A 122,914-nucleotide genomic window follows, 5' to 3' on the forward strand; every position below is an offset into this window, starting at 1 on the left:
AATTAAAGCTTAGGAGGGAATCTGATTGAAACATTTAAATTATAACAAGACTGGACGGACTAGATGCCAGGAGGATGTTTTCTTAAGGCAGGGAGTCTAGAACCAGGGACACAATCTCAGGATACAGGGTAAACAATTTAGGACTGAGACAAGGGAAGATTTCTTCACCTGTGGAATTCTCCAGCACACCAAGCTACGGAGGTCAAGCCACGGAACATATTCAAGGAAGAGATAGATAAAGTTCTAGATTTTAAAGGCATCAAGAGGTACAGTAAAAATGTGGGAATATGACACTGAGATACACGATCAGCCGTGAGCCTACTGAGTGGTAGAGCAGGTTAGAAGGGCTGAGTGTCCTATTCTTACTCCTAGTTTCTATGTTACAGAATGCAATATTGGAAGATGAAATCATAATTCAAAATGGTGTGTGGGATCATTGAAACCTCAGTACTGATGAACTCAGTAGGGAGAAAGAAAATAGACATGCAGGGTGTCCTTGATTACCAGCGTGACCATGTCAACAGTGGACAGAGTAAGTTTTTTTTCTGGCTAAGCATGCAGGCCCTACCTGCATGGGATGTGAAAGCCTGTGAGAGCAATTGTCCCTTCACAGTGCAGGTTGAAGCCATCTGTAATCATAATGCACTGTATGTAAAATACATCGAGTGTCAAACCGTGTGGGATACAAGCTACCTTGACCATATTGTTGTTCAGTGCATGTTGATCACATTAATCTCCATGAAGCAGGATTACTTACAGGCAACATTTAAAGTGGCACTTGCAGACCATAATTCATTAAGACAATTCAAGATCCTGTAGGCTGCACAAGGGTTTAAATCTGGTTGCCTTTCATCTTGAAGGGTAAGTATTTATAGATTCATAGAGGCACACAGCACGGAAACAGACCCTTCAATCCAACTTTCCACGCCAACCAGACATCCCAATCTGACCTAGTTGCACTTGCCAGCATTTGCCCATATTCCTCTAAATCCTTCCTATTCATATACACATCCGGATGCCTTTTAAATACTGTAATTGTATCAGCCTCCACCACTTCCTCTGGCAGCTCATTCCACACATATACTACCCTCTGCATGAAAAAGTTATCCCTCAGGTCCTTTTTAAAACTTTCCCCTCTCACCTTATACCTATTCCCCTAGCTTTGGACTCACCCACCCTGGAAAAAGAACCTTGGCTATTCACCCTATCCATGCCCCTCATGGTTTCAGAAACTTCTGTAAGGTCACCACTTGGCTTCCCAAACTCCAGGGGAAAAAGCACCAGCCTACTCAGCCTCTCCCTATAACTCAAATGTTTCAATCCTGGCTATATTGTTGTAAATCTTTCTGCACCCTCTCAAATTCAACAACATCCAATAATATTCTAACGTGCAATGCCACCATTATTGGGCTATGTGAAGACGGAAGGAAAAGGTATTACTAATCATTTAGCATATAATGTATCCTAATGTCTTTGTGCAACATGATTTTTGCAACATTCATCGCATTATGATCCTTGTATCAAAAGGCATTCCCTGGCTCTTATTGTCATAATTCTTTCTGTTTCAACTGTATGGAAGAGTATGCTAAACCATAATTTGTGAGTGCTATGAAAGCTGACTACTCACATAACTGAGGACCTGTTCTGTTTCTGATGCTCCTAAACTGGTTTGTTAGAAGCGTGACCAAAGGACTCAACTTCTGCACAGGTTATTATCGCTGTTGCTGTGATGTAACAAGGACACAAAGAAATTGAGGAGCAACAGATCCACCTTTAGTCCATAACCAGCAGCACACTCCAGTGGCTACCCAACAGCCTCCATATGAAGCACTTAAGGTTCCCTCAAGATGTGCACCAATCACTGAAGTTAAGCATGCAGGTGCAGCAGGTGGTAAAGAAGGCAAATGGTATGTCGGCCTTCATTGCAAAAGGTTTTGAGTACAGGAATAAAGATGTGTTGTTGCAGTTGTACAGTGCCTTGCTGAGACCATATCTGGAGTATTGCATGCAACTTTGTTACCCTTTTCTATGAAAGGATGCTCTTGCACTTGAGGGAGTGCAGTGAAGGTTCATCAGGCTGCTTCCAGGGATGGCAGGAATGACATATGAGATGAGATTGACTAGGTTGGGATTGTTTTCACTAGAGTTCAGATGAATGAGGGGGATCTCATAGACACTCATAAAATTAGAGCAGGACAGGACATGGTAAATGCAGGGAGGGTGTTTCCAATGGTGGGTGTGTCCAGAACCAGGGGTCACAGTATTAGGATTCAGGTAAGACAAGTTAGGATAGAGCTGAGGAGATATTTCTTCAGCCAAAGAGTGATGAGCCCATGTAATTCATTACCACAGGAAGTAGTTGATGCCAAAACACTGAATGTATTCAACAGGCAACTAGGTATAGCACCTGGACCAAATGGATCAAAGGTTTTGGGGAGAAAGCAGGATTAGGCTATTGAATTGGATGATCAGCCATGTTCGTGAGAAATGGCAGAGCAGGCTTGAAGGGCTGAATGTCCTTCTCCTGCTCCTATCTTCAATGTTTCTATGTTTCTATGTGCAGGAAGTCAAAAGTCAATCATCCTCAGTGGTATTTCAACCACAATAGTGAGGAGCAACGTTGTTGCAGACTGAGGATGTCCCAGAATACTGTCACAGAATTATGCCAACTGCTGGAGTGAAAACTGTGACATGAAAGAAGGTGGCCTTTCAATCCTGGAGGCCTTCAAGGTGATAGCATTTGCCTGCTCCCAAGGATCCACTGGGGATTTGTATGGGATCTCCTAACCCTTGATGCATAAGTATATCAAAACTGTAAAGGATGTCTTTATAAGAATCCCTACAGTGTGGAAACAAGTCCACACCCAACTTTTGGGGCATCCCACCCAGACCCATCCCCTATAACCCACCCAATCTAAACATCCCTGAACACCATGGGCAATTTACCATGGCCAATCCACCTGCACATCTTTGGGCTGTGGGAGGAAACCGGAGTACATGAAGGAAGCCCACACAAACACGGGTAGAAGGTACAAAATCTACACAGACAGTCGCCTGAGGATGGAATCAAACCCGGGTCCCTGGCACTGTGAGGCCATATTGTAACACAGCTAGCTTCATGAACAAAAAGGATTTCATTATATCAGTCATCTATGATCATTGTTACTCTATCTTAGAAGTCTGCATCAGGCACCCCAAGTTACCATGACGCTAATATACCTAAAAACTGTCATATAACTCCTTCATTGCAAGGGTCAGATGCCTTCCAAAACTGGTTACTGGAAGACAAGAGCCTGTGCAATCATGGCTGATGACTTCATCATGTGATCCCTTGACTGAAGCTAAGCGTAGATACAATGCTACCCATCTTCAAACCAGGGCTATTTTGGAACAAATGAGAGACCTGCTGAGCATAAAGTTCTGATGCTCAAGTCAGACTGCAGGCCCTTTGTAGTACACAGCAGACAGGGTGTGCTGCCTAATCTGTGAATGCTGATCTGGCACAACTGCAACAGGCAACTGGATACTAAATAACTGGGACAGCAGCAGCAGTCATCTGAGGAGTTGGATGAGGACATTGCATAGGAGGAACAGCAACTTCTGCATGATAGAATACTGAAGCATCAGGTGCTGTGAACTGAACAGGAATTATTGACATACATCCCAGTAGAAATAAGCTGGGTGCAGTGATTATTCATTGTCTGTAAATTTGTTGCTGCTCAAAAGGCAAGTAATCCTTGTCCTTCCTCTCCCCCAAGGCAGAAGTAGCTTCTGTTTATTTGTTTGCTCTTCACTTTTGTTGATTCTGAATAAAAGTGAAAGCTTTCAACTGTTTGAAGGTAATAAAATGTGAGGCTGGATGAACACAGCAGGCCAAGCAGCATCTCAGGAGCACAAAAGCTGACGTTTTGGGCCTAGACCCTTCATCAGAGCTCTCTGATGAAGGGTCTAGGCCCGAAACGTCAGCTTTTGTGCTCCTGAGATGCTGCTTGGCCTGCTGTGTTCATCCAGCCTCACATTTTATTATCTTGGAATCTCCAGCATCTGCAGTTCCCATTATCTCTGAAACTGTTTGAAGGCTCTCTTTTATGTGGTAGACGTGAAAAATGTTAAGCTACCCTGGGTATTAAGGAAAGAGTAGCATTCCCTTATAAGATTCTAAAATGGAATGCTGGGTAGCCTCCACAGCTTGATTTTAAAACAATACATTTATGAATCGCACTTGTATTTGATGTAACATGTTAGCCACACTGCCAATAAGTCCCAAGAAGTATTTCTTTTTGGTTCCCCTCCCACTGTATGCCTGGTGAAGAGCATTTTCTGACTGAAAATGTTGATCAGGTCCATGGTGGGGCTTTAAAAATAGCACCGGTACTGTTAATCCTGGGAGAACCCTGTCGTGGTGAATACTTCCACCTTGGGTGAGAAGGAGGATAGGATGAGTGATAGCATCATAAGGGTGTGGGGCAGAGGTAACAAATCAAGTCTCAGAGAATAGCATGAGAAATCTCACTAGGGCTCACATAGAGAAACCCTAAATCAAACACTTCAAAATCAACACTTGTTAATTTTCAGTAAAATTCAATCCATAATTTCTAAATTTGTAGATGACATCAAATTGGGCAGAATAGACATTACAGCGAAAACTTGCAACAAACTATATTAATTAATTTGTACAGGTAAATAATTTGCAAATGAGGTTTAAAACATAAATGTGCAGTATTGCATTTTAGTAGGAAGATTAGAGAGGTCACTTATTATTTAGAAAGTGCAAATGGGATAGACAATCAGAGAGATCTTGGACAACATACACACCTATCCTGAAAAGTTGCACAAAGGGTTAGCAAGGCTATTAAAAAAAACAAAGCCCTATGCTCTACTTCTAGAGAAATAGAAATGAAAACTTTGGAAGTTATGCTAAGGGTGTAAAGAATCTTTGTTAGATCACTGCATGTAGTTCCGGTCACATTTTGTGAAGAGAAACTGCAGAGCGAGATGCCAAAAAATGCTGGATTACATATATTACAAATGGAGTGTATGTGTGTGTGTCTGTATTTGTATGTTGTCAAAGATTTGTACAGGATGGATACACAGAGAATGGTCCAGATCTCCTGATCAGAATCAAAAACTCTATGCCAGCTTCTGGGTGAAGCAATATAGATCAGGCCAGGAGGTCAATTCATGGAGTCGGCAGTGGTGTGCATTGTCTGTGAAGTAGCTGCTACATTCCAACATTTAAAAGTTCTAAAGGCACTTTAACAGGACTGAAAAGATGTGTACAGGGAATGTGGTTGGTGGGGGTGGGGGGTAAGTGAACTATAAAACAGTGGCAGAGTGGAAGAGGTGTAGGGCGGCATATATTGAGTGGTAGTTTGCCAGTTAGATGATGGGATAGGGTGTCAGATGTGTGGGTGTTTGGTGGCAAGTAATTGGATGAATACTTAGGGTAGGTTGGAGTGGTGTCAGGTCAAGTGAGAGTTGGAGACTGTCAGTGCAGGTCGGGGGATGGGGGGATTGGGGTGTGTATCACTCTGAATGATTGGGGAAACCAGTGGTCAGTTTGGGTCAGTTTTACAGTTAGCCAAGAATGAGAAGGTTTTAATTCCATTTACCTGATGGCTCATTGGATGTTTGAATTTCCAGGAAAATGCCTATACAGTCACCAGTGACAGGACTCCTGCATGAAACCAATGTGCCTCATCCAGTGTTCATCTGGTCTCCGACTATTCAGAAACCCGCATATCTAGGTTATAAATTTTGATAGAATGGATATAAGGAGAATGCTTTCTCCTGTAGCGAAAGTATAACTAGATGGCATCAAATCAGGATAGGTTCCAGGAAGTCTAGTAGGGAACTAAAACAAAACTGTCTTCCCCAAAAAGCGGAATGTGGAACTTGCAGCCAAAGGGAATAGTTAAAGCAAATGGCAAAGATTCATTTAAAAGGAATTAGACAAGCATTTGATGGAGAAGGCAACTGAGAGTACAATGATAAATTTAAATAAGATAGGTAAAAGCGTGAGTAAAATGTAAACACCTTATGGATTGGTTGGACTGAATAGCCTGTTTCATTGCCATATGTATTCTTTGTAAATATTAGTCAGGATGACTTCTCTGGAAATCAAACTACAGATATGAGAAACAACAAATTCAGTAAACTTTTTCAGTTTGACAATAATGTATATATTCTGAGTCAATGCCAATTTTCATTAAAATGCATCTGATTTAGTCAAATTATTTCCTATGTATTCTATTTTTCTGTGGAATGAATAATTACCAAAATAAGTACTTCTAAAACACCAGTATGTGACCCGACATCCTTTACATCTTAATCTGTCAGGTGCTATTTAGAGTAATCATGCTGGATGTGCATTTGACAGAGGTTTCTGCTGATTTTCTCCACCAATCGACTCTTTACTAATGGTTCTAAGACGGCCGTCAAGGATTATATTAATAACCTGCTGACCTTAATCAGATTTATCCAGTATCATGTACTGTTCTCAAAACGACAACCTGACATTTATTCAGACGCAGTATAGAGCTGGATGAACACAGCAGGCCAAGCAGCATCAGAGGAGCAGGAAAGCTGACATTTCGGGTAAAGACTCTTTTTTCTGAAGAGGTTTTCCTGCTCCTCTGATGCTGTTGTCCTGCTGTATTCATCCAGCTCTATACCGTGTATCTCAGATTCTCCAGCATCGGCAGTTCCTACTATCTCTGCATTTATCCAAACACTTTTAGACTCATAATCTGTATCTTCATTGCCATATTATGTAGCTGATACTTCAATTATTTTGCTGTCTCTCAACGATGTTAATCATTGAGCATTTTTTGAATTCAACGATAGGATTTTTCATTGTTAGATGTAACATAAAAGCATATACCACAACTGGTGTTTTCTATGTGTGTGGATCAGCCTGCAGGGATGTGAAATTTTCTGTTAATTGTATATGATGAATAAAATACAAGTCATTCAGAACACATTCAAGTGTTGTGCAAAATAAAATTAACATTCAAGTGACTCTTTTGTGACTCCATGTTCCTAAATGCTCAAGATGTTAACTACTTCCTGGGTGACAGGACAACAGGTGCAAGCTGCCTTTCAATGGTTTCACTCAAGTGGCCATTAGCCACTTGAAAATCCTGGCAATGAATACTGGCAGGGTACTTGACTATGAATTCAGCATGTACAAGTTCAATCTTGTTCTCATCCAATACCCACACACAACCTAGTTAATTTATTTCTTTAGCACACTCTGAGGATACTGAAACAGTACAGCATAAACACCGGCATGGACTAGTTTGGCTAAATGGCCTGCTGCTCAGTTGATGTATGTTCAATAGAATTCTGTATATGCCACTGCCTCTGCTAATCAATAACTGAATGTAACGGTATTTAAACTAGGGACTTCTCGCCCATATTACTAGTCATTAAATAAAGATTCTGACATGGGAATGTGTCAGGTATCTATTGACCATTCATATTGCATCGTCTACGTTGATTCCTTTGAGAAATATACCTTAGAATATACTGAGTCTGTAATTTGCTAGAACATAGAATCATCCTTAATGTTGAACACTGGATTAAAACAAAGTCAGGTCTGTTCTGACCTCTGAAGAGTCGGGGGGTAATTCAGCTGCTCAAGTCTGTTACACTACACAATAAAAAAAACTGATCTGTATCTCAATTTCATTTTCCCACTTTAATTCTTAAGCTCTAATACCTTGCCTAACATAGATCTATGAGGAAAGGTGAATAAGTGGAATAACAGGCACAGGAATAACAATGCATGATTAACCCATGCTTGATCATCGTAATGCAGGGAGTGTACGAATTTGAGTTGCCTGAGTTTAAATTTAATTTTAATTAGGCTGTGCTTCTCAGCAGGGGTATTATTTTCATGCCAGGGTAGCAGTACTTAAATCTACCTTGCATTATTTAAAGCTAACCTGCACTCTTAAACAGTAGCTACAATCTGGTGGCAGCAGATGCTGGAAATGGTTTGAAAAGAGTCTCTGAAGAGGGAAATTAATCAAAGTATCAATGCAGGTCATTGAATACTCCAATGTTAGTTGATGAAGTAATGCTGGCCTCAGTGCAGAAAGTGGAAAGGAAGAAGAGGCCAAAAGCGTTTGACAGTGAGAAGACAAGTAGGAGTAAATAACCAGGGTCATCAATGCAACCAATGAAGTCCTGAGAGTCTGGGTACAGTGAGGAAAGAAAAATAATAATTTTCGTAAGTGTTCAAAATCAGTGAATGCTTCTTCTCATATCCTTACAAATGAACTACTGGCCTCACATACTGCTCCATTCACTGTAGTGACTTCAACTACCTGGTGACATAATTGCATTATGTGCAGAGCCATTAGATATTGAAGCAACCCTTGTTCATACACAGCAAGATCTGGACAACATTCAGGCTTCGCTGATAAGTGGCAAGTAACATTTGCATAAGGGTCAGATCATCTGCAACAAGAGGGAACCTAACTTCTTTTTATTGGTATTCAATAGAATTACTGTTCCTGAATCTCCAATTGTCATTATCTGGTGGTTACAATTAACAAGTAAAGGAATCATATTAATATTGCGGCTAAAGCAGTAGGACATAGGAAAGGAATCTGTGGCAAGTAACTGACCTCCTGTTCCCCTAGTGCCTATCCACCATACGAAACTCCATGTTGGGAGTTTGTTAGAATATGCTCCGTTTGATGGACGAGTGTAGCTCTAACAACACACAAGAACCTCAACACCACCTCGGTCAAAGGACCCTCCTTGATTGGCATTACGTCCACGATATTCAATAATCATTCTCCTCACCACTGCGTACAGTGATAGCAGCACAGATCATCTACAAGATGCGCTGCAGTAACTTAGCACAGTTTCTTCGCCAACTAAGTCCAAACTTATCAACTATATTCTCTAAAACTGTGGTCTTCAACATGTAGACTGTAACTGACTGATCTCTGACTGAGTCAATCTCACTACTGACCCGCATTTCCTAACCATGTGTATCTCCGAGTTGATCTCACTGCCCGTCGCGTTTCCTTGCTATGTGCACATCAATCATAATACCATTGTGATACCATGTAGCTAAAGAAAAGTGCATGCTTTTGACAGGCCTTTTTGCTTGTTGCATCATGTTTCAATTTGGTCCCTATGGTCTATCATTGGAGGGTAATGTAAGAAATAGACAAGGAAGTAAAAACCAAAAGAACTGCAGATGCTGGAAATCAGAAACAATAACAGAAATTGCTGGGAAAGCTCAATAGGTCTGGCAGCATCTGTGGAGAGAAACCAGATTTAATATTTTGGGTCTAGTGATCCTTCCTCAGAACTCCATTCAAGGAAATCATCTGTAAAGCCAGTATATTATAGTTGAAATATAAGAGATTAATCAGCTCATCATGTCCATGCAGATAGATGCCTTTCAAGAACAGCTCAGCTAGTCCCACTCCTTTCACTCATTCTCTCTGGACCTGCAGTTTCTTTCTCAGCTTCTTTTCTAATTGCTTCATGCAGGTTGAAGAAATTACAAGTACATTGTTGTCCCCCACATTGAATAGCCAATCAATGCAAGCCAGCCAGGGGTTCCAGAAACAAATTATGACCACAAAAGTGACTTACCATGCTTCTATACTAAAAAGTATCAAGCAACATTTTGGATTTTCTAGAGGTTCAGCTTGGAAGTTGACGTGCAGAGTAACCAGTGTCGGGAACTATAAGATGAAGCAATATTGATGACAGTCAAACCTGGACCATTTAAAAGGAACCAAAAATGTACAACTTTCATGACGAATGCAAATATTAATTTCTATTAATACCAGTAAAAGATAAGGGCAATCGCCATATACGCCACCTAAGTATATTGGTAAGTAAAGAGGGGAATTTGGAACAACACCACACAATGATGCACAGTAAACTTAAGAATAGTGTTTTCTTGAACAGTGTGCTTTGGACAAAGAAAGTTGATGAGCTATAGGCTGTTTTGAAAGTTCAAGTTCTTTTTTCTCTAAACCAGCAGCAAAAGATCAGGTGTGTACTGAAGCATCATTTTCACATTTACAATCTTCTGGAAATGTATAAGAAATCATTTACAGATTGCAAAGTAATTCTAGAAGTAATAATTGTGGTATTATCTAACACCAATTTGAACCAACGCGCCAATGCCTTGATGTTCATTGTAGTATAATTCCTCAAACATCTGAGTGCTGCAGTGAAAGCTCAAGCAGCTGTCATCATGGTTGCAGATACCAGTGCTCAAAAGGGCTTGCAGGGTCTCACAACAGTCCAGCAATCTATCCTCCAGTAGGTTTTCTGAGACTCCTTCCTCCACATTGCAATCAGGGAACGATAGTAGTCCTGTTGAGCACCAGGAAAACAGCATTCATAATCTCAGAGTTAACACTTTGCGTCCTGTGACCCTTCATCAGGGAACCCAAACTTCCTCACCAGATCCAAAAGTTAACTCTGAGATTATGAATGCTGCTTTCCTGAGATAGGAGAACACTGGTGATCTACAGAACCTTCATCAGGGAACCTGAAATTCCTCACTGGGCCTGAAACGCTAACTTTGTTCCTTCCTTCACAGATGGTGTCAGACCTCCTGAGCTTTTCCAGCAACTTTTCTTTTGTTCCTGATTTACAGTATCTGCAGTTCTTCCAGGTTTATTCATAATCTCAGCATTGCCAATCCACCAGTTTTTGTTCGTTGACAGCCAACCCAGGGTCCAGGCATCTATCACATAGAAAGTTGGGCCTTCTGGGGCAGAGCTGCTTGAAGGTATCTTGTAAGACCATCTATAGTTCCTCCAACTGCAGATCAAGAGGCTCCGGCCAGCTATATCCACAAGTGCAGTACTGGAAGCATTAGGAAATGTAACAATATGTCAGATACGAAAAGACTGTTGTAAGGATGATCCACTGACTTTTGTCAATGGTTTATTTGATAATAAAGTTGATTTGGAACAGTTGTTTGTGGTAGTTTTTAATTCAACATGCTGCGTTGGTCAGACACAGAGATAGGATAAGGTGTGTGATGATTCCTGAACAGAGATTTTGGCTTGTGTTTAGTAGAATCTGAGTCAGATGAAACAATCATAGACATCTTGATCCTTCCTTCATGCATCCCCTTTTCCTGCTCTTCCTACCACTTCTGAACTGCTTGCTGCATCCCTGGTGGCAAGGACTGTGTCTTCTTAATGACTAGGTTGTGCAAGACACAGCAGATGAGACTGACCTGAAAAACAAGCTGTAGTGGATACTGCAGGGATTTTCCAGAGTGGTCCAGGTTGCTTAAGCATCCTGCTGCTCTGTTCTATAATCATAGAACCATAGAATTATTACAGCACAATAAGAGGTTATTAGGCTCATTATGTCTGCACTGATTCTGCATAAGAGAAAGTTCCATTTTTCACCCTTTCTCATTGCCCAACAATCTTTCTCCCTTCAGGTGCTTATTCAAATCCTTCTGGAAAGTCACAGTTGCATCTGTCTCAATCAGTCTCTTGGGCAGTGCATTCCATAGTCTACCAATTTACTGCTTTATTATGTTCTTCTTCATGTTGTCATTGCTTTTTCTTTTAATATCCAAGTTAAATCTGCGTCCCCTAGTCTGTGACCCTTCTGTCAATGGGAACAACTTTTCCACATCTACTTTGTCCAGATCCCTCATGATGAAACCTTTATTAAATCTCTCCTTAAACTTCTCTCATGAGAACATTATCTGCTTCTCCAATCTATTCTTCTTACTGAAATCTCTCAACTGTGGAACCATTCTGGTCAACCTCTTCTGCTTTCTCTCTAAAACTCACACACCCTTCCGAAAGAGAAGTGCCAGTTGGACACAATACCATACTTGGTACTGAATCAATGTTTTATTAATATTCCTTGCATTGTACTCTATGCCTATAATTATAAAGCACATGATCCAACATGCTTAACAATGTTCAGTTCGTATTCCACAAGGGCCACTCAGCTCCATACCTCATTACAGTCTTGGTCCAAACACGAATTTCATAGGTGAGTTGATAGTGATTGTCCTTGGCATCAGGCAGCATTTTACAGAATGTGGTATCAATGATTGAAGTGAAATGGAGTGATAAATACCCCAAAGGAAGATGGTTGTGGTAATTAGAAGCCAATTATCTCAGGCGCAGAACATCACTACAGGAATGCCTCAGGTTTAGTGTCCTAAACCCAACCACTTTCAACCACTGCATTAATGACCACCCCTGCACCAAAATAATGTCAGAAGTTTGCTAATGATTGTAAAGTTCAATACGATTTGCAACTTCTCAGATACAGAATTAGTCTTCCGGCATGCAGCAAAATCTCATAACATTCAGGCTTGTACTGATAGTGACAGATAACAGTCATACATAGAAGTGTCAAGAGATGACTATCTCCAACAAGATAGAATCTAATTATTCCATATCCCCTTTGCATTCAATGTACGATGTAGATATCATTTTTGAATCAAAACAATACTCATAGTGCTGAAAGTAAGCATTTATACAGACAAATTTAGAATTTCGTCACTAAATTTCCTCAGCCAGCAATTTCCAAACCTGTACCACCTAGAACAAACAGTTGCAGATGGATAGGTACAACGCTAGTTACAAGTTGCTCCCCTTGCTATCTTAGTTTGGAACTAAGTTAACATTATTTCACTGTCATTAGATCAAAGTTCTGGAACTCCTTCTCTATGGACTGCAATGATTCAAAAAGGAAGCTCACCACTGCATTTTCAATTAAGGATAGCGCATTTTCAATTAGGGATAGAGAATAAATGCTGGCCCAGTCAGTAATACCCACATCCTGGGAATGAATGACCAAAAAAAATCTCAGTTTTGAAATTGACAAGTAAAACCAGAGCCGTGTAATGTCCCAAAACACTTTACAGCCAATTAGGTACTCTTGAAGTGTACACTTAAAAGTGTAAGAAATGGCACAGTAGCATAGGGGTGGAATAATCACAAACACTGCTGCCCAACGGCGGCAGGGACCCAGGTTTGATTCTAACCTCGGACGACTGCCTGTATGAAGTTTGCATGTTGTCTGCATGGGTTTCTGCTGGGTGCTCCAGTTTCCTCTCACAGTTCAAAAGGTGTGGGGGTTAGGTGAATGGGCCATACTAAACTGTCTCGTAGTGTCCAGGGACATGCAGGCAAGGTGGATTAGCTATGGCAAATGCAGGGTCACAGGGATGAGTGAATGAGTCTGGAGAGAGGGGCAGGTCTGGGTGAAATGCTCTTTAAAGGGTCAGTGTAGACTGGATGGGTTGAGTGGCCTCTATTAGTACAGTATGGGTTCTATGATATTTGTATTATAATGTAAGGAAACATAGGAGTGAAAGTGGACATGTTGACATTTTGACAACTGGCAGTGATAATGAGCAGATGATCTGTTTGGTAATGTAAACTTGAGAATTAAATACTGGTCAGGGGCCAGATAGAATTTCCCTCAACTGAACAATGAGTAGATAGGCAAAAATTCGACTGAAAAAAAAAATCAGCATACTTTCTAAAAAATACAATGTACAGTCATTGATTTGAATGTATTGCATAAGGTATTGTTTATCAATATACATATTGATAAACATATGTATTAATGTGCTGACATTACTAATACCCAAATGCAAAGTTTCAAGGTAAAAATCTTTCTCTGGATTCTTTTTACTGCTTTTTCATATTTCTTTTTGGTAATGAATAAATCCTGTCCACATTTCATTTGTATTGAAATGATATTTCCTAATTTTATACCCAACTTTCAAAGTCTCGGCTTCCATACTGTCAACATACACATAGAAGGACATGTCTGTTTAGCAATTAAATCTCCCACAGTTCCAAATCAATAAAAAACAATGTCCTTTATTGACTCAAATAGATCTCGGACACATGTTGGCTGTTCACTTTAGATGGAGCACTGTGGACTTGGATTTGAATTGCAACCTTTAGTGACATACACATTAAATTATCCTGAACGGTTTAGCATTCTTCATTCTTGACTTGATCACAAGATGAAACTGTTCATGTTGACAATACAATTACCTCAGGTTGCCATGGAGATTACCATGCTTGTACTGTCCTCTAGCCTGAAGGAAATAATATGGGAAATTTGAAAACAGCATAAAAATGGTCATAGAATATCCAAGAATATTGTATAGGATTTTTAATTGAAAATTTTACAGGATAAATATTTACTGTTGCAAATATTGAACCTTATCATCATGACTTTAATGTATGCCTCCAGGATAAAATGGTTATCGAGTGATTGTTATTTTTGTTTCCAACCAAACTACATTATCAAAGATCCCTGCATCTTCTCAGTATTGTAAGTTAATACCTAAAAATAGTACATTTATCAGAATATGCTCTTTGTTACAAGAATTTGTTTTCTTTTATCAATATCGTAATCAAAATATCAATGTACTAAAAACAGACAAATGCCATAAATACTCAGTGGGTCTGTCATCAACTGTAGATTGAGAAAAATAGTAATATTTCAGGTCATGGGCTCTGCACACATTTACCAGATTGGCTGAGTATGTCACCAGCAGCAAAATTTTGCTTTTGCATTAGACTCTAATGGAATAGTGGTCTACTGCAACTTTTGGAATATTTTTAAAATACAAGCATGTAGATATCATACTTCAACCTAGATTAGACCACAGCTGGAACACCGAATAATTCTGGGCACCAACCATAGGAAGGATATATTGCCTTGGATGAAGTGCCAAATAGATGCATTAGAATTATACTTGAGTTCCAGTGATAAATCTACAATCAGGTTTGGATTCACTAGAATTTAAAACATTAAGAGATGTTTTGATCGAATTATCTGAGCTATTAAGACTAACATACCGGATAGATATGTCAATACTATTTGTATTTGTTAGGGGAGTCTAGAGTTAGAGTGCATAGTACAAAAAAACCTTTCAGGAGTGAAATTAGGAGACACTTTTTTCACAAAAAGGGTGGCAGAAAACTGAAATTCTCTTTCACGAACAGCAAATGATGCTACATCAATTGCTGATTTTAAAATCTTGATATTTGATGGCCAGAGATATTAAGGGGTATTCAGCAAATGTGGTTTGTGGGGGTGGGGTGGGGTGCATTTGGACTGAGGATGTAAGAACACAGTTACAATTGGAATAGGAGCTGGATTGGACGATATGGCTCCTTGAACCTGTTCTGCAATTCAATACAAGGACGACTGACCATCAGCCTTAACTCCACTTTTCTGCTCTGTGTTCTGAGGAAGGGTTACCGGGCCCGAAACGTTAACTCTGTTTTTTCCTTCACAGATGCTGCCAAACCTGCTGAGTTTTTCCAGCAACTTTGTTTTTGTTCCAATTCAAGCATATTGGTACAGTCAGGTGAGAAGTGACTTCCCTCTTTTTCCACTCTTCAGTTGACCATATTAAGCATTGCTTTAAGAATCTGCAAAAGAATTCAAAAGCGTTTAATTGTTTAAGTGATCCGATTGGAAAAGATAGACACAGAAGTTTTCTTGTGAGTTGTTTTAAATGTAAAGAAAATAGGATTTATTGTACTTAGTACTAAATGTGTAAAAATAATGTTTAAAATGCTCCAGGTGTAAATGTACATTAAAATTGTTCAAGATTTCAATAAACATCATTTGTACGTGGATCTTGTAGAGTGATGATTTGGCGGGTATCACGCTGGGCTCAATGGTCCTTCTGGAATTTGCTTCAGCCAATTTAAAGATGTTAGTGTCTGACTTCTGTCTTTACTGGAAACAGCAATGGCTGGATTGACTTTTTAAGACACTGCTTGCATTGTGTAGTTGGTCAAAAAGACAGGCAGGACAGAGGCTGTAGAAAGGCTAAATAGAAAAAATAGCCATTTAGGGTCTCTGTTCTTCTTCTTCTGCATTGCCTGGAGAAATGCACTTTCTTGGAAAATAAAAGGGATAAGTTTGCTCATGACATGATTTCCCCTCAGAAACCAGTCCAACTATCCAAGCATGGCAATTATAAGCTTATTTCAGAACCATTAGAAGTTTAGAAACAAGATAATAAAATGTGAGGCTGGATGAACACAGCAGGCCAAGCAGCATCTCAGGAGCACAAAAGCTGACGTTTCGGGCCTAGACCCTTCATCAGAGAGGGGGATGGGGGGAGGGAACTGGAATAAATAGGGAGAGAGGGGGAGGCGGACCGAAGATGGAGAGTAAAGAAGATAGGTGGAGAGAGTGTAGGTGGGGAGGTAGGGAGGGGATAGGTCAGTCCAGGGAAGACGGACAGGTCACGGAGGTGGGATGAGGTTAGTAGGTAGCTGGGGGTGCGGCTTGGGGTGGGAGGAAGGGATGGGTGAGAGGAAGAACCGGTTAGGGAGGCAGAGACAGGTTGGACTGGTTTTGGGATGCAGTGGATGGGGGGGAAGAGCTGGGCTGGTTGTGTGGTGCAGTGGGGGGAGGGGATGAACTGGGCTGGTTTAGGGATGCAGTAGGGGAAGGGGAGATTTTGAAACTGGTGAAGTCCACATTGATACCATATGGCTGCAGGGTTCCCAGGCGGAATATGAGTTGCTGTTCCTGCAACCTTCGGGTGGCATCATTGTGGCAGTGCAGGAGGCCCATGATGGACATGTCATCAAGAGAATGGGAGGGGGAGTGGAAATGGTTTGCGACTGGGAGGTGCAGTTGTTTGTTGCGAACTGAGCGGAGGTGTTCTGCAAAGCGGTCCCCAAGCCTCCGCTTGGTTTCCCCAATGTAGAGGAAGCCGCACCGGGTACAGTGGATGCAGTATACCACATTGGCAGATGTGCAGGTGAACCTCTGCTTAATGTGGAATGTCATCTTGGGGCCTGGGATGGGGGTGAGGGAGGAGGTGTGGGGACAAGTGTAGCATTTCCTGCGGTTGCAGGGGAAGGTGCCGGGTGTGGTGGGGTTGGAGGGCAGTGTGGAGCGAACAAGGGAGTCACGGAGAGAGTGGTCTCTCCGGAAAGCAGACAGGGGAGGGGATGGAAAAATGTCTTGGGTGGTGGGGTCGGATTGTAAATGGCGGAAGTGTCGGAGGATAATGCGTTGTATCCGGAGGTTGGTGGGGTGGTGTGTGAGAACGAGGGGGATCCTCTTGGGGCGGTTGTGGCGGGGGCAGGGTGTGAGGGATGTGTCGCGGGAAATGCGGGAGACGCGGTCAAGGGCGTTCTCAATCACCGTGGGGGGAAAGTTGCGGTCCTGAAAGAACTTGGACATCTGGGATGTGCGGGAGTGGAATGTCTTATCGTGGGAGCAGATGCGGCGGAGGCGGAGGAATTGGGAATAGGGGATGGAATTTTTGCAGGAGGGTGGGTGGGAGGAGGTGTATGCAGGAGGGTGGGTGGGAGGAGGTGTATGCAGGAGGGTGGGTGGGAGGAGGTGTGCAGGAGGGTGGGTGGGAGGAGGTGTGCAGGAGGGTGGGTGGGAGGAGGTGTAAACAATTAGGTTATGGCTAGAAGATTCTCCTTCTCATTGTCCAAAGTGATCATGTCTACACCCTCTGATATCTGGATGTTTTGGTAATAGGTCATAGAGTTATCGAATCTTACAGCACGGAAAGAGGCTTTACCATGCCGACCAGATATCCTCAACCAACCTAGTCCAATTTGCCTGCAATTGGCCCATATCTCTCTAAACCTTTCCTATTCATGTATCCGTCCAAATGCCTTTTAAATGTTGTAATTGTATCTGCCTCAACCATTTCCTCTGGCCCAGGGTTGGGTCTTTCACATGCATCTAAATTAATCGTCTGTCCAAAGAAAAACAATAAATAGACACCTTTCCTTCGAATACACAGTCTTTCTACAAGGTAGTGAATTCCAGAAAACAGGGTTTGGACCCTTTTCTTTCCTTCAGTGGCATTGCTTTGCTTTATCATTCAGATGTGATACAGTTGGTGCACAGTTTGGGTCACTGGTAGAAGACCATGCATGATTTTGTGTAACATGTGATCTTGACAGCTTGCTCTTCAGCTATTGGAGATATGTCAAGACATCAAGTCCTGGAACCACCTTGTTAATGCAACTTTCTTGTATGCTCACAGTCAGTGAGGCATACAGTATTCAATTGCCTACTCTGCTGTTGAGGACTCTTTGGACTGCATCTTGTTCTCACCAATCTCACCTTCAGCCCAGCATCTTGCTGCGATGGGTGGCTACCAGAGTGAGAAGCCCTTAACAGGAATTATGAATACACATCAAGACTGAGCATTAGGATCAATCTGAACTAATGGGTTAGTCTTGAATGAATGAGAAGTCCTGATCCTTGTTCTTCAATATCCAATCACTGACAGTGTTATTAGTGATGCTCCTAAACTGCATCATCGTATAACATAGATAACAAGGTGTAGAGTTGGATGCACACAGCAGGACAAGCAGCATCAGAGGAGCAGGAAAGCTGCTTCACAGTGGGGTTAAAATTGTTTCAGAGATAGTAGGAACTGCAAATGGTGGAGAATCTGAGATAAAAAACCTTGTACTACAAGGACTACACCAGCTCTACACCTTGTTATCTCAGATTCTCCAGCATCTGCAGTTACTACTATCTCATCATATAACATTGCAGCTTTAGTTAATACAGGTGAGTCTTTTTCTCTTCTCTACATCTTTAATGAGAAATACATATTGGATCACTGACTTCAAACAGATTCATAACAATCATGCCCACCTCTTACACAGGCTAATAGGAGATGATAACTTTATTGAATTATCAGCCACCTAATCTATTATGCTCACTAATCTCCTCTCCGTTGAAGTCTCACTCTAGATCTTGAGACTAAGACTCCAGTGGAGTGCTGAGGGACAATTGCACTGTAATATTAAGGAATTGCTGTGAATGCTTGGAATGCTGCAACAGACTTTAAAAGTACTTTCCTCTGAAATTAAGAAAAAGGGATTGAATTTGTACCCCACTGCATTATAAAACCCACAACCCAAGGTACTGCATATACTGAGGAATAGTAGGCTTGCCCTGGCTAGAGTTTAAGGGAAGAATCTTCCTAACCTCCCTGTCAACAAGGGATGATTTTCTCTGCATAAACCAGAACTGGCTGCATATGTGGAAGGAACTCAAATACCCAAGGAAAGATGTCAGTACATCTAATAGGTTTCAATATCATATTCCTTCCCATGTATACATGACATAAATTGTTTCTCAGAAATGACTGATACATACCCATCCTTACAGCCCAATCAATGATTCACCTGCACGGTTGTACAACATTAAAGCACACAAACTGGCTACAAAATATAACTGAAACTTTAGTCATATTGAAACCTTAAAGGAGCTTAGACATACAAAATCCTTTCAAAATATGCAATCTATCCTGTGTGTGCTTGTGTTAATATATTGACTGGATGAAGGTCCATTACACCTCTGTCACTGCATGTGCTCTTTTCACACACAACACTGCAAGAACAATTCCTCCGCCTCCGCCGCATCTGCTCCCACGATAAGACATTCCACTCCCGCACATCCCAGATGTCCAAGTTCTTTAAGGACCGCAACTTCCCCCCCACGGTGATTGAGAACGCCCTTGACCGCGTCTCCCGCATTTCCCGCGACACATCCCTCACACCCCGCCCCCGCCACAACCGCCCCAAGAGGATCCCCCTCGTTCTCACACACCACCCTACCAACCTCCGGATACAACGCATTATCCTCCGACACTTCCGCCATTTACAATCCGACCCCACCACCCAAGACATTTTTCCATCCCCACCCCTGTCTGCTTTCCGGAGAGACCACTCTCTCCGTGACTCCCTTGTTCGCTCCACACTGCCCTCCAACCCCACCACACCCGGCACCTTCCCCTGCAACCGCAGGAAATGCTACACTTGTCCCCACACCTCCTCCCTCACCCCCATCCCAGGCCCCAAGATGACATTCCACATTAAGCAGAGGTTCACCTGCACATCTGCCAATGTGGTATACTGCATCCACTGTACCCGGTGCGGCTTTCTCTACATTGGGGAAACCAAGCGGAGGCTTGGGGACCGCTTTGCAGAACACCTCCGCTCAGTTCGCAACCAACAACTGCACCTCCCAGTCGCAAACCATTTCCACTCCCCCTCCCATTCTCTTGATGACATGTCCATCATGGGCCTCCTGCACTGCCACAATGATGCCACCCGAAGGTTGCAGGAACAGCAACTCATATTCCGCCTGGGAACCCTGCAGCCATATGGTATCAATGTGGACTTCACCAGTTTCAAAATCTCCCCTTCCCCCACTGCATCCCTAAACCAGCCCAGTTCATCCCCTCCCCCCACTGCACCACACAACCAGCCCAGCTCTTCCCCCCCACCCACTGCATCCCAAAACCAGTCCAACCTGTCTCTGCCTCCCTAACCGGTTCTTCCTCTCACCCATCCCTTCCTCCCACCCCCAGCCGCACCCCCAGCTACCTACTAACCTCATCCCACCTCCTTGACCTGTCCGTCTTCCCTGGACTGACCTATCCCCTCCCTACCTCCCCACCTACACCCTCTCCACCTATCTTCTTTTCTCTCCATCTTCGGTCCGCCTCCCCCTCTCTCCCTATTTATTCCAGTTCCCTCTCCCCATCCCCCTCTCTGATGAAGGGTCTAGGCCCGAAACGTCAGCTTTTGTGCTCCTGAGATGCTGCTTGGCCTGCTGTGTTCATCCAGCCTCACATTTTATCATCACTGCAAGAATAATTATCCGTTTGCAGGGCAAGACAGCACATTATAAAAGGGAGTTGATGTGGGCAGAGGCACAAACATTAAAAGTCCTCGATATTTTCAAGGAAGCCATTGGGACATTTTTGCCAATAAGAATATTAAGTGAATAGAGTTAAAGTTGAAGTCTCCCCAGGAACAGGGTTGGAGCATTCTACTCTTGTTTTATCACACCACATGCTCACAGATGTAAACACAATTGTAAAAGTATCATGTATATACATGTTTAAAGAAAGATTTCTCTTACAGCCAAAATTATAGTGTGTGCTGTTCTTTTGTTATATGGAACTGAGAAAGAAGTTAGTACCCACAAAGAAAGCAAAATGTCACAACATCCTGCATCTGTCTTACCAATGTGAATTTGATGAGAACCACCAGATGAGTCACCATGCACAGATCAAGAGAAACAAGAACTGGATGAAAAGCATGAACTAGCTTCCTAACAGCCAAAAGACAACCATTAGTTAATGACAGCCATAGGAATTGCAGATACTACAGAAATTCAACAGTTGTGTTATCAGTTTTTAAATAGAAATGTAAATATCATCCAACTGTACATTTATAAGCAGGAAGGTGGTTTGCCCTGCAGATGCTATACTAGCCTGAGTAGAATTATTAAAATTGGGGTAGAAATCAATGTAAAAGTCACTGACAGCACCATCTCTAGAACGGAAATTACATATCACACAGGTCCCTAGATTTCTTGATGCTTAACAAACTCTTGTTTAAGCAGTTCTCCATCACTGCTGAACAGCAGTGCTTGTAGATAATTATTGGTGTAATGATTAACAAAGTGATGGAAAGAATTGTCAGCGGTGCCATCAAACAGTACTTACTCAGCAATAATCTGTCCCCTGATGCTCATTTTAGGTTTCTTTAAGGCTGCTCAGCTCTTCTCCTCTTTACAGCATTGGGCCATAAGATCATAATATACAGGAGCAGAAATAAGCTATTCAGCCCATTTGAGTCTGCTCACTATTCAATGTCATCATGGCTGATCTAATTATATTTCTTGCCTTTTCCTCATGAACTTACATTTCCTGACTGATCAATCATCTGTCTATCCAGCCTTAAATATACTTGACAACAAGCCTCTACATTCTTCAGTGATAAAAAAAATTCCCCATATTTCACTGCCCTCTCAGAGAAAATGTTTCCCCCTCATCTCTAGTTTAACTGGCCAATCTCTTACTCTGAGATTATGGTCTCTAATCATAGATTCTCATACAATGGGAAACAACCTCTATGCATCTACTTATCCAGCCATAGAGTCATAGTGTTATACAGCACAGAAACAGGCCCTTTGGTTCAACTCATCCATGCCAACTAGATATCCTAAATTGATCTAGACCCATTGGCCAGCATTTGGATCATATCCCTCTAAACCCTTCCAATTCATGCACCAATTCAAACGTCTTTTAAATGTCGTTAAAGTACCAGCCTCCACCAATTCCTTTGGCAGCTTGTTCAAAACATTTAGGCTCCTTTTAAACCTATCCCCTCTCTCACTTTAAACTTATGCCGTCTAGTGTTGGATTCCCCTACCTGGGGTAAAGAGCCTAGTTATCCACGCTATCCATTTTATAAACCTCTCTAAGGTCTCTCAGCTTCCAATGCTCCAGAGAAAAAAGCCCCAGCCTAGTCAGCTCTTTTGCCCTAGCTCAAATCCTCCAATCCTGGCAACATCCTTGTAAATCTCTTCTGAACCCTTTCAAGTTTAACAACATCTTTCCTATCACAGGGAGCCCAGAATTGAACGCTGTATTAGAAGTGGCCTAACCAATGTCCTGTACAGCCACAGCATGACATCACAACTTCTGTGGTCATTGCACTGAGCAAAGGCTAGTGCACCAAGTGCCTTCTTTACCACCCTGTCTACCTGCAAATTCATTTTCAAGGATCTATGCGCCTACACTCCAAGGTCTCTTTGTTTGGCACACTCCCCAGGGCCCTACCATTAATTGTATAAGTTCAGCCCTGATTTGCCTGAACAAAATGCAACACTTCAAATTTGTTTAAACTAAATTCCACCTGCCATCCTTCGGCCCATTGGACTATCTGATCATGGTCCCGTTGTACTCTAGGGTAACCTTCTTCACTGTCCACTACAGCATCTATTTTGGTGTCAATTGCAAACTTACTAACTATACCTTCTATGTTCACCTCCAAATCATTTAAATGAATGACAAAAGCAGTGGGCTCAGCACCAATCCTTGTGACACACCACTGGTCACAGGCCTCCAGTCCAAAAAAACAACACCCCACCATCACCTTCTGTCTCTTAACTTCAAGTCAATTTTGTATCCAACTGGCCAGCTGCCCCGGATTCCATCTGATCTATCCTTGCCAACCTACCATGCAGAATGTGACGCATTGCTGAAATCCATTTAAATAATGGCAACTGTTCTGCCTTCATTAATTTTCTTTGACATTTCTTCAAAAAGCTCATTCAAGTTAGTGAGATACAATGCCCCACACACAAAGCCATGCTGACTATCCCTAATCAGTCCTTGCCTTTCCAAATGCATGTAAATCCTATTCTTCAGAATCCTCTCCAACAACTTACCCATCACTGACATCAGGCTCACCGGTCTATCGTCCCCTGGCTTTTCCTTACCACCTTTCTTAAATAGTGACATTACATTAGCTAACCTCCAGTTTTCCAGCAACTCACCTGTGGTTACTGATGATACAAGTATCTCAGCAAAGGGTGCAGTAATTTCTTCCCTATCTTCACACAAAATCAATCTTGTTAGCTTTATTTCTTATTTCCCTGACTTATATTATGTACATCTGTAATGTAGTTTGCTTTTTTCTTTCTTTTCTCTGTTTTTGTACCTAAGATTTGTACCTAGGTAGTTTGTACCTATAATGGTTCTGTGTGTGGTGACATTGTACACTTTTCATTGTACTCCAGTTCTACCGTAATTTGAGTACACGCGACAGTAGACCTAATTCTAATTCTAACAAATTGATGGCCTTATTGATCTTTAAGTAGCCCCATTCTCTGCCAAATTACACTTTATTCTTTAATGTATTTCTTGAATCTCTTTGGATTCTCCCTAATCTTATTTGTTGAAGATATGTCATATCCCTTTTTTTGCCTTCCTGATTTCCCACTTAGGAGTCTCCTAATATCCTTATACTCCCCTAGGGATTCGCTTGATCCCAGCTGTCTACACCTGACGTATGCCTCTTTCTTTTCTTTGATCAGAGCCTCAATTTCTCTAGTCATCCAGCATTCCCTACACCTACTTGCCTTGCCCTTCACACTAACCAGAACATACTGTCTCTGAGCTCTTGTTATCTCATTTTTAAAGGCCTCCCACTCTCCAATCTTCCCTTTACCTGTGAATAGCCTCGCCCAATCAACTTTTAAAAGTTCTTGCCTAGTGCTGTCAAAATTGGCCTAACTCTAATTTAGAACTTTAACATTTAGATCACTTCTATCCTTTTCTATAACTATTTTAAAACTAATCGAATTATGATCAGTGGCCCCAAAGTACTCCTCCACTGACACCTCAGTCACTTGCTCTGCCTTATTTCCCAAGAGAAGGTCTATCCACATACTGAATGAGGAAATTTTCTTGTACACAATTCACAAATTCCTCTCCATCACAGCCTTCAATGTTATGGCAGTCCCAATCTCATACATTAAGATCCCCTACCAAGCAACCTTATTATTCTTACAGATATTTGAGGTCTCCTTACATTTTCACATCTTATTTTCCCACTGACTATTGGGGGGCCCATAATATAATCACAATAAGGTGATCATTCCTTTCCTATTGTTCAGTTCCACCCATATAAATTTACTGGACTTTCTCCTGGAACATCCTCCCTAAGTATAGCCATACTGTTATCACTAACCCAAAATGCCACTCCCCCTACTCTCTTGCCCTCTTTCCAACCTTGCTGTAGCACCTATACCTTGGAACATTAAACTGCCCCTCCCTGAGCCAGATTTCTGTAATAGCTGATATTCCAATCCCATATTCCCAACCATACCTTGAGTTCATCTGCATTAACTGACATACCTCTTGGATTGAAATAAATTCAGTTTAATTCATCGGAGTTACCTCATTCTCTGCCTTGGTCTTGTCTGCATTGATTATTTAACTTGCTCCTTTTCTCTACTGTACCATCCACAGATTTATCTTTTTTATCACTATTTCTTTGGGCCCCATCCCATTCACTAGTTTAAAGCCTCCCGAGTATACCTACCAAATCTCCCTGCCAGGATATTGGCTCCCTTCCAATTCAGGTGCAACCCTCCTACTTACACACATCACTTCTGACCCAGAAGAAATTTTAATGATCCCAAAAATGTAAACGCCTTCTCCCTGCACCAGCTACTCAGCCACACATTCTTCTGTTCTTTCCTCCTAATCCTAGCAAGGGGCACTGGTATTAATCCAGATAATGTTACCCTTGAGGGTCTACTTTTTAACCTCCTGCCTAATCTCCTATGTTCTCTCTGCAGGACATCATTCCTTTCTTTTCCTATATCATTGGTACAAACACATACAACAACTTTCTGCTGGTCAAATCTCCGCTTTGAGAATATTTTCAAGTCCCCCTTGATGCTGGCAGCAGGGAAGCAACATACCATTCCGATGTTTCACTGTCAGCTGCAGAAACACCTGTCTGTGCCCCTTACTGGACAGTCCCTTATCACATTAGCTTGCTTTGAACCTGACATACCCTCATTTCAATACTGCCAGTCACAATACCAGAAAACTGGCTGTTAGTGTTATATTCCCCTGACAGGCCATCATCCTCAACACTATCCAAAACAGCATTCATGTTTGAGATGGAACAGCCACAGGAGACTCCTAAACCATCTGTCTACCTCTCCTACTTTAGGTTCCTTAAGAATCTTGTATGTTTCAATAAGGTTGCCTCTCATTCTTCTAACCTCCCTTTACCTTGACTATTTTTAATAGGTGTTTATGAGACAATGCTGAAAAGTTTCAGCAAAAGATCAGAGTTTAGGTAGAACAGTTTTTGAGACTGTCCAACTTCTGAAGTCGGCCTAATCAAGAGAGAAATTACAAAAGCACACACTGTCTTTTATAGCCCATTTTCCCCTGAGACAGAAACTCATTAACTGAAGTAACTGAATTATGCTTATTACACTGCTGTATCAAACTGGTGTAACCACATAAGAAGAATCTGCACATTGGTTACCAGGAATCGATAGTAAGCCATTATACTTGGGGATGACCTGGTGAATGGTATTTAAAGGGTCCATTCAAATCAAAGGGGCTAGCACTCAGGAGACAATATCAGCACAAGAAGAGGAACTGTGGGAGTGAGATAGTTAGATCCTGATGGGCTGTACCCTGAGCAGACTGTCAAAGTCATATGTCAGAATGCCTCATGACTAGAACTTTCAACAAGCACCAAGACATTTGTTTGGTTGCTTTTGGAAAGGGCACTTCCCTGTGAGATCCTTTAAAGCGGCTACAGGCAATAGAGACAGTGACATATCTCTTTCTGAAATGTGCCTTTGCAAAAGAAGCCTGGAGAGAGCGACACAGTGATTTTTGTAGAGGTTTGTTCCGAGCAGCTCTGCGATGCAAGCCTCCGTGCTCTAAGGTCTGTTCCCTAGGACACACACTGAGGCAAACATTGACTGTGCCTGGAGGGCCATCAATTCAGTGAAGGATGCTCTTTGGTCTGCCCAAAACTTGTTGGTTTTGCAGTGCAAGGAGTTGACCCCAACCAAATGTTGCGGACTGACACATTTCAAGGTCCAGGAGTTCACATTGAGGGATGTACTAAAGCTTGGGGCAACTATCGCCATGGTGCAGTGGGAAAGACCATTGTCTGAGATCTTTCTGTTGAAGTTAAAGGGGGGTCTATTCAGTCATCGGACACACTGGTGCCTCAATGGAAATGTAAATATAGTCTGGAACAAGTTAGAGATGCCTTTAGTTTGTTTGCTGGATACAGTCAAACTCCGATGTTTGTCTTCTTCATATGTTACTCTACAGAACCAAATTGCTTTAGTTACTATGTATGTATATAAAGATATTTTTATGAATAAAGCATATTTTTGAAATAAAAAATGGAACCTTGGGAGCAGTTAGCCTCAGCCTCAGTCAAGCCAGCTGTAATTGGGGTTGTACGAACTTCGTTACCAGCTTGCGTTTCCAAAGCACATTTTAAAACCTATGTGAGAACATAGTAATTTTACTATTGAAAAGGTTATTCAGGAAAATAGAGGGAAAAACATGTTTAATATAACTGTATGTATTTATCTTGTGTTTGACAATAATAAGCATTGTCTCATGTTCAACCAAGTCTCCTTATCATGTAAATGAGTCTCAGTAAATAAGCAAATAAGTCAGACACATACTAAATCAACGCTTATACCATCTCCTGTTGTTACATGCTATTCCCTGCATCACCAGGTCAGAGTTGGGGGTGTTCATGGATGTTTACATCAGCTTCAATATTATTTGTGAATCTTCAGACACTGAAGCATCTGTGTCTATATGCAGCATCACCTGGACAACAATCAAGCTTGGGCTGATAAGTGGTAAGCAATATTTGTGTTACACAAGAGCCATGCAAGGACCATCTCCCGTGACATTCAATGGCCGAATCACTCATTTTCAACATTGACTAGAAATTGAACTGAATTGCATCAGCCATATAAATGCCATTGCAACAAAACAAGTCAGAAGGTGGGAATTCTGTGGCTAGCAACTCATTCTGACTCTCCAAAGTCTGTCTACTATCTATAAGGCGTTAGTCGGGAGTGTGATGGAATACTTTTCACTTGCCTGGATGAGTACAGCTCCAATAACACATAAGCTCAACATCATCCAAGTCAAAGCAGCCCACTTGATTAGCAATCTATCCATCAGCTTAAACATTCACTCCATCAATGATGTACAGTGGCAGCAGATGTACCATTTCCAAGACATATTGCAGCAAGTCAGCAAATTTCTGTTAACAATACTTTCCAAACTCATGACCTCTATCACCTAGAAAGACAAGGGCAACTGATGTACGGGAACATTGTCACCTGCAATGTCCTCTCAAGCTGTATGCCATCCTGAATTGGTACTAATATTACCATTCCATTGTTGCTACTGGGTTAAAGTCCTGGATCTCCCTTCATGCGCTGTTCAAACTGCAGTGGTTCCAGGTAGCATCTCACCACCACCTTCTCCAGGGAAATTAGGGATAGTCAATAAATGTTGGTCTAGCCCAGCACTGATCACAGCCCATGAACAAACAAAGGAATAAAAAAATGAATGGATTGTGAACAGTCTAACTCAATTGCCACCTGATTCCTCTGAAATAGCTTTTATTTTCCTGTGTACTCCTGCATGATAATAGAACATTGAATAATTTGCAACTAACAATAATAGTGTACTTTTCAAGCTTTGTTTTCAAAGCAATATTCCTGCGTGCTTTTACAGCCCATTTTAAAAGATGTTATGAAGATGCTTCATAGATCATATTTCTTGAAATCTTAATTTTTGGAGGAATGTAAAAATGAGATTTATTTCAGGTTTTATGGAAGTACCTGAAGCCGGGTCACTAAAATATCACTGTGGACCTTGGAAACGTGCTTTTAATAAGGCCTTCTAGAAATCACTTGACCAATAGTAGAGTCGGAGTCATAGCGTCATACAGAGGAAATAGACACTTTGGTCCAACTCAGGCATCCCAATGTGACCTGGTCCTATTTGCCAGCATTTGCCCCTTATCCCTCTAAGCCTTTCTTATTTATATATCCATCAAGGTGCTTTTTAAAGGTTGCAACTGTACCTGTCACCACCACTTCCTCTAGCAGCTCATTCCATACACACATCACACTCTGCATGAAAAGGTTACCTATCAGATTCCTTCTAAATCTTTCCCATCTCACCTTAAACTATGTCCTCTAGGTTTGGAACACCCCCACCCTAGGAAAAAGACATTGGCTATTCACCCCATCCATGCCTCACGTGATTTTGTAAACATCTATAATGTCACCCCTCAGTCTCCAAAACTGTAGGCAAAAAAGCCCCAGCCTATTCAGCCACACTGTGGAGCTCAAGCCTTCCAGTCTTTACATTGCAAATCTGAGATAGTAAGAACTGTTGATGTTGGAATCAGAGATAACATGTTGTGGAACTGGAGTAATACAGCAGGCCAGGCAGCATCAGACAAGCAGGAAAGTTGGCGTTTTGGGTCGGTCCCCTTCAGCTCCACACTGTGTTATCTTTATAAATCTTTTCCGCACTCTCTCAGGTTTAACAACATCCTTCCTATAGAAGGACAGTCAGAGTTGTGTGCAGTGTTCTAAAAGTGGCCTCAACTAGCTGCAACTTGAACGTCCCAACTCTGACCAATGTAGGCAGGCCTTTTTCACCACCCTGTCTATTTGCAACTCCACATTCAAGGAACTGTGCACCTGCACCCCTGGGTCTCTTTGCTCGGCAACACTCCCCAGGCTCCTACCATTAACTGAATAGCTTCTGCCTTGGTTTGTCTCACCAAAACACAACACCTCACATTCATCTAAATTTACTCCATCTGCCAATCCTTGGCCCATTGGTCCATCCGATAGAAGTCCTGTTGTACTCTAAGATAAGCTTCTTCATTGTTCATTACACCACCTTTTTTGGTATCAACCAGAAACTAACTAAGCATATCTCCTATACTCACAAGCAAATCATTTATATCAATGATGAAAAGCAGAAGACCTGACACTGATCCTTGCTGCACACCGCTGGTCACAGGCCTCCAGTCCAAAAAAGCAAATCTCTACCATCGCTCTCAGTCTCCTACTAATTTTGTATCCAGTTTGCTAGCTCACCCTTGATTCCATTTGATCTGACCATATTAGCCAGTTGACCATGCGGAACCTCGTTGAACACTTGCTGAAGTCCATATCGTCAATGTCCACTGCTCTGCCTTCATCAATCTTCTTTATCTCCTCTTCAAAACACTCAATCAAATTGGTGAGATATGATTTCCCATGCAAAAGTCAATTTGACTATCTCTAATCAGTCCTTGCCTTTCCATGTAAATCCTGTCCCTCAGATTCCCTTCCAACAACTTATCCACCATGGACATGAGGCTCACCAGTCTATCATTCCCTGGCTTTTCCTTCCACCCATTCTTCAATAATGGCATCATGTTAGTCAAACTCCAGTCTTCCGACACCTTACCCACGGCTGTCGATGATACAAAATTTCAGCAAGGCATCCAGCAGTCTCTGTCCTAGCTTCTCACAAAGTTCTGGGAAACACCTGATCAGGTTTTAGGGATTTATCTACGGTTACGTGTTTTAAGACCTTCAGTACCTCCTCTTCTATAATGTGAACTCTTTTCAAGAAATCGCTAATTATTTCCCTACATTCCTTAATTTCCATATATCCTTCTCAATGGCACATACTGACATGAAATATTCAATACTACTTTATTCTAAGTTAATGTTAATGGCCCTTATACATAGCAAAGGTATACACTTTTCACTGTGTTTGTATTGAATACATGTGACAATAAAAGATATTCAATATTCATCCACCTCCTGTGGTTCCACACATAGACAGCCACATTGATCTTTAAAGAGGGCCCTATTCTCTCCCAAGATACACTTTTGCTCTTCAGGTATTTGTAGAATTTCTTTAGATTCTTCTTAACTCAATCTGCCAAAGCTATCTCTTATCCCAATTTTGCCCTCCTGACTTCCCGCTTAAGTATACTCTTACTGCCCTATTACTCCTCTAGGGATCCCAGTGGTCTATGCCTGACATATGCCTCCTCCTTTTTCTTGACCAGAACCTCAAATTCTCAAGTCCCCCACATTCCCTAAATCTAGCAACTTTCCCGTTCACACTAACAGGAAAGTACGGATTCTGAACTCTCATTATTTCACATCTATAGGCCTCTCACACCCCAACTGTCCCTTTACCTGTGAATAGCCTCCCCCAATCAACTTATAAAGGTTCCTGTCTAATACCATCAAAATTGGCCTAACTTCAATTTAGAACCTTAACTTTTTGGTCAGTTCTACCTTCTACCATAACTATTTTAAAGCTGACAGAATTATGATCACTTGCTCCAAACTGGTCCCCAAGTGATACCTGCCATATTTCGCAACAGAAGGTCAAGTATTGCTCTTTCTCTGGTAGATGCATCCACATATTGAATAAGAAAATTTTCTTGTACACATTTAACAAATTTCTCCCATCTAAGCCCTTAAGTCTGTGACAGTCCCAGTATATGTTTGGGAAGTTAAAATCCTCTACCATTACAACTCTATTAATCTTACAGATATCTGATGTCATAGAATCCTTACAGTGTGGAAACAGGCCCTTCGGCCCAACAAGTCCACACCTAACCTCAGAGCATCCCACCCAGACCCATCCCCTTGTAACCCACCTAATCCATATATCTTGAACACTACAGGCAATTTAGCATGGCCAATCCACCTAACCTGCACATCTTTGGACCACGGGAGGAAGCTGGAGCACCTGGAGGAAACCTGTGCAGACACGAGGAGGATGTGCAAACCCACACAGGCAGTTACCCGAGACTGGAGTCGAACCCAGGTCCCTGGCACTGTGAGGCAGCAGTGCTAACCACTGAGCCACCATACCGTCCCTAAACTTCTTACAAATCTGCTTCTTAATTGCTGTTTGGGGAGGCCTATAATACAATCACAATAAGGTGCTCTTCCCTTTCTTATTTCTCAGTTCCACCCACATAACTTCACTGGATGATCTCCCAAGAACAATAACCCTCAGTACAGCAGTAAATGTCATCCCTCACCAAAAACACCATTTTCTTGCCTTTCTTGCCTCCCTTTCTATGCTTCCTATTGCATCGATACCCTGGAACATTAAGGTGCCAGTCCTGTGCAACCCCGAGTCACATTTCTATACTGACAATGATATCCCAGTCCCATATTTCTACCATGCCCTAAGTTCATCTGACTAAGTATATGCAGTTTAATTTATCAGTCTTACCTCATTCTCTGCCAAGCTCTAGCCGGCCTTGAGTATTTGACTTGCTGCCCTTATCTACTGTAACGGCCTCAGCCGTTTCTCTTTCATTACCCTTGCTTTAGTTCCACCCCACCCCCACTACCAGTTTAGGGCCTTCTGAGTAAATCACTAGCAATCACACCATCAAGATATTGTCCCCTTCCCTCTTATATAGGCCATTTTTACCTCTAAAGTGATCCCAATGGCCCAAAAATGTGAATCCTTGCCCCCTGCACCAGTTCCTCAGCAGAATATTCATCCTCTCTACCTCCTATTCCTGCTCTCACTCTTATATGGACCTTTTTTTAATCTCCTGCCTAATTTCCAACATTCTGACTGCAGAACCTCATCCCTTTTCCTACTTATGTCATTGGTTACCAAGGTGCACAATGACCTCCTGCTGGTTAGTTTCCCCTTTCAGAATATTCTACACCCTCTCCAAGATGTCCTTGATCAGGGAGGCAATACACCATCCTGATGTCTTGCTGACAGCTGCAGCAATGTCTGTCTGTGCTCCAGACAGAGTGCCCTAATACAATCGATCGCTTGGAACCTGACATACCCCTCATTACTGTAATGCCAATCACCATACCAGAAACCTGGCAGTCAGTGCCATACTCCTGAGAGGCTACCGCTCACTACGGTATTCAAAATGGCATATCTGTTTGCGATGGGGATAGCCACAAGAGACTCCTGAACTACCTGGTTACCTCTCCTAGCAGTCAACCATCTACCTGGCTATATCTGCAGTGTCTCTTCCTTCCTGAAACTGCCATCCATCATACCTCCTTGCTCTTGTAAATTCCTCACTGTCTCTTACTGCTGCTCCAACCGATCCATGTGGTCCGATTGGAACATTCAAATTCTTCCTGATCTCCCACATCTGACAGGAAGTGCACATTACCCTACTTAAAGCCACTTCTGCCCCTAAAATTGCCTAAAAATAAGCACATTTCATGTTGCTTAAAAGCGCAGCATTACCAAAGGCTTATGGCTCAAGCACACTGCTCTGGGATAACAATACCAATCCTTAATATTAGAATTGGAATTGGAATGATCTTTATTGTCACATGTACTCACATGAGTGCAGTAAAAGTTTATAAGTCATCACTTACAGCGACATCGGAGGTTGAAATGTACCTCGGTACAGATTCTTAAGTATAAATTGTTCAGAAAAAAATAGAAAAATAATGTCCAGGATTACAGACCGCCGCACCATCTTAGCTACAAAAATACTAATCAAGGACTAAATTAGAAAAGGAAAGAAATATAAAGTTCAGATTAGCAGTTGTTCCAATCCAGACCATGTGGTACCTATCCTCCAGTCCACCCCAGGCCTCATTTTCAGTTTACATCAGCCTTGCCACAAGTCTCTGCCGAGCTACACCTCAAGCTCTCAAGGCCAGGTGAAGTGAGTCCACTTTAGATTCACCTTGAGGCCAAGAGTCCGTGCTGAGGCTGAGTCCTCCCTGAGGCCAAGAGTCCATGATGGCTTCACTCGAGGCTCAAGAACAGGAGGTAAGAAAAAAGAAGATTAAAAAATTGAAGAGAGAATATAGAAAGAAAAGAAATGGATAGAGCAGAAGAGTCCTACTGCACCATCTTTAATGTAATATTAAATATTAACGTTAAATGTTAAAAGTCAATCAAGAGACAGATCTCAGTATCAACTTAATTTTACAAAATGTCTTTATCTTACTTACTATTATAGAATTACAAAAAAATTAAGATTTACAAGTTTTATAGTCTGGAAATCAAACACTCAGCCAATCAAATTCATAAACCAAAGATCACGCCCTTCTCCTGTAGTTTCAGGCATGGATTTTTTTGATATCACTGAGAGCTCTACAGCTGCAAGTGAAACTTGATAATAGTTGACGTCTTACCTCAGCTACAAAAATGCACTGCTTCTTTCTTACCTCAGTGATACCTGGTATCCAGAGCCCCTGCGTAATTACTCAACCTGACAGCTCAGAAACTAAACTGCCTGGTTGGGATGCTCTTCAGAGGGTCACTGTGGATTCAATAGGCCAAATAGCCTGCATCCACACTGTAGATTCTATGATTAGACCAACAGACTTTGTAATATTCTATGTCTTATGTTTTGGGTTATTTAGAGGAATAAAAAACTCAAACTTCCATATTCAGGACTACGTGTGTCAAACAGTTGCTTTTCCGTCATTGAATAAATTTTATTTTAATTATAAACCAATAATTTTGCATTTATTGAAGAAACCATGTTAGATCTTTATATTTAAACCTGATATAGGTAATGTATTTACTTGGTCATCTTGGTAACTGTGAATGCTATTTTATGTTTTGTTATAACCTGCTGAGTAGAGTGGAGGGACTAGAGCGATAGAGAACTTTGGCCTCATTTTTACCAATAGGTGGTTCAGCAATGTACAGGAACATAGATGAAAGACAGGATTGCTTCACTATGCGATCACTTAAATAAAATTTGCTACTCATAACTAGTGCACTTATTCTGTTCAGGAGAGAGAAAAACAAATCAAGCCAGGAATTTTGTTCACAGTGCATCAGGCAGGGAGCTGATGAATTCTGTAAGCTGTGACTTTTCATCTACCACTTATTCAGTTCCCACTGCCAAACTTGTTTCTGTTCGAAGGTATTTTCTAACCTTATATCTGCAAAGAATGCATAGATCAAAGCATATCAGATTTGATCACAATGATTTGAGTAGCAGAGAGAAGCAATAATGATATTCATGTCATTCAGTAGTACTATTATGTTTTGCACAATATCTTTCACAGTATATAGGTTTGCCTTGTCAATCCAAATACAAATAATTTCAAAAGTTAGACTTTCAAAAATAATGTCAGTGTCTGTTGAAAAACAAGGCATTTCAGAGTGCATCATAATGAATATATGGATTTTGGCAATTTACAAAAAAATCAATATTGCACCATCACTTGAGTAACAAAATGGCAGCCTGAAGGTAAACATTTATTTGGCTGGGTCTAGCTTTCTTTGAATTTTTACTCTTATTTGTGTGGCTCACTGATCTTCTTTTTAGACTTTGGAGCTACAAGTTATAGAATCTGTTTCCAAATCTGGTTGTATGCTCATATTTAAAATTACACTTACACTATACATATATTTTACAATTGTAAAACTAATTAATCAGAAAGCTTTAATTGTCCCACTGATTATCTTCAGCAGAAATACACACTAACAACTAATGCTGACAAAAGTTGCTATTTAACAATTCCCAGTTCAATGCCTGGATCCACAAATATTATTGTCCTAAGACCATAATTTGGATTTAAAAGAAATTAATAATAACAGTTTACAATCTGTTGCTGTCTTGGTAAGCATATTCATATGATTACACTGCTAAACTAGCATTTGAATATTAATACCTGTTGTTTTAATGCTAATGTTCCACGGTTGCAATAACGTAATAGTCAGTATGAATACTACAATGTTACCAAGAAGCTATGTACTGAGAATCCACCTTGACCACAACTATAGATTGGTGTGGAGCAATTTGATTCTGAACTCAGGGTTGAGGCCAACACTGAAAAAAAAGGATAGCCCCTGGGATAAATTTTCTCACTTTGCTTCATTTTAGAGATAACTCAGGCCTCTATAATTGACATTGGTGCAAAACTGGAACTGCTTTCAACTGACACTATGCACCATAAAACACCATGGACAGCTTCAGGTAAAGGAAATCCTCAAGTGATGTCCTGCAGCTAATTACCTCCAAGTGCATCACTATTATCTTTCCTCCAACATAAAATCATAAGTGGGGATGGATTCTGATGATTGCATATAGTTCAGCAACATTTGTGATTTTTAGCATCATTCAGGACAAAACTTAGTATAAGTATAGATCTCTAAAATTCTCCAATTTCACAACCTGTGTCTTTCTTTTCTTGAGTGCCCAAGCAATGCAGACTGGTCAGACAATGGAGAAAAAGCAAGAAGACAGTGAGGATGAACACACATCACCATCATATAATTTCACACTTATGGGCATTGGCTCAGATAAAGGCACTGTTTGCTGTTAGAAGATAGAATAGAGTTTGAGATCTGTACGTGTGAAAAGTTGGAAATGCATGATCTTCAGGATTTTGAGGAGCTAAACTAACATAGGTGAAAACATGCTAGAAGAGGAGGTCACACACATTTCTCTGCAGAGAACTCAGACAATCACTTTGTTAGAGCAGCATAGGTTGTAGTCTGATTTGAATTTAGAGTGAAATATTTGTTGCATTGGCAAGTCTGCCAAAAAGACTGACATCAGTGTTAAAGAATATGGAATATCCAACTTGGCACAAGGTTTGGCATGTAGATCAGCTATTTTTTAAAATCATGTATGAGGTGGCCAACTCCAACAACACAATTACAGATCCAACCAGAATGGAATGTCTGTGATTTCTCAGCTTCTATTGCAATGCAAGTAGCTTGTATCAGATGGCTGAGGTGAAAGCTAAGACTGGATTCATGCAAGATCAACTTGCTGCCATGTATGTTCGGACTATTGCTGTCAAAATTTGAATTACTGTGTACAAAGGGCCTTACATCTGCCATTGATGTCCAGAAATCTGCCCTCCAGTGGATTACTTGGTCTGCCAAGATATCAGCCCAGGAGTTGGCTTTGTCTCCATGGAGCTCAAAATTACTGTCCGCTCTCAGGAATACATTATTTGTCCTCCCATCCCTATCACTCTAATGCTGCCATTTTAGTGTCTCTACCAGTCCCAATCGGTATAGCCTATGCCGAATGGTACAGTCTATGGTCTGATCTTCTAAACACAATGCTGCTCAAGACTTACTCACGGGCAATCTGTATTGTCCTCCAGTAAGATTCAGCAGCTTGCAAGCGGCATATGCTGGCAGGAAGGGAATTCACATGCGTGTTTTGTTAACTTTTGGATGTAATAACAAATTATTTGAATTCTAAGTTTGGTTTGAAACAGGGTTGCTTTTATTTTTTGGCATTGTGACCAAAATAATGAGTGACAGAAAGTAAGGAGTGAGACTGCTTGGAAATGAGGAATTGTCATTGCGTGACTAGAATTACAATTGTGGACAGCCAGGTCAGACTGGGTTGTCTAGATTGCCTTTTCTTTTTCTCCTCCATCTCATTGTCCTGCTACTCAACTGTTTGCCCAGTAGCTGGTGACAAGAATACTTAATTCATTATGATGAGATCGTGCAGTAAGTAACAGACCATGATTAATTTTAGCACTAGCTTTACGAGGACTGCAGGATGCTTCTAGTGCTGCCCAGGTCACAGAAGTTGAATTTCAGCAAGGCAGTGGTTTACTTTATCATATTTCCTGTAGCAAAATGGCTTTTAAAAGTGGATGATGTTTCTACATACATGCATACCAGAACCATCAATCTCATGCTCAGTGGACAGCTATTGATGCCCAGTGGTTATCCTTTTATTTGCCATGGTGGCTCAAAAGCAGTTAGCGTAGTGAATTGTTACAGAACAAAGGCATAAATGATTGCCGGGTATTCTCAAACATTAATCTGTATAATTATCTGCTCACAGTTGTACGTCAGTTGCACGTGGACGCAGTGGAATCTCTTTTGGGTACAGTAAAAGGCAAAGTTGATATGCAGAGTTTTCAAAGGAGGATGCATGGAGTCAAGGGCACCCTACACCATGGGGAAACCTATTGGAGTCATATGATCAGTCTTCTTGTTTATCTCTGGCAAGGAAACATTACAGGTAGTTAACTCTCTTTTTGATCAGGCAGCTTCCATGAAGTCCCATACGCAAATGTGGGCAGTGAACTAGGAGATGTTGCAAACATCGCTTATTCCAGTCTGGAAAGAGTTAGACATATATAAGTTCATAGTCACCTTCTTAGCGTCTGGGAATGTAATTCTTTGTTATGGAATAAAGTGGTTGTTGTGGCCTCTGTAGGTGGCAGTTTTCAGTGAAGTCTCAACATTTGTTCTCATTAACTTCTGATATGTGAATTGCTCCATGAATACCCTGGGTAGACATGGCTTCCTTCTTCTCTTCCTCCTTCCTCTTTCAGCAGCTTGCCATGCTTCACCTGGCTTCTGTTCATTCTCTAGATATTTTTAATCAACCTGATCAGAGATGTTATGATACACCTCTGGAGCAGGTGGGGCTTGACCAGGCCTTCCTGGCACAGAGGTACAGGCACTACCAATATGCTACAAGAACGTGCCTGTTCATTCTCTATGCTGTGCTCCAGGAAATGTTTATTAAAGAGTTCACGTCTGGGAGCACATGGTCTGTGTAGCCTACTTGAAATCAGCAGAAGCTCCTTCAGTATTCAGCACATCACTCCCTACAGTTTTGGGCAACTTAAGACCCCAAATGAATGCCTCAAATAATGAAGTATTGAAGCACTGTGAAAGGGCATAAACCAGAAATTACCCTGTGTATTGTTGATGATTTCTTTAAATTGCACTGATGGGATTCTTCCGGCTGCTGAACTCATATTCAGTTGCATGAGAGCACCTTAGCTGCAGCATTATTGAGCTGAAATATGGCAGCATGGCAACACATCAACATTGCATGTTAATTGATGTGATTATTTGCCTGATGCACAACTTATGGCAGCTACTTACTGCACACATTTTAAGGCCAACACTAACATGGCCATTGGTGCAATTGTTTTCAAACGTGTATTAAATTTCATTCATCCATCATGCTATGATCACAGCCTATACTGTCGCCTTACACTTGTGCGTGGTCAGGCAAAGCCTCAGAATTAAAATTCTTATTTTCATGCTCCAATCCACCAAGGCCTCAACCATTACTATCACTGTCATTTCATCCAGCCCCACAACTTGCCACATCTTTGCATTTCTCCAATTTTAGCCTCTTTAGATCCAGTGACATACAACTGCCACTAGCAGCTGTGTTTAAGCTCCCATGCCCCTAGGTTTGATAATACTCCTGCAAATTGCATTGGAATGATTTGCATACTTTATTAAATGTGTTATATAAATGTAATAACACAAACAACAAAGGTAACAAGTGTGGCAGTGTAGCACATGACAGGAAGGAAAGGGTGTAGAAGAAATTTACAAGGATGTTACTGGGACTGACGGGTTTGAGTTATGCAGAGAGGCTGGGTAGGCTGGGATTTTTTTTCCAATGGAGTGTAGGAGGTTGAGGGGGTTACCTCATAGAGGTTTGTAAAATCACAAGGGGCATTTATAAGGTGAATTGCAAAAGTCTTTTCCCTAGGGAAGGGGAATTCAAAACTAGACAACATAATGTTGAGGTGAGAGGAGAAAGATTTTAAAGGGACCTGAGGGACAACATTTTCACACAGAGGGTCATTCACTTGTGGAATAAACTGCCAGAGGAAGTGATAGATGCAGATACAGTAACAACATTTAAAAGATACTTAGACAGGTACACGAATAGCTTGCCATATTGGCTTGAAATGATTTGAGAGTTTACCTATTTCCCTTTGAGCTGTAATCATAGCCAAGAGACTCAAACCATGGTTTTGAGAACCAGCGTGCTTTGCCCATGCAGGTTCAAATCCTAGGGATCAAAGGATGTGGGGAGAAAGTGGGGAGAAAGTAGGAACAGGGCACTGAGTTGGATGAACAGGCATGATCATATTGAATGGTGCAGCAGGCTTGAATGGCCTAATGGCCCACTCCTGCTCCTAGTTTCTATGTTTCTAATTAATTCCTACCCAAATGATATTTTCACTGAGTTCTGGCTCTGTCTTCTACTAACTAAATCGTTTGACACCTGTGTCGTTTAGAGACTGGTACAGTTAGAAGGCAAGTTTATGGATTCATGGTCTCAGAACAAGAGTTTGGCAATTAGGAGCACAAAAGTGTGAACATGTGAAATGATTTCCATACCATCTACTAAGATTACTCTGCGAATGGGGAAAGCAAATTTCACCTCAGTTATACCTAAATATATGTGCAGAACTGTGCTCTCAAACAGATAATATATTTTCAATGTTAGGGACAAACTTAATAACCTGATTACTGTTTCCTATAAGAAATCACTTTAACATTTACAGCAGCGTGTTAGACTAAATTAGAACTGAATAAAATCCTCACATAGCTTGCATTATATTTATAATTTTGCACACAGTACTCATTTCCTGATCACAAAAAAGTTTGTACAATCTTTGGCCAAACATTTACGTCAATGGTCATCATTGTAAATTACTATGTCAACATTTCTCATTCAACTTCACCATATCGACTGTTCTGATGTGGTTGCATGGTCTGAACGAGGAGTTGGTCAGAAATCACATGACACTACGTTAGAGTCCAACAGATTTATTTGAAAACATAAGCTTTTGGTGCATAGCCACTTCATCAGGTGAAGTGATAAAGCAGTACATGGAACACAGAATTTTGGTAAAAAATCAAAGGGTCATGTGTGTGCGTGTTGTTGTGGGCTCACCTGCAGTGTGACATGAACCCAAGGTCCAGTTTGAGGCCATCCTCATGGGTACCGAACTTGGCTACCAGCCACTGCTCAGCGACTCTATGTTGTGTATCTGGGGCACTTTTACCTGAAGATTAGAGGCTGACTGTCCTTGACCACTGAAGTATTCCTCCACTGGGAGGAAACACTCCTGTTTGGAGATTGTTGCATGGTGTCCATTCATCTGTTGTCATAGTGTCTGCATGATTTTGCCAATATACTATGCCTTGGAAATTTTTTTCCTGCAGCATATGAGCTAGACAACTTTGGCCGAGTCACATCATTATCTGCTGTGCGCATTGTGAGTGGTATTCCATGTGTGAAGGTGCCCATGTTGAAGAACTGACATGTCTTGCAGAGGTTGCCACGAAAGGGTTAGGGTTAGAGTTGTATAGTGTTGTGGTTGATGTTGTCCTGAAGGCTGGGTAGTTTACTGCCCAATGATCTGTTTAAGGTTTGGCGCTTGTTTGAAGGTGAGAAGTGGAGTCATGGGGAAGATCTTGACAAGGTGCTCAGTATCATCGATATTATGTTGAAGGCTGCGAAGAACATAGCATAGTTTCTGCACTCCCAGAAGTACTGGACAACAAAGGGTACCCTATCGGTCGTATTCCATGTCTGTCTTCTGAGGAAGTCATTATGGTTTTTTGTTGTGGCATGTTGGAACTGGTGATTGATCAGTTGAGCATTGTATCCTGTTCCAATGAGGGCATCCTCCAACAAATTTATATGTCTGTCCTGTTCCACCTCATCCGAACAGGTCATGTGATTGTGTAGGGCTTGTCCGTAGGGGATGGCTGTTTTAATATGTTGTTTCGGGTGAAAGCTAGAGAAGTGTGGCATTGTGAGGTTATCCGTAGGCCTATGTTAAAGTGAGGTAGTGAGATGTCCACCTGATGATGGAGATGCGCAAGTCCAAGAATGAGACTGGCGATGAACAGTAGTCCCCCGTAAATCTGATGATGGGATGAAACGTGTTGATATCACAATGTATTTTCTTCAGTAATTCCTCACCATGAGTCCAAAGGAAGAAAATGTTGTCACTGTATCTGCTGTATAGTGTTGTTTGGAGGTTATGTGCTGCAAAGAAGTCTTGTCTGAACCTGTGCATGAAAATGTTGCCATATTGGGGTGCTAATCTGGTTCCCATGGCCGTTCCATGTGTCTCGATGAAGAACTGGTTGTTGAAGGTGAAGATGTTGTGATCCAGCAAATAATAATGGTAAATTTGCATATTTGGGAAACTCAAGGAAGAGTTGCACCTGGAGTTAAACTGTTACCTTGGAATTCTAGCCCTGCTTTGATGGTTTAAGATGTTTCTTTAACCCTTCAAAGGGTCTAAATTCATGAGCATCCTAATCCACAATCTAACCAAGGTGCTACAATGAAAACAATTAAATTTGTCTTCAGCCCATCATGTGTATGTTAGTCATGAACCACAGTACAACGTTCCATATCAGGCCCTTGTAATTTAACTTTAGAGGAAGCATAGTAGTTAGCACTGTTGCCTCACAGGGGTGGAGACCTGCGTTCAATTCCACCCTCAGGCAACTGTCTGTGTGGAGTTTGTACATTCTCCCTACGTCTGCATGGGTTTCCACTGGGTGATCTGGTTTCTTCCCCCTGGCCAAAGATGGGCAGGGCAGGTAGATTGGTCATGCTGAATTACCCGGAGTGTTCTGGGATGCGTAGATTAAGTGTGTTAGCCACAGGAAATGCAGCGATACAGGGAAAGGGTAGAGGGATGGGTCTGGGTGAGATACTCGTTGGAGGGTCGGTGTAGACTTGTTGGGCCAAAGGGCTTGTTCCCACACTGTAGGGATTCTATGATAGTGATTCATACTGATGACTTGGGTGAATAAAAGAATGATTTTATTGTCATTTATATTTTACTGTGAGGGGAAAAAGTGGAAAAAACTTTTCCACTGTTTCCAAGATCTGGCACCATTTTGAATAGCTTTAAGAATTAGAAAAAAAAGGTATTGCTTAAAGAGAGTCCAATATCATCGAGAGAGACTGGCTCATCATCAATGACATCTGTCCCACCATTACTCCTCCACTGCCGTAAACACTGGGCCCAACCAATGTTGAAGCTGTCACTCTTCAGGTGACACTGTGCCAATTCTCCTCCACCACCATCTTACCATCACCTACACCAAATCCACCAATATCAAAGTTGCACCTCTTGCTACTGGGCCCACTTCATCAATATTGCTGTGATGTCCTTCCACTAGCGCCAGCGCTGGACCAAACCAATGACCAAGCAGCTAATCGTCAGGCAGCATCTTTCACCACTGGGCCTACCTCACCGACATTGCCTCCGCCAATGTAGCAGTCACTGATTAAGATGCCAGGTCCTGTGTTCACCCTGGAAAAGTAAGTACAAGCTCACTCACCATCACCATGAGGTTCGCACTGGGCTCACTCATTGATTGGGGAAGGTGGTAACCGGAGTGGGTAATTTGAGTGATAGTCTGACGGTAGCACAATATAAAAATGTTAACGGCACGAGAAGCACTTATTAGAATACATTTTAACTTAAAAATAGCTGTAAATTGGCATAAACTTCAGCAAAAATTGGGACCCAAGGAAATACATTTTTCTTTGAGGTTTAAAATTTAACCTTTCAATTAATTTACCCAGTCTTTATGCGCATCAGGCACTTTAAATAACCTGCAATTGCTGAAGCTTTTCAGTTTTTAAAATTTTTGACATATACTTTGTTGTAAAAATGTATTCAAATGAAGAATATACAGCTGCAGATCTCAGTCAGGATAAGTTTTCAAAATTTGTCAATGCAAGTCTGAAAAAGAATAGTTTCATTTCTTGTGGCACCTTGAAACCTGGACGCAACCTGAGAACACCAAATAAGCACTAGCAAGGGATCCCTCAATTGGTGATTCAGTGTGATATAGCCAGTTTTGGGGCAATACCTTTTTTGGATGAAGAATTTGATGGGCAGACTTAAATCAATTTTGAGCTTAAGTTTCTGTAATATTTAGAAAAAGAGGGTTGACAATCAGATGTCTTTTGAGTGCAGACATGGAGACAACTCCACATAAAAGGAGGTGAAGTTTACTCTAAAACTTTGGACTGTTGTACATTGTTGGAGTATTTGTACTCATTTACTTATTATTTGCTCTAATTTATTTCTGAATGTATTGCAACGCAGTTAGGTGATTCTGGTCCCACTACGAATTCACATTGGGATGAGCGCGTAGTTTACAAGTCGGTGAAATCCTGAACCTTTCAGGTAACTGATCGCGCAGCCGGCAGAAGGCAAGGCTTGCACACACAAGCAGCCACATGGGACCCGTCCATGTGAGGGAAGGTGGTAATCCGGAGCTGCTGCGTCATAAAATACGTCGTAGTCTCGGAGATGGATTTGCAGAGGGAGTAACGCAGACATTACAGGACATAGAGTACGAGGCGATCAGCGTTTACTGGGGCTTGCAGAGCGGGGAGTTTTCTTTGTGATGGAAGACAAAGGGAGGGAAGATAAGAGCAGCCTGTTCCATTGAGAACTTTATTGTTTCCCCGGATTTCCAGGTTTAGGCTCGGAGTCCGCACCCATTGCTGCCTGAACACGGTGTGTATGTGTTGGGGAGGAGAGTGAGTGGATCTGAGACCAGAGGCTGCACTCAGAAGATCGATGTTTCCTCACTTGCAGGCGACTTTAGCATTGCGGGTCGAGCGAAATTGTCGACAACGGCGAGACTTATGCCGATCCAAACCACCAAGGTGGCAGATGAAGGCACTGCGAACTCAGCGAGGGAGAGGGACGAGTGCAGAACCCTGGTAGACTCGCTGAATAAAGTGACGGGATGCTACAGGCACCTGGCCATGGGGCTAGGGGGCTCGGCGGACTGCGGCAACCTGAGGGATGAGCTCAGGTGGACGAGGGAGAAGACCCAGGACCTGGCCGGACTCATCCGTAACAAACTGACGGCGGTGCTACGGGACAAGAAGCTGAGCAAGGAGGAGCGAACCGAGATGGAGCGACTCTGGGTCATCTTCTCCTCCAACCTGGAGACCTTTCAGATGGATATGTGTAAAGTGTTAGAGCTGGGCCAGACCTTCCCTCTCTCGGCAACAGAGAAGCCCTTGATCCAAACCGGGATGGCTGGAGGAACCTCGGAGGTGGCAGCCCGGGCTCTGAGTGTCCAGAACATAGTCCACGACCCAGCACTGAACGTGGAGAGGCTGGAGCTGGAAGAGCTGGAGGAGCAGATCGAGAAGGTGGACAAAATGTTGGAGAACATGGAGATGAAAGTTAACGTCCTGAGGTGGACGGTTGAAGCCAAAGGAGACACGTACCATTCCGTGCTCAGCTCCGACGCCTCCATGATGGCCCTGCTGTCGGAGGAGGAGGAGATGCGGCACAACAACCGGTGCTGTGACCGCGAGAAATGTCTTATGTCCGTGCTGTTCTGCATGGTAGCTCTGATAGCCGTGGTATTGTCAGTCTGTGTTGCGAACCTTTCGTGACCGATGCGCCCACCGACATCCGCGGAATTTAGCGGGGCTGATTGACTTTGCATTTCCCTGTGCACACATGAAGGAGAAGCAGACCCCGAATTCTTTTTCGAAGCCCTGCATAGACATGGCAAGCATTTTTTTTTGTGGGGGAAACGTTTTCTTAATCTGTATGCCAAACAAAAACAAAACTGTGCGCTGTGTAGGACTTTAGCAGCTGTAATTGGTTTTCGTTTTGTACAACGTCTGAAAGTAATGTGATTACATTTCATTGACAACCGAGCTCAATTAAAAATCATGAAGGGTAAAAACAATGACACTTTTCTAGGCTTTCGAGAAACAGTGGAAAATAAAGCTTTAAAAAGACTGGGGAAATATGGACTTTTTAAAAAAATGTCACTCAGTTGTTCACATAGGAAGAGATTAATGATTAAAATGAATTTACACGCTGAAGAACTGTTCGATATATCTCACTTTAAAAGGTCAGACAGATTTTGTTTGTGATTATTTTTGATTACAAGCTGCTGTAGCTAATTAAGCTTTTTTGTAACAATTACTGTTTTAAAGTAAAACTTCAAGTATGGAAGGTGGAAATTTAGAACACTAACCCTACTTAGCAGATAACAGGGATTAAGGACAGTTTACTTTAAAGAACTAGACTGCATTAATTCAGCATGGGTTTTAAAACCATTAAAAATATCCTTGAGATTGACTATGACTAAAGGAATGATGCTGTATTAAATCCTAAACATTTAGTGACATTTTATTATGTTTTATAAAAAAATACAAGTCGTCATGATCTGAAATGTGCTGCCCAAAAGGATGAAAGCAGATTCAATAGAAACTTTCAAAAGTTGATCAGCTGTATAATGGAAAAATAGATATTTGCAGTATGCTGACTGAAGAGTGGGAGATTGGAATAATTAGATAGATCGCTTCAAGAGGTGGTGCAGGTATGACGTCCCTTCTTCTGAGCTGTAAGATTATATGTTTCTCCGATGAAGAGAGGGAACTTCTCAGTCCATAACATCCATTAGCTTAATGAGCAAACAAATTGTGTACTATGATACTCACCATCGCAAACAATGAAAGTATAGTTCTGGAGAGAAACTAAACAATCAACACTCACAACAGTTACATGTGATGGGATTACATATTGGGAATCCAGATACAGAAATCAATGGACCTAGCTGTATTAGCTGCCACCAGCAGCTCCTCGTGAGTAAACTGAGCAGCATCCCTGCCTGTCCTGCAGGAGACTAGGGTTCAATTCCTTGACAGGGATTGACTGATATCTCTGAGATGGGCCATATGAAAGTTAAGGAATGTTTTATCGGATAAATATGAAATACACTGTGACTGGTAGGACCCAAGAAAGCATCAAGTATCAGCGGGGCCTTGGTGTTAATGTACACAGTCCCTTAACTTATCAGGACAAGTGGGTAAAGTGGTTGAGAAGGCATATGTTATACTTATCTTTATCAGTTGAGACATTGAGAGGGATGTGCTAGCACTGGAGAAAGTGCAGAGGAGATTTATCAGGATACTGCCTGAATTGGAGTTTCAGTTATGAAGGAAGATTGGACAGATGGGTGTTGTTTTCCTTAAAGCAGATGAGATTGAGATGTACAAAATTAAGAGGGGGGTATGACCATGAGGTAGGATCGACAGGGATAAACATTTCCCTTTGATGAAAGAATCAATGACCAGACGACACAGATTTAAGGTAAGGTGCAGAGGTTTAGAGGAGATGTGAAGAAAAAAACTTTTACACCCAAAGGGTGGTGGGATTCTGGAACTCATTGCATCTAAAAGTGGTAGAGGCAGAAAGCCCCATCATGTTTAAGGAGTCTTGAGACATTTGAGCTGCCAAGGCTATGGGCCAAGCACTGAAAAATGAATTTAGAATAATTCGGTGGTTGCTTTTGACCATGATGAATGCAGTGGGTTGAAGGAATTTTTTTCTACGGATCTCTTATGAACTTAGCACATAAACCATGAGTGCAAAATTGTCAAAGCATATTTGTGTAACACAAAGCTGGCACGCAAAATCAAAAATAGTACCTTTGGTGGCGACCCCGATCTCTGTGGTTGTGGAGGGCAATATTCTTTGTTTCTGTGATTTCGAGTAACGCACAAGAAAATAAAGTGTGCTTCTGATCTGCTTGAATTGTACCTGTAGGAAAACCTAGTGATTGACAGGATCAAGCAAACCTGTGATCCCTAAAATGGCTTAATAGCCTTCCAAAACATACTGTCAGTGTTTACATTCGAAAGATAGATACCTGAGCAAGATATCAGCTTGCTGTTGATGCCTGTGGAGCTGTATCACGGCATAAGTCAAAACTGTAAGAGGAAATTAACTTTGTTAAGTTGAAGTAAAACAATATTTAGAACTTGATCATTAAAGCTCCTGCTGCTTTGTTTATTTGAGGATTTACTACAAAGTTATACTACCACTTGCATGTCAATCTTACACATCAAATTGGCTTGCAGTAGCTACAGTCAATAATAGCCAAATCAGGAGTTTAGTTATTATTCAAATCTACCACTTCTAGAAGCAGGGCTGATATACTTTAAGTATGCTATTGAATATGATACTGTATGCAAGTAGCATCAACATTAGGAAAAGAATAAATTAAACATTTTGGAAGTAGTACAATGCTTGATACACAAAGGTGTATCAAGGGCAGCACAGTGGCTCAGTGATTAGCACTGTTGCCTCACAGCACCTGGGTTCGATTCCACCCTCAGGCGACTGACTGTGTGGAGTTTTCACATTCTCCCTGTGTCTGTGTGGGTTTCCACCAGGTGTTCTGGTTTCCTCCCACAGTCCAAAGATGTGCAGGCTAGGGGGATTGGCCATGCTAAATTGCCCGAAGTGTTCCAGGATGTGTAGATCAGGTAGGTTACAGGGGGATGGGTCTGGGTAGGATGCTTTGAGGTTCTGTGTGGATTTGTTGAGCCAAATGACCTGTTTACACACCGAAGGGATTCAATGAAAAAGGTGCTTTCTTTAATCAAATATCAAAACTACTGACTATAGAGGGTTAGCAAAGGGCACAGATTTTGTTATTAAATGAGCATTCCATTTGAAGAGATGAATCACTTTGAAGTGTTCAAGATGTAAAACATAAAAATGTAAATCAAACATTCCATCATTGCCACAAAGTTGTAATAAATAGTAACTTTAAACGAGCAGCAGCAAGAAATGAATTAAATAAAGGTTCTAATCCAGAAAACACCTAACAGAGCAGTAAATGTTCTCCAAAAGAAAAGTAAACACAATAGCAGCTACAGTAAGAGGGTTCCAAAAGTACGGGTCACAACACTTTCTTAGTGTGCAAAAAGTTAGTTTGTAAAACAGTTTATTTATTTAAACAGCGTATATAATCAGATGTATTCAAACTATACGAATTACTTTCATTGACACAAACGATACTTTTGTATCTCTAATCAACCTCATGAAGTTCACTCCTAAATTCACAGAAATGTTGAAAATAGTCACAAGTGTGATCATCTAAAGCCAATGAAGACATAAACTCACATTTTGTTGCCGCATAGAGCAAGATTCTATGGTTTATTTCAGATCCTCCACAAGGCTTTAATGTAAGGAATTTGTACTATGTATACGTAGACTTTGTTCATGACTCTTTATAGGATAAAAAGACAGTGATCACTGTTGCGAACAATAGAATTTAGGTTGGATGTTAGAATTGGTCTCACCAGTAACCAGGATTTAGATTTCAAACAAGAAACCGAAATATTTTAGAGTATTATTAAAAGAACTTCACTTATTGTATTTATATTTTATGGTAGTGGATTGCCTTTAACTTTGCTCACAGTCATAAAATTAGGTTAGTTTTTTTAGTATATAGAATGACAATGGGTTTCAAGAACTTAGTCTATTGTACCATCTAGTGGACATAACCTATGTTGTAAAAGCTGCAAAATTATATAGGAATTATTGACATATCAAATCTCTAATTTTGGAATAAAGGAGTGATCAGAAAATTGTGACAACAGGAAGTTAGAATGCATAGTAGCAGCATGAAACAGCTAGTTTCATCTGTTTCCCAAACTTCTTACATACCCCATCTGAGGTAGGCTGAACAAACAGAGAGGGAAGTGATCTATGCAGGGTATGCATTACATTGCAGGATGGCATTGATACACCCTATTTCAGTATCAAACTTGCATGGTGAACTAATGATTCAGGCCCTATATAGTAGGCTGCCAAGGTCTGTTTTACAGCATTGGAACAATAGGAATCCAAATGGATATAATGGCCAGTGAAGGTCAGCCTCTGGTAGAATGTCAAAGAAATAGTACTCATTTGACAGCTCCATTTAAAAAGCTGACATTGAACACAGGATGAAGCCCATTGAGAAGTGTAAGTAAATTCTTACATGCAGCTGCAGATTCAAATGTACTTTGATATTTCTTGTGAATTGTCCTGTTCAGTGCAAACTGAAAAGCTTTGACAAAGTGTGTCTTTTTTCCCAGCACCAACAAACAACTATTTATAATGCCACAGGAAAAAAAAGAGTAAAACTCAGAAAGGGAAGAGTCAGAGATGACCACATGATTATGAAGAACAGTTGAGAATTAGAAGCATAATGAGACATATTCAGGAGGTCATAGTTGGAGGAAAACTGGAACAAAACAAGTGTTCTCGATAAACTGCTCAAAGAAGGGTGAAATCAAGAGCTCTGCAGATTTGAGAGAAGGCAGCTTTTCTCTCAGGAAGTGAATGGAATTAAGAGAAGTTGTTCAAAAAGAGGGAAGTGAAACATGATATAGAAGGGTGACAATGTTGAGTTGGTGTAAAACAAAGAAACAGATGAACTGGAGAACATTCAGCAGACAGAAGATCAAAAAGAAATTATGGCTGTATGGAGTAAAATGAAATCAAATGGGCCAAAGAACATGATATCATTCAAATTGTAGAAGGTATCAAAATTGTCATGGATAACAAATAGGAACTGTCTGGGCCAGGGGCACAGAATGAATCTTAGATCAGAGGAAATAACATTTATGGTCAGGAGCATGCGGAAATGAGTCTAAAGCAGCATTCATTAAAAATTTCAATAAGTTAATTAAAGTATTTTGCCCAAGAATAACTTTATACAGCATAATCGAACAATACTTGATGGAAATAATATCAATGAGCTGAGGAATTGGTTTGTGTGAAAGTCAACCACCCAGATTTACAAATGGAGATGTGGGCCGATACAACTGCATAAGGAAAGATGACTGAAAAGACACAACCTCTGAATTGTTGAAAGAAAAGTTACAAGTACAAAATGAAGGTGAGAAGGATGAGGATTTCCTACAACTAATAAAGAATTTTGCAGGTGTACATGCTATTGTAATGTAGGAGATGGAGAAACAAATTTACACACAATGATAAAATGATACTTACAATGTTACTTAACGATTAAGGCTAACCAGAACAACAGGAGAACTCATTGCTTATTTTCTCAAACAGTGGCTCTGGACCATTTTTGTTGATCTGAGAATACAAATGATGCCCAGATTTAATGTTTTATTCTAAAAATAATATCTCAGACAGTGCATTGCATCATTCTTTCATTGAATAACATGCTGAAGGCCATGGAAAGGGATTTGACTGCTAACACAGAACACAGGGCACTAAAATAGGTAACTATTGCAGACCGGAAGTGAATCTCCTATTCAGCATAAAATAAACATGATAATAGAAATATTTTTTAAAAAGATAAATTTAGCATGTAACATACTTGACGATAACAAACGATATGTAATCAGAAAATTATACAATGTGTTGTATGCCTCAAAGATGATATGGCTAGAAGTCACACAAAACCAGGTTATAGTCCAACAGGTTTATATGATACCACAAGCTTTTTGAGCACTGCTCCTTCAGCACATTCCAAAAGCTTTTGATTTTAAATAAATCCGTTGGACTAGAAGCTGGTGTTGTGTGACTTCGGCCTTGTACTACCCAGTTCAACACCGGCACCTCCACATCAAAGAAAATAAGCAGATATGGATGAGTTGAATTTACCCGAGTGTTTGTAATATTCTACATTTAAATGACTGAGGAGCTAATCAAGGAAAATGGTTATGTCTGAAATATTCTATTCCCCAATATTGTCAATATAATATGTAATTTCGACTTTGATGCCAAATAAGAACAGAAGTTTTACATGTTGCAAGAGCTTTCAAGGAATGGAGTTACTGTTCAAACGAGAAGGCAAAATTCTGACAGTGTTCAACCTAGGGAACTGCAAACGATCTATTTAAATCCAAGAATGAAACAGAAGATGATTTTCTAAATGATGAAAAACTAGTAATTGTGGAGGAGCAGTAAGAATTAGGGTTCAGGCAAATAAATCACAACACTGGTAAGGAGGTATAAAAACAACTAAAGCTGCTAATACAATGATCAACAGTCTTACGTACAAATGAATGGAAGTTATGTTACAATAGTATAAAGCTCTGACTGGACTACATTTAGGATACTGCATTTGATTCTGGACCACACCTCAGGAATTATGTGCTGCCCTTAGAGGAAATGCAGAACAGATATCTGGGATAAAAGAGTTGTTACTAAATAAGAAACTGAATGAACTGCAGATGCTAGAAATCAGAAATAAAAACAGAAATTGCTGGAAAAAATACTCCAGAAGTTCTGAAGAATGGTCACTGGACCTGAAACGTCAACGCTGATTCCTCTTCATAGATGCTGCCAAACTGCTGAGTTTTTCCAGCAATTTCTGCTTGTGCTTGTAGAAGAGTTGTTATTTCTTTGAGAATATATGTGTTGAACAAATCAAGATGTTTAAGGTGCTGAAAGGAGTCGGAATGAGAGAGAAACTATTTGGTTTGGCAGAGGAGTTCAGAATGAGGGGGTGTAATCTCAAAATTAGAACTAATATATTCAAGTGATGTTTGAAAACACATTTTCAAGCAAAGCATGGATAGCGGAAATCTGGAGCTTGCTCTCTCTAGAAACTAGATTGGGAAGAATATTAAAGGAAGTAAAATTAATATGGGTAAATTGCAGATCTGCCATTAAATAACTGAACAGGTTTAAGGGCTTCAATTCCCTGTTCCTACTTCAATGTTTCAGAATTCAGAAACAATCATGAACAGAATCCAAAGGTTCCAAAACTCATTGACATTTCTAAGTCTGTCAACTTTTTAGATTGGTAAAGTTTTAAGTTTCCAACCGTACAATTGTGACTGAAAGTCTGTGCAGTATTTACAAAATACATTGAAGAATTGCCATCCTTTGAGGTGAGATGTTAGAATTAAAAATTGAATGTAAAAAAATTCCTTGGTTCCATTTAAGGAAAGTTAGGAAATTCTCCTAGTCACCTGATAGATACCTTCCTCAATCATTGGCATATACAGACCCCCACTTTCACTTAAATTACAAGTGACTATATTGCTAAAGGTAATTTACTGATTGCAGAATACTTTGTAATGGTTCCAGAGACATGACACATAACATTCTCATTCTTGTTTTCAAGTTGCTGTTTGGCCTTGACCTCCCCATTTCTGTATTTTCCTGCAGCCTTACAACTCTCCATATCAGCGCTTCTCTGATTCGGGCCTTTTGAACATTCGCAATTCTAACTGTTGCATCATTAAGTTGTCTGTGCCCAAACTCTTAAGTTCTAACCCTATAACTCTCCATTTCTTTAAAACATTCCTTAAAACCCACCTCTTTGACCAGAAACTTGATCATCTGAGTTATTATCTCCTTATCTTGGCTCAGTATTATATCTTATTATTTTGCATCATCATTGGCTGTCCCTCCATTGGAGGATGACATCTATTCAGAGTTGCATATTTCTGCCACAGGTCTTCATATAACTGACGAGGTCCCTAAATATCCAATATAATCTCATAATTTGGCCTTTTGTCCCATGTCCCAAGTATACTGAATGGTTCTCTATGTGAATGTGCTGCCTGTGACAGATTCGTCGCCAGTTAACAGGAACCTGATGAAGGGTCTGGGCCCGAAACGTCAGCTTTTGTGCTCCTGAGATGCTGCTTGGCCTGCTGTGTTCATCCAGCTCCACATTTTGTTATCTTAGATTCTCCAACATCTGCAGTTCCCATTACCACTGCAAAATAAGTGTGTTGGGGCGTGTGAAACTTGTGCTATAAAGTAGTATCATCATGTTTGGATTGGGTGATATATTCGCCCCCTTAGTTGATTCACCAGGACTTACAATTGATCTATTCTGCCAGCACACACTGCAAACTCCAAACTCTCAGTCGCATTAACACCACTTTTTCCCAGTCTTATGGCTTCAGTGACACCCCCTCCTCCGCCCCTACAATAACACTCGCACACTCCAAAGGCATTTCCAGCACTTGCCTGTCTGATGAGTATCTTTTTTCCGAACAGAGTTAATCACCCTTGATGACTGAACAAATCTTTGACACGTGGATCAGATTCAAGAAATTAGGATTTTGCTTCCTTTTCTGCTGCTTCTGTGCATGATGGACATAAACGGAAAGTGCTGGAGAAACACAGCAGGTCTGGCAGTATGTGTCGAGGGAAAAAAAAGAGTTAACGTTTCCAGAGACAGTAAGAACTGCAGATGAGTCAAGAGATGACATAGTATGGAGCTGGAGGAACACATCAGGCCCGGCAGCATCAGAGGTCGTCTCGGGACGGGACCCTTTTTCTCTCAACAGATACTGCTAGACCTGCTGTGTTGCTCTAGCACTCTACGTTTTTCTTGCAGTTTCCGGCATCCGTAGCTCTGTGTTTGTTTTAATGATGTTTTCGTTTCTTTGAGCGATTAATAAGAAACTCTGCCATGATATTAATTCAGTTCTGCCGCGCTTTTAACCGTAATTCAGTTTTTCGAAGATACCCTATTTTAAGAAACATCACACAACTGATTCACCTACGTTCGCAAGCGCTACATAAACGCATATTGTTGTTGACCAAGAAGCGCCACCCAAGTGTCACTGCCGTCATGCATCATCAATAAGCGTCAGGCGTCAGTGCGCGCACAGGCAGCGTGGTGACGTCTGTCATAGCGACGGTTAGGGATAGGAAGATAGGGTAGCGATGTCAGTCGTCAGGGCTGCAAGTTTCGTCCATGGTTGTCAGGTTATGGATCCAGCGTTGGATTTGGCTTCTCGATCCAGGATCTGTTTTACGACCGCTCACATAGGCAATGGTATTAGCATCAGTTCAGCACGACGACTCGGGCGGGGATGTATCAAGGTGCTCCTCCGTAGAATGAAGCTACAGCCAAGCCAGCGCCGGGATCTGCACAGGAGAAGTGAGTTGATGTGTAAAAGGGTGTTCCTGCCCACTAATAACAGTTACTTTTGCTGAAACTCTTTTAAAACACTTAAGTAGATAGACCAAATTAAGGTAAATGGATCCAAATTAAACTGGTCGGGGTGACAGCATCTTTAAAGGGAGACAAAGGAAATAACATATTTCGAACGATCAAAATCGGGTTAAAATGTCATTGTATGTATTAGCAAAATTTATAGTGTGCGCAGAGTAAAAGTGCTCTCGCGGATGAAGGCTGCAAACTTCAGTGCATTCACCGTTCAGTTCAATTTTGTAGTCTTATCACCTCTTCACATTAATTCGGAGACTGTAGCAATTATGATTATCTGTGTATTTTATGAGCCGACCAAAGCACATTATGGAGAAGGTTGGGAAAACCACGCATGTTTCATAGCATCTGTAACGAACAAGTTAATCTTTGGGACGTAGATCCTTTTGGAAGAAAATAGTTTTTTTGAAAGAAGATGAAAGACAGGATTGTCATTCTTTCTATGCTGCACACAAATCTTCAGTGGTGACTGCATTAATAGCACATCAGTGTTTTTCAGAAGTTGAATGGTACTGGATAATTTAATGCTGCATGGGAATTTTTCTTAATTGTAAGTAAGCTTCCACACATGAGAAGTACATGGTTAATAAACTATAGGCAATGATGCAGAAATTAGCTAGTGCTAAATTTATTTTTTTTTATAAAGGTGGTAAAATGTGAACGTCTTTCCAGAAGAATTTGGAGCAGGCATAGGCACTTCTACCCCCTTGAGTTTGCTATGCCATTTAACATGTGCATGGCTGATCTAATCTCAACTTCATTCAACTTTTCTGCCTTCTTTCCATAACCCTTCAGCTCAGTACTCATTAAAAATCTGTTTGTCTCCTTAAATTTTCTCAATGTCACAGCACCTACCACACTGATAGTGAATTTCAGATTGGTTACCCTTTTGAGAGATGTAATTTTTTTTGCCAACAACTTACTTCTGCTACCCTTATCCTCAATTTATGACCTCTCATTCTAGGTCACCCTATGAGGAAACATTCTTCCTAAGTCTACTACTTCAATCTCCTTCAGCATTTTGTATACCTCAATTACCTGTCATTCTTGTAAATTCTGGGGAGTAAGTTATTTAAACCTGTCATCCCTGGACTTGATCTTCTATGATCTGCCTCAGTACAACTGCATCTCTCCTCAAGGGAACCAAAATTGTATGCAATACTCCAGGTGCTGTCTCACTAATGTTTTGTACAGTTTCAGCAAAACTTCCCTTTTATATGACTCCATTCATTTGGCAATACATGGCAGAATTCCATTTGCCTTCCTTCTTACATGTTATACCTTCATACTAGTTTCCTGCGATTGGTGCATGAGGACACCCAGATCCCTCTGCACTCTGAAGTTCCTCTCCATTTAAGTAACAAATTATCTTTGTTCTCCCAACCAAAATGGATAACCTCAAATGTCCATGTTAAACTTCATGTGCAAAACTTTAGCTAGTTGACTTGTCCTATCCATAGGTAAATTTCTTGTTTCTTCGTTACATCTTTCTTTTCCATTTAGTTTAGCACCGTCTGCAAATTTGATAGCTTGAAGACACAAACCTTGCACATTGTCTTATTCAGTGGTCAGAATTTCTGACTCAAATGTAGGTCAATGAGCTTGAATGTTCCCTGCTGCTCCGGGCTAGCTACTGTTCAATTTGATAATCTTTGTTCAGTGACGCACTTCTCTAATGTAGGCTACTCCTTGACCTCTGAGCAATCTGGCTTTGGATAACAATAAATTTTGCAAATAGGATTGAATTGGGTGGGCTCAGTAAGCTGGATTTGTAGACCACACATGGCTTTTGGTAAATGTTTTAATCTGTCTAAGTAGTAGCAAGCATCATGCCAGTCAACTAAGCATATTTTTCTTGCAATTAAAAATACGTAAGTGAATAACATTTTAGTTGTGTAATTTCCTTTTATTTTTAACAACATTGTGGGCATGCTTCTTGACCCACAAGCTTAGTGTCACAACATTTCTAAGAAGCTGGTTTAGTTGATCACTGAATAATAAAACAATCATTTACCCCTTATGACCGAATCTGGAACAGATAACTTAGTTGCGCAAGTTTTGTTGTGTCAGTTTATGTGTCAGAGCACAATGCTGATGATTATGATTGATTTATGATTTTTGATGCACATTGAATTCAGGAACTGTAATTAACTGAGCTGAAATGCTCGGAGCAAATTACTGGAGATGCTGGAATCTGTGCTGAAAAACAACAAATGCTGGAGATCACAGCAGCTTGGACAGCATCCATGGAGAGAGAGCAAGCTAACGTTTCAAGTCTAGATGACTCTTCATCAGAGCTCAAATGCTATTTGAAATAGATCTGATAAAGTACTGCATGTATTGATTGGCAAATTTTGAAGTAAGTGTTGGTGGGTATTGAATTAAACTTGCAGAAGTTCTGGCAGATGAAAGAGGATGTAAAAGAAGAGCTCATTCCTGGAGAAAACCTCCTCTTTGAAGTGGTCCTGTAATTGTGACAGAGATATTAAGAACTGCAGATGCTGGAGAAACCGAGATAACAAAGTGTGGAGCTGGATGAAAACAGCAGGCCAAGCTGCATCTTCGGAGCACAAAAGCTGACGTTTCGAGCCTAGACCGGGGTTAAAAGGATTTGTGTTCAAGATACCCAATGCTTTACAGCAAATGGCTTGAATTTGAAATGCATTTACTAATTAAGTGCATTAACAGGGCAGGCAATTTGGAAAATGGCAAGTGAATTAATAGCCAGTTGATAGATATTTCATGATATTAATTGAAAATAGAATTTTGAGCAGATCAGTTGAAAAGTACTAAGTCTCTTTGAACACCAGAAGATGCAAGAGCAGTAGGCCATTCAGCCCACTGAGTCTGCTTTGCCATTACTCAGTGGGATCATGACTGAGCTGATAATCCCCAACTCCACTGTCCTGCCTTTACCCCATTTCTTCAGTGATTAAAAGCTATCTTGGCTGTGATTATACTTGATAACCAATCTCAACAGTAACAAATTACACAGATTTGCTACCTTTTTGAAACAGGCAGTCTGTACTTCTAATAATTTGACAAGAACTTGCAATTACTGGCACACCAAGGTATTTCACAGGAATATTAAAAAATGTAGTGTTGAACTATGAGGTATCAAGGCAGGTGGCCAAAAAAGCTTGGCCTAAAGTCTGAAGTCTAAATTTTCAGAGGCATTGTACATGAGGAGAAAAGAAAACTTTAGGGATGTAGATGCAGAAGCTGGAGCTTGGGCTGAGAGCAAGGACATCAATGGTAGTGCTCTGAAAATGTAGTTCTCCTATATTCTACGTTTTAGAGTATTTTTGTAGATGATGCTCTTTTAAACAAAAAAAGCAGTGTAGTTTTGTATTGAGAATTAATGCTGCTAACTTGAACAAAACTGATATTTAATTGTTAAGAGAATGTTATGCTAAAGCAGTACAGTTATAAATTTTATGCAGACTTAGTGAAAACATTCTTCATACTGCCACTTTGCTCCTTACTCAGTTGTTAAGACAGTACATTCCTGTGACTGCAGTTAGCCCAAGAACTTAACTGACTACATTAAATGAGAGGGAAAAAATGACACTGAGGTTATGTAGCACTGGATCAACTTGATTGCCAAAGAAATTCTGCAATTTAAGACAATGCAGGCAATGGAATCCGTTGATGTCAGTTAATGTTTGTTGAGGTTTTGTGCCTCTGAATAGGTAAGAAAATTTGATTTTTAGTTTTTGTAAGTGTCAATCCAAAAATAAATAATAATTTCCAGAAAAGGAAGTATAAAATACTTCTGGCTCCCACAACCTTTCCCTTGTTGATTAACCTATCTATTAATGAAGACAGTGTGATTAACAAGCAGACTCTCCTAGACAGGTTATAAATGCATTGGTTACTGAACTGCCTTTTTTATGCGGTGCAAATATCATTTTCTGTTTATTTTGGTACTCTTTGTGAATTACCCTGATCAGTTAAGGATGAAAGTTTCAGTAAAATGTGTCCTTTACTGATTAACATGAATAATCTTGATATCCTGCAAGGATAAAATCCCAGCAAACTCCCAAACTTTGGATGTTCATAAATAACAAGTGTCTTGCAGATTGAATCCAAAAGAATTTGGTAGGAAAGTGAATCCACCTAGAAATGGGATTTTGTTTTGGGTTTCATTTCACAATCCTGTTAGATGAACAGGTAAAATGGTTGATCAAAGGACCAGACTTCATGAAAATCATTCTTTGCAATGTTATGATAGTTTTTAGTCAAATGAAGTTTTCTAGGAATGCTCTTCCTTCCTGCCATGTCCTTTCCATTTCTCAAAAGATCAATGACAATTTTTCTAAATCTTGTATCAATTTCAATTTAGGGTTCACCACATCTGCAGGATCTTTGCAGTATAACTTGAAGAAAGTGGATCTGCCAGCATTAGAAAGTCAAAAGTTCTTTTTTGACACTCACGCAGTAGTACGTGAATTGGAACGCTATGGTAAATATGCTTTTGTTTGTGTTTTCCTACTGCAAAGTTGTCTGGAGTTTGTTTTTCTGTTTCACCATTGCATTTCCAATGGGGTGTTCTGGTGAAGTGAAATGGGCCACTTGATTTGGATTTCTCAACGGAAAAGAAAAATATTTTGTTGAAGCTTTTTGTCCTGCATTCAGCAGGACAATTTGTAAGAAATACCAGAATAAAAGTAATGAGGTTATATATGAGGACAGTGTGATTAGCAAGCAGACTGTGCTAGACAGGCTATAAATGCATCAGTTACTGAACTGCCTTTTTATGCAGTGCAAATATCATTTTCTGTTTATTTTGGTATTCTTTGTGAATGACCCTGATCAGTTAAGGATGAAAGTTTCAGTAAAATGTGTCCTTTACTGATTTCATAAACTTGATGTTCTGCAAGGGTGAAATCCCAGCAAACTCCCAAACTTTGGATAATCATAAATAACTAGCATCTTGGAAATTGAATCCGAAAGAATTTTGTAGAAATGGGATTTTCCAACCTTATATGAATATGTTCTGCATGCTTGCATGCAGGCTTAGCAGGTGATCGGGAAGGCAAATAGATTTTTATTTCTGTTTTTTTTAAAAAGGAATGGAATACTTAAATAAGGAAATCCTGTTACAACAAAACAAAGCACTAAATGAATCATACCTAGAATACCGTGAATGGTTTTAGTGCCCTTATCCAGGGACAGGAACTGACATTGGAGGCAGTTCATGGAGGTTGACTAGGTTGATCCCAGATATGGAAGGATTTTCTTATGTCGAGAGGTTGAGTAGATTAGGCTCATACTTGGAGTTTACGCTTTAGAGTTTAGAAGAATAAGAGGTGACTTGATTGAAAAGTATGAGTATCTGAGGGGGCTTGATACAGTAGATATGGAATGGTGGTTTCCTCTTGTGGGAAAGTTTAGACCAGAGCATGTAATCTGAGGAGGAATTTCTTGAGGGGAGTAAATGTGTGAAATTCTTTACCGCAGAGGGCTGTAGAGACTAGTTTTTAAATATATTCAAGGTTCAAATAGACAGAGATTATTAATCAATAAGAGAATGAAGGGTTGAGAGAAATAGGCGGGAAAATAGAGTTGAGGATTGCCAGCTCAGTCATGATCTGATTGATTGGTAGAGCAGACTCTGCTGAATGGCCTACTTCTACACCTGTTTTCCGGTCTTATCAGAAGTCACATGACACCAGGTCATGTGACTTCTAACTTTGTCCTCCCCAGTTTAACATCTCCACATTCTGTTCTCGTGACTAATCGGAAACTATTATGCATTGTGGTTGTATCAATGGGAAGGACTTTATGTCTAGCAGCTTACATGAGACTCAAAGCAGTTTACAATGAAAAACATTTTTGAAGTGCAATCACTTTTGTAATAAAGAGGAAATGTCAAATAAATTTGCACAGAGCTGGTTTAAAAATAGCGTTGAGACACATGGCCAGATAATCTTTGATGTTGCTAGGGGTAAGTGGCAGCCAGAAGATGCAAATTCCCATGCCATAGGATCATTTGTATCAGTCGAAGGTGTTGTCAAGGCCTTGACTTAACATTCCAGCCAAAAGGCAGCAACCCCATCACTGTTGCATTCCCTCAATTCTGCACTCGGGTACGTGTTTTCGGTTTGTTGGGTGATGCTTGACTTTAAATTCTCATTCTGAGGAAAGTATGCTCCCACTGAGCCAAGATCCACAAATAAAAAGGCTTGCATTGATTTGTCTTTCATAATCAGAGGATACTCCAAATTGCTTATTGGCTAATGATGTACTGTGTAGTTACTACTGTAATGTTGAAAACATGGCAGTCAAATTGTAGATGGCAAACTTCTGCAAACAGTTTTTGTGATGTTGATTGAGGAATATATATATCTCTCTCTCTCTCGCTCAGAGCACTGACTTTTTTTCCCCCCTGTACTGCATTAAAATTCTGTAATGGGATCCTTTACGCTCACCTGGCAGGGCTGACGGTGCTCAGTTCAGTATTTAGTCTGAAGGTAGACATTTTCAATAGTGCAGTACTCTCTCTAGTACTGCACCAAAGCTTCAGCTTTATTTTTTGTTTTGATACAAAAGGTCCAGGAATTGGACCTGAACCTGCAGGCTTCTGACCCAGGAGTTCATCTACTACGCTATGGCTGACACTTTTCATTTAGGACTGATCACGCTATTGTGTAATCAGTGACACTCCTTAAATCAGTATATTACTTGCAGCAAGTGTTATGGCATTTGTAGTTTTGACAGTTACCAGTAAGAACTGGTGATATCTACCCATTATGATATTTATGTGCCGTTGTGTAGCAGAGGCCAACTTCTCCTCAATGCAAAGAAGCAGTGTTGTCATATCCCTGTTATGTTGGAATGCATTTCATAGAGATCCTAGAATCTCTACAGTGTGGAAGCAGGCCCTTCAGTCTGACAAGTCCACACTGACCCTCGGAACATCCCACCAGACCCATTCCCCCTATAACCCACATTCCTGAACGCTACGGGCAATTTAGCATGGCCAGTCCATCTAGTCTGCATGTCTTTGGACTGTGGGAGGAAATGCTCGTAAGCATGGGGAGAATGTGTGGAGTTTGCACAGACAGCTGTCCGAGGGCTGAATTGAACCACTGAATCACTGTGCTGTCTGCACTAAATACACATAATTTATCACAGCTTTTTCTTGTGCTCCTGAAGGCCATGCAACCTTTTTACTAAATTAAAGGTGGCCTATAAATGGAAGTTCCACAACTGCTTTTTGTAGCCAAAGCAAAGTTGCTGGAAAAGCTCAGCAGGCCTGGCAGCATCTGTGAAGGAAAAAACAGAGACTTAATGTTTCAGGCCTGGTGACCCTTCATCAGAACTTGCTTTTTGTAGCATATTTCATGAGATTATATGATTGAAATGTGTGTGTGTAGGGTTGATTGGAAAATATGTAACAAACTCACTCAGTCCAATGTTGGAATAAACGACGCCCAATTATAAATAGTGTTCAGTTTTTTACAATTCACTTGCAACTAAAAAGGAGAACCTCCTGCTATTGATCCTGACACGTGACTTGATTGTGTATTTGATAATTGTGCATAATTCTTCAATATAACAGTAGGAATAAGTCAATGTACTTCAAAGCTGTTGTATTTTTCAAATTGTTATTCCCTTTTCAAACATTATCATGCTTTAAAATAATTAGACTTTTCCTGTGGGGGCTTTGAGATCAGCCAGCAATGGTTTAGCAACCATGTTTCATTTGTGGGATGTGGATGCTGCTGGCTAATCAACATTTGTTGCCCACCCCTAGTTGGCCTTGAGAAAGTGGCAATGAGGTGCCTTCTTGAACCACTGCAGCCCACCTGCGGTGGGTTGATTCTCAATGCCATTAGGGAGGGAATGCCAGGATTTTGACCCAGCAACAGTGATATATTTCCAACAGAGGGTGGTGAGTGGCTTGGAGAGGAACTTGAAGATGGTAGTGTTCACACTGCTGCTACTCAGCATTGGTGGTGGAGGAAGTGGATGCTTGTGGATGTAGTGCCAATCAAGCAGGCTGCTTTGTCCTGGATGGTGTCAAGCTTCTTGTGTTGTTGGGGTTCCCCAGGCAAGTGGGGAATATTCCATCATGTTCATGACTTGTGCCTTGTAGATGGTGGAGAGGCTTTGTGGAGTCAGGAGGCATATTACTTGCCACACTATTCCTAGCCTCTGAACTGCTCTTGTAGCACTGTATTTATGTGATGAGTCTGGTTGACTCTGTTCAATGATAACTGCCAGGATGTTGATAGTTGGGGATTCAGTGATGGTAACACCATTGAATGTCAAGGGATGGTGATCAGATTATTTCTTTACTGGTGATGGTCATAGCCTGGCATTTGTGTGGTGCAAATGTTACTTGCCACTTGTTTGGACATTGTTCAGATCTTGTTGCATTTGAACGTGGACTGCTTCAGTATCTGAGAAGTTAGCTGTGGTGAATGTGGTTTACCTCCAGTATTGAGAATCTTAAGTTTCTAACAGAATATATGTGGTTCAAGAAAGTACTGGAAATGTTTTAAGGCTTTGTATTCTTGTCCTTTTATGCTTTCACTGTTTTTTGCCTCCTTATTTCACAGAATCATAACTGAGAGGAAGCAAGTCATTTGGCCCATCGAGACCACAGCACCCTTCTGAAGAGCATCCGACCCAGTGGCACCCTCCCTCCTATCCCTATAACCCTGCATTTTCCCTGGCACATCCCTTGACACTATGGGCAACTTAGCATGGCCAACTTTTGTTTTAAGGAAAAAAAACTGAATACATTGGCTATGCTTTTGTTAACCTCCTTAGTTTTCCATGTATGCAAGAGATTTGTCTTGGATGATCAAAATTCTATCAAGGCTTGTTTTATACCGCTGATTAATATCAGCTTAATTTATATTCAGTCAATACTGTTGCATATGATGAAATCAGGATAATGTTGAGCAATTTAAGCCAGCATTTCGTTGGCCAATGAATTACATTTTCTATTTAAAACTCTAGTTACATTACATGGTGGGAATTCTAAATTGTGAAATCTTTTTAATCTTCTATATTAATAGAATCCTAGAGTCATACAGCACAGAAACAGATCCCTGGTCCCTACTCATCCATGCCAACTAAACTGAACTAGTCCACTTGCCTGTTCAAGTGATGAGGCAAACTTCAACAAGGGAGCCTCCGAAATGTCTACCTTCTTCCTCAACTGGCAAATCCCCAGCACTGTTGTCGATAGGGTCTTAAACCTGGTCTGGCCTGTCTCCCGCACCTCCGTCCTCACCCCTTCCCTTCCACAACAGTTCCCCTTGTTGTCACCTACCATCCGTGTCCAGAAAATCATCAGAAGCCACTTCTGCCAACGCCATCAAGATGCCACCATCAGACAATTTCCATTTCTCTCCCCTCCCTTGTCCACCTTCTGCAGTGGCCATCTCGGTCCACTCTTCGTTCACACCCCCCCCCCCTCCCCCTCACTACTACCACCACCACAGCAACTTCCCCTGCAACTGACACAGGTACAAAGGGTCTAAGCCCGAAACGTCAGCTTTTGTGCTCCTGAGATGCTGCTTGGCCTGCTGTGTTCATCCAGCTCCACACTTTGTTATACAGGTACACCACCTGCCCATTTACCACCACCTTCCCCAGTATAGACAGGCCCAAAATGTACCTGCATTTCCCAGAATCTGGTCTACTGCATCACTGCTAACAATGTTGTCTGCTCCACATTAGGGAAATGAAGCATAAACTGATTGACATCTATGTTCTGCTTGCAAAAAAGACCAAGCTATCCATATAAAACTTTGGTTAGACCGCACTTGGAATACTGCATCCAGTTCTGGGCGCCCTATTATAGGAAAGATGTGGATGCTTTGGAGAGGGTTCAGAGGAGGTTTACCAGGATGCTGCCTGGACTGGAGGGCTTATCTTAAGAAGAGAGGTTGACTGAGCTCGGTCTCTTTTCATTGGAGAAAAGGAGGAGGAGAGGGGACCTAATTGAGGTATACAAGATAATGAGAGGCATAGATAGAGTTGATAGCCAGAGACTATTTCCCAGGGCAGAAATGGCTAGCACGAGGGGTCATAGTTTTAAGCTGTTTGGAGGAAAGTATAGAGGGGATGTCAGAGGCAGGTTCTTTACGCAGAGAGTTGTGGGAGCATGGAATGCGTTGCCAGCAGCAGTTGTGGAAGCAAGGTCATTGGGGTCATTTAAGAGACTGCTGGACATGTATATGGTCACAGAAATTTGAGGGTGCATACATGAGGATCAATGGTCGGCACAACATTGTGGGCTGAAGGGCCTGTTCTATGCTGTACTGTTCTATGTTCTATGTTCTATGTTCCATTGCCTGCCACTAACTCAGCCCTACCCTGTTCCCTGGTCACCACTGTTTCTGGCTTGCTGCCGTGTTCCAGCGAAGCTCAGTGCAAGTTGGAAGAACAATACCTCGTTTTTCTACTTGGGGACCCTGCAGTTCTCCAAACTCTGTGTACAGTTCAATAATTTTCAGGCCTAAACTCTACCATGCCCTAGTCCCCTACCCTATACACTAGGCCTCGTTATCACAGCCTGCCATTACACACTACTTGGTCTTAGTCACTAACAGTCCCTACTAACAACTATTCACCCTGCTAGCCAGATCATTATTAACTCCTTGTCTATTCAAGTGCACTCTCTCTCTCTGGGCTCTATCCTATCATTTATTCCTGACCGTGTACCCCTCCCTTTTTTTCTGCATATAAAGTGAGATTTTCCCAGCTACCATCAGTTCTTCACAGATGCTGCCAAACCTGCTGAGCTTTTCTAGCAACTTCTGTTTTTGATCTGATTTATAGCATCCACAGATCTTTCGGTTCCCATTTATCTGTGTTTGGCTCGTATCCGTCTAAACTCTTCCTGTCCAAATGTCTTTTTGAATGTCTAATTGTACCTGCCACTACCATGTCCTTGGGCAGCTCTTTCCATATACACACCACCTTCTGTGGAAAAATAGTTGCCGCTCTTAGTTTATACCTAGCCCTCTAGTTTTGAACTCCCCTACCCTGTTGAAAAGGCCTTGGCTAGTCACCTTATTTATGCCAATCATGCTTTATAAACCTCTATAAGGTCATCCCTCAGCCTCCCACGCTCCAGGGAAAAAATGATCCAGCCTATCCAACCTCTCCTTATGAATCAAATCTTCCAGTCTCAGTAACATCTTTAACTTTCTTTTGCACTCTCTCTAGTTTAATAATACCCTTCCTATAGAAGGGCAACCAGAGTTGTATGCAGTACTCCAAATGTGGCCTTGCCAATATCTTGTACAGCTGTGACATGATGTCCCAACTCCTATATTCATGCTTTGACCACCTAAAGCCAAATATACCAAACCCACCATGTCTACTTGTGAGATAATAAAATGTGAGGCTGGATGAACACAGCAGGCCAAGCAGCATCTCAGGATCACAAAAGCTGACGTTTCGGGCCTAGACCCTTCATCAGAGAGGGGGATGGGGAGAGGGAACTGGAATAAATAGGGAGAGAGGGGGAGGCGGACTGAAGATGGAGAGTAAAGAAGATAGGTGGAGAGAGTGTAGGTGGGGAGGTAGGGAGGGGATAGGTCAGTCCAGGGAAGACGGACAGGTCAAGGAAGTGGGATGAGGTTAGTAGGTAGCTGGGGGTGCGGCTTGGGGTGGGAGGAAGAGATGGGTGAGAGGAAGAACCGGTTAGGGAGGCAGAGACAGGTTGGACTGGTTTTGGGATGCATTGGGTGGGGGGGAAGAGCTGGGCTGGTTGTGTGGTGCAGTGGGGGGAGGGGACGAACTGGGCTGGTTTAGGGATGCAGTAGGGGAAGGGGAGATTTTGAAACTGGTGAAGTCCACATTGATACCATATGGCTGCAGGGTTCCCAGGCGGAATATGAGTTGCTGTTCCTGCAACCTTCGGGTGGCATGATTGTGGCAGTGCAGGAGGCCCATGATGGACATGTCATCTAGAGAATGGGAGGGGGAGTGGAAATGGTTTGCGACTGGGAGGTGCAGTTGTTTGTTGCGAACTGAGCGGAGGTGTTCTGCAAAGCGGTCCCCAAGCCTCCGCTTGGTTTCCCCAATGTGGAGGAAGCCGCACCGGGTACAGTGGATGCAGTATACCACATTGGCAGATGTGCAGGTGAACCTCTGCTTAATGTGGAATGTCATCTTGGGGCCTGGGATGGGGGTGAGGGAGGAGGTGTGGGGACAAGTGTAGCATTTCCTGCGGTTGCAGGGGAAGGTGCCGGGTGTGGTGGGGTTGGAGGGCAGTGTGGAGCGAACAAGGGAGTCACGGAGAGAGTGGTCTCTCCGGAAAGCAGACAGGGGAGGGGTTGGAAAAATGTCTTGGGTGGTGGGGTCGGATTGTAAATGGCGGAAGTGTCGGAGGATAATGCGTTGTATCCGGAGGTTGGTAGGGTGAGAACGAGGGGGATCCTCTTGGGGCGGTTGTGGCGGGGGCGGGGTGTGAGGGATGTGTTGCGGAAAATACGGGAGACGCGGTCAAGGGCGTTCTCGATCACTGGGGGGGGAAGTTGCGGTCCTTAAAGAACTTGGACATCTGGGATGTGCGGGAGTGGAATGTCTTATCGTGGGAGCAGATGCGGCGGAGGTGGAGGAATTGGGAATAGGGGATGGAATTTTTGCAGGAGGGTGGGTGGGAGGAGGTGTATTCTAGGTAGCTGTGGGAGTCGGTGGGCTTGAAATGGACATCAGTTACAAGCTGGTTGCCTGAGATGGAGACTGAGAGTTCCAGGAAGGTGAGGGATGTGCTGGAGATGGCCCAGGTGAACTGAAGGTTGGGGTGGAAGGTGTTGGTGAAGTGGATGAACTGTTCGAGCTCCTCTGGGGAGCAAGAGGCGGCGCCGATACAGTCATCAATGTACCGGAGGAAGAGGTGGGGTTTGGGGCCTGTGTAGGTGTGGAAGAGGGACTGTTCCACGTAACCTACAAAGAGGCAGGCATAGCTGGGGCCCATGCGGGTGCCCATGGCCACCCCCTTAGTCTGTAGGAAGTGGGAGGAGTCAAAAGAGAAGTTGTTGAGTGTGAGGACGAGTTCAGCTAGGCAGATGAGAGTGTCTCTCTCACGTCTACTTGTGATGCCATTTACAAGGAACTGTGTGCCTAGTTACCTCTTCGACAACACTCTCCAGGGCTCTGTACTGCACTGGTTTGTCTTAGCAAACTGCAACACTTCACATTTATCTGAATTTAAACTCCATCTGCCATTCCTGGCTCATTGGCCAGTTAATCAAGATCACATTGTACGCTTAGATAACATTCTTCACTGTCGACTATACCACCAACGTTGGTGTCTTCGCAAATTTATTAACCAATACTTCCTATATTCTGAAGAACGGTCTAGGCCCGAAACATCAGCTTTCCTTCTCTGATGCTGCTTGGCCTGCTGTGTTCATCCAGCTTCACACCATGTTATCTCATTCTCCAGCATCGGCAGTTCCTACTACACCTCCAGTATTTTCATCTGAATTGTTTATATTAATGATGAACAACAGTGGACATAGCACAATCTTACAGCACACTGCTGGTCATGGGTCTCCTGTGTGACAAACAACTGTCTGTCACTACCCTCTGTCTCCTGCCATCAAGCCATTTTGTATGCAGTTGGCTAGTAAAGTCACAAAAATAAATTAAGATGGGCTTAATATGGTCACTGGTCGAATGGTACTTTCCCTAACTAGTTTCACTGTGGTTAGATGCAACTTAAGCAGGTTTGTATCCATTGGAGGCAATTTTGAGGATGGGATGCTGTGGGTAAGGCCATATAAATGGCAACAGTAGGGTCTTTAATAGTATGTTAAAGCCTAACAAATGAATACAAGACTGTAAAAACCATGGAAAAGGCTGTACTGCATTGAGAGCTTTTGTACTATAATTTTCATGCTGAGCCAGGCAAAGTTGCTATCTAAATCAAGTGTTGGACTTAAAGGCAGCTGTCTCTAACCCAGATGGTCAAAAGAAAAGGAGATTTAAAATCAGTCATGTAGTTAATGGAGAGGATGGTTGCCATTTAAATGCCTCAGCGTCAGAGAAGGTGTTGCATTAAACTGACTAAAAATGCTGTGCTTGAAATAAGAGAACAGAGAAAACATTCATGCGTGCCAGCTGGGAGGTTAAATTTTGGTAAGAAACAATTTTAGTATCGGCACTTTTCAGAATTATGGATTTGTGGATAAAATTGAAGATTATTTTATGAAAGCATCATCAGGAAAGATGAGTTTTATTTCTGGAAGCTTCTGTTAATTTTATGGTCCACTGCTGTTTCACAACTCTGATTACATTTTACATTACCTTTGACTAAATCAGACTTTCGTGGTAACACACTTTCCTGCTGTTGTTTTTGTAGGTTTCAGCACTAAGCAGTCAGAAGTTGTGGTAGCTGTACTAATGAGAGTCATGAACTCCAGTATGGAAATTATGTATAAGGATATGGCAACCAAGATTCAACAAGTAAGACAACCCCAGTGAATCAAAAAGCAAAATTCTGCAGCTAATGAAGATGAAGCAATTTAAGAAAATATTGGAGTGACTCAGCAGGTCAGTCAGCATCTGACAGGAATATACAGTGAGTACAATTATTGACTGCCTTGTATCTTCCTGGTGGATGTTGTCTGACTAGCTCCAGGGTTTTCTGTTTGTGTTTGCTCATCGTATAGTATGTAAAGAGACGTTTTCTTAATTGTTGGATGAAAGCTGAAATGTGATACTTTACTCTGCAAGCAGCAAAAGGTACTGCACCATTTTGCAGGTTTGCAATTTAATCAGTGGACTTATAATACCTGAGTATAAGACGACATTCTCTGTTAGTCAAACTTGATGCTGAAGTTAGTCTTTTTATAAAGTCTTTAAAAATAGACTGGTTATGTTTCTTTAATCACTAAATTTTTAGTCCTACCATTCATGTCTATGAAATGCATGCACCTCCAAACCAAAAAGTTGTGGAAATTTCATGTTTTAGTATTCTTGAATGTACTTTTAAAAATATATGAGGTAGAACTAAAAATCTCATAGTTCCAGAGGACCACCCACTGTTCTCTGATTTGAAGGGAAATGACTAACGTTGAGGCTAGTGTGACGGTCACCATGTCTCAGGTATGTTGTAGCATGAAAGGGTGGGGCCTTCATGGTGACCTGAGTTGGTACTAGAATTGAAACTACATTGTTGACATTACTGTGCAGCATAAACTAGCTATGCAACCACCTGAGCAAATTACCACTTTTTTTAAAAAGCTCCTTGCAGACCATTATTAACACTGAATTGAGCTGGTTATTTTTAAACTACAGTGCTTTTGTGTCACAGACTTATGTTCTGAAAAATTTCAGACACTTATGATAAACTGACAATGAAGCTAGCATAAACCAGTCTGGCTTTTGGGTATCTTGGCAACTGTTACATTATTTTCTGTGGTGATTTCCAAACTTAGTTCAGAACAGTGCTAAGAATCTGTGTGTTGTTCATTGCTGAGAGGCTTAATTTGAGCTGTAATGTTCTTGTTTCTACAACCAGAGTATGTCATGTTGCACTTAACACAGTGTGTTTAGCTCAGATATCCTGCAAAGGACTGAGTTGACTCTTGATAGTAATAGGAAATGATCTTTGATGACAAAAGCTCAATTAATACTGTCGTAACAATTATGTTATAAACTAACAATTAAAACAAAAGATCTGACAATACTGTAAAACTAAGTCTATATATTGTATTTTGACTTAACTTGAAATGATCAAACATCACACTACACCTTGGCCTTGATCCACATGGTGATGGCCGCCTGGACTTGCACTCACAGTAATCCCAGGGGTGCCTCTTCTTGCAATGGTTGGAGTTAGCTTACCAGTCCCAAGGATGCTGTTGTGACGATTTTTATCCTTGGAAGCTTCCACACCCCTTTAGGAGGTTCTTCTATTCCCACCAATGAATCAATTGGGAATTGAGCCCCCGATTGACTGGACCCAATGAGGTGGTGCCATTGCGGATGGTGGGGTGGTCTTTGGTCCTCCATTTCTAAAAGTGTCAGGGGCGTGTAAGTCAGGTAGGTCTCTCAGATAAGAGTGAGATGTCCCCTTGTTCTGGAACAGCTTGCTGTTTCCTGGTGTCCTGGTAAATGGGCTTAGTCAATTGTGTATTGTGCTATCTGAGTTGCAGCTTACCTGTCTGGGTGTGTAGTTTGTTTATTTCACTGTCTTTTATCTGGACATTTCGGCTAATGATTGGTGCAAGTTCCCAGCATGCTTTATCCAATTCTGCAATTTTGAGTGGCCCATCCGGCTGCAATAATAATTTGAATTACAATACAAACTTGCCTTTCATAGCATCGCATCTGTGCTGTTGATAGCTCTTCAGCTGTATATGTTTACTGTAAATCTCAATTCCTTCTGTTTTGTCTTGACCAATCAAAGTTGAGTTCCTTTATTTAAATTTTAAAGGTTTGGAGTAACGGTTTCCTGGTGCATTCTCCATGACACTGGCTCACTCATCAGAATCCACTTGCCAATCAATCACCACTCTACATTTCTCATGCAAGATTGATTGCTGTTCCCTTTGAAATTTGGTTTTTTTTTGTTTTGTCTTGAGTCCCAAGCTAGTGTTTCAATATTATGCCTTAGTTATTCATTTATTGTTGAAATACAATGGTCCTATAATAGTTACTGTTAATATGCAATGTCACATAATTAAAACAAACATTTTACCCACACTCCACCCGTTGATTGTAGCTCCAGATATTTATAGTATAATCTAATAGTTTCACCTGCTGTTGAATACACTTTTATTTTCCCTCCCTTGCTTTCTTTGACTGAATTGACATGTTTAACCAGTGGTCCTTGCAGTACAAATCTGTAATACAAGCATCTGAAAGGGGAATTAGCCCTTAGTTTGCTATTTGTGTTTTGATAGACAAATTTTCTCCTGTTATGCTGGAGAGAAAACCTACTTAAATCATAAAGAAGTGATTTTCTTTCTTTAGCAATTCCTATTTTAAAGTACTCAGCAACTGCAGCATGCCTACCGTCAGTAGTTAGCGGGGAGGTGATGACCTAATGGTATTTTTCACTGGACTGTTAATCCAGAGATTCAGATAACGTTCTGGTGACCTGGGTTCGAATCCTGCCATGGCAGGTGGTGGAATGTGATTTCGATAAATATCTGGAATTAAGAATCTAACGATGACTGTGAATTAATTGCTGATGTGTCAGGAAAAGCCCATCTGGTTCACTAATGTCCTTTAGGAAAGGAAACTGCCATCCTTTCCTGGTCTGGCCTACATGTGACTCCAGACCCACAGCAATGTGGTGGACTCTTAACTGCCTTCTGGGCAATTAGGAATGGACAATAGAAGCTGCCTAGCCAGTGATGCCCTCTTCCCGTGAATAAATAAAGAAGAAAAAAAAATGCCAACTGCATATAAGTTGTCCTTTAAATCTGTTCATCTGCATTTTGTAAGCTTTAGTCACTCAATTTTAAACAACAAAACTTAGTCAGCTTCCAGATATTGACGAAAAATTGAAATGATATTAGGAAGCTGAAACATCCACCAAATTTTGGTATTGGTATGATGGAGTAGCTGTTGAACAGTTTACTGTATTTTAATTTAGTTGTCCTGAAAAAGTAAAGCCATCTCCCAAATATAGTGAATTATGCACCTATAAAGGAGTTACTTTGTTAAAGTGAAAATAATTATCTGGTGGAGTCATTGGATCATTCAGCGTGGAAGCAGACCCTGTGGTTCAACCAGCCTATGCTGACCGTAATCCCAAACTAAACTAAACTAATCCCTCCAACCTGCACTTGGCACATACCCCTCCAAACATTTCTTCACGTACTTACCTGAATATTGTAACTGTACCCACGTCCACCACATCTTCAGGAAGTTCATTCCACACAGGAACAAGTTACTGTGTAAAAGAATTGTACCTCCTGTATTTTTTTTACATCTTCCTCTTCCTATCTTAATGTACTCCCTAGTCTTGAAATCCCACACCCTACTCCATGTTACTTTGTGAACCTCTTCAAGGTCACCTCTCAACCTTCTGCACTCCAGTGAAAAAGTCCCAGCCTATGCAGCCTCTCCTTGTAACTCGAGCCATTCACTCCCAGCAACATCCTGGTAAATCTATTCTGAACCCTCTCCAGCTTGTTAATATCCTTCTTATAACGGGGAGACCAGAACTGGATATAGTACTTCAGAAAAGGCCTCACTAATGTCCTGTACAACTTCAACATAGCACCCCAACTCCTATACTTAAAGGTCTGAACAATGAAGGCGATCTTGCTTAATGCCTTCTTAGCCACCCTATCTATATATGTTGCAAACTTCAAAGAATTATGTACCTGAACTCCGAGGCCCCTCTGTTCTACAATACTGCCGAAGGCCCTGCTGTTAATTGTGTAAGTCTTGCCTCTGTTTGTTTTGACCAAAATGCAATACCTCTCATTGATCCAAATTAAACTCCACTTGCCACTGTTCAGCCTGCTGACCCAATTGATCAAGATCTCTTTGTAATCTTAGATAACCTCCTTCGCTGTACGCTACACTACAAATCGTGGTGTCATCTGCAAATTTACTAACCATGTTTTCCGTTTTCTCATCTAAGGCTCCAAGCAATTTGTGCAAAAATACCTTCTGCATTTTATTTTAATTTCAAGTTAATAGATAATTCAGAATATTAACTTTGCAATTCATGGTGATTTTTTATAATGCTTATCAAACCCTCTTCAGTCACTATCGGAATTGAATATGGCAGCCTTTTAAAAACTATTCTATTTTGTTAATGCTACAATGTTAAATAATTCTGCCAATCTCTCAATATTTTCCTTACACCTGCTGTTGGTAGTGGAGTATTGCTGTCTCTTATAATAAATTATTCTATAATACATTTTAACTGCAGGAGGTAATGCTTCAGCAGATTATGTCACATATAACTGCTGTGAAAAAGGATATGATTATATTGGAGAAGAGTGAGTTTTCAGCAATACGAGCTGCAAATGAGGTGAGTATTTGGTAAATTGAAGCTGCGTGTTAAGTAGATTAAGGTTTAGATCACGGCTGTCTTGGCAAGTGAAAGCAAGGACCATGATGAAACTCCCTCTTCTTTTTGAACCTATTCCCATTAATCTTGCACCTTCCCCCTTCTAACCCTAAAGTTAACCACTATTGCAACCTTTTTATTTCCCAATGATCTGCTTTAAAAATGACGACAGGATTGAGTTAAAGAGGCAAGTTTGTTTTCACTCCTCGGAGTTCAGTTGAAAACGTCACCTCAGCAGAGGAGTTTAGTTTGGGATACGTCTAAACTGGGAGAGCTTGGTTCAAAATCTTCAGGTTATTTAGCAGACTTAGACTTAGAAGGGACTCATCAAATTGTCTCCACAGTCCACAGCAAAGAAACTGTAAAGAGTCAGTTAATTGGAAACTTGGAGTTGAGATTTGATTGTAATTTCTCTTGACTTGCATATCTGTAGCGGATGTTGGGAAACCAGATGAAACTTTGTTTTTCTTTATTTTAAGATCATTATAACTGCCTTAAACACATTAAATGTTTTTTCTTTTGTGTAATTACCCTCCTTCTGTCATTAAAATCTGCAACCTTGTGAGCATGTTTCAGTAACTAACTATCATATTAACTTTGCAAAATAAAACTTATGATCTATCAAGTCAGATCTCATTTTGGAATCCGATTTGTTCAATAGTATCATCAACAGGTATTGTAACATTGTCACCACTGAATTGCTTGTCTTCTCTGCATCTGCACAGCTGCTTCTGGTTTTAACCAAAGCTCTATCGATGGTCTGTCAAATTTTTTTTATCTATGTGCTGCCCTGAGGCCACAGTATTTAAAGGCATAATGTTGTTTTTATATGTACGCTAACGATACGTACCTCAGTCACACTGAACTCCCTACAGTAACTAAATTATCAGCTGGACATCCCATACTGGATATCCAGAAATGTTGACCAATTAAATGTTACAATGACTGGAGCCATCGTTTTGGTCCGTGCTCCAAATTTAATTCCCTAGTTACTAGCTATATCTCTTTTCTTGGAAATTGTCTGAAATCAACCCAAACTCTTTGCAACCTCGCTGTCACATTTGATCTTGAAGTGAATATCCAACCTTATTCTTGCAGTCACCAAGACTGCTTCCTTCCATCCTGTGGTACCACCCAACTTTGCCCGTTCTCAATTTGTCTCAGTTGCTGAAACCCTCGATCGTTCCTTCCCAAGCTGTAGACTTGACTATTAAAATTCATTCCCAGCTGGTCTCCTCCATTGCTTCATGTCTGTGGAGAATACAATCAAAAATTTTGTTGTCCATGTGTTGACTTGTCAGTTCGTTTTATCACCCCTGTATTTACTGACTTACAATTGCCCTTGACAACAATGTGTTAGGGCTGCTCATAGTTCTTAGTTAACATAAAATGACTAAAATCAATTATCGGTTAACATTAAAATGGCTGCTGATTTTTATCTAAATCAGCAGTGTAACGTAGAATAATTTCAAGCTTCATGGAAGTAACATACCCAAGGTAACCAGGTTAGATCTATTGGGTCTTGTAAAGGCATACAGTAGACTTCTGTTAGCCTTGCAAGCATGTTTCAGTAGCTAACTAACATATTAACTATGCAAAATAAAACTTATGATCTTTCAAATCAGATTCCATTTTGGGATCTGATTTGTCCAATAGTACCATCAACTGGTATCGTAACATTGTCACCACCGAAACAAAAATACAGTCAATGCTTACATGGTTTGATGAGAAGATCCTTGTGAAATAGTGGTAGAAGACATTCTTGAAAGCTAGTGAAAAGTTTGCTATCTAATAAGGGATTCAAGGGGAGAAGGCTGACCCACATTAGTTACAACCCTTTTGGTGATTGTAACCACATATTATGCACATGTACATATATATAATGGAATTTAACTGAATTCCTTTGGACAGTCAGAAAGGACCCTTTTCTATTAGCAGGTGGGTACTGAATAACTGGTGCATGAATTAAGAGTGAAATGTATAAATTTATTTTTTAAAATCTTTTATTCAGAAGAGAATTATTCCAGAGTAACTTCTAATTGAGCTGATGCTATACTATATGAGCAGTTCTAATTATGATTTGCTCCTATAATGAGTGGCAAAATTAATGCAAGCTGTTCTGGTCAGCTGATCTAAAGAGGAGTGAAAGCATGCATACTACATTTATTCCTGAATTCATTCGGGGCACAGGGAAAATCTATTTTTATGATTACTTCTATGGTTAAGTCTGTAACTGCTCCAACACTTGGCTGCTTTGCTTGTACTGGAAGGTTAGCCTCTTGGTTGAGGCATTGATACTGATTGATGTCATGAACCTTATCCTGGTAGTAGTTAGTGGTGTCAAAATTGTACAATTGGAAGGATGACTGAATAGGTTAATAATGTAAAGATTTTTTTTTAATGTGCACATGCCAACTCCTCCAAATTTCACTAATATTATTTGATATCTGGAGGTAAATAACTTATAGCACTGAGTGAGAATGATATTTAGGAACAGTATAAATTAATATTTATATCTGCTGTTCCTGACTCCTCTGCATGTTTTGAAAATACTGATTTTGTGATGTTCATTTTCAGAAACTGAAAATTGAATTGCAACAACTCAAAAAACAGTTAGTCGTAAGTTCATTTTCTAAAGTTTCTTGACAAAATTCTTGACTAGGTAGATTGAAAGCTGTAATAATGTTTGCTTAAAGAAATTGAGTAATGATTTTAAATATCTAATATGCAAAACTACATTCTTGGCATATTCTGGAAACTAATATTTTGAGCAATCCCGACATAGATGATAAAGTGCTAAATGCAGAATATCTGTACAGTTCTCTCTCCCTCACTCACTGTGTAGCTAGTTTGATAATGCTCAAACCCACTGAATGATCCACTGTGGGATTTTAGGCATAATAACACAAATAGGATAAAACAAGCATGTATTTTGAACATCCACAATACATTTGCTTAATTGGGAAAGTTAGTGTTTTCAAAGTCGCAAATCATGTGTTATATTAGTGGATATATGGACGTTTAAAATTAATTGTGCGTAAAAGAACGTTTAAGGATGAGTGACCATAATATGAGAGAATTTTACATGGGGCAGCACAATGTTTAGCGCTGCAGCCTCACAGCAGCAGGGACCTGGGTTCAGTTCCGCCCTCGGGTGACTGCCTCTGTGGATTTTGCACATTCTCCCTGTGTCTGCTCTGGTTCTGGTCCTCCAGGTGCTCTGGTTTCCTCCCACAGTCCAAAGATGTGCAGGCTAGGTTGATTGGTCAATTTAACATCCCTGGGCACTATGGCCATCTGTAGAATAGGTGGGTCATAGAAGATGGGTCTGGATGGGATGCTCTGAGGTTCGGTGTGGACTTGTTGGGTTGAAGGACCTGTTTCCACACAGTAGGGATTCTATGACTCTTTCTGTGTTTGAGAGTGATTTTTTTCACTTTCAGAAGCAAAGGTGTTGGATTTGGATAAAAAATTGAGAGTATGAGGCACAAGTTAGCTGAGCTGGATTGGGAAAATATATCAAAAGGCATGACTGTACATAAACAATGGGCATTCTTTAAAGAACGGTTACACAGTTGACAGCAACTATACATTCCTTCAAGGTGCAAAATACCTCAAAAGGTCAGTCAGTTGTGGCTGACAAAGGAAGTTAAGGATTGTATAATATTAAAAGGAAAGACTTGTAATGTGTCCAGGAATCGTAATAAATTTGAGGCTTCAGAAGTTTAGAATACAACAAAGGAAGACAAAGAATCGAATATGAATGTAATCTAGCAAAATAGGGAAACTGAACTGCAAACAAGTGTGGAGCTGGATGAACCAGCAGGTCAAGCAGCATTTTAAGATTAGCTCAGACAAATGTGGGTCCGTTAAAAGTGGAGGTAGCAGCATTTATAATCTGCAATTGAGAAAAGACAGAAGTCAATTGATTCTTTGTTTGTGTTCAGGTGCCAAAATTCTCCTAAAATAAAGAACTTGGGTGACAAGGGAAAAGGAGCAGTTGAAGGAAATTAATATAGGTGAGAAGATTCTACTAGAGAAATTTTAATGGGGTTGAACATCAAGTCCCAAAAACTTGATGGTCTGCCTGAAATGTTGAAGAAGTTGGATATACAGATAGTTGCACTATGATTATCCTCAAACTCTACAGATTCTGGAATGATTTCTGCGGATTGGAAGCTTACAAATGTCACTTCACAATTTAATAGAAGAATAAGGGAAAGTATGATAGGAACTGCAGACTTGTCAGCCTTTAAATCAGTAGTAGATTCTAGCATTTTTCCTACCGTAAAGGAAGTGATAAACCAGACAGTTATGGAGGGAGGGAAAGTATATAATTGGCTATATTCACAATGGAATTACAAGTGGAGAATTATGAGCATGTTGCTGAAACAATTGGTAAAGAAGAATTGATAGATCTAGGACATTTGGATTTGTAGAAGATTTTTGATAAAATCACTGGAGGTTTGTCAGCAAAATTAAAGCACAGTACATAAGGCAATGTATTGGCATGAATTAAGGATTGGCTAATAGACTGAAAATAGAGGAGGAATAATTGTCATTATTGCATTGCTGGACTGTGACTAGTGGGATTAGTACTTTGGGCCCCAGCTGTTTTCAATACTCATCAATGATTTGAAGGTGGAGACCAAATTTAATATTTCCAGATTTATACCTGATAGAAAGGGAAGCAGGCACTTGTGTTATGAAGATGGCATAAAACATTTTCAGGAGGATTTTGACAGGCTCTGTAATTCAACAGGAACATGGTAGACAGAATTTAATTTGGAAAAATAAAAGGTTATTCACTTTGGTAGGAAGAATACATTGGCAGTGTCATTGTAGTGGGATGTTGGAAAGTATAGAAAGTGACTTGGTTGTCCTTGTCAGTAAGTCACTGACAGCCAATGTGTAGGTGCAGTAAGCTATTTAAGAAGCTAAATAGAATCTTGGCCTTTGCTGTGAGAGAATTTGAGTACTGGAGTTGTGAAGTCTTGCTCCAATAGATAGGAGTTTGGTTAGACTGCACTTGGAGTACATTGTATAGTTTTGGTCTCATCAATTCAGTGAAAGATATTGCAGTAGAAGGAGTGAAACAAAGGTTCACCAGGCTTGTTCCTTGGATGACCCAACTGTCCCATGAAGGAATTGGGAAAACTTTCAAAGAATGAGAGGTAATCTCATTGAAACTTGTGAAATATTTAAAGGAATAGGCAGGACAGCTACAGGCTGAATAATCCCCCAGTTGGGGAGTCTAGAACTGGGAGCACAGTTTAAAAATATGAAGGATGCCATTCAGTTCTGAGATGAGGAGTTATTGGATGTTTGGCAATTTTATCCAAAGTAATAATCAAAATGTTTTGAGGCTTTTATGGTGCTGCAGTACACAGCCGAGAGCACCATGAAGACCAAAAGCTCAAAGCATTTTTCATGTTTTTTTTACGCCTTGAAAACTGTTCAGTGCATTCGCACTTTTGCTTACTTGCTCAGAATGACATAGAACATAGAACAGTGTGGCGCAATACAGGCCCTTCGGCTCACGAGATTGTGCTGAACTTTTACCCTAAACCTAAGGTCTACCCAACCTCCACCCGTACCTTGTACTATCATCCATATGCCTATCTAATAGTCATTTAATACCCCCAATGAGGCCGACTCCACTACCCTCTCCGGCAATGCATTCCATGCCCCGACCATACTGAGTAAAGAACCTACCACTGACATCTTCCCTATATCTATCTCCACTCACTTTAAAACTATGCCCCCTTGTAGTAGCTACCTCCACCCTAGGGAAATGCCTCTGGCTGTCTCTATCAATACCTCTGATCATTTTGTACATCTCTATCAAGTCACCTCTCCTCCTTCGTCAGAACTGGACACAATACTCCAGATGTGGCCGAGCCGGGGTTTTGTATAGCTGGAGCATAACTTCACGGCTCTTAAACTAAATCCCTCTATTAATGAAAGCTAACACAACATATGCCTTCTTAACAGCTCTGTCCACCTGGGTGGCAGCTTTGAGGGAACTGTGGATATGAACGCCAAGATCCCTCTGCTCTTCCACACTGCCAGGAATCTTTCCGTTAACCCTGTATTCTGCTTTCAAGTTTGTCCTTCCAAAATGAATCACCTCACATTTTTCAGGATTAAACTCCATCTGCCACTTCTCAGCTCAGCCCTGCATCCTATCAGTGTCCCTTTTTAATCTAGGACAGCCCGCTGCACTATCCACAACTCGACCCACCTTCATAATCGTCCGCGAACTTACTAATCAACTCTTCCGCTCCTACATCCAAATCATTTACAAAAACCACAAATAGAGCACATTCTTGTAGGACACGACTTGTAACTTAGCACCATGTTGAATATTTTCTGTCCACTATCACTCTTTGTCTTCTAAGGGTCAGTCAATTCTGAATCCAATCTGCCACATTTCCCCCTATCCCATGCCTCCTTACTTCTCTGCATGAGCCTACCATGAAGAACCTTATCAAACCCTTACTTAAATCCATGCATACCACATCCAATGCTCGAGTTTCATCCACATGTTTGGTCACCTCTTCAAAGAATTCAGTAAGGTCTGTGAGGCATGATCTACCCCTCACAATTCCATGCTGACTATCACAAATCAAACTGTGCTTATCTAAGTAATCATAAAACCTATTTCTCAGAACCCTTTCCACATACTAACATCCACCTCCTCCAGCCTACCAGCCTGTTTCACACACTCCTCCCCTACAACTAGATCCCTCCCAGTCGTGAATACCAAAGAAAAGTATTCATTAAGGACCTCTCCTATCTCTTTAGGCTCTGTGCACAAATTCCTTTTATGATCCTTGATCGGTCTGAACCTTTCTCTGGTCCTTCTCTTATTCCTCATGTACGTGTAAAAAACCTTGGGATTTTCCTTGATCCTATCTGCCAAGGTTTTCTCATGCCCCCTTATAGCCCTCTTGAGCCATTTCTTCAACTCCTTCCTGGATAACTTGTATCCCTCTAGAGCCTATTTCCGATCCTTGTTTCCTAAATCTTATGTAAATATCCTTCTTCTTCTTAACTAGTCGTTCGATCTCTCTTGAGAACCAAGGCTCCCTCATTCGACCGCATCTTCCCAGCCTGCTAGGGACAAACATATCGAGCACACGCAGTATGCATTCCTTAAACAATCTCGACATTTCAATCGTGCTCTTCTGTGACAGCACCTATTCCCATTTTATGTTATCCAGTTCTTGCCTCTCAAAATTATAATTACTCCTCCCCTAGTTATAATCCTACCCTGCTGTATGTACCTAACCTTTTCCATGACTATTGTAAAAGTAACAAAGTTATGGTTGCTACCGCCAAAATGCCCTCCTACCAACAGGTCTAACGCTTGGCACGGTTGATTGCCAAGCACCAAATCCAAAGTGGTCTCTCCTTGTGTTGGTCTGTCTACATACTGTCAGGAATCCTTCCTGAACACACTGGACAAAATCAGTTTCATCTAAACTATTACAACTAAAAAGTTTACAATCGATATTTGGAAAGTTGAAGTCACCCATAACTACAACCCTGCGACTTCTGCGCCTTTCCAGTCTCTGCCTCTCAATCCGCTCCACCACATCTCTGCATCTATCAGGTGGTCTGTATTTAAAATAAAAACCCAACAAAGTGACTACTCCTTTCTTGTTCCTGATCTCAACCCAAACTGACTCTGTAGACATGTCATTCTCAAACTGCCTTTCGGTATTTGCTCTACTAGCCTTGACTAGCAATGCCACTCCCCTACCTCTTTTACCACTCTCCCTATTTCTTTTCAAGCATCTGAATCCCAGAACTTCCAAAAACCATTCCTGTCCCTGAGTTACCCAAGTTTCTGTAATGGCCACAACATCGTAGTTCCAAGTACTGACCTCAGGTAGTCTCCTTTCTTGGTTACATTTTATTTGCAAGAGTAGAAAAGCAAAACCTCACTGGTGCTGTAACATCACTGCTTGGGGGCAATTCAATATTTCGATAAACATTGTGTAGTCACAGCTATTACTAGAGAAGCCATAGGAAAATTTGTGTGCTTTCTAAAGTACTTCTTAAACTGCGTTGAGTGATTTACAGTTTATAATTCTGATCACTTTAAGGATATTGCTGTAATCTGCTTTGATACAGTTGTTAAATTTGGTGTATATATGACACCATGTGATTACTTAGTTTTCAGGGGAATAATTTGTGTGCTGTGACTTGTCTACCAAGATTTGTCATTAAATGTTTACATGGGCATTTACATGGGTGTTTACATGTGCACTTAATAAAGGTAAAGTTGCCAAAATCTTTCCAGACCATGGGGCTGCTGTCTGTCTTTTGTGGTGGTTTAAACTAGGAGTCACCATGCCGCAGGCAAGGGGAGAGGTCGAGCAGGAATCTTTCATGGTAACCATAGCCGGTGCGGAAATTGAACCATGCTGTTGTCATTGTTTTGCATCACAAATCAGTATCCAACCCAACAAACTAACAACCTGTAATATCTCCAACACTAAACAGGTTTGTGCTGTTTCTTCTGTAAATATAACTTTAACTGCTCAAAAACAAAAGTTTCCTAAAGGGGTTTTGAAATGGTATGGCATCTTCAAGGGTATTTTCAGGGTCCCGCAAGGTCATCAGATTTCTTTACTTGTTGAATGATCATATATTCATCTACACCTATAAAAATAAATGTCTCCTGTAAGGATAGCTCCTACTTAAGAGCAACATTAAGCGGTTTAGTCCCTCAAACCTATTCCACGGTCCCATTTGGTCATGATGGATGAGTGTCAAATCCATGTACTTCCCTTGGTTATTTTGAATTAAGTCAGTGTTAGGTGAGTCTAGATGTGAAAAATTGAAAACCCATAGATTAGTGCAGCAGCAGTACTGAGTGCCCTCCCTATAGTTAAAACATTTTCAGGGTGCACAAAAATTGTACTGCTTTGATAATTTAGAAAAAGCTATCAGGAATTGTCAAAATGCTGTTGAATTTGAATCAGCTGTTTGTCTCAAACTTCAATTTCCTGGTTTTAACACTATTGTTTTGAAATGTTTCCTTCAGGATGAAGTTGTCAAGATATCATCAAACAACAAATTAGACATGAATTTGGAAAAAAGTAGAGTTCAAGAAATGGTAAGTGTTATTTGAAGCTGCATGTGTATTTTTTAAACTTGAAGGCTGGTGATGTTCAATAGCATACATAGAACATAGAACAGTACAGCACAGAACAGGCCCTTCAGCCCATGATGTTGTGCCGACCATTGATCCCCATGTATGCACCCTCAAATTTCTGTGACCATATGCATGTCCAGCAGTCTCTTAAATGTCCCCAATGACCTTGCTTCCACAACTGCTGCTGGCAACACATTCCATGCTCTCACAACTCTCTGTGTAAAGAACCCGCCTCTGACATCCCCTCTATACTTTCTTCCAACCAGCTTAAAACTATGACCCCTCGTGTGAGCCTTTTCTGCCCTGGGAAATAGTCTCTGGCTATCAACTCTATCTATGCCTCTCATTATCTTGTATACCTCAAATTACGTCCCCTCTCCTCCTCCTCCTCTTCTCCAATGAAAAAAGTCTGAGCTCAGACAACCCCTCTTCATAAGATAAGCCCTCCAGTCCAGGCAGCATCCTGGTAAACCTCCTCTGAACCCTCTCCAAAGCATCCGCATCTTTCCTATAACAGGGTGACCAGAACTGGACGCAGTATTCTAAGTGCGGTCTAACCAAAGTTTTATAGAGCTACAACAAGATCTCACAACTCTTAAACTCAATCCCCCTGTTAATGAAAGCCAAAACACCATATGCTTTCTTAACAACCCTGTCCACTTGGGTGGCCATTTTAAGGGATTTATGTATCTGCACGCCAAGATCCCTCTGTTCCTCCACACTGCCAAGAATCCTATCCTTAATCCTGTACTCAGCTTTCAAATTCGACCTTCCAAAATGCATCACCTCGCATTTATCCAGGTTGAACTCCATCTGCCACCTCTCAGCCCATCTCTGCATTCTGTCAATGTCCCGCTGCAGCCTACAACAGCCCTCTATACTGTCCACGACACCTCCAACCTTCGTGTCATCTGCATACTTGCTGACCCATCCTTCAATCCCCTCATCCAAGTCATTAATAAAAATTACAAACAATGGAGGCCCAAGGACAGAGCCCTGTGGAACACCACTCACCACTGACTTCCAGGCAGAATATTTTCCTTCTACTACCACTCGCTGTCTTCTGTTGGCCAGCCAATTCTGTATTCAGACAGCTAAGTTCCCCTGTATCCCATTCCTCCTGACCTTCTGAATGAGCCTACCATGGGGAACCTTATCAAATGCCTTGCTGAAGTCCATATACACCACATCCACAGCTCGACCCTCATCAACTTTTCTAGTCACATCCTCAAAGAAATCTAAAGTTTGTGAGGCATGACCTCCCCCCCTCAAAGCCGTGTTGACTGCATTTAATCAAGCCATGCTCTTCCAGATGGTCATAAATCCTATCCCTCAGAATCCTTTCTAACACCTTGCAGACGACAGACGTGAGACTTACTGGACTGTAATTGCCAGGGATTTTCCTATTTCCTTTCTTGAAGAGAGGAATTACATTTGCCTCTCTCCAGTCCTCAGGTACAACTCCAGTGGAGAGCGAGGATGCAAAGATCTTTGCAAGTGGCGAAGCAATTACATTTCTTGTTTCCCAAAGCAGCCGAGGACAAATCTGGTCCAGGCCTGGATACTCGTCAATCTTAATATTTGACAAAATTTTCAGCACGTCAGCTTCCTCTATCTCTATCCATTCCAGCATGCACACCTGCTCTTCAAAGGTTTCATTCACTACAAAGTTTGTTTCTTTCGTAAAGACAAGAGCAAAAAACTCATTTAGGGCTTCCCCTACCTCCTCAGACTCCACACACAAGTTCCCTATGCTATCCCTGATCGGCTCTACTCCTTCTTTGACCATTCTCTTATTCCTCACATAAGTATAAAATGCCTTTGTGTTCTCCCTAATCCGTTCTGCCAAGCCTTTCTCGTGCCCCCTCCTGGCTCTCCTCTCACCATTTTTGAGCTCTTTCCTCGCCTGCCTGTAATCCTCTGGAGCTGAGCTTGACCCTAGCTTCCTCCACCTTATGTAAGCTACCTTCTTACTTTTGATGAGAAGCTCCACCGCTCTCGTCATCCAAGGTTCCTTTATCTTACCCCTTCTTGCCTGTCTCAGAGGGACATATTTATTCATCAGTTGCAACAACTGTTCCTTAAACAGTCTCCACATGTCTATAGTGTCTTTACCATGGAACAGTTGCTCCCAGTCCATGCTTCCTAACTCATGTCTAATCGCATCATAGTTTCCTCTTCCCCAGTTAAATATCCTCCCATTTTGCCTAATCCTCTCCTTCTCCATAGCTATGTAGAATGTGAGGCAGTTATGGTCACTATCACCAAAATGCTCTCCCGCCACAAGATCTGATACCTGCCCTGGCTCGTTTCCGAGCACCAAGTCTAGAATGGCCTCTCCCCTCGTCGGCCTGTCAACGTACTGAGTTAGGAAACCCTCCTGAACACACCTTACAAAAACAGCTCCATTCAAATCTTCTGCTCGAAGGAGGTTCCAATCAATATTGGGAAAGTTAAAGTCACCCATTACAACAACCCTACTGCGTCCGCACTTTTCCAAAATCTGCCGACCTGTGCTTGCTTCAATCTCCCTGCTGCTATTGGGGGGCCTGTAGTAAACCCCTAACGAGGTGACTACTCTCTTGCTGTTCCTGATTTCCACCCACACTGACTCTGTAGGCAGATCTCCCTCGACAATGGAAGCTTCTGTAGCTGTGATACCCTCTCTGATTAGTAGTGCTACACCCCCTCCTCTTTTCCCCCCTCCCTATTCTTTTTAAATGCTCTAAACCCTGGAACATCCAGCAACCATTCCTGCCCCTGAGAAACCCATGTCTCTGTTATGGCCACAACATCATAGCACCAGGTTGTTCCCTATTTCTAATGTAATTGAGTTATTGAATCTAATGGAAGTAGGTTGCGTTTGCAGATTGTTTACCTTGGAGGCAACTGATTGACATTGTAGCTTGAAATCATTTTGTATGTTGCTGGAACGGTGGCTGTGTGTTGTGTGTGTCTGAAATGCTGACAGTACAAGTCAAAAAGGAATCCTACTGAAACTGTACATTGCTGTAGATATGCTACAATTTCTACACATTGAATTCACCAAGCCCCAAAGCAACTTTAAGGAATTTGGATTGTTCCAAAGACTAGTCCCAACACTTATCCTTTGTACTGGTTATGAGAAAAAGGAACAGAAATTTGAAATTTAAAACTTTATCAGAAAAAGATTCATAAAGTGATTATGAAAAAGATAACTTTCTAGATGTACCTACAAATAGTGAAGCAAGTGACACTAGTTGAATCGATTAAAAGTCAAATTTAGAATAAATACATAACATATTTTTCTTTGAAAGTAATGATCAACAGTATGAACTAGATCTTCCTTCCAGCAGAGTGTAAGTGCATGCTGATGACTGCAGTTTTAACCATCCACTCAGCTTTTTAAGGTAGAGCTTTGGACCTTTGTGTTGGACCCAGTTTGGATGAAGTGGCAAGCAGCATGTGAAGTCATAGTTTCAAATATAACAGCTATAAAGCTACATTCCTTTGTCATGAACTGCAAACTTGCAAGGGTTATAAATGTTCTTCTCAAACCCATCACTGCTGACATCTCCCCTCACACACATGCATGTACACATGTTATGGGAAGAGGACTTTCAGGCAGGTACTATCAGGTGTGGATGGGGAGGGAGATGACGGGCAAAATTTATTTCAAGTGGGGCAGAGTTGCTGGAGAGTATTGAGAGTGGTAGGGAGCTTTTGGTTGCTTTTCTGCTGGAGTGTTTTTCAAGTTTAATTTATTTAGAGCTGCACTCCTGAGCATAAATTACATCTGCTAGGAAGTACTCTGTAGCATATCGGTGTAAAAACCAGAAGGACAAGTATTCATTGCCTATATGTTGATGGCCATATCAGTCCACTATAATAGGAAATTTTGGAACACTCTGTGCAAGACAAAACTGGTGTTCAGAAGTTTAAACTTCCTGCAAATGTACAATGCATGTACGCACGTCAAGACTTTCTTGGGCTCCTAAAACACATCAGTGACTATAATTTAGTTATTCATTTCTCCCTATATCAGAGAGTATGAGACATGGAACTGACACTAGCCCAGAAATTCAATTATAATTCAGGAAATCTATCCAGTAATTCTGCCATGCAAAGAAGGTTAGTTTGATTTCCTAGCTTTTGCTGAGTTATATTGTTGAATGGCAGACCCAGGTTTTGTTTTGTTGGGGGTGGTATTTCTATTCCCATAAATGTGCACCGCAACATTTTCATTGTCACCCTTTTCTTTAGCATTTGTTGTACTGCAAAAGCAAATAGCACATTTCATTAGATCGACCATTTCAGTATTCATTTTATTCTGTCTGTTGGCCCATTTTGAGGCCAGCATCTGTCACTTCTCCCATTCTATCAAGATGTGGCATAATTATGAAGATGTTGTCATTGGGATCTAACAAGCACAAATCTAGGCTAAATTTGTGAACTAAAGTAAAAAGCACATTTTTCCAAGGTTCTGTGTACATGACTTTTATAGTAAAAATGGGTTCGATATATTTATTTATGTAGTTTTTAAAAATTTGTTAATATGATGTGGGTGCCTCTGACTGTGCAAACAGTTGTTGCTTATCTACAGTTGTTGCTTGAATTGAGACTTGGTAGGGCCATTTCATAGGAGCAGTTCAGTGTTAACTTGATTTTGTTTTTGTCTCTGCAGTCACGAGTAGCCCAGAGCAGATAAGGGCAATAGATTTCCTTCTCTGAAGGACATTACTGAACCAAATGGGGTGTATTTATGAAAATCAATAGTGGTTATTCAATCACCATTAGGCTAGCTTTTTAATTGCAACTCTCTTTTTTTCCCCCAAAAGTTGAATCCCTAATATGTCATCTACCATTATGGCATTCAAACCTGTCTCCAGGTCTTTAGCCTGGCCTCATGATTCCCACTATGTTAACATCTTCCTCTACTAATTAGTTGCTGTCTGATATAATACTTATTTCAATTATAATTTGAATGAGAAGTTTTGTTTGCATCGGTTTTCAATTTGTATCAAGTATGGGTGTCTTGGGAGTAAACCGAAAAGTGAATGTTTTCCCCTAACTTAAATGTTTTACCATATGGGACTGAATGAATATTTCCATCCCTAAGCAAAAATTGGAAGTTGTGCTTGATATAGTTTGTTTTTCCTTGCTTTTGTTTAATAATAATTGTCTGGTTGTGAAGCAAAAACCTGTGTTTGGTAGGTCTTGTTTTTACCGCAGGAATAGAAAAGTAGAAGAGTAAATCTGTCTTTTGTTTTCCCCTGCTTTAAACCAGGACCATATTGAGTTGTTTTTACCTTCTCATCTCAAGTCCATTATTTCATTTTCTCAAAGATCAGTGAGTTGAGTTCCTTGCAATTTTCTGTTTATCTGAACGTACAGTAAAGCTGCTCAAGTATTGCATGCTGAAAAGACAAAAATCAATCATTTATGCTCAACTAGAGAGCTCAAGTTTCTGAGGGATAACTTTCTGGTTCTTGTGCCAACATAGTTTAATGGGTGGATATTATCATTTTGCCAGTAGTTTTCAGACCATATTCTAGTAAACTGTCAAATAATCATGTCACAATTTCCTTGTTTGGAACTTCCCGTAATACAATTGCTTTATTAACTTTTACCAGTCTTGCAGTTTATGTGCAGAGTTTGCTAACTAATGAAAATCCCTCATTCTTAAGGGGAATTACATGTTAAATGTGCTCTTTCTTCATCTTTAAACAGGGTTTTAATTTTATCTAGCTAGCTTACCCATCCTGAGAAAGAGTCATTACAGTTGAAATTTTAACACTGTTTCTCCCTCAAAATGTTGCCAGATCTGCTGAATTTCTTCAGCACTTTTTTGTTTTGTTTCAGATCTCTGGCATCTGTAAAATTTCCTTTTTATCTTATTCATTCATTGGGTGAATTTTAAAGTAACGGTCTCAATGACTCAGGAAAGTATATTTGAAGTGAAGAATGAGCTTGGGTTTGTTGGCAGGGATGGAGAGTAGTGAACAAGTAGTTGAAAGTTTCACCCCTAGTATTGTAGTGCAGCAGCTAATTGAGAAGTGGCATGCACTTTTTCCATCAGTATCTTCCACCTTATCAACACCTGAATCCTGTTTCGTTAAACCCACACTTTTACTTACAAAAGGAATCACATTAGTGACATCCTAATCTGGTCCCTCTTTGCAGCCAAAATCATGTTAATTTAGCATAATCTGTCAGGCTTCCATTGCTACTAGGCAAGGTAAACACACAATTGGTGTGGAACAGAGCCATATTGACCAGGAAAGTCAGATTCAGGTAACATTTAGTGGTGAATTAACTGATCTCATTCTGAATAATGGTAAGGTTGTTGCAAATTGTCTCAGCACCTCTGATAAGAAGAGAAAATCATTTTGTGTTATCAAACCTGATTACTGTCTCATGGCTCATGCTAGAAAAATATGTGGACTGAGGCAATTATGACACAGGATTTATTCTGCTTCCACACACTTTAATAGCCGACTTTGCCTGTAAACTGCAGTCTGTGTTAAATGGCTGTATAATTACCGTATAATAATTTTGATTTTAGGCATTTTATGATTATAACATAAGGCACTCAGTGTTATCATAATGCAATTTATATTTTAGACTTGAGTATCTTCCTCTTAAAGGAAGTGAATTAGTTTTTAGAGGAAGAAGACTAGTCCCACAACTGCTGAGAGAATGCTAATCAGTCCTCCTTTTGTAGATTTGACTTTTTTTCTCTCTTTTGAATGACAATTTTTTCAAAGTAATTTGTTGCAGCAGGGTTGAGGGGGAAAAGGGCTTCATCTGAAGCTGACTTTATTCTGTTGCAAGGAATGTAGATGCTGAGAATAAAGGAGATTTCCTTTTTGCATTTCATCTGTCCCACTACATCACTTTCCTCCAAACAACGTTAGTTTCTTATAGCTGATGGATGTGGTAGGTAAAAGATAGAAGCTAGTGTTATGCATATTCTTTTTGTGTGTGTGTGTGTGTGTGTGTGTGTTACCAATAGATGTAATGAAGTATCACATTAATTTTGGTACCTAAACCTCAAATCAAGTGAAATGCACTATGTTGATTTATTGCTTAATCTTACAAGACCATAATGTCAAATGTATTAATTGTATCTCCTGATGGTGTTTAAGCCCTTATTTTCCATATAAACTGCGGTTAGACTAATTTCATGTAAATGTAACTTCAGCTGTCAAAATTTCTATGTATGTGAAGTTAATAATCTTAGATGTAGGAGTGATGGAGTGCTTTCAAAAATTTAGTGTTGAGCATGAGCGAAGCATTTGGCAATGCACTACAATTGCAACTATGTATACCAACTATGGAACAAGTTGTGTTCATACTCCATGGACCTTTCCATAGCAAATAGTTAAGAATTTTATTTTTCAATTTCCAAAGAACACTATGTATTCTGACTTATTGTTGTAAAACATTGTAATATCTTTGAACACTATAAACAAATTCATGTATTAAGCAATGTTTAAACAAAAAATCAGTCAGTTTTTTAACATGGTAAAACATTTGAATGCCCATACTAAACAACTGTGTTCGCACTCATTTGTACTTCATAATCTACTTTTGGTGTTATTTTCATTACGACTTGTGGCACTTGTTCTGTCTCTACAGTTAACGGGGCATGAAAGGAGAGTACTGGAAACCAGAGCAGATATAGTAGAGCTGGTGAGAATTATCTTTTAAAATTTGATATTACACTTGGTTCCTGCATGTCTATGCTGCCTTCCGTGAATTAGGGCTAGAATTGAAAGGAAAGACTTACATTTGTATTGCACTTTTCTTTCATGACCTTGGATGGTTTTGAAGCATAGGGAGACTGGAAATATGGCAACCAATTGGCTCAAACTTCTTTCATTAGCAGTGATCAAATCGTTTTAGTGATCTTAATTGAAAGAAAGATACCGGTCAGGACACCAGGAAGAGAAAATCCCTGCCTTTGTGGTATTGCCATGGAATTTTCTTTACATTCTACTTGAGATGGCAGGTTGTCCTTTGTCTAATCTTTCAGCCAAAGATGGTGCCTCTGATTGTTCAGTGCTTCCTCAGTTTAAGCATTGAAGTGTCAGCCTTGATTTCTCCGTTCAAATGCTGGAACTTGAGAGTGGGATTTGAACTTGAGACCTTTAGAAGCTGATACTGAGTTGCTGAGCTCCTGATCAAGTTTGTAATGGTCTTTGACATTATGTATATCTGTTGGTGTGCTTAATTTTTATGTAAATTGCCTAATGTCACTGCCAGAGTTTTGATGTGGTTCCTACCTAATTTACAGTATTCACAGCAAAACCGAGCAGTGACTCAAATAAACCGAAAGATAGACACTGAAGTAGCAGGACTGAAAACTCTGTTAGAATCTCATAAACTTGACACGATTAAATATTTAGCAGGTAAGAAAACTGATTATTACATTGGTAACAATTGCTCCATAAATTGTAAGTTCTGATATGTACTGGTACATTTGGATGAGGGGAATGTGAGGGAGTGTGGTCAGGTAAACATTAATCACAACATTTATAGCATATCTGTTGCTGAAATTAAGTGGGATACAAATCAAGAATGAGTGAAAGAAACGTGCTTTTTGTAACAGTTGCTTGTAAACTTAAAAATTTTAATTTCATAATTATTCATGGGTATGGACTTCTCAGGCTTGGCCAGCATTTATTGCCTGCCTGTGATTGCCCTGAAGGCAGTGTGGCAAACTGCTGCTTTGAACCACACTAGTCCTTGGGCTGAAGGAATACACAGTGCTGTTAGGAAGAAGGAATGGCAATAAGTTCCATGCCAGAATGGTGTGTTTAACTTGGAGGGGAACGTTAATCTAGGTGGTTTTCTAATCCATCTGCATTACCTCTTCTGGTCATAAAGGCCATAGGTTTGGAATATATTTTAAGGAACGTTGATGAGCTACTGCAGTGCATCTTGCAGATAGTACAATGTGATAAGCAGGCAAAGGATTATGTTCAGATATACTTGTTAACTTGTTTGTAATCTCCAGGCATGTTAATTTTTAACAGTATCAATATTGTAGTCATCAAATTTTCTGATATCTTTAACATCTGTGACACATTGCTTAAAGAACTTTCGCGTTGCAGCTTGTTTTGTTCAAATCACAGTAGTATGCTACATGTCTGTAATTTCTCCTGTTTATGTTGCCAAAATGGACTCCTTCATTCCAGTGGCAGAATCAGAGGCACTGATTTTCGTGGGCCTCTAATTCATTTGAGTATGGAACCAATTTTAGCAAAGCAAATCTGTGTACCCAGCGTGCTCCCTGATGATCTGAATGAATTAATTACAATTTAAATTGATTTTAATTTTAAGAACTACCAAGCTATTCAAATCATGTGTATTTAATAATCTGCTATTGATCTTTATCTTTTTGGATCTTTCTTTGTAGGTTCAGTTTTCACGTGTCTTACCATAGTACTAGGATTTTATCGTCTCTGGGTATGAAATTTAATCCCTCACTGTAATTTAGTATTCAACTTCAAGTTATCAGGAAAAGGAGCCGTAGTGTTTTAAAAGAAATGAGAGACACAATCATTTGAAAAGGTTTGGATGCCTTAAAGAATCAAGTCTTTTATGTATTAATTTACTTCAAAAAGAAGTGTAAATCTATTGAGTATTTTAATGTAAGATTGTATCAAATCTGAATCTTGTTACCAGATTTGTTGTTAATAAAATGTATATCACCACTGGTAATGTACATTAAGGATTGCATCTATAACTTTTATACTCGTTTAAAACTTTCTTTTGTATTTTTTAACCTCACACATTTATTTTCCTCAAAATCATTTTTATTTCTAATTTTGTTGGGCAACTACAGTTGAGTTTTCAAAGTGTTGATAATTGTGCAGTATTGAGTAAGTTCAAATTCCTGTTTGCAAGGAATGTCTTCAGCTTCAAGGATACATGCTTTAAACAAAAAATGCTTCGAGAAGCTGGTCAGCGATTTATAGCTTAACAAGTGAAGAGAAAAGTTTGGATTATTATTGTACCTCCAGAGCCAAAGAAAGCAAGAATTGAAAGGTTGCATTTTTGCATTTGTTTATATTGCTTCCAATTAATTTAGTACAGGTCATGACCATTCAGGCATGATTTGGTGATAAACTGTCATTTTCTAATGCTGGGATTAATCTCATATCAAAAGCATTTAAGGAATGATCTGTTGGTTCCCAGTAGTTCTGGAGAATTGCACCAGTGAATTGCGTGAAATTGCAGCAGTTTCAACCAGTTTCGTGTCACATCTTGGTGTCCATGATTTCATAGAATCTGGTTCTGCAGTTTCATACTAAAGAAGAAAAGGTGTAGTTCATGTATAAAAGGACAAGAAAAGTGCTATGATTAATGATTCTAATATACTTTTAACTTCCCTTTCAACTTGCCCTGAAGGGCATTTTTCTACCCGCAGACCCATGCAAGTACTGATTCCATAACCTTGCCTTGATTGATCTTTGACTGTTAAATACCTTTTTGAATTAGGCTTAACTAAATAATTTAATTTACCTTTTCTAATTTAGCAGAAAAATCTCTTGCCCTTCGAGATATTAAATCTACAAATATAATTGTATGAGCTATTGGAAATGTATTAGCCTTTTGTTATGTCTTACCTTGCAACAAATTGTGGCAGTGAAATAGTTATCAGAGTTTAAACCTCCAGATGTTTTGGTCTGTATTCCAAGCTTGTGTTGGTTAGTAAATTTTGAGCCTGGACAGAAGTAAAGATGGTAAATTTACTTCTGCCACTGCAGAATGATAAACAATGAGAAAACTGAATATGATTTTCAACTAAAAAAAAAACGGAAGAATTACAGATGCTGGAAATCAAATGAAAACTGAAATTGCTGGGAAAGAAAACTCAGCAGATGTGGCAGCATTTGTGGAGACAAATGGGTTAGCATTTTGGATCAGGAAACTCTAACTGATATCCAGTGACTTCTGCTGGAAAATACGTGCATGAGGACTGGGTTTGGTGTGGCAGTAATGTGCAACCAACCAATCAATATCCACATCTACATTCTTAGATGCAGAAAATTCACATGGATGTGGTACAAGAAGCCCTATGATGCCTGAGGAGTTTTCCCAGGAATTGATTCCTTTAGGAAAAACAAACATTCACCAAAAAATATGAATTTTCTTGAGAGGCCATGTCAACTTTGAACCTCTGTTTTTCGATGTAATGGCAATGGTTGCAGTTTCTCCTGTTGAAATTTAAAGTTAATTCTTATTTTGCATGTAGCTTTTTTTTTTCCTTAAAGCTTTTTAAAATTCCCTATACATAATGGTCAGCATATCTTGCCCATCCCTAGTTACTTTCTCAGTTGCTTCTCTGGCTTACTTCTTTCTCACTTCTCATTTGCTCAATTCTCATTTGCTGCCCTCTTTCCCCCTTAGTTACTTCTTGCACTCAGTTCTCTGTCTCTTGCTTGTTTCTCAGCCTCTCGCTGGCTTTTACCCCTGCTTCTCTTTCACTTGCTTTCCAGTAATTTGCTTCTCAAGTTGGCCTCTCTTTTATTCACTTGCTTAGTTCTCTCTCGCCGTCTTGCTTCTTGTGCTTGTGTTTGTCTCTTGCTTGTGTCTCACTCACTTTTTTTCTCTCTGTTGCTTGCTTTTCTTGCTTGCTTCTCTCTTGCTTCTTTCTTGTTTGTTTCTGTCTCACTCATTGCTCTTGCTCACTTCTTCCTTTGTTTCTTACACTTGCATCTCTTGATTCTTACTGGCTCAATTCTCATGCTTCTCCCTTTCCCTCTCTCTTATTGCAGTTACTTTGCTGTCCAGTGCTGGCTTCCGTCACATGCGTCTCTCTCTTGCACAGATAGCAAGAACTGCAGATGCTGGAGTCAGAGACAACAGTGCGGAGCTGTAGCCTTCAGCTTCTCACTTGCTCGCTCAGTTCTCTCTTTCTGTCTTTCTCTGTCTTGCTGCTTGTGCTTGTGTCCCCCTCTTTCCCCCCCCTCGCTTCTGTCACTTTTTTTTCATATTTGCTTCTCTTGCACTTGCCCCTTTCTCACTCCATTTGGCGTTTGCCCCTCTGTCACTTGTTTCTTACTGTCTCTCACGTTAGTTTGTTTCTCTCATCCACTTCTATTTCATTCACTTCTCTCCTACTTGCTCACTCTTGTTCCCGTTCTTTTGCTTTCTCTCATCTTTCTTGCTTCTTTCTGTCTGTTACTACTTTCTTTCTTCATGCTGTCACAACAGTTGTACACTCTCATGTATTTTGATCAATTCATCAATGACTCTTTTAAATTCTGGACAAGCTGAGCTACTTTCCAATCTATCTTCCTCAGACAATGCACTCGTTTTAGATATCAGTCTAGTCAACCTCCCTGAGCCACCTACAATGTATTTGTATCCTTCAAGTTTTCAAGGTATGGACTCATAAATGACTTCTATATTGAAGCATAACATCATCGCTTATTATGTTGAATTCATAAAGCATTGCAGCCCATAAGCCTTATTGATTACTAGCATTACCTTGTAACTTAAAACTCTTGCATCCCTAGATCCTTCTGCACTTTAGAACTCTAAAGTTGTTCTCTTTTGTGGTAATACTGGTTTTTGTTTGTTATTCCTGCCAATGTGAACATTTTCACAGTTTCCCATATATTCCATCTGCCAGGTTTTTCCCACTCATTGTAACCACATCATATTTCTTCAGAACATAATTTCCTACTATCTTTGCATCATCTGCAAATTTAACTACCGTGCCTTAGCTCTTCTTTATCTAAGCAGAGGCCCCCAGACAGACCCGTATGGGACTCCACTTAACATATCCTATCAAATCAAAAATATGCATTTATGCATACTGTCTGTTTCTGCCATCCAGGCAATCTTCTATCCTATGAGAACTGTTATCCCTTACACGAAGTACTACTACTCAGTGCAATAACCTTTTATGTGGCACCTTGTCAAATGCCTTCTGGAAACTCGAGCAAAACATCTACAAGTTTCCTTTATCGACAGTGCCTCTTACTCCTTCAAGGAAGTACAATAAATTTGTTATTTGTGTTTTCCCTTTCACAAAGCAGTACTGGCTTTGTCAATTGCCTTCAGTTTTTCTAAGTGCCCAGCTATAATCATCTTAATCGTTAATTCTAACACCATCCCTAATGAAGCTGATTTTCCCTTGGTTCCCTGTTTTCTGCTTCTGTCCCTCTCTGAATAGAAGGGTTATACTTGCTACTTTCTAATCTAATGAAATCTTTCTAAAATTTAAGGAGTTTTGAAAAATTACACCGACTCATCCACTGGCCTGTTAGCTACTTTTTTAAGACCCTTGGAAGAAGTCTGTTAGAATCTGGGGACCTGTTAGACTGCAGTTTCATTGATTTGCTCAGCATCTATGCCCTCCTGATTGTGATTTTTCCCAAGTTTCTCGCTGTTTCAACCTTTGACTTATAGGGTGTTGCTAGAATGTTTTTTGTGTCTTCTGTAGTGAAGACAAGCAAAATATTTGTCCATTTCATCCACTATTTCTTTATCTACCATTAACTTTCCCCCATAGTTGCAGAGGACCAAAGGGTTGCTCTCTCATTGAAGATAGGTTAAACCCCACCAGTTGTCTCTAACTGTCACGATGCCTCAGGTGAGGGACAAGGTCAAGATGCTAAGACTTTCATGGTGACCTTGTCCATTATTGAATCAAACCCATGGTGCATTGTAATTCTCATCTAAGGCTGAGATCAATGCAGACATTGAATATTGCAACCAATCTTCAGACGTCTCAGGATGAGAGTCTTTGATAACTATGATATCTATGCTGATACCAAGATGCTTGTATAAAAGGCAGTCATCCTGTGGATGTGGTTCCAAAACTTTGACTACGTGTGGACACCACTTTATGACTTTTTAGAAGTTCAGTCAACACTGTCTGAGGTGGGTTCTCCACATCAGCTGGGAGGACAGAAGTACTAATATCAGCGTCCTGATGCAGCCAAAGCACCAACACATAGGCAACAATGGATGTCTGGATTCCGATAATCAAAGCAAATATTCTTTTGCCTTGGCTCAATGAGGCACTCAGACAACAGGAGGACAAAGGCAGCCTTTCAAAAACTCTCTGAAGGCTTCCATCAAAAAATGCAGTATGTCAATGCATGGGAGACCCCTTGTTCAGAACAAACCAATTTGAATGAAACTCCTATATGAAGGGACACAGTTCTTCGAGAACACCTATGGGCAAGGAGAAGTACAGAAAAAGAGCATGAGAAGGGCATACCAACAATCCCAAATCCAGATTACTACCTCATTACTACTTCATGCTCGTACGTGAGTGATTGTTGACACCTATTAAATCCCCATTGTTGCTCTAGACTTTACTTCGATTTTAGAAACTACATGTAGTAAGCTTTGTTATGTTTTTAAATTTCCAGCTAGCTGTCTCACTAATCTATTTCTCCTGATAAAGCTTTTAGTCATTTATATTTCTGTCCACTTATCTGATCATCCACTTATCTTGAATAACTTTATGCCTTTTTCCTTAAGTTTGATGCTTTCCTAAAATACTTTTAGCTAACTACAGATGTTGGGTTTTCCCTTAGAATTTCTTTTTTTGTGTAGTAGAAATTATTCTGAGTATTGTGAAATAACCCTCAATTATCTGCCATTTGCTTTCCTACTGATCAATTCTCTAGCCTAATATTCCAATTCAATTCAGACAGCTCAGCTTTCATACAACATATTACTCTTAAGTTTAAAATGCTGGTTAGTTGCACTTGTCTCATCTTCAAACTGGATGTAAAATTAATCATGTTGTGGTCGCTGTGTTAGCTTTCAATCCTCAATGTTTCATTCACATTCTTTCACAAAACTATGGAATGTATCAAATGATTACTACTGTTTCAAAGACCTAGAAGGTTATGTCTATGATCTGTTTGATATTGGATTTTACATTGAGTTAACCTTTGTAAACAGGATCTGATTCATCAGCAAATTAGAACAAGTATTTTGTAGGCTAAATAAAAACCAAAAGAATTGTGGATGTTGTAAATCAGAAATGAAAACAAAAATTCCTTGAAAAGCTCAGTAGGTCTGGCAGCATCTGTGGAAAGAAATCAGAGTTAACATTTCTGGTCAAGTGACCCTTCCTGAGAAGGGTCCTCTTGGCTGAATGGATAACAGTTTCTTATGATCTGCATAGGCATGCATGACACTTGACTACGAACGACAAAAACATGCTCAAGAAGAAAAATTATGTATGCCATGTCATTGCATTGCTGAAAGTGCACCACATATACAGATCATTGTTAGAGAGCAAGATATCTACATTCATTGAATGAACCATACACTGTGACAGTTACTGATTCCTGAAAATTTATTTTCTTATCAATTGACAAAGTATAATTTACATTAATGTTTTTCAGTCAGTTTAAAACAAAGGGAATTTCTAGCCATTTAGAACATATTACAAAATTAAAGGTGTTTCCCCCATTTTGTCCCAAGCTTTGGCTGTGTTTCTCTTAAAGTTTAAAAAAAAGCCTGTTGAAAATATCTTTCTTGTCAAAACTTTACATCCAAAACCGTTAAGAATTACCTGCGTTTGATTGATTTGAGGTCATCTAGAAAAAAGTTTATAATTATTGCTTAAACTTGCAATATCTAATTTTATAGAACAGTTTCCCTGCTGAAGTACATGTGCACTTACTGAGGCTGTCACGTTCTGGCAATAGTAAGTATTGATGTTTGCTAGCAGATCCAGTTATATTTATAGAATCATAGAGTTATACAGCATGGAAACAGAGCCTTCAGTTCACGCCGATCAGATATCCTAAACTGATCTAGTCCCATATCCCGCTAACCCTTCCTATTCATGCACCCATTCAAGTGTCCTTTAAATTTTGTAATTGTACCATTTGGAGACTAGATTCCCTACAGTGTGGAAACAGGCCCTTCGACCCAACAAGTCCACACCGCCCCTTGGAGCATCCCACCCAGACCCATCCACGCTATAACCCACACACCCCTGAACACAACGGGCAATTTAGCATGGCCAATCCACCTAGCATGCACATCTTTGGACTGTGGGAGGAAACCGGAGCACCCAGAGAAAACCCACACAGACACTGGGAGAATGTGTAAACTCCGCACAGACAGTTGCCTGAGGCTGGAATCAAACCCGGGTCCCTGGTGCTGTGAGGCTGCGGTGCTAACCACTGAGCCACCGTGCCACCTTTGTTTCATACAAGTACTACCCTTTCTGGTCCCTTTTAAATCTTTTGCTTCTCACCTTAAACCCATGCCCTCTAGTTTTGGACAACCTATCCTGGGGAAAAAAGACCTTGGCTATTCACCTTATCCATGCCCCTCATGATTTTATAAACCTCTAGAAGGTCATCCCTCTGCTACCGATGCTCCAGGGAAAATAGCCCCAGCCTATTTCAGCCTATCCTTATAGCTCATACCCTCCACTCCTGGCAACATCCTTGTTAATCTTTACTGAACCTTTTCAAGTTTAACAACATCTTTCCGATAGCAGGGAGACCGAAATTGAACACCGTATTCTAAAAGTGCCTTTGCCAATGTCCTGTAAATCCGCAACATAGCATCCCAAGTCCAATACTTTGCACTGAGTGATAAAGGTAAGTGTGCCAAATGCCTCCTTCACCACCGCGCCTGCCTTCAACAAGGAACTATGCACTACACCCCAGGTCTCTTTGTTCAGCAACGCTCCCCAGCAGACACTCTAGCGTACCAACTTGAAGCTCCTAGGTTTTTAAGAGAGGCTGAGGCCTTGTAGTGAAAACCTTGAGAAAGACACATTAAGGACAAATTTAGAATTGAATTAATTGTTCCTTGTCGGGGTTTTGCAGTTTTGATTTAGACGTTTGCTACACGTGCAGTCTTCACATGTTGTTTGAATATGAAAGCCATTCAATTTGTTTCGGTCAAAAAATGGTACAATGTCGAGGAATTTGTGTACTTGTACTGTTTTTAATATTGTCATTCCTTATGATTCATTGGAGAATTATTATAGAACAAAAGGATTATAATGCCAATCAATGCAGAATATAGCACAGGGATCCCAAACCTGTAACAACATGTTAATTCAATTTAAGGAAATGGTGGCGTAGTAGTAATTGTTCTGAATATTGTAAATACTTTTGGAAAGCTTGTGGAAAGGATTATTGAAGTTGGTTCATTTGAAAGGTGTAGGGATTCTAAGACTGAGGTCAGGAAGTTGGAAGGGTATGCTGGGAATAAAGTGTGGAATTTGGCAAGTTTTCCTGATGTTCCCTAAGGCCTGTGGAAAATTATTTGATGTATTTAGACAATAGACAAATAAGTAGCTTGCTGACCTAGAGCCTATGGCTTTCTAGTTTTCCAAAATAACCCAAAATATTCTGAGTGCTCATGTTTGAGGCTGTAATGATGAAAAGCTGATATGGACATGGCAGACAGATGCCTGGTTCTAGAAACATTGAAGCATTATTCTGGAGCTGCGGCTGTAGATCTTCTGGAATAATGAAATGATTATTGTGGAATTTAAAATCTGAACACAGCATGTATGTAATTTGCTCTGTTTCTTCTCTCCCCTTTTTCCTACTGCCTGTGTTTCAGCTGAAACTCTTTCTGAAGTTTAAATAAAAATACAGGCTCCTATTTTGAGTAGGAATTACATATTGCATTACTGTTTTAGCCAGATCCAGTAATTTTCAGCAAAATGGTCAGGAAGAAGAACTTAATGAATCTGTACAACCATTCAGTCTCTTTCTACTTTTACCACTGTTTAGAATTCAGACATTAATTTTTCAGACATATAATTTCTTATACAGGTTCTAATTTTATGAGAATGGCAACTTCTCTTTTTTGGGATGAGTATGCAAGTTAACATGCTCAACAAGTGAACCATATGCCAGACATGTTCGTGCTGTGCATTCAGAGCTTAGGTGGGTGATGTTTACCCTTCATCCTGATGCTGGACCCTACGTTATCGGTTGTATTTGCTTTCTTCAGGTCTGAAATAGGTTTTTGAGTGGGAAAGCAACTTCCCTCTGTAAGGACACTGCTTTCATGTTGGTGATGTTTGATATTTTTATCGGCACTATTCATCATTTTAATAGATAAACAAAAGGTATTAACCAGAAGTGAAGCATACGTAATGATCAAAAATAATTGCATGCTATTTTTTAATATTGGTTTACGAACAGACAAATTAGGAGCAGGGGTAGACCATTCAGCCCCTCCAGCCTACTCTGCTGTTTCATAATTAATAAGTTTGCGGATGATAAAAAGATTGATAAAGTTGCAGGTAGTGGGGAGGATTGTCAGAGGATATAGATCAATTGGAAGCATGGGCAGAGGAAAGGCAGATGGAGTTTAATCCAGACAAATGTAAGGTGATGCATTTTGGAAGGTCAAGTACAAGTGAGAATTATACAGTGAATGACAGAACCCTTAGGAGTATTGACATGCAGAGGGATCTGAGTGATTAGGTCCACAGATCACTAAATGGGGCTGCACCGGTAGATAAAGTAGTAAAGACTTACGGCATGCTTGACTTCATTGGAAGGGGCGTTGAATATAAGGACAGACAAGTTATGCTGCAGCTTTATAGAACATTAGTTAGGCCACACTTGGAATATTGCAAACCGTTTAGGTTACTACAGTACGAGAAGGATGTGGATGCTTTGGAGAAGGTACAGAAAAGGTTTACCAGGATGTTGCCTGGTATGGGGGATTTTAGCTATGAAGAAAGGTTGGATAGGCTGGATTTGTTTTCACTGGAATGACCTGATAGAAGTTTGAGTTTGAGAATGGCACGGATAGAGTGGAAAATATGAAGGTTTTTCTCCCCAGAATGGAGGAGTCAATTACTTGGGGGCACAAATTCAAGATGCCGGGAGTGATGTTTAAAAAAGATGTATAAGGCAAGTTTTTCACACAAAGGGATTTGAGTGCCTGAAACATGCTGCCAGAGCAGGTGGAAGCAGATATAATAACAACATTCAAGAAGCACCTAGATGAATACATGAATAGGAAGGGCTTTGAGGGATACAGATCCTGTGGTGAAGACAGTTTTAATATGAAGCAGCAAAACACGTCGGCGCAGACTTGAAGGGCCGAAGGGTCTGTTTCTGTACTGTATTTTTGTTTGTTCCCTTTATTCTAAGATCATGCCTGATCCATTTGTGGCTTCAAATCTGCTTTCCTACCTTTTTTCTTATACTTTTGACTCCCTTGTCGATCAAGAGTCTTCAGATTTCAGTAGGCCCACAATTTAAATGATGACGGCACCTTTGGATGGTACAAGTATTGCTGCATGTGAACATACCAAATAGGAGCAGAAGTAAATCCGTTTGACCCTTGAGCCTGTTCTGCCATTCAAAAAGAACATGGTAAATCTAGTTGTATTTTGAATTCCATATTCCCATTCCCTAGCCCAGGTAATCCTTAATTCTGTCACCTAATGATAATCTATCTACCTCCACCCTGAAAAAGTTCAATTACTTCACTTCCACCATTTTTTGAGGCAGAGAGTTCCAAAGTTGCACAATCCTCGGAGGGAAAAATTTCTCCTCATTCTCTGTCTCAAAGCGACTCTAATTTTAAAATAGGACACCCTAGTTGTGGATAAACACACACAAAGAAACATCCTTTTCAAGCTTGCCTTGTCAGGGCTATTCAGGATCTTGATCTTTAATCAAATCACCCCCCCACTCTTCCAAATCTTAGTGAAAACAAACACAGCCTGTCCAACATAAAACAACCCAATCATTTCAGGTATCAATCTTTTAAATTTCTGTTAAGCCATCTCCATTACATTTGGACCCTTCCTTAACTAAGGAAATCAAAATAGCACACAGTATTTGATTCTACAAATGCTCTGTACAACTGAAGTATTACATTCTTTAATGTTCCTTTCATAATAAGGGAAACCATCCCATTAGTCATCTTCCTAATGTGCTGTACCTGCATATTAACTTATTATGACTCAGGCACCAGAATACTAAAGCCCCTCTTGCACTCTGGAATTTTGCGTTGTTTTCAAATACATACTCTGATTTTCTTCATGCTATTTGCTAAAGTAAACAATCTTATTTTCACACATTACAGTCCATCTAACAGATGTTTACCTGCTCATCATATCTATCTGCATCTTCCTTATGTCTTCTTCACGACATAACTTTTATATCTATCATGATGTTGCTTTTAAATTTAGCTACCATGTCTTAACTCCTCCTCCTAATGTAAGTTATTCATGTAAATTGTGAAAGGTTGAGGCCCAGTACACATGACTGTGGGCCTCCACTTGCCACAGCCTGCCATCCAGAAAGATCCAGTTTAAAAAAAAACTCTTGTTTTCTGTCAGCCAGCCAATCTTCCAACTGTGCTAATATGTTAACCCTTATATCATGTTTTGATTGCGGCACCTTCTCAAATGCCTTCTGAAAATCCAAGTACAGTAGGTTTACAGGATCTATCTTATTCTCAGCAGTTTTACCCTTCAAAGAACTCCAATATTTGGTTAAACGTGTTTTCCTTTCCACAAAACAATGCTAACTCTTCCAATTGTCTTGTTTTCAAAGTGTATAGCTCTAGTCGTTTTAATGATCAATTCTAACAACTACTCCACAATTGTTGTTATGCTAACTGGCCTATAGTTTCCTGTTTTCTGTCCCTTTCTGTAGTATTTGCTGCTTTCCAGTCAGATAAAATGTGATGAATCCAGAGAATTTTGGAAAATTAACAAGTGCATATTCCTCAATAGCAACCTTCTTTAAGGCTCTAGAATAAATTCCATCTTGTTCTGGAGACATATTGGACCACAGATCCATCAGTTTGCACAGCATTGTTTTCCTCATGAACACAAATACAAAGAACAATCCAAGAAAGGCCCTTTGGCTCTTCAAGCCCCTGCTGACATATGGCGTCTTTCTAAACTAAAAGGATTTTGCCTCTACATAGTCCATATACCTCTATTCTCTGCCTAATCATAGCTCTGTCAAGATGCTTCTTACATGTTGCTCATGTGTCTGCTTCTACCACTACTTCTGGCAGTGCATTCCAGGCACTTATCATTTTCTGTGTAAAAACAAAAGCCTTGCTTTTCACATGTCCTTTTATACTGTTCCCCTATTATGTTAAACCTATGCCCTCTGGTAATTGGCACTTCTAACCTAGGAAAAAGACATGCCTCTCATACTTTGTAAGCTTCTAACAGGTTGCCCTCAGCTTCCAATGTTCGAGTGAAAACAAGGCAAGCTGGTGTAATCTGCCCTAATAGCTAATATCCATCAAACAAGGCAACATCTTTTCTGTATCCTCTCCAAAGCCTCCAAATCCTTCTGGTAGAGTGGTGACCAGAACTATATGCAATATTCCCAAAGTGGCCTAACTAAAGTTCTATACAGCTGCAACATTACTTGTTGATTTTTATACTCTATGCCCTGACCAATGAAGGCAAGCACACCATATACCTCTTGACCATTGTTATTATGATTGTAGTTTCATGAATTTCCTGTCTCCCTTCCACATTCCTGATTCATAGCTATGACTGGAACATCTTTTGTATTCTCTATAGCAAGGACAGAAGCAAAATATTTCTTCATTTCATTTGCTATTTCTTTATGAACTATTGTTAACTCCCCCTTCCCTCTCTGACGAACCAACACTGCTTAGTTGCTCCTAAGATGCTGCTTGGCCTGCTGTGTTCCTCCAGCTCCACACTTTGTTAACTCACTTGATCTGTCTTTTGTCAGATATCTGTACAGTGTGTCCTGTGTATGTTAATGTTCTGATCATTATCATAACCCAGTCCTGCAGTTTGTAGATTTGGTGTTTGTGCTATTTGATTTGCTTCCTTTGCTGTAATGTTGATTCTGTCTTGCATCTGACTGTGTCTTGTAAATTCATAAGTGCACAAAAATATGTCTCTTTAGCATTGGATAAGACTGATTTAAGATGTAAGCTCAAACACAGCTTAAAATTAATTCTTATTTGTTTTCAAATTGCTAAAACAATTTTCATTCTTTCTACTTAACAAAAACAATGACTTGTCATTTGATAAAACCTGATTACCTTTCTCAAATAAATGTCCAGCTTGAATGTTTAATTTCAGCCACTCCATTGGAGAAAATTTATGTCTCTATTTTTGAATTGTCAATTAAACATAACGTGAATGGTGTCAATTTGGCTGTTGCTATGAGAGAATTATGACCATGCATGCTGGGAAATGTTATGCTTTTTGATTGAACATTCAAAGCCGTTTGCAATTCCTAAGCAGTAATTCTGTGAAGATATCAATGGTAAGCTAATTTTAGTACTGAGGTGAGTCCTTTTAATTTAAAACAGGCCTTAAGCTCAGAAACAAAAGGTTATCTTAAGAGTTGATTTCATAGTGATACTGTGAGTGCACAATTTTTAAAATGCTTTTGTCACGGAGTCATAGAGATCTACAACTTAGAAAAGGATTCTTAGACCCATTGTCTGAATGCCAGTTAAAAATAACTACCTCAGTATCTAAGCCCATTTTCTAGTTCTTGATCCATATCCTTGTGTGCCATGGCATTACAAGTCACATCTAAATCCAGATCTAAATTTTGTTTTAGAGATATTATTTTGAGTACTGAAGAAATAAAGCTGAATTCAAAGTATTTTTGAGGAATGCTTTTAGATCCTCTTTGCTATCTGTCCAGGTTTGTAGTTCATTCCTGCTTTCCACATGCTGCGATGGTATCTATCTCATCAGGTGCGATTAACAAAATGCAACATTTTGTCAACAATGTTCAATTGTGATATACAAACCTTCATTTCTGTGATCGATGAGAAGTATATACCACAGTTTGGTGAAGCACTCTTTAAAAAGTGGGGATCAACTAGCCTCAATTTGGAATTGTGCAGGAATGAATAGAGTATTTTTTTATTTGCTGATGAGGTTTGTGTGAACTTGCTAGGTCTATGTCTCTTGCCCATCCATACTTGCCCAGAATGGTGGTGATTAACTATCATCTTGAAAAGATCCAATCCTCCTGATGGTGGTCCTTCATGGTTGTTGGTAGGACATTACGTGATTTTGATCAAGTGAATGTAAAGGAATGGAGACTGCTTTTCATTGCTGAACTTGCATGATTGGGAAATACTGTTGAACTTTTGAAAAAGGATACATTTTGTCAAAGCATTTCACCTTGCATTCATTAGGACTGTTCATAAGAAATACAAACCAACACTTTTATTCTGTGAGAGGTGAGAGGTATGTGCTGATTGGTTGGCAAATGGATTCTTGTAGAGGCTTTGTGTTGAAGAATGTACTAATTATGATGACTAACCATTAACTGCCAAGCTTCGTTTAAGTTTTAGCAAGTGCAGTCTGGTGACATGAAACTTGAACCACAGAATGGCTGTCACCTATTTTGTTGCACTGACAAAGGCATAATGTGCGTGTCTCTTTTTTTAATGTCTTTAAGCCTCTGTGTATTAATATATGTAGTTTAAGTACACTCAAGTATGCCACACTGTGAACCTGACTGACAAATTGATTTTCAGAATTTTTTGTATACTCAGAATTGTATAGGAAATGTTGTCAAATTGCAGAATTGCATCTAATATTGGACACAAGTGGTATTTGCTGCTGAAAGGATGTTGCCATCAAGCCTAAAACCCTGCCTGCCACTGAAGTTAGCAATGAGATGTATGAATTTCGGTGCCAGTGTGATGCATAGTATGCAGGCCATACATCCCAAAGACTGTATACTTTTCTACTTTTGTATTTCTTAAAAACTGTCCTGATGAATGCAAAATAAAATTCTTTGACAAAATGTATCCTTTTTCAACAATTCACAGCTTGCTCCAACATTATTTCTCAACCATGCAAGTTCATATCAAACAGCACATCCATTTACCTATTTGCAACAAACAAGCTACTGATTGCATCCAACCAGCTCCCGCTTGCACAACTCACAATACACTTGAGTTTCACACTACCAAGCAACAAGCTGTGAATTACTTCAGTTTTTTTGTGTATTTTTTGCCTATATTTCACTATACCTTGGAATCTCGCAAGTGATAGTTGTGTTGAATGTCAAGAAACAAGTCATATGTCACAGTACCAAATCTTTCTTTCTTTAGGAGCCAAGGTGTTGATCTGACTGTTCAAATTGAACTTCTGATCAGTGGTGATGCCTAAGACTGCTTATTTGACATTCAATACTGGATGAAATGTAGTTCTTCCAATTAAATATTGTGAAGATTGAAGCTGTTATCTTCTGTCCCATCTTCACTCTACCAACTGTCTGAAACTAAACAAGATTATTCAAACTTTTTATGTCATATTTGATCCTGAGATGAACTTCCAACCACACTTGCACCATCACATGGATCACCTACTCCTAAATTCATAACATCATTCACATTTCAAGACTAGAAGAATCAAATACATGAATGGAGGGCTCAACGGATCCTTTCTCAGTTAATCCGTTGAGTTCTTCATTCATGTATTTGATTCTTCTAGACTTAACAGTAGCTGGTCTCCCAACTTTACCTTCCTTGAACCTAAGATCATCGAAAATCACTTGCCAATTGTATACCATCTCCACGGCAGTTCTCATAGTATCCCTGTGCTAGCTAGCCTACAATGATTGCTACTTAAGCAGCACCTTGATGTTAAAATTCTCATCTTGGTTTTCAAATCCATCTAAGTCCTTATCTCTCAAACTCTAATTGCCCTCATTTCTACAATGCACTCATAATTGCAGTGTTTTTAATTCTGGTTTATTACACATCCCAATTTTATTTGTTCCTTCATTGTGGTATGTACTGTTTGGTTTCTTAATGTCTAAGTTTTGGAATACCCTTTGTACTCCTCTATTCCTCCTTACCTCACCCTATTTCTTTAAAACCTACCTCATTGGCCAAGCATTTGCTTTTCTGCTATTATTCTTATGTTGTTCTGCCTTGCTTTCTTTTATGATGCTTTTGTAAAAGTTATCTTCTGTTGGCTTATTACATTAATGATGCTGTATAAATTTAAGTATTTGTAAGATGCTGATTACTGTCCTATGAATTATCTTGCAATGTTTTTTTCTGCATCAACAGTTTTTTTTAATACAGGTTGTAGAAGTTGGTAGTGAACCAATGATTAGTTTGTTGCTTTCATTTTTGGCATTGGAAAGTAATGGGAATGTTTGGTTGAATGGAGACTTAGGAATTCAAACACATAATTCCCTGAACATTGAAAGTTCAGGCAGATAAAACCATCAAGTAGTCATTTCAGGTTCAGAACAAAAAAACTACATGTACAGGCAGTCCTGGGGCTTCAAATGGATTCCATTCCAGGGTACATTCTAAGTCGATTTATAAGAAAGTCGGAACACAAAGTAGTACAACATAAAATAGCTGTTTATAAGTATGAGCAAATATTCGCATGTCGAATCTTTAAAATTGATACTGGCGTGGCATCTCATTTGTATGAGTGTTACTAAGTTGAACATTTGTAATTGAAACAGCTTATATCTAGTAAAGTGCCCCAAGGTGTTTCACAGTATTACTGGTTAAAATTTGATTCTGAGTTATATAAGGAAATGTTAAAATAGGTTTAGTAAATTTTGGTCAAAAAGGCAGCTTTTCAGAAGTGATTTAAGGGAGGAGAAAGAGATAAAGGAAACGGTGATGTAAAGAGGAAATTTCGGAATTTACAGCAAGGCAGCTGGATGCACGGTTGCATAAGTTTGGATGAAGAAACTCTAGATCAAAATTGGAGAAATACAGAGATCAGAAAACGTCTATAGGGCTGTACAGAACATTAATGCAAAAAGGAAATAATAAATTTATCCAATGATTTGCTTTGGTCTCAGTACGTTGTGCAGTTTTGAGCAAATTATTACGGAAAGAGTAGTAAAGCAATTCACCATGCTGTCATGAATCAAAACTATGAATTGGCTTAAGATGTAAAGTCAATTTTCAGTGGAACACAGCTTATTAAAAAAGTTGCAATTCTTCTAAAGTTATGATGGGTTTGGATATGAACACAGACTACAGTACAATGGTTGCGAAATAGATTGTCATCAATTTAAAATTGTTAATGAGAACAAAGACTGAAATAAATTGTTTTGCTGATTGTTTTGCCACCAGTGATGGTTGTGGTGGGGTTCAGTACTGCTTTTAAAGGATAAGTATTGGAAGCAGAGAAAATTGTAGCTTGAGAAAATTCTCTTCCACATTCTGTGACAACATAACCTCCAGGGTACACTTGGTGCTATGCTTGACTGTTTCAAAATATTAGTAATGTTCAATTCTGCCCAGCAATAGGGTTTAACCTTACTGTAAGGTTTTCAATAGATCACTCAAGACTGCTTCGGAGGTGACTGAAGAGGAGTTCAAAGGACATAGTTGGAGAAGGAGAGAGACATAGATTCCAGGTGAGGAATGTTGAGGTGAAAGAAAGGCAGCTGAACTACTCTGATTCTTTGCAAGAGACTCACTGAGGGGTGAAGAGCAATCGGAAAGCTCTGTGGCCATCAGGAGCAAGTTCTAGGAATTGTTAGGCAGCCAAGTATCAGGACTTAAAAGTTCTGGGGAGTTGGGAGAGTGAGATGATCTCTGATTCTGGGAGGAGCCTGCCAGCATTAGTATTTCATTTTAGCTGAGCAAGGTTGGAGCATTGGAAGAAAAATCCAACGACAAGACTGCTTCATGGAAGCTAGCTGTCAGTGAAGATATAGTTTTGCTTATGTATGAGTGCTGGAATGTTGTTTTGGGGTTCAGGGAAGCATAGACATCGAAAAAGAGGATGATCACCTGGTGTGGGAGACTTTGTTGAGGTGATCCATCACAATGTTTCTTGAGAGGAAGTTTCAAAGTCAGGACAAAAGTGAAGAATTGTGATTCCTTTTGAAGTTTGATGGGCTTTGACAACCCAGTGTGTAAATAAAGTCTGGGAGAAATTGCATTTTGATGTGTCCTGTAAGATGAATGATCATTGTCTGTTACCCACATGAATCACTTGATTTTCTAAAACCCAGAATTGACAAGTTGTACATATAATGTACATAGTGTTGGAAAGTTTATTATGGTTTTTCAAAACTGTGCATCTTATAATTTTATTCTCTTAGCAAGTCCCCTGGTTCTTCTGGTTCGCACTGCTGCCTCACAGTGCCAGGGACCCAGGTTCAGTTCCAGTCTCGGGGAACTGTGTGTGGAGTTTGCATATTCTCCCCATGTCTGCATGGGTTTCCTCCCACAGTCCAAAGATGTACAGGTCAGGCAGATGGGGCATGCTAAATTGCCTGTAGCGTCCAGGGACCTGCAGGTTAGGTGGATTAGCCATGGGAAATGCAGGGTCACAGTGGTAGGGTAACCAGCATGGGCTGGGTGGGATGCAGTTCGGCAGATTGGCGTTGACTTGATGAGCTGAATGGGTTCTGCTTCCACACTGTGTAGGAATTCTATGATTTATTTAAATTAAAAATTACTGGCCTCTGCCAGGTCACAACATAAATTTGGCAGTCTAGTCAAGATGATAACAAGCTGTTGAGATGGAGTAATACAGTGTGTTTTGTTATGATTACAGCGGCAGAATTATCACTGCTTCTTACAGCTAAATAGCCTCCTATACTGTAAATTGAATTTACATAGATATTACTGCTGTGCAAAACATGATTCTCAGAGCTAACTGACTCTATCAGTACATGATTTAAATGTTGAAATGGAGTTCAGCGCAGGAAAATATCCTTCAGGGCCTAAAGCAAAATGAGTATTTTTAAAAGGGTGAGAAACAGAAGTATTTAGGTGTCCAAGTACAGTTGTCACACGAAACCAGTGAACAGGCACGAAAAGCTAATTTAAAAGACCGACGGGATGTTAGCTTTATCTGGAGGTGGCTGGAATACAAAGAGGTGCAAGTTATGTTATGGTTCAATACAGCTCTGGTTAGGCTCAATTTGTACCACTGTGTTCATTCCTGGATGGAACATCTTAGGACGCATATATCAATTTGAAGATGCGATTTACCATAATGATACTAGAGCTAAAATCTTCTATTGTGTAGATTAGGCATTTTTATTATTTTGAAAATAGAAGATTAAGGGGTGGACTAATTGAGGTATTTAAGATAATTAATTGAGTTGAAATAGTAAATAAAGAGAAACAACTATATCTGGTGAAGATTATTACTTTCAAATTAAAGCTAGACCATTCAGTTGTGCCCTTCAATTCAATGTTTCAAGACTCTGATTGATAATGTTTTCTTGAGCAAGTGTATTGAGTGTTGACATACTGATCCATACACTGAATCAGCAGTAGAACACATTTGGAGGTATACAACTGTTTTATTGTTGAATTTTATTGTTGTATGAACACCAGTTTCTCCCTTTCCTTTCTTGGTCCTCTTTATGTCCAGAAGTCAACTCCCCTACTGGGGAAAGACAATTTAATTTGTTTACCTTTAACAGTTTTATTCATCAACCCGTTTGGGAATATTCTTTCTCCCCTCTGTAACTAGTGAGTCTTGAATCTAGGACTTCTGGCTCCGGGATAGAGGCAGTACAAGTGTTGCCACAAGAGCCCAAACCTTGATAAAGACGTTTCTTTGGGGAAAAGCTTATTTTCTAAAATGTACATCTAAACGCCTTTTTTATTTGAATCCATAAGATGTGATTTACTTTCGAGGTCTACCAAAGTCACAGTCTACAATTCTAAACTTTTTTTTAAATCAACTTGTTCAGACATATTATGACACACCTCTGGCGCAGGTGGGATTTCAATCTGGGTCTTCTAGCTCAGAAGTACAGTCATTACAACTGCACCAGAAGAGTGGTTTATTTGAATAACGTTGTCTGGAGAAGTGTGTAGTTATTAAACTGCTGCACCATGGCTAATCTCGCAGCCTTACCATGGAACATCCATTTTATAGAATATTTTCAAATCTGTCTGAGATGTCATCACACATCTCTGTGTGGACTTGAACTCAGGCTCCACATCCAGAGGTGGATACACTACCACTGCACCACAAGAACCTCGTTATGGAGAAAAATACTAAGTACAGACTTCAACAAACATTGCTGCCGTCAGTACTCTGAAGCTATCACCGAAGTTATGAGTTTGCTGTTAAAGGTTTATTCCTTTAGGAATACATTCTCACATTTTCATTGAGGGTGACTGATCCAAGGTAGGTGGATGAGGTTAGGATATAGTTTCTGGAAATGGAGAAAATAATATTTTAAAGGTCAGTTAAAGAATGAAATATTCAACCAAAATTATTGGTTTCTTGTTATTGATTTTAAAGGTGTTGTGTTTAAAAGTCCTCCTTTCTCCTTTCCTTTGGTGCCTTTGTAACATAAGTAAGAGTCTTTGTAGCTCTGAAACTGCTCCTTGTAGCTTTAACTTATCAAAAGATTTCAAAACTGGTTTTAAATTGCAAGTGCTTGTTTCGTATATTGATCTATGCCTGACAGATTGGAGAATCTTTTGAGGATTAATAGTAGAAGGTTGCATTGAAACTTGACGATTTGGATGCATCGTAAATTAGTCAATATATTGGAATGTTTTTCATTCTTACTTGAGATTATTTCATTTCCACTCTGTAAATGTGCCAAGCGATCAAGCAATTCTAAACTAATTCTGGCATTGCGATGAAGCAGCAATGTAACTGATTTCCTAACAACACTGGAATTGAAAGCGTGCATCAACTTCATAAGCGTAGCCTCACAATCAATTATGTTATTCATGTATTTTTGCTGTAACTGTCACCTCAGTTGCTTGGAGAACATTTCAAGTGCCCAAGCATTAACACCTGACTAACTGCTTTGGAGTTGTAAAGAAGATAGAAATGCTATGTACCACGCACAGTAAGGTGGATATCTTGTTACTTGTTCACTTTAGGACATAAGAAATATTTTCAACTTTGAAGAATTAATTTTCTGCAATATTTTATTGCACGATGCAATTTTCCATGCAATTCTCTCATTTAAGTTAATATTCTTCAAAAAAAAATCTTTTTTGGGGAGGAGGTAGAAGGCAAGCAAAGTATTCAGCAAATTAAGCCAAACATGCCACATTGCTAAATCTGCCTTTTTCTTACTGTATATAGATTATCTTGATGAATGTCCATTATACTTAGAACATAGAACATAGAAAAGTACAGCACAGTACAGGCCCTTCAGCCCACAGTGTTGTGCCATGGAATAATCCTAATCCAAAAATAAAATAACCTAATCTACATTCCCCTCAATTCACTGCTGTCCATGTGCAAAAAGGTAGTAGAAGCAGATAGGATAGCAACATACAAGAGGCAACAAGATAGCAACAACAAGCAAAACGAACGTCATTTACAAAATACCTTGCAAGAACTGTGACAAACACTACATTGGACAAACAGGCAGAAAGCTAGCCACCAGAATACATGAACTTCAACTAGCCACAAAACAACATGACCCACTATCACTCGTATCCTTACATACACATGAGGAAGGACACCACTTTGATTGGGACAACACATCCATCCTAGGACAAGCCAAACAGAGACACGCACGAGAATTCCTAGAAACATGACATTCCAACTGGAACTCCATCAACAAACACATTGACTTGGAGCCAATCTACCATCCTCTGAGAAAAAGAACAGGAAATGACATCACCAACCTAAGGAAACCTAAAGAGATAAATAGAAAGCGGGACATAACACCAGCGCTTCACCGGAGGCTCACTGATGTTACCTAGAATGGTGATGAAACATCTGGGAACAAACCTTCAAGCTCAGTGAACCAGCTTACATCTGGAACAAAATAAACACCCACTCTCTTGTGGACCAAGAGGAGGAGAGTGCTGTGTTGGAGGTGAACGGAAGACGTCGGGTTGGCTGTGCACCTTTGCAACCAGTGGATCTTAATGCTGGCTTCGGCCTAACGCTGGTTCAGGGGAGCAGCCAACCTGCAACGATGGCTGCGGCAAGTGCTCGTGCCCCAGGTCAGGGGGTCCGGAACACCATCCGTGTTTCCGTAAAGAAGGTGGATGAAGGTGGACCTGTGGACCGCACCTTCTTCGTGAAGAGGGTCCTGTTGGACTGTTGCAGGTTCACTGCTGCGGACATTTACTGCCTGCAGGATTTCCCCGGAGGAGGTTTTTACGACGTAACCTTCAGGAGTGCCAAGCTTTGCGAGCGCTTCCTGGAGGTTTTCAAGGAGAAAGGAGGTGAGGGCCCCCTCTCTGTATTGGCCGCTGTCCTGCTGTTTGTGATGCCAGCGCAGAGGAGCCGTATGGTGACTGTACACATGTACAACCCGCGTGTGCCAGCAGTTGATGTCCTGACCTTCCTTGGAAGGTACGTGAACGTGGAAGGGGACCTAACTGACATCATGGACCCCTTTGGCATCTGGACCAGTAAGAGGCAGGTCAAGGTGACGCTGAGGACGGGCAAGGATGGAAACGTCGTACACCCACCGTCCAGCTTCGCAATCGGCGGGAGCAAGGGCTACCTGACCTATGCAGGGCAACCTAAAGTCTGCCATGCCTGTGGTAGGTCAGGTCACGTGGCGTCGGACTGCAAAGCCACCATCTGCAGGAACTGCAGGGAGGAGGGACACCTTGCAAAGGAATGCCCAAAAGAAAAAGACTGCAACCTTTGGGGGGAAGCGGGCCACCTCTATAGGGCATGCCTGCAGTGGGGGCCCACCTACGCCCAGGTCGCTGGCAGGGGCAATGTGGGGCCAGCCCCCCCGGAGGAGAGGAAGGCACCAGGGCCCAGCAAGGACCCCACTAATGTGCAGGAGGGCCAGGTCGTGCAGGAGGACGCAGCCCCGCAGGACAGACCCGAGGCCCGCAAAGCGCCCCTGCAGGCTCCGCTCCCCCCCCCCCCCCCCCCGACAACCCAGAGTCGATGGAGGCGGCGACAGGCAACCCAGGGGAGTGGACAATGGCCCGGAAAGCGAGGAGGAAGGTGCGTCGGCGGGCCCAGGAACTGCAACCATCAGGCAGGAAGAGGCAGCTACAGGGGGGCTATAAGAGCTCCTCTGATGAGGGGGATTCGGAGACGGCCCGCCCGAAGCAGAAGTTAAAGATCTCAAGGGAGAAGGAAAGCAGCACCACGCTTCCAGGTGACGGGAGGCATCCTGAGGCTCCCTCCGACACCCAGTCACGTGCCGCTGGGGCACTGGAGGGCCCCCCGGAACTTCCAGGCGGGAAGGAGGAAACAGCGCGTCCCCAGCCTGACCCAGAGCCGGACTCTCCTGCCTCCGTACCCCCGACGGGGGGATGCTACCCAGAAAGCAGCACGGACGGTTTCCTCAGCCTGGAGAGCGTCCAGCAGTTAGCCCGGGCAATGGGCATGAAGGGACAGATGGAGGGGCTGGACCTTGGACTTGGGGAGGGTACTGCGTTCACTGCCCACAATGGGGGTACGAGTTGCAAGCATTAATGTGCGCAGTGTCAAGTCCACCGCAAGATGTGTATCCACGTTGGCCTACCTAACCACCGTCAAGGCGGACCTCCTGTTTCTGCAGGAGTGGAGGTTTTCTTTTAGTTTTCTAGACTGATGTCTTTCCCTTGAACAAATAATGACTGACCAACTGTGGGTTTCCACTGTTTATGGTTTTCATTTCCAGTCCCAAGCATTAGTAAATATTTTTTTAACTGCTCAGTTTGTTGTCAGTTCTGTTCTGGGAATGCCAGCCTTGAAGTTTTATTATTAAGATCTTGTTATTAAGATTTTTGTTTGTTATCTTTTGCTTTGTTCATCATTATAAACACTCCATCTTTCATACTGTATATTGATTTATGATTATGTATTTTTAGGTTAATTTTTACTTCCGCATGTTAAAGAACTCTGTTTCTGCTGTCAACTTCTCATGGCAAGTACTAGCTGAAGAATTCTAGAAATTTTGATTACTACTTTGTCAAAACTTGAGCACATACCCTGTCGTTTATTCTGGTTTACAGATACTTGTATTGAAATTAGAAACCTGACTGAAGCTTTCCTGGAAATTGCTATCTCCAGCATAGGAATACATGTTTTAATTAAACTGCTAAATTAAACCAGTACATGAATCACAAGTGCTATTTGTTTAACACTGACCATTGAAAAATTAAGTTTAGCCCTCAGATGTGGTCACATATGCTTAAAGTACCAATCTGCAAATTTATCACAAATTTGTAAAGTGTTCTTCTGGCACATCCCATGTGGTATAATGGTACTTTTTGTGCTCGTGTAAACTGGAACCTCGCTCAATGTAAAAATTTGATTTTCTTGAAACATTATTAGCAATTCCAACTTGCCTCTGATTCAAATTTCCTAATTTTATCACTAATTTCCCATTCCCATGCCCAAAACTGAATATTATAGTTTCAAGAATGAATATTATAACAGGTAAAGATTGAAAGACTTGCATTTTTATTGTGCATTTCAAGTTGGAAAGTAGATGCAGCATGCATTTGCAATTGCATTGGTTAGTTTATACCATCTGCTGAATCCTAATGTTTTGACTGAATCAATTTCGTTGAATTTCATAGGTTTCCCCTGTCCACTGTCGTTCCAAATCTGTCTCATTAACTACGTATGGCTCCACTTACATCCAGAAGAATTGCTACTGCTGGAATATTGGAGAATGGACTGGCGTTCCTGGTGCCAGTGCCGTTGCTAGTGCCATTTTTAAGAACCTTTTATGGACCTGGGAAAGCACAGCCAGTCTGGAGCTGCCTTTCATGTTTCATGACATTTACCTTAGATGTAATAATAAGGGTATATTGGTGCACTGCTTTGTAGACATGGATCTAAAGGTGTAGTAGGACCATCAGAGAAGGCCAAGACGCCATACCGTGCTCACTTGTTCCACTGTTGTTACTCAGTTCAGTGCAGTCTCTCCCATCTGGAGGAAAACCAAGCTGTGTAGGAACTCTGCCAGAGTAGGTGCAACCATTTCACCTCTGCTCCCTCACACTCTCGCTATCCCTGTTACTGCATGCACTTTCAACCATAACTCATGGACCCACCACTCTCGCTATTGCATGCAACATATTCAGGTGTAACTTTAAAATGTAGGAGCATGCTGTAAGTGGATCAGAGATGTGCACTGGCAATGCAGAGAGTCTGGCAAGTGTCAAATATCAAAGTGCGTGCAGTTGCTGGCCTAGGATGCTGGTACTGCGTGTCCAAGATGGAAGTCCTTAAAGCATGGAGTGAGATGAAGTTGCCAGGTGCTTGCTCAGACTTCCATTTCAAGAATTTCTGGTATTTAATTTCCTCATGGCAAATGGTAAGATTGGAGGATGATTATTATTATTGAGGTAAGAAGTGCAGTTATTTAGACTGACCGCAAGCAATAATCCTCCTTAATAGGTATCTCGTCACTGCCTTGAGAGAATTTTGTCTCAACAGCTATTTGCTGCTGACTTTGAGAGAGGCCTCACCTGACTTGCAGGATTCTCCCAGATTTCTCACCATAACTGACATTATTTAGGCTCCTATAGGATTCATCCCAAGTTTCTGCTAACATGATTGCATGATCAATTTAAAATGCTTGTTGTGTAGCATGATAAAGTGCAATAGTTTTGGTTCCACTAATGTTTGATTCTTCATGGATATTTAAATTTTGTTGGTGGGAAGTGGGCATCACTGGCTGAGCTGACCAGCACCAGTTGCAAGGCAAGGTAAGAACAGCAAATTTCCTTCCCAAAGGGTGAATAATGAACCAGGTGGGTTTTTGCAATAATTAGTTAGTTTTAAGTTTCACAATTACTACTTAATTGCAAATTTCATGAAATGCATCAGAAAAACAAATTTAATTAAGGTGGAATTAACTCCTACCAATGAGGAAAACACTTTTAAAATCAATAAACAACACTTTTATATACAGGAACAAAAACAGAGTTAACGTTTTCAGTCTGGTGACCCTTCCTCAGAACAGAGTTAACAAATGTTAACTGTTTTTGTCTTCACAGATGCTGCCGGACTTGCTGAGCTTTTCCAACAACTTTCATTTTGTTCCTGATTTACAGGATCCGCAGTTTTTTTGGCTTTTGTTTAATACTTATAGAAAGTTATACTCAACAATTCAATACTTTAATTTGTGTTATTGATATATAAATAACTGCCTTTGGGAGGTAATAGTCAGTTCTGCAGTCTATAACCATGTTCCATAGATTCAGTTATATCTCAGGGTGGCACTGCTGTTTCACAGCACCAAGGACCTGGGTTAAATTCCACCCTCAGGCGACTGACAATATTTGCACATTCTCCTTGTATCTGTGTGGGTTTCCAATGGGTGCTCCAGTTTCCTCCCACAGTCCAAACATGTGCAGATTACGTGGACTGGCCATGCTAAATTGTCCATAGAGTTCAGGGATGTGCAGGCTAGGCGGGTTAGCCAGAGGGAAAGAGGGCTGACAGGTCTGGGGTGATGGGCTTGGGTGGGTGCTGTTCAGAGGGCTCGTGTGGACTGAATGGCCTGCTTCCTTACTATAAGGATTCTGTGATTTTTTTGGGAGGTAAAGATGTATTGGACCTATCATTGGTCTAATTGACCAATCTTAATTAATTAAATAATATAGAAGTACATAAACTGAAATGCATGGATATGGTAGATAGTTGAAGTCTCTTTCCCAGGGTTTAATTGCCAAATACTAAGGGCCATACGTTTAAAGTGAGAGTGGGAAAGTTTAAAGGAGATGTGCAAGGCAAGTTTTTTTTATTATGCTGAGGGTTGTAGGTGTGTGGATCGCACTGCCAAGGGAGATAGTATAAGCAGATACGATGGCAACATTTAAGAGGCATTTGGACCGACATATGAACAGGCAAGGAATGGAAGCATACAGACCATATGCAGGCAGATAGATGTGTTTAGTTTAGAATGGCATTGCGGTTGACATATAAATGGTGGGCCAAAAGGCCTGATCCTGTACTGTATTATTGTATTTTCTTAAATTAATCTAATATGTTGTCTTACTATAATGCAATAAACTACTTGTCAAGTATGTGACTTGTCTGCTGAAGACTTAAGTGATGAAGGATTAAACACTAATGCTGTTATCTTTTGTAGATTCATTACAAAAAGGTGCAGGTAGCACCAAACCTACTCAAAGAAAATCTTATCACTACAAGGTGCAAGCTGCAGACATATCTTGCAACTAATAGTGGTGAGGATTTCTGCCTTCTAGAATGGAGAAATCATTAAAAGGACAAATATCTACAGCCGTCTAAGAGAAGAAAGAAGAAAAGAATGTGCAGAAAAAAAAGTTGCCATTTTGATTATATTAGCTTTAAGTTAGAAACAGCAAGCTTGCAACAGTGTCAAAGATGACAGCCAGTCAATTCATGCTGGAGAAATTTGGGTAGTGCAACAGGCTAAATACACAGCCTTACCAACAGCGTCTTAAACTTCAAACAGACAGAACCAGGAAAGAAATACACAAAAGGTGTTAGGACTAAAGACAACCTCACAGCAGTTATTAAGGAACAGGCCTAATTCTTCATCCAACAAAGAAGTAATTGATATCAGGTTTCTGATGCATGTTGAATCTCTAGGATAAAGGTTGAGAAAACTTGCAACTTTTATGATGCTATTCTTGACTGATAATCTGAGTAAAGGCAGAATTCAGACGTGTGTTAAAAATTAACATCATTTAGGCGTGTTCAACTTAATTACCTATCGATGAACAAACTGCAGAATGGGCAATTATTTAAAATTTCTTCAACCTGGCAATGTAGTTAGAAAGCTGGCAACGTTGTTAGTGAGGTTGAGACTAGAAGTCAAAAGCAAATGATTTAACTTAAATAACAAAGTATGGGGCTGGATGAACACAGCAGGCCAAGCAGCATCTCAGGAGCACAAAAGCTGACATTTCGGGCCTAGACCCTTCATCAGAAAACCTTTTCTGATGAAGGGTCTAGGCCCGAAATGTCAGCTTTTGTACTCCTGAGATGCTGCTTGGCCTGCTGTGTTCATCCAGCCCCATACTTTGTTATCTTGGATTCTCCAGCATCTGCAATTCCCATTATCTCTGATCACAGATTTAACTTAAATAGATGAGTCTCAGCCAAAGAAACACTATATTGAAGAATGTAAATTATTTCAGAGCACAAGTTGGCTTTCTTTGGGTTAAAAAAGGCATGAAAATGTTAGGGAAGAAAAACAGTGAATTCTCCATCCTGCCAAAAAGAATCGTGAAAATTTTTTATCCGAGTAATAAAATTTAATTTGCTTAAATATTTGAAAAGATTTGCAAGACTTCAAAAGCTTTAAAATTAATTTCAAACTTAGTTGAGGAATATCTTTACAATGGAGAGCTTTTTAAATGAAGAATGGAAGCCTTTCTTAATTAAAATAATAACCTTACAATATAAAAGGTGACTACAAGATTAGTCTTTATCAGTAATTAAAATTTAATTACAATTTCATAAAACTTAATAAAGCTAGAAATTCTCTGACACGCTTTGTAGTAATTGAATTGAAACCACTATTCAAACTTAAGAAGAAAAGTTTGATACAGAAGAATTTTGTTTTAAACTTTTAGAATTTAATGTGAAAATTTTAAAGCAATTGAGAAAGTTTCAAGTTTTACAGATACTTTAGACAGAGAATTATCAGCATTGTCTTTCTCAAATAAATATTTACACTCCCAACCACATCTCTTGTGTTTCCCACACCTCTGCCCTCACATCCCCTGCCCCCAACAAAAATAAAGACAGAACTTCCCTTGTCCTCACGTCACCCCACCAACAGCTGCATCCAACGTATCATTCTCTGCTACTTCTGCCACCTACAATCTGATCCCACAACCAAAGATATATTTCCCTCCCTACCCCTTTCTGCCTTACATAGGGACTGTTCTCTCTGCGACTCCCATGTCAGCTTCACACTCCCCACCAATCCCACCACCCCCAGCACCTTTCCTTGCAGTACAGGAAGTGCTATACCTGCCCCTCACCTCCCCCTTCAACTCCATTCAAGGCACAAAACAACCCTCCACATTAGGCGTTCACCTGCACATCCATCAATTTGGTCTACTGCATCTGATCCTCCCGCTATAGCTGCCTCTACATTGGTGAGACCACGCGGAGTCTGCTTTGTCGACCCTCTGCCCTCTGTTCGTGACAAACGACAACACCTTCCTGTTGCGAACCGTTTTCATTCCCCCTCCTGCTCCCTTGGTGACATGTCCATCCTGGGCCTTCTCCAGTGTCACAACGACGCTACCTGCAAACTGGAGGAGCAGCATCTCATATTCCGCCTTGGGAGCCTACAGGCCACGGCCTAAATGTGGATTTCACCAGTTTCAAAATCTCCCTACCCCCGGCCTCATTCCATGACCAACTCTCCCTCTCATCCCCTCCCCCTTTCTATGTGTGAAGAATTTGCCCCTTCAATCCCATTGATTTCAGCTTTGCTACAGCTCCATGATGCCACACCCAGTGAAATACTGCCTTGATATCAAGGGCCATCACTTTCACCTAACCTCTGGTGTTCAGCGCTTTTGTCCATGTTTGAACCAATGCTGTAATGAGGACAGGAGCTAAAGGGCACAGGTGCAACCCTGACACAACCTGTCCATCTTCTCTCCCACCTACCCGCCCCGCCCATCTCACTAACCAATCCCCACCACTCCTTACCTGCACTCACCTATCACCATCCTACCTACCTTCCCCAGCCCCACCCTTCCTCACTTTATTTATTTCTGAGCTCCCTTTTCCCTCCCCATTTCTGAAGAAGGATCCCAACCTGAAATGTCAACTTCCCTGCTCCTCTGATGCTGCCTCGCCTGCTGTGTTCCTCCAGCTCCACAATGTGTTATCTTTGACTCCAGCATCTGCAGTTCTTACCATCTCTGAATTGAGAGTACTGGATTTCAATGTAATAAAAGGTGGTTTTAATGTAGTAGACCTCTCCCAGAGGTCCCCAGCATCACTGTTGCCAATCTTCAACCAATTCATCCCACAGATGTATAGAAATTGTTGGAGCACTGGATTCTGCAAAAGCTATGGGCACTGCTAACAACATTCCAGCATTAGTACTGAAGACCTGTGCTCAAATTTGCCACACCTCTAAGCCAAGCTGTTCCAGAAATAGCTACAAGCTGGCCTGTACCAAAACATGAGAACATTACAAAGATATGTACTGTAAATGTACTCAAGAATATGACAAATCCTGCCTTGCAAATTACCACCCATCAAACATCAATAAAGTGATCGAAGCTGTTATCAATAGTGCTATCAAGCAGCGCTTGCTGAGCAGTAACCCTGCGCATTTCAATTCAGTTTGGGTTGCACCTGTGCCCTTTAGCTCCTGTCCTCATTACAGCCTTGGTTCAAACATGGACAAAAGAGCTGAACACCAGAGGTGAGGTGAAAGTGATGGCCCTTCATATCAAGGCTGTATTTCACTGGGTGTGGCATCATGGAACCATAGCAAAACTGAAATCAGTGGGATTTAAGGGGCAAATTCTTCACACATAGAAAGATGGTTGTGGTATCCTGTTAGGTGGTTGCGAGACTAGATGAGTATCTGTTTTGGGAGCCAGTACATGATGAGCTGAATAGTCTCCTTCTGTAATGTGAAATTCTATGATTCAAGTTGGTAGTCAGTCATCTCAGCTCCAGTACATATTTGCAGGACTTCCTCGGGATAATGCCCATGCATAAACGTCTTCAGCTGCTTCATCAATGACCTTCCCTTCATTATGAGGTCAGAGTCGGGGATGTTGGCCAATGATTGCAAAATGTTCAGCACAATTCAAGACATCTCATATCCTGAAGCAGTCCATGTTCAAATGCAACAAGACCTGGACCATATCCAAGCTTGGGCTGACAAGTGGCAAGTAGTATTTGTTCCATACAAATACCAGGCAATGACCATCTTCAATAAGAGATAATCTAACCACCATCCATTGACATTCAATAACATTACCATCACTGAATCTCCCACTATCTACGTCCTGGGGGTTACCATTGACCAGAAACTTAACTGGACTTTTCATTTAAATATAATTGCCACAAGCGCAGGTCAGAAATTAAGAATTCTGGAGCAAATAACTCATCACCTAACACCTCAAAGCCTGTTCACCATCTACAAGGCACAAGTCAAGAATCTGATGGAATACTCCCACTTGCCTAGATGGGTGCAACTCCAGCTACACTAAATGCTTGACAGCATTCAGGACAAAGCAGCCTGCTTGGTTGGGACCATTTCTACAAGCATGCTGTCCTTCCACCACTGATGCTCAGTTGCAGTAGTAACAATCTATAATATGTGCTGCAAAAATTCACAAAAGAGCCTTGGATTTACCAAACCCAGGATCACTTCCATCTCAAAGGAGAAGGGCAGCAAATACTTGGCAACACCACCACCAGCAAGTGCCCCTCCAAGCCACTCACCATCCTGACTTAGAAATATATCTCTATGCCTTCAAAGTTGCTGGATCAAAATCCTGGAATTCCCTTCCCAAGGGCATTAAGAGCACATGGACTGCAGCAGTTCAAGAAATCAGCTGATTGTTATTTTCTCAAGTGTAACTAGGGATGGGCCATAAATGCTGGCCCAGTCAGTGATACCTATGTCTTACAAGTGCACACAAAAAAAGTTTACATTTACATTGTTTCAGAGATGGTAGGAATTGCAGATGCTGGAGAATCTGAGATAACAAGGTGCCGAGCTGGGTGAATACCGCAAGCCAAGCAGCATCACAGGAGCAGGAAGGCTGACATTTCGGGCCTAGACCCTTCTTCAGAAATGGAGGGGAAGGGGGTTCTGAAATAAGTAGGATCAGAGGGGGAGGTGGATAGAGGAGAAGATAGGTGGAGAAGTGACAGACAGGT

The 122,914-nt window shown here is 40.6% G+C and overlaps 2 protein-coding genes and 1 long non-coding RNA gene across 9 annotated transcripts; 2 read left to right on the forward strand and 1 right to left on the reverse strand.

Annotated features, from left to right (window-relative positions):
• Positions 1 to 14,161: 14,161 nt before the first annotated feature.
• Positions 14,162 to 53,613, reverse strand: LOC125448159 (uncharacterized). Of its 2 annotated transcripts, XR_007246656.2 has the most exons (5): positions 53,535 to 53,613; positions 50,041 to 50,130; positions 46,680 to 46,961; positions 26,783 to 26,879; positions 14,162 to 15,440 (listed from the first exon to the last, which is right to left on the reverse strand). It is a non-coding gene; the product is annotated as an uncharacterized LOC125448159 (long non-coding RNA). The 2 variants fall into 2 exon arrangements; XR_007246657.2 differs by lacking the exons at positions 14,162 to 15,440; positions 26,783 to 26,879 and adding an exon at positions 40,011 to 42,507.
• Positions 43,470 to 47,919, forward strand: LOC125448154 (regulator of G-protein signaling 9-binding protein-like). Its single transcript, XM_048523227.2, has one exon. It carries the CDS (start codon positions 43,860 to 43,862, stop codon positions 44,625 to 44,627), a length of 768 nt encoding a protein of 255 aa, XP_048379184.1. The 5' UTR covers positions 43,470 to 43,859; the 3' UTR covers positions 44,628 to 47,919.
• Positions 53,614 to 53,672: 59 nt separating the features above from the next.
• mcur1 (mitochondrial calcium uniporter regulator 1) lies at positions 53,673 to 118,885 on the forward strand. Of its 6 annotated transcripts, none has more exons than XR_007250161.2 (10): positions 53,673 to 53,914; positions 58,329 to 58,448; positions 68,328 to 68,431; positions 72,867 to 72,968; positions 75,585 to 75,626; positions 82,066 to 82,137; positions 89,797 to 89,850; positions 90,455 to 90,569; positions 91,580 to 91,734; positions 114,904 to 118,885. XR_007250161.2 is itself a non-coding variant. In XM_059653555.1 (9 exons), the coding sequence occupies exons 1-9, from the start codon at positions 53,698 to 53,700 to the stop codon at positions 114,906 to 114,908; spliced, it is 831 nt and encodes a 276-aa protein (XP_059509538.1). In that variant the 5' UTR covers positions 53,673 to 53,697; the 3' UTR covers positions 114,909 to 118,885. The 6 variants fall into 6 exon arrangements, 2 of the variants coding, with proteins under 2 accessions (XP_059509538.1, XP_048414068.1); XR_007250163.2 differs by having other exon boundaries at positions 115,618 to 118,885; XR_009447057.1 differs by lacking the exon at positions 91,580 to 91,734 and having other exon boundaries at positions 114,904 to 114,959; positions 115,618 to 118,885.
• The last annotated feature ends 4,029 nt before the right edge of the window (positions 118,886 to 122,914 follow it).

The sequence above is a fragment of the Stegostoma tigrinum genome, chromosome 2, assembly GCF_030684315.1.
Source record: "Stegostoma tigrinum isolate sSteTig4 chromosome 2, sSteTig4.hap1, whole genome shotgun sequence".
In the NCBI taxonomy this organism is placed as follows: domain Eukaryota; kingdom Metazoa; phylum Chordata; class Chondrichthyes; order Orectolobiformes; family Stegostomatidae; genus Stegostoma; species Stegostoma tigrinum.

Excerpts from the sequence above, each read along its gene's own strand:
- LOC125448154 (XM_048523227.2), top strand. The coding sequence starts at position 43,860 with ATGCCGATCCAAACCACCAAGGTGGCAGATGAAGGCACTGCGAACTCA.
- mcur1 (XM_048558111.1), top strand. The coding sequence starts at position 53,698 with ATGTCAGTCGTCAGGGCTGCAAGTTTCGTCCATGGTTGTCAGGTTATG. Across the intron at positions 53,915-58,328 it reads CCGGGATCTGCACAGGAGAA|GGTTCACCACATCTGCAGGA; the intron begins GTGAGTTGATGT and ends ATTTCAATTTAG. Across the intron at positions 68,432-72,866 it reads TGGCAACCAAGATTCAACAA|GAGGTAATGCTTCAGCAGAT; the intron begins GTAAGACAACCC and ends TTTTAACTGCAG.